Genomic DNA, 144,179 nt, shown 5'->3' with positions numbered 1-144,179 from the left:
GCCCCGCGCTCGGTATTCACTCTGATAAGATCAGGTTCTAAGAAGCATCCAGGCGCTGAGCCCTAGCAATCTGTCTGCAAGCCGCAGGCGAATTGCAGCCTGAAATTACCTGTTCTATGGCTGAATGAGCTGCGGTCAGTCAAAAACAGGGGTGGTGACGTCAGTTTACCAACATGGTGGCTGCTGGCCTCCTCTGTGGTCTGACCGGTGTGGAGAACCGAGATGGACCGCTTCCTTCCCCCGTCTTGAACCCAGAATTCAGCCCTGAGTACGGTGCTTGCGCGGCTGGCAGAAACTGCAGCGCTGTAACCCTGCGTCTCTATCCCAGCGCACGCTGCAGATTCTAGCCGCGGGGCGATTTGCTGAATAAGCAGTGTTACCCTCCGTGCGACAAACCTCTCGCGTTTGAGTCCCCGTAGCTGATCCTCGTGAGATGGAAATCCTTCCTCCAGGTTCCGGAGCACCCCACTATTGCTGGAAATTCCTAACAAGATATCCTTTAGCCGTCCTGACTTGTCATACTCCCACACAGTGAAGCAGCACACGGGGGCAATGCACTCCCCTCGCCGCCATCTTCCTTCCCCCCTAAAGGTTACTTTTTAATCTACTAACTTAACATTTTGTTCTCTCCCTTTCCCATAAAAAGAGTCAACTCTGAATATCCTTCTTTTTTTTAGTTTTATTGATTTTATTTTTTTAAATACACAACAGTGGAATGCATTACAATTCTTATTACACATAAAGAGTACAATTTTTCATATCTTTGTATACAGAGTATGTACTTTTTTTGCATTACAATTCTTTTTTTTTTGAGAGAGAGAGAGAGGAGAGAGAGAATTTTTTAATATTTATTTTTTAGTTTTCGGTGGACATAACATCTTTATTTGTATGTGGTGCTGAGGATCGAACCCAGCGACGCCCCATGCCAGGCGAGAGCACTACTGCTTGAGCCACATCCCCAGCCCCCACAATTCTTATTACACATATATACCACAATTTTTCATATCTGTTTTTATATGAAGTATGTTGACACCCAATTTGAGTCTTCATACAAGTACTTTGGTTAATGATGTCCATCACATTCCACTGTCCTTGCTAATCTCCTGTCCCCTCTCTTTCCCTCCCACCCCTCTTCCCTATCTAGAATACATCTAATCCTCCTATGCTCCTTCTCCTTATCTGACTATGAGTCAGCCTCCTTATATCAGAGAAAACATTCTCACTCCAGTCAAAATGACAACTATTATGAAGACAAAAACAATAAGTGTTGGCAAGGATGTGGGGAAAAAGGTACATTCAGACACTGCTGGTGGAACTGCAAATTGGTACAGCCAATATGGAAAGCAATATGGAGATTCCTTGGAAATCTGGGAATGGAACCACCATTTGACCCAGCAATCCCTCTCCTTGAACTATACCCAAAGGACTTACAAACAGCATAGCACAGGAACACGGCTACATCAATGTTTGTAGCAGCACAATTCACAATAACTAAACTGTGTAGCCAACCTACATGCCCTTCAGTGGATGAATGGATAAAAAAAGTGTGGCATATACACAATGGAATATTACTCAGCATTAAAAGAGAATAAAATCATAAAATTTGCAGGTAAATGGATGGTGTTGGAGAAGATAATGCTAAGTGAATATCCTTCTTTAAGTAATTTGGTTCAAATGATATTGCTTCTAGCAGATTTTCTTTATCTGTGATATGGAATTTAGTTGTTCACTAGTTTCATTGTAGATTTATATTTTTTTCCTCTATATTTCATTCTTTTTGATCATTTCTACAGGTTTTGAAAAAAGGAATAAGACAAAATTACTATCATTCTATCATCTTTCCAGAAATGTCTCTAACTTGAATATTTAAATTTTTGACTAATATTTGTTAAATATTAAGTATTTAACAAAATATCAATTAAATATTGGATGTTTTCATAGGTGGGATACTATTATATATAGTATACAATTTAATGTCAAAAATAAGATACTAAAGTATAAATATCTAAACTCTCTTCTGACATTCATTGTTAAGAGCAGTTATCCAAGCTTTGTTCAAAATATGATCCTTTGACATAGGCTTAAGAAACCATATTACTCACTTTTTTATTATCCTCTGTCTTAATAAGAATCTTGGTCTTCTCCACATTACCCTAGGATCCTACACAGAGAAAACAAAGTGGGTAACCATTTAAACTTCACATAGTATAGGTAAGTATCAGCTAGCTAGTGTGGTGAGTAGGTGAGCTAATGAGTTCAAACAATGAGTAGGAACCACAAATAAGTGGTTTCAACATCACCCAGTAAAGAATAGCTTAAAGAGTAGCAGTGTTATCTATTCAGAGCATGAATTCCATGGCTGGATACTATTTATCAACTGAACCTGGGCCACAATATTTGCCAACTCCAAGATAGCTTGCCCTGGGTCAACAAAATACTTCGTAACTCTCATCACAATGTACTACATACTTTTCTATACATCTTATAAAAGTTCTTTCCCTGCTGGATGTGATGGTGCACACCTCCAATCCCAGCAGCTGGGGAGGCTGAGGCAGGATGATCACAAGTCCAAAGCCAACCTCAGCAACTTAGAGAGGCCCTATGCTGCCGCAGTCTGGCTGGGCACAAAATCACGAGCCACTCAAGCAGGAACAAAGTTTATTTTTTGAAACTGCCGCCAATGTCCGGTACCGCCCAGGAAGATTTTTTCCACACACGCCGCCTCCTCTCGGACCGCCGAGAGAGCTCCTCCCCCGGAACTCCCTCCTACTGTACTTCCCCAACCAATGGGAACTCTCCAGGAGTCCCGTAGCCGGCCTAGGTGAACAGCAGGAGTCCAATATCCATATGAATGCAAATCTTAACATAATCATATCATCTCAATGGCTAGCTGGTGTCACCTTTCAACCAAAAATGCCATGCATCATATACTTGGCTCTTAGCATCTAACCCGTTCTGTTTAAGTAGCAAGCAATCTGGCTAGGGACCGTGCCTGTTAGGTTTGTCCAATTCAACATATGGTTCTTACCCGTCATCGGAAAACTGACTTTTAGGCGTCAGCCTCCTGTCTTAGGTTGATACCACTGCAATTGGATCATACCCGTCACTGACTACCGGTCCAGCATATAGCCATACTTGTGGATAGGCCTATGTACCCAGTGGGGGGGTGAGGTTCTTTGCCTCACCTCTGTTGGCCCCCAAAATTGGCCTTGGTGCTGGTGGGGGGGTGAGGTTCTTTACCTCACCTCTGTTGGCCCCCAAAATTAGACCATCACTAGTAGAAGGGAGGAGGATACAGAAATGTCATGACACCAAGTCAATTAACGGCTCCTAGGAAAAATTACATCACTGGTGACACATCAGCAAAGATACGCTAGCACTACCATAATTCGCTGCATCAACAAATAGATCACAAAGCATACAAGTGATACATAGTCCAGGCAAGTTCTGTAAGCAGTTCAAAGTAGAGGAATCTATCAATATGTCCATATCCTCCCAAAATAAAGCATACAAGTGATACATAGTCCAGGCAAGTTCTGTAAGCAGTTCAAAGCAGAGGAATCTATCAATATGTCCATATCCTTCCAAAATAAATCGACTCATTGATTGAGCATTACTTGTTGAGTTATAAATCATTGATGTATCAGCTTACACGGTTTGTTGTGATAACTCTCGAAGAAGTTGTAGTTTGGTTTTATCTTTGTCTTCACCGGCACTGGGATGAAAATAGGAATTTTGACAATGATGCTAAAAAAAAATATGTAACATTTCAACAGGTACTAAGAAAACAATATTTAGAACAATTTACATTATCCTGAACAGAATTATTAAATATAATGAAAAGGAAAGGTGAAAGTAAACAAACAGATTTGTTAACCTTCTATTTGTTCATATATTAGAACAATCCTCAACAGCTGTTTACCCAAATTAAATTAAACTATTAAAATCACGTGAATAATAATAAACAAAAATTTTTTTGGATCCATGTGCATGAGCGCCCCTCATATGTGAAATATGGACATACGCACATACAGACATACAACACAAAACAGAAGTGTGCACACGTAACATATAACACATAAGACAATAGTAAAGGCCTTGTAGCTTTACCTAGGTGAAATCTCCATTGCAATGTTCAAAAACTCCACAGTCAAAAAAACTGATCAGAAAAAACATTAACCTAGGTCTGTATGAGCTCAAAAATAAAATAGAACTTTATGATGTGGGAAAAAGCAATAATAAAATAGATATTGAAAAAAACATCCTGGTTAATCACTGTCACAGATGTAAGAATAGCCAAGCTGGAGATCTGGATATCAGCTGTTATGGATTTGAGTGGAATCATCTTCCTTTTGTTCTGTAGGAGCTGTTTTAGTTAGTCTCTCTGGAATCCAAATCGGCTGCTGTTCTTCCTGTGGAAAAACACAAACAGAGCCCCGACTCCAGACTATCACTGGGTCAGGACCTTTCCATTGTCCTGTTAGAATATCTTTCCAAAGTACCTTAGGCTTATGTACATTTTTTGGATACAAATGTCTTTCCGCAGCACTAAGCCCTGATGAATCCAAATTTAAAAAGTTTAGAGTAAAAAGGGTTATTTTAAGTTTATCTTTGGGGGATATATACCCCTTTCCAATTCCCTCCTTTTGTTTTAACAAGTACATTTTAATAGTTTGATGAGCTCTTTCAACTATGCCTTGTCCTTGTGGATTGTATGGAATTCCTGTTATGTGAGTAATGCCAAATGATGAGCAAAATTGTTTAAAAGAGGTGGACGTATAACCAGGACCATTATCGGTTTTTAACTGTTTTGGAACGCCCACAGTGGCAAAATTTTGTAAGCAATGAGCTATAACATCTTTAGTTTTTTCTCCAGCATGAAGGGAGCCCATCAGAAATCCGGAAGAAGTATCAACTGTAACATGTAAATATTTTAATTTTCCAAATTCTGGCAAGTGTGTGACGTCCATCTGCCAAATATGGTTAGGTATCAGTCCTCTAGGATTGACTCCAAGATTAACTTGTGGTAAAAATGTCACACAATTTTGACATTGTTTTATTATATGTCGGGCTTGTTCCTTAGTTATTTTAAAATGCTTTTGTAAAGTATTAGCATTGACATGGAACCTTTTATGAAAATTTATAGCTTCTTCTATTGTGGAGAAAATATGTATGTCATGTGTAGATTTATCTGCTAACTCATTGCCCAAACTAAGGGCTCCAGGCAATCCTGTATGTGCCCTGATATGTCCTATAAAGAATGGATCTTTTCTGTCCCAGATTAGACTTAGTATAGTGGAAAACAAAGAGAAAACAGTAGAAGAAGGGGAAATCCTACCAGCATCTTCAAGGGATACTATAGCATTAACTACATACTGACTATCAGAAAATAAATTAAATACAGAATCTTTAAACATCATAAAAGCTTGTAATACTGCATTAAGCTCTACCTTTTGAGCTGATTGTTTGGGTACTAAAAATGTAAAAGTTTGATCAGGGGTAACTACTGCTGCTGTACCATTATTTGACCCATCAGTGAATATATTTGGAGCATTCATGATAGGGGTTTTTTTTGTCATCTTTGGAAAAACTACAGGATGTTTAGACCAAAAAGACAACAAAGGATTAGACGGTAAGTGATTATCAAATGAAACATTAGATTTACACATGATTATTGCCCAAGTATTTAACTCATTAGCTAACTCATCAATTTGATCTATAGTATATGGAGTAATAATTTTATTGGGAGAAATCCCAAACACTCTCTTGGCTGCTTTTGTTCCTTTGAGTATTAATTGTCCTACAGCCTCAGGATACCTAGTAAGAATAGTGTTAGGAGAATAAGATAAATGTATCCACAATAATGGACCTTCTTGCCAGAATACTCCTGTAGGAATATTTTTTGTTGGCAGTACAATAAATAATAAAGGCAAACTTATATCAATTCTATCCAAATGCATATTTTCCATATATGTTTCAATGATTTTTAATTCCTTTCTTGCTTCAGGCGTCAACATGCGGGGTGAATTTGGATCTGATGGACCTTTTAGAATATCAAATAAAGGTCCCAACTCTCCTGTTGGTATGCCTAGATAAGGCCTTATCCAATTTATGTCTCCTAATAACTTTTGAAAGTCGTTAAGTGATTTGAGTTGATCTACTCGTATTTGAATTTTGGGTGGACGGACCATGGTTGAGGATAATAAAACCCCTAAATAATTAATTGGTAGATTTAATTGTACTTTATCTATTGCTATCTCTAGATTATAATTTTTTAATAAATTTGTAAGTGTGGCATAACATTCTAGCAATGTGTTTTTATCTTTATGTGCCAATAACACATCATCCATATAGTGAAATATTTGTAGTTCAGGATTTTGATTTCTAAGTGGCTGGATTGCTTTGTTAACATAAATTTGACACATAGTTGGACTATTAGCCATCCCTTGAGGGAGTACTTTCCATTCATATCTCTGATCATGACCTTCATGATTTAGTGCAGGGATAGTAAATGCAAAATGTGGACTATCCTCGGGATGAATTGGAATTGAAAAAAAACAATCTTTAATATCTATAGCTAAAACATACCAGGTTTTTGGTAAAGCAGACAATTGGGGAATCCCTGATTGAGCAGGTCCCATAATAACCATCTCATTATTAATGGCTCTTAAATCTTGTAATAATCTCCATTTACCAGATTTCTTTTTAATGACAAAAATGGGAGTATTATGGGGAGATACGGAAGGTTGTATATGTCCCTCTGCTAATTGTTGTTTGACCAGGTCATGGGCTATTTGTATCTTTTCTTTAGTCAGGGGCCACTGAGGAACCCACACTGGTCTTTCTGATTTCCAAGTAATTTTGATTGTCTCAGTGGCCCTTTCTGAAAACCCAATCCATGTCTATTTGTTTTTTGATCTATTTGAATTGGTGCTGTCATACCTTGTTCTTGTTCTCTTAATCTTTCTTCTTTCCTAAAGCCTTGTCTAGCCCTAGTAGTGGGCGCATTAGGATTGATGTTATTTGTTAATGTCAAACCTAATTGATCTAGGACATCTCGTCCCCATAAATTTATAGGAAGATGATCCAATACATAGGGCTGTATAGTTCCTTCACATCCTTCAGGATCCTTCCAATCTAATACCATTGCACTTCTATGGGGATTAGTTGCCACTCCTAGGCCTCGAAGCGTTTGAGTGGCTTGTTGTAATGGCCAATGTTTCGGCCATTCTTGATGAGATATGATGCTAAGGTCTGCACCTGTATCAAGTAGCCCATTAAAGTCATGTCCTTGAATATTTAGTTTTAGCATTGGGCGAGAATCTAGATTTAAAGACAGCATAGCCCAATCTACACCTGTGGAGCCTAATCCCCTGGAACCTCTTTCTACAGTACGACTGGAAAATTTATCATGTAGGCTGGGTATTATTAATAACTGTGCTATTCTATCTCCTGGTGAAATTACTGATATACCTCTTGGAGAACTAGCTATAATTTTTATTTCACCTTCATAATCGGGATCAATTACCCCAGGACTTATCATAAGTCCTTTTAGTGTTGAAGAACTGCGTCCCAATAATAAGCCTACTGTTCCTTGGGGAAGAGGTCCTTTTACTCCTGTGGGAATGATTTGAACTCCCATCTCTGGAGTTAGTACTGCTCTGGCAGAGGCGCAGATGTCCAACCCTGCGCTCCCTCTAGTTTGTCTGATGAGGGATTTAATGGATAATGCGTCCTGGGCACTACTTTGATGGTGTTGCTGGGTTCCTCCACTGCCCCGTATATTTGTGGTTTGGGGCCCCGGAGCATTGGGCCCTCCAGTCCGTTTTTTGGCAATGGAGCCTGATGTCTTTCTCCACGATATCGTGGGTAAACACTTGGTCCTTGTCTGTTTTTTGATAACGGAATACCTTCTATGGTGGTTTGAGAACGGCATTCATTAGCCCAATGTTTCCCTCTACGGCATCGTGGGCAAATACCCGGTATTCTATTCCTTTGATACCTAGCCTTGTTAAACCCTCCTCCTATGGGGCAACTCCTTTTAAAATGTCCTGTTTGATCACAATTATAGCATGTTTTTGGCCTGGCATCTAAAGCCTGTTGTACTGCTGCTAAGACTTGCCCTTGTTCATTAATGTCTCTACATAATTTAATATATGTGTTTAAATCTTCATGTTTCCATGGTCTGATGACCTCTCTGCAGCAATGATTTGCTTGGTCATAAGCCAGTTGTTTTATAAATGGCATTGCCTGTTCTGTATCTCCAAATACTCTAGATGCTGTCTGAATAAGCCTATCTACAAATTCAACGTAAGGTTCATTAGATCCTTGTATTACCTTAGATAATTGTCCTTGTAAATCTCCATGCCCCTGTAAAGTTTTCCATGCCCTAACTGCGTCTGCAGCAATTTGTGCGTATACGCCAGGATCATATTCAATTTGTTGCCGTTGACCCTCATAAGGTCCTTTTCCTAATAACATCTCTAGATTTCTTTGAGGGTAACCGGCTGTTGCATTTCGCCTAGCTGTCTCCATGCAAAATTCCTCATTGGCAACCTTCCATAACAAATATTGTCCTCCATTTAGCACAGATCGACACATGTTAGCCCAATCTGCTGGCGTCATGTCTAAGTTGGTAATGGATTCGACCATGCTCACAGTGAAGGGTGCTTGCGGCCCGTAGGTTGTTACAGCCTCCTTTAATTGCTTCACTGTTTTGAAATCTAAAGCACGGTGAATTCGTTGCCCTCCTGCCTGCTCAAGTACAGGGCATGCTAATCTTTGGGGTCCTGCCTCAGGATTCCGTCCATCAACTACGGGAGTTGAGGGCCGCTCAGCTGTAGATGGAGCTGTTGGTTGAATTACGCCCTCTGGTGATAGAACGGGGTTAGTAGCAGCCTCCTGTTGTAACTCCCCGCCTGATGGTTGTTTTTCCTCTAAGCTTTCTTTCTTCAAATCTTCCTCTGTCTGACTAGCTTGAGAGACCTTCTCTTTCGCTTGATCTAACATGTTTTCTACCATAGTCTGAACCTCTAACAATTTACTTAACAGTCTTTCGGTTTGTTTTTTACTAGTTTCTAATCTACTATAAAGGTAACGCAACCCAATAAGATAGCATAAAACAAAACCGAAACAGAATGAAACAAAAACCGAACAAAGAATAGTTGTATCAATTTTCTCTTTCTCAGGGCCGAACAACTTCAAACCTTGAGCCAACCAATTTTCCCAGTTTGCCTGAGAAAATTCTAGGGATAGGCAGCTTGAAACAAAAACAAGATAAATCAAAACGAGAACACATTGTTTTTTGAAATGGTCACCCATTTTGTTGCCTTCCCTCAGGGGCGAGCAATTTTACTCACCTCCAAACTTCAGGCGTTCCCCGTACGGGCCACCAGTTGCCGCAGTCTGGCTGGGCACAAAATCACGAGCCACTCAAGCAGGAACAAAGTTTATTTTTTGAAACTGCCGCCAATGTCCGGTACCGCCCAGGAAGATTTTTTCCACACACGCCGCCTCCTCTCGGACCGCCGAGAGAGCTCCTCCCCCGGAACTCCCTCCTACTGTACTTCCCCAACCAATGGGAACTCTCCAGGAGTCCCGTAGCCGGCCTAGGTGAACAGCAGGAGTCCAATATCCATATGAATGCAAATCTTAACATAATCATATCATCTCAATGGCTAGCTGGCGTCACCTTTCGACCAAAAATGCCATGCATCATATACTTGGCTCTTAGCACTATGCAACTCAGTGAGACCCTATCTCTGAATAAAATATTTAAAAAGGGCTGAAATGAGGCTCAATGGTTAAGTACTTCTGAGCTCAATCCCTGTACCAAAATAAATAAATAAATAAAGTCCCTTTACCTTCACTTCTCCCTTTCAATTTAATCCATTTTTTAGTCCATTTCAAATGCTTTTAATTCCCAGCACCACAAATATATATGCTGAAAACTCCCTACTAGTTAGCTTATCATTGTTGTGATTAAAATACCTGATAAGAACAACTTAGAGAAGGAAAGATTTATTTTGGCGTATGGTTTCAGAGAATCCAGTCCATGGTCAGCTGACATCATGGCAGAAGGGCCTGGCAGAGGAAAGCTATCAGTTCATGTCAGCTGGGAAATAGAGATGAAGGGGCTGGGGAGAAGATAAATCCTTTTATAGCATGCCCCCCAGTGGCCTACTTCCTCCAAGTAGGTCCTACCTCCCAGTGGTCCATTCAGCTACCAGTCAATTAGTCCTTCAAATTGATTAATTCCCTGAGGAGGTCAGAGCCCCCATGAATCACTACCTGAAAACCCCACCTCTGAACCTTGCTTCATTGGGAACCATCCTTTCAACACATGATCTTTTGGAGGAAATTTCAGAATCAACTCATAACACTTCCTGAATCTGGGGAGAGTTATAGACATCCAGATAAGTAGGTCCTCCCATATCCACAGGGCACAAGTTCAAATACCCCCAGTGGACACCCGAAACTATGGAATACCTATTTATCTCTATGTGTTCCCCATATATACTGAACCCTATACATACTATGTTTTTCCCTATATGAGAATACCTATGATAAAGCTTAATTTATAAATTGAGCATGATAAGTGATTAACAAAAAGTAATAGCAAAATTATAATAATATACTATAATAGAAGTTATATAAATGTGACCTCTCCTTCATAACATTTTTTTTTCTGTACTTGCCCTTCTTGTGATGATGTGAGTTGACATAATGCCTACATAATGAAGATGAAGTGAATGGTGTTCTCATAATAGTGCACAAAAATTTAAAATTTATGAATTACTTATTTCTGCAATTTTCTATATAATGATTGTCTACAAGCCTATGGACCACAAGTGACAGCAGGTAACTAAAACCATGAAAAGTGAAGCCATAGCTAAAGGATGACCACTGTCATTTAAAAATTTAAAAGTCTAATTAAGTTCAACCCAAAGATACCTTCATCAAGGCATATTGTAATCAAACTGTCAGAAATAAAAAATAAACAGAGAATTGTGAAAGTAGCAAGAGAAAGGGGGCTCTTTAAAAACAAGGGAGCCATGCTGGGTACCATGGCACATGCCTATAATTCTAGCAGCTCGGGAGGTTGAGGCAGGAGGAACACAAGTTTAAACCCAGAGTCAGCAATGTAGTGAGGCCCTAAGCAACTCAGCAAAACCCTGTCTCTAATAAAATATAAAAAGGGCTGGTGATGTGGCTCAGTGGTTAAGTGCCCCTGGGTTCAATCTTCAGTACCAAAAAACAAACAAACAAGGGAGTCACCATAAGGCTATTAGCAGATTTCTCAGCAGGAACTGTGCAGACAAGAAGAGAGTGAGAGCACCAAAAGAAAAACAAACATCTAACCAAGAATACTTTACATAGAAAAGTCATTCTTCAGAAATGAAGGCAAGATAAAGACTCTCCCATACAAACAAAAGCTAAGGGAGTTTTATCACTAGACTACAGGGAATACTAATAAGAAAATATTTGAAAGAATAAGACTTACTAGTTGAAGTAAGTAGAGTTAATCAGAAAAACTCTGTAACACTGTGGTGTGTAAGTTATTTGTATTTCTGGTGTAAAAGACAAAAATATTAAAAATAAATATAGGTATTATAATTTAATGGATGTACTATGTAAATTATGGTATCAAAAACAAAACTTGGGATGGGAGGATGAAAATAGAGAGGTATTATATATGATTAAAGTTAAGTCATTATCAACTTAAAATAGACTATTATAACTATGTTTTATTGAAACCTCCTGGAAACTACAAAACAAAACCATAAAAGAGTCACAAAAAATTAAAGAGAAAAGAATTAAGGTATGCTACTAGATGAAATCATCAAATCACAAAGGAATGTAGCAAGAGAGGGAAAAAAGCAAAGTAGCTACAAAATAGAAGAAAAAAATGAACAAAACAGAAATAAGAAATCTTTACCTATCAATAATTACCTTGAATGTCAATTGATTCAATTATCTAATCAAAAACAGAGTGGTTGAACTAATTAAAACATAAGACTTAACTATATGCTTCCTACAAGAGACTCACTTCACCTTTAAGGACTCACATTAGAATGAAAGCAAAAGAATGGAAAAGATAGTTCCCCAAATGAAAACCAAAAATGAACAGGTAGCTATGCCTATATTAGACAAAATATACTTGAAATCAGAAACTCTAAAAAGACAAATAAAAGGTCATTATTTAGTGATGAAGGAGTTAATTCACCAAGAAGAAGTAACAATTGCAAATGTGTACTCCTAACCTCGAGAACCTTCAATATATAAAGCAAATATTAACAAATCTGAAAAGAAAAATAGACAGCAGTTCAATAGTAATAGGGACTTTAATACCTCAATTTCAACAATGGATACATCATCCAGATGGAAAATCTAAAAGAAAACATTAGATTTAAGTTCAGAAAAGTGTATGTAATAGACATCTATAGAACTTTCCATCCAACAGCTGCTGAAAACTCATTCTCAAGCACACCTGGAATATTCTCCCAGTTTAGACCATATGTTAGACAACAAAGCATGTCTCAACAAATTTAAGAAGATTGAAATCATATCAAGTATCTTTTAAGGAACCAGAAACCAGTAACAGGAAGAAACCTGGAAAATTGACAAATATGTGGCAATTAACACACTCCTGAACAAATGAGGTCAAAGAATAAATCATATTAGAAATTAAAGAATACCTTAAACAGAAAGGGAGATTCAGTATATCAAAACTGTAGCAAAAGTTCTAACAGGGAAATTCATAGACATAAATGCCTACATGAAAGGGGAAAAAAACAATTTGGAAGATCATTCAGTAAAACACACACACACACACACACACACACACACACACAGAATTATAGGCAGTTATTTACAAACCAAAAAGTCCTAAGAGGGCTCTAGAATGCATTAAAGGATCTCTCTGGGGCATCACAGTAGAGTAAAAACACAAACAATCCACAGGTAGACAAGATCACTAATGAGATGAATATGTGGTATGCCGTAAGATGGCTAGCAAGTAAGAAGAAAGGCCAACCAAGCAGGAACCACTGTGATCTCTATGAGCCTGCTCTACAGAGGACACTGGCTTTTTTTCCCACAAAGATAAACAACAGTCAGAGAGGGAGACTCTGAGCAGGTGCATGCCCTGGACATAGAATTTTGGCTTCCATAAGAACTAGGCATCACCCCACCCCAGAGTCACCATAGCTACTTGTCGGTGCCTTCTGTTCTCAGTTCTTCAGGTGGCTCACAACCACCAGTACCTCAAGTACTACTACCAATATGACAAAGGGGGTGTCTGTGCGCCGGGCACCAGGACTGTTACTGACCAAGATACCAAAGCCATACTCCCTCTGTTTTCCCTGTGCACCATAGCCACTCCCAGTTCCACCCCTCAGGCACTGGTGTCACTGCCACTGCAAGCAGGCTTGCAGACAGGACCCACTGCCAAGAAGGATCTCCTCAGCCAAGGCTGGGAAAAAAAAGAGACCGCCACCCTGGATATGCACAGTATTAGCCACTGGGAATTCCTGCATTCTGTTTCAACTGCATTCTAAGCTGATTGCTATGGTTCAAATATGTCCCCCAATGTTCATGTGTTGGAAACTTAATCCCTATCATAGCAGTATTGGAGGTGGGGCCTAATAAAAAGTGATTACATCATGGGGATTTGCTCTCATAAAAAGAACTAATGTTCTTATCACAGAAATGGGTTAGCTATTGTGAGAGTGGGCAAGTATATGTGTACCTCATGGCCTAGGTGGGTAGCAGGGCATGCCATCTGTGATTGTGTTGAGTTCACACTATGAAGTTCACACAATGATGGAGTCACTTAACAAATGTTACTAAGCAATGCATAACTATACTTTGAATTCTTTGCCAGGCAGTTTGTACATCTTCATTTTGGGGAGGTCAGCTACTAGGAAATTATTGTTTCTCTTGGTAATGGTGTCTCTTTGGTCTTTCATGACTCACTGTCTCACGGTGATGTCTGCACATTTGGTGAAGCAAATGTCTTCTGGACTTTATGAACTACATTTGGTATTGAAGATTCTGGAGGCAAGAGGTACCAGGCACTTTCTTGCCAGGGCACATGGTTGGACATTAGCTTGATTATTAGCTTGAGTATTAGGCTAATTAACTTGAATGTGGCAACCATGTTCACAATGTAAGCGTATATCAAAGCATCCTGTTGTCGTGTGTGTGTGTGTATGTGTGTGTATAATTAAAGACATATGCATGTCATTTTTATTTGTCAATTAGACCTCAACAAAGAAGAAAATTCTATCTTAGCATCTGTATTCTCAGATCACTCCTGAACCAAGTGTCAATCTCACTCTGAGAATATTAGCATGTAGAAGTATTCTTGCTATAAATATAATCATGTGCAGCATAATAATGTTTCTATCAATCACAGACTGCATATACAACAGTGGTCCCATTAACTATAATAAATTCAAAAAATTCCTATCACATAGTGGTGTCATAATCATTTAGTGTCATAGTCATATGATGTCATAGTACTTTACTTAGATGTTTGTGGTGCTGCTGGTATAAACAAACAAGTGGCTCCACCAGTAATACAAAAATACAAGACACGATTATGTACAATACATGGTAATGATAATAAATGACTGTTTTGGTTTCTGGTTTTATACTATAGTTTTTATTGTTATTTTAGAGTATATTCCTTCTACCTATAAAAAATTTACTATAAAACCACATGCCGTGTTAAGCCTCATACATCTTGTCTTTTACCATACATATCTCTTAATTTCATCACTTTCTCTTGCGTGTGCTTTAACCCCAGGTGGTTTTGTTCAACAGGCTATGTTACACATATATACCATAAAGGTGCATAGTAGGCATCTCGATCTAGGTTTGTATAAGTACACTGTATAAGGATCACATAATGATAGAATTGCCTGGCAATGAGTTTCTCAGAATCATCCCCATCACTAAATGACTGTTACTATACCTGAAAAAGGGAAGCCAAGGAAGCAAAATCAGAGAGTAAAGATGAACCAAAACACAATCTTATTGAAGATCTCAGCCATCTTTATAGGAAGTCTTAAAGCTGGGGAGAAAAAAAAAAACAACTTCATACTTAAGTTAGGGCAAGAAGGTTGAGACCTTATGCACCAAATATCAATGAATCATTGGATAAGGGCACCCCTGGGAAAGGGAGGTGACCTGGGAAGGCATTTCTGTTCAGCTCTGGCAATACCAGCAGAGCTCTGATACCTGATGACCTCCGCTGGCAGCATACTCAGTAATGGGGGAATAAATTCTCCCATCCTGAGGGAATATCTGGGTGATACATCACAGTGTTTAACATAGAAACTAAAACTAGAGTGAGCAGTGGATCTTTTACAATAGTGTTTTAAAACATAAATAAAGTACATATATAATATTAAAATGTCAATTATTGTGTAAGTGCCTAAATATTTCAACTATAACACTCTCAATTTAACATAGAGGGTTGTGATTAAGATTAAGTCATAAGAGAGATCTTAAGTGTTTATGTTTATCATTGAAAATATAAAGGTTATAAAGGGAACTTTATTAATTCAATACTAAGATATGGCTGAGGACTAAGAAACAGAATAGGGAAGTGAAAAAGAAAAGACATAGCATGTTTTTTACGGACTCAAGCACTTTAAGACTCTTCTGGAAGAAATTTGAAAGAAATTATCCTCCAGAAAGATGGGTCCCAAGTAAATGCCAAGACTTCTTTTGGTGCTTTGGTTTAGTGGTCTGACCCTGAGAGATGCTACAGAAATTGACTTCTTTGAGAAGAAAAACCACTACTGCTAAGAGTTAGTCCTGCCACTTTTCTAGAGGGGTCCTCCCCATATGATTTTAGGCTTTCTCTCTCTTCAGGCCTACGGAATCCAAACACCAATAGTTACAACACATCTCTTATGTGTCATCAATACTCCTTAGATATACATTGAAGGCTTATCATTGTCCAGGCATAGTGGCCTACACCTGTAATTCCAGCTACCCAAGAGCCTGAAGCAGGAAAATCTCAAGTTCAAGGCTGGCCTGGGCAACTTAGTCATATCATATCTCAAAATAAAAAGAACAGGGGTTGTTGCTCAGTGGTAAAGAACCCCTTGTTTCAATCTCCAGTACCACAGAAAAAGGGAAATGTCATTGTCTCCCAAATTAACATATGGTACCTAATTGTAAGAATTATCTAAATGCCTAAAGATGACTGGAACGCCGGGTCAGGAGGTTTATTCGAGAGGGAAGGGCTTTCTGTGCAAGCTCCCCGTTAACTAAAATCTTTCTCAGCATTAGCAGGGTGGCTTACTGTACTAGGGAAGAACTGGACCAGGTTTTTGTTGTTGTTTCAGTTTTTTGATTGTATTTTGGTACTGGGTACTGAACCCAGGGATACTTAAGCACTGAGCCACGTCCATGGACCTTTTCATTTTATTTTGTTTGTTTGTTTTGAGACAGGACCTCACCAAATTGATGAGCCTAGCTTTGAACTTGCAGTCCTCCAGCCTCAATCTCCCAAGATGCTGGGATTTTAGGTATGCACCACTGCTCTCTGCTTAGACCAAGCCTTAAGTCGTGATCATAACTGAAAATTATGTCTCTGAGCCCAAGAAATCTAAGTCCACAACAAGCAGCCTTCAGTCAACCAAAGGCACATACCTAAAGTGTGTTAGGGTCAAAAGAAGAGAGCCTAGGGTCCAAAGGTTCTTTCCCGAGAGGGCATCTTTCATTTTTTAAAAGGGCCTTTCTCCAAAGTTCTTAAACTTTGGGGAATTAGGTTACTCATCTGTAAAACACTGAGAAGAAACCACACAATTTCTAAACTGTCTTGCATTCCTAAAGTGATCTTGAGAACATGCCCTGAGAGATCTACTGATCTTTTTCAATTGATATTGAGGTTTACAATTGTTTGAAAAATACATACAACAGCACCATCTAGTGAACAAAAAGTAGTAATACTAGCAACAAGCAATAAAGACAAAAGCTAATTAAATTGAATTTTTCAGGTAGTATTTCTCAACTTTTTATAGACTGTGTGCCTTTTGGATCTTCTGATCATCATAAAATACCAAAAAAACACATACACAAAATTTCTTCTTCCCTCACCCTATCCATAGTACTGGGCCCCTGGTGCTCTACCACCAAGCCACATCCCCAGCCCCTTTATTTTTTATTTTGAGACAGGATCTTACTAATATGCTGAGGCTGGCCTTAAATTTCCTATTCTCCTGCCCTCAGTCTCCCAAATTTCTGGGATTCCAGGTGTGAACCACCATGCTCAGCATCACATACACAAGATTTCTCCATATAATTTATGGAATACATGACCTTCCACAACTTCCCTGGTCACATGCATGGACCAATTTAAGAACCTCCAGTGGTTATATAATTTCAACCTTCAGAAAAATGAAAATTATTTTAAAATAACCCCAAATCAATAAATGTTATAGCATATCTAGTGGTTTTATTGGTGTTGTTTTGTGGTAATCTAAACATAACTCAAACTCCTTTCCTGTTTGGGGGATACTGGGAGGCAGGGTCCCACCTTTCACAGCAGAAGCTATGCTTCCTACTGTTTGGCAGTAAGGGAACAAGCCTGAGCAGTCATTTTTGTTCCCATCAAACTTGCATTCTTGAATGAATATGGCAAAGATAGACATACAAAGCTGAGAAATAGTTGAACAAAGGAATAAGAATCTAGCACTAAACATATCCAGTGGAAGCAAAGCTAGGGAGAAGGTGCTGCCCTGACTTTTCCCTGGCTTGAATTCTACCCACTTACTCTCTGCCCATCTTGGTATCTGGTCCTTCATTTCTATGGATTCTGTGAACTACTTGACATCCTTCCAAAAAACACCCTTTACTGCTTAAGTCAGAACCTGTTACTTACAGTTACATAGCACCAAACTTTTTGATTGGTACATGCACCAAAATCCTTTTTTTAATATTTATTTTATAGTTGGACACAATATCTTTATTTCACTCATTTATTTTTTAGTGGTGCTGAGGATCGAACCCAGGGTCCTACGCGTGTGAGACAAGCACTCTACAACTGAGCCACAACCCTAGCCCCCATGCACCAAATTCTTAACAGTGACCATAAAGGTGATTCTCATCAGCTGCAACTTATTTTATCACTTACTTAATAGCACATTCAAGCTAAAGACCACAACTAGTTACAATTCCTAGAAACCACATCTCTAAAGAGGCTGAGTGCAGGACAGCACACACAGCAGCATGTCTGGGCTTTATCAGTGCCCCTCTCACCTAGAGAACCCCACACTGGTCTGTTCATAGTCTCCAGGAAGCCACTTTCTGTGTTGTTATTTCCCCTACATTTCACACGAAAAAATTTTTAATATAATCTCAAATCCTTTTGGAACATGACAGAATATCTCGCGTATTTACATACTAATATAATGGTTTCTGATGATTAGCCAAGATGAATTAGAGTTCAATAAACACGTTCTAAGATAAATATTGCATATTCCGGCTCATATGTGGAAGCTTAAAGAACCTGATCTCACAGAAGAGAGTAGAATAATGTTTATTAGAGGCTAGGAAGAGGGGAGGAGGGATAGGAGGTTGGATAATAGATATCAAAATAAAATTAGATAAAAGGAATAAGGTCTAAAGCACAGTAAGGTGACTAGTTTACAATTTATTATATAATTTATAAAGAACTAGAATAGAGGGGTCTGTAGACTTCAGACACAAAGAAATGATAAATGTTAGGAAATTATTCGATCATTACACATTGTATACATTTATCAAATTATCACACTCTATCCCATAAATATGCACAACTATTTTATCAAATAATTTTTTAAAAAAACAAATAAAAATAAAACTTACCTGGTTATAGTTAAGAGCATTTCCATACCTCACTCTGCTTAAGGAACTATAGTTCCAGATACAGCTAAGTATATTTTTAAATAATGTGGTATAGTTGTTCATAACTTCTCATCTAATGATGCCATTCCTGGATATTTGTCCTAAGAATATTATATAAAATTTAAAAATATTTCTAATCATCATAGAGAAAAAAAGATTATGAATTTTACTATAATAAATTAAATTATTGTAATAATTGAAAAAGTGTACAGTTTGGATGCAGCAGAAAGAGGGAGACATGAAGACAAACAACTACAAACAATGTGGCAATTAGTATAATGAAGATATGCAAACGCAGTGAGGAAAAATGAAGTTAAAAACTTAGGTAGAAGAGGAATGTGTCAGATGCATGCTAAACTTCTTAAGAAAGTGTCAGATTATTGTTTAAAGTAGTTGTATCATATTCCCAGCAGCAATGTGTGAGAAATCCACTTCCTCCATGTCCTGCCAACACTTGTTATGTTCGGTCTTTTTCATTTTAGCCACTCTAATGGAAGCACAGCAGTATCTCAGCGCAGTTCAGTTTGCATTTCCCTAATAATTAATGGTGTTGAGTATCCTGTCATGTTCTTATTTGCATTTCTGTATATCTTTTTTAGTGAATTATCTGTTCATGTTACCTAATGTTTTAATTGGGTTGTTCACTTTCATATTGTTGAGTTTGGAGAATTTTCAAGTATCTGACAAGTCCTTTATTACATATGTCTTCCAAGTATTTTCTCCCAGTCTGTAGTTTATGTTTGTATTGCCTTGGTGTCTTTTTTTAAGAACAGAGTTTTAAATTTTGATGCAATCAAACAAATCCCTGTTTAAATCAAGTGCTATAGACTAAATGCTTATGTTCCTCCACAAAATGTGTGCTAATAGCTAATTGACAGTGTGATGGTATTTGGAGATTGGAGCCTTTTGAAGGAGATTAGATCATAAGGGCAGAGCCCTCATGCATGGGATTAATTACAAAAGAGCATTAAGGGGTAAGAGCTCCCTCACACCTTCCATCTTGTAAGGACATAGGAAAAATATAGGCATCTATGAACTAGGAAGCAGGACCCCCACCAAATACCAAAACCATTGGTGCCTAATCTTGAATTTCCCAGACTCCAGAACAGTGAGAAATAAATTTCTGTTCTGTTATAGCAGCTTGAACAAGCTAAGACACCAAAGGAAGAAAGATTTTCTTCTAAAAGTTCTATAGTTTTAGCTTGTACATTTAGAACTATGAACCTTTAGGAGTTAATTTTTGTACATGAAGCATGGATCTAAGTTCATTATTTTGCATATGAACAGTCAATTATTTCAACACCATTTATTGAAAGGGCTATACTTTCTTCCCTAATTACCTTTGTACCCTTGTAAAAATCAGTTTTCTATAGATAATTAGGTTTATTTCTGTGATCTTCATTATGTTGCACTGATATATTTGTACATCTTTATGCCAAGTTGATTTATGCCTTGAAGTCAGGGAGCAAGAGTCCTCCAAAGCTGTTCCTTTTACAGAGTTGTTTTGGTTGTTCTAGGTTCTTTGCATTTCCATATAAATTTCAGAGTCTGCTAGTTAATGTCTTCAAAAAAGCTTGCTTTTTATTGGGATTGTGGTAAGTCTATAGATTTTGCAGAGAATGACATCAACAATCTGGAGTCTTTGAATCATGAACAAAGTAAATCTTAATTTTTTCATTCACCTTTGATTTATCTCATCAATATTTTATATTTTTCATTGTTTGGGTCTTTCACATTTTTTGTCAGTTATTCCTAGGTATTTGATACTTTTTATGCTATTATAAATGGAATTTCTTTTGTGTGTACCTGACCTATGACTTAAATAACATTTTTTCCTTACTGTTTATTGTTATTACTTAAGAACACACTTTGAGGCTTGGTATGTTGATTTTTACATTCTGCAATCTTGTTAAATTTGTTAATTAGTTCTATTGACTTTTCTGATGACTTTGATATTCCTTTGGAGAACCATTTCTCTTCTACACTTGGTTCACATGTTTGAGGAGATCATTTAACACAGACCTTACCAATTAGCCTAAGATATGCAAGGCTCTGGGTTCGATCCTCAGCACCACATATAAATAAATAAATAAAGGTATTGTGTCCAATTACAACTAAAAAATAAATATTAAAAAAAAGAAAGAAAGGTACCAATCATATCTATGTTGTCTTCTTCAGCAAATCTAGTGAAAAGTGATTTCTAATCCTTAATCAGCACAAGGTTGGGTTTAGTCATGTGTAGGAGCTGTTATGGGTTCTTGTGGCTAGGATTGGTTGGAGTCAGAATCTTGATTTCTCAATCCTCTCCTCTTTCTTTTCTTCTCTGAGACCCTCTTCCTGGCTACCTGTGGGTGGTCTATCTTTTTGTCTCATTAGCATAATACAACTTCTTCCACTTCTTTCTTTCTTTTTTTTTTTTTTTACCTACTTGTATTTATACTTAAGGTGAATTTCTCAGTCTCCCTCATGTTTCCTGCACTAAGGTAGCTGCAGCCATTCGCCTTCACTGGCTTGCTGGCCCTGGTGGTGCTGGTGGCCTTTGGCAAGTATTTCTTGTCAGAAACTCCTGGCTGGCTGACATCAATTTTGGAGACCTAGATGGCCCAGAAAGTGGTGGCTGAGAAGGACAAGGTGGATGTACGTGGGCATGGTGGACACCCTAACTGTGGCAACAAGACTGACAAGTAAGTGCTTCTGTTTCTAATGGGCATGACCAGAAGCGTTCCAACTGGTACTTAACTGGATGCCAAAAAACGATCCTGGTTCCTTTGTGAACCCTATTGTTCAAAGCTTTTGCATGCTTAAGGATCTCAAATGACTAAGAAATTTATTTTTTTTTTAAATTTTCATTTAAACCATTCACACCTAAAGACTGAATTTTATCCATTTTGAAAATGAACTTCTCTCATTCTGCTCTCACTACACAGAAGTAACAAATGTGATAGTTTTGTATTTAGTAATGTAATGGTAGCAAGGATGTTTTCATAATTTTCAAAGATTATACATTCTTCATGAATTCGTTTCTGCTGCTTGAAAATATTCATTTCCAAACTTGAAATATAGGTGTGAGCAGTGTGTACCAATTTAAAGCTTTCACTTCATTTGCTTTTTTTTTTTTTTAATTTTTTATTGTGGGTTGTTCAAAACATTACAAATTTCTTGACATATCATATTCCACACTTTGATTCAAGTGGGTTATGAACTCCCACCTTCACCCCATACACAGATTGCAGAATCACATCAGTTACACATCCATTGATTTACAAATTTCATTTGCTTTTTAATTAGGGATTTAGATGTTTCCCCAATTACAAACTGGTTTTAAATACTGAACATAATATTGGTTTTAATACCTGCTTTGCATTTTCACACATGATCAGCTGGTACATATAAACTTTGATTTGTTGAATACTAACTACCTTATGTATTTCAACTTAGTTTTAATATTTTCATTTTCGGGAAAATCTTTTTTCACTTCTCACAATAGCTGTTATATATGCATTTTAAATCTTTAGATACAGAAATATCAGTACTTGAACAAATTCACGGCATATTGGTTTACTAACCCTTGCCTCACTAGGTTCAAATTATACCTGATTCACAATTTCAACTATATTTACTTTTAATACGTGTGACGTTTCCATTTTAAAAGTCAAACTAGACACCTTATTAGTGGAAGTTGTTTGAGCTATTTAATGTTGATAAACACACCCTGTCAAGTGTTAGGAGTGTGAGGTTTCCATTCCACTACAACAGAGTGGGTGGAATAAATTGATTGGTTAATGGGTAATATTTAGACTTCTGTAAAATAAGTGGCACTTGCTATGATTTGTGTTTTATAGGTCCCCAAATCAAAATGTCATATCCATAATCAACAATTCTTTAACCCTTCTTGTTCTGAAGAAACCTAAGAGCACAGGTTAGTATGGAGAGATGGGAGAGTCATTTTAATTTTTGAAAATTGGAAAGCAGACAGCATTATATGGTTGGAATAGCAGCACCATCCATAAACTATCAGCCAGAAATCTTACTGTTTATGAATTTCCTATATTGCTATTATTTGGTCTTAAGTTGATTGATGAGTATTTGTTCTATAGAAGATGATAAGGATATTTTTTATTTAACTATTTTGTGTGTATATGGACATGATACCTTTATTTTATTTATTTATTTTTATGTGGTGCTGAGGATCAAACCCGACGCCTCACACATGCGAGGCAAGGCTCTACCGCAGAGCCACGACTGCAGCCCTGATAAGTATCTTTTCCCTCTTCTTTCATTAGAAAATTAGGTAATTAATGAATTCCTTCAACAGGAACATCTCTATTTGTTAAAAAAATATATGGATAAGATGAGCCATAAACAAAGTTTTATGAATATTTTTATTCTACCACATTTATTAATTAAATAGGGAAGGAATTTTATTTAGTTTTAAAACATCTGTCACTTGATCACCAATTTTCTACTCTGATAATACCTAATTTTAAAAATATCGGAGATCTTAAATTTTAAACATGCCTGCTCATTGTTTTTCACATATACTTGTAAAAGAAAAAACATTGTACAGTACAAGAGCTATTCTTTTGGATTCAATTTATTAATCTAGCTACCTAGTAGTCTTGACATCTTAGTAAGAGGTGATTGCTTTTTAAGGATGGATAGACTTCTGCTGATGTTTTGGATCTTTGATGCTGAGCATGTTCTACATTGGTGCTATCTAATATAATTTTATACATATTTATATACTTATATAATTTTATATTTAAACTACCCACAGGCGAGTTTAATTTACCCATGTGGATTAATGACTCCTTCTGAAATTGCAACATACACACTCTTAAATCAGTGTATTTAGACTTTCAAAGATCTGACTCATTTCTGAACATATTTATAAACCTCTTGATCTCCAGCAGCATATTATAGAAATCACCTGCTATTCAAAACTATTTAAGTTCTACTTGCTATCAGACATTGTCACTAGAGAACACACAGCAATACCTGGTAAAACAAGTTTTCAATAGCCTAAACTTGAAAAAGTTGGTCCATTACTTGCATCTGATGGATGTAAATTTGCCTCTTTGTTCACTTTGTGTCAACAGCTAAACCTGTGAACATTTCCCTTATTGGTGGATAATTACTGAAAAAAAAAGATTTATTTCATCCTCACTTCTTAAAATGATTTTTTAAAATAAAGTGCATTAACTTAATCATAACTTATAGTAGTTGCATCATTTTTTTTACCCAATCTAACAAGTTCTCCCTGTTAATTGAGGATTTTAGACCATTACATTTAATAATTAATTTATTAATTTTGTTAGGTTTTGAGTCTGTCATCAGTTTTGTATTTGTTTTTGTTTCTATTTACTATTTCCATTTTTTGCTTTGTACCCTTTCCACTCTTTTCTGCCTCCTTCTGGATTTTCACAAATCTACCTGGTGGGCACAGATGCTGTTTTTGATCCTTTATTATCCTGTATACTGCCTCAGGAGATCTCTGGGGTTCTCTCTATGCAGCCCTCTATCTCTGGTGTTCTATTCAATGAACTCGAGCTGCTAAGGTTTCCTCACTTTCACCTTTGTCTAGCCAATTCAGAAACTATGCAGTTCTGTTTCTCCTCCCTTTCCCTGTACCATGGTCTGGAAACTCTCTCAAGGCAGGACATTTGGGCAATTGTAAAGACTCACCTTATTCGTTTTCTGTCTCTGAGATTACCACCATTCATTGCCTGATACACAGTGTCTTAAGAGCTGTTGTTTCATGTATGTTGTTTTTTAAATGTTATTCTGGCAAGAGAGTAAATCTGTATCATGTTATTCCATCTTTTGTTGCAAATGTGCAAAGACACTTCAATAAGGAAAGGGTAGTATTTTCAATAGTCATATTGGAAAAATTGGACATGCATATGCATACAGATGAACCTCCAATATAGATCCCACACCTTACAAAAAGATTAATTCAAAATGGATCATGAATATAATTATAAAGCATAAAATCATAAACTGTTAGAAGAAAGTTCAGAGTTCTTACCCATACTATCAAAATCAATATTCATATAATTTTTAAAAATGGATAAACTATAATTCCTCAAAATTAAAAACTATTAAGAAACTATCAAGGGAATGAAAAGACAAGCCACAGATAAAGAAAAATATTTGCAAATCACATATCTTACAAAGGGCTAATACTCAGGATATATAACAAATAATCAAAACTCAACAGTATGAAAACAATTTTCAAAGTCCAAAGCAACATTTATAACCATTAGAGAGATACTATTTAAACCCATGATCAGATAGTATTGTAAATCTAATAAAATGGAGAAAATTTTAGAAAATACTTACAGCAAGAAGTGCTATCAAGGATGTGGAGCAACTAGAACTTTCAAGACACTGCTAATAAGAATGCAAAATGGTACAGCCACTCAGGAAACTAGTGATATGATTCAGTAATAGAAGGAAATCAATAAAGCCAGTTATGGTGGTATGCACCTGCAGGCCCAGCACTGGATGGGGTGGGGGCATTAAGTGAGAGGATCACTTGAGTCCAGGAATTTGAGACCAGCTGAGCTATACAATAAGACCTCTTCTTTAAAAAACAAAAGCAAAAACTATTTTTTCTACATTTTTTATTGGTGCATTTAGTTATACATTTTGATAGGATTTGTTCTTACATATTTGTACATGTACAAAACATAATAGTATAATTTGGCCAATTTCACTTGCCCAGCATTTCTCTTCTCCCTCCCTGCCTCCCATCCCTTTATCTCTTTTCAGGAGATCTGCCCCCAAACTTTCTTTTCCTTTTTTTCTCTAGCATATTTCTCTCTAGATTCCCCATATGAGAGAAAACATATGACCCTTGACTTTCTGAGTTTGACTTATTTCGCTTAGCATGATGGTCTCTAATTCCATCCATTTTCCTGCAAACGCCGTAATTTCATTTTTCTTTATGGCTAAATAAAATTCTATTGTGTATATATACCACATTTTCTTTATCCACTGTTTTGTTGGTGGACACCTAGGTTGGTTCCATAGTTTTGCCATTGTGAATTGTGCTGCTATAAACATGGATTGGCATGTATTATTATAGTAAGATGACTTTAATTCTTCAGGTGAAATACCAAGAATTGGTATAGTTAGGTCATATGGTGGTTCCATGTCTAGTCTTTTGAGAAGCCACCATATTGATTTCCATAGTGGTTGTACTAATTTACAGTCCATCAACAGTGTAAAGTGTTCCTTTTTCTCCAAATTCTCTCCAGCATTTATTATTGTTTGTAATCTTGATGATTGCATTCTGACTTGTGTAAGATGAAATTTCAATTTTGATTTGCATTTCCCTAATTGCTAATGATGCTGAACATTTGTTCATGTATTTGTTGACCATTTGTATTTCTTCTTTTGAGAAGTGTCTGTTTGATTCATTTACTCTTTATTAATTGGGTTGTTTGATTTTTTTCAGTGTAAAGTTTTTTGAGCTCTTTGTATATTCTAGATATTAATCCTCCAAGTAGGTAGATTGCAAAGATTTTCTCTCATTTTGTATGTTTCTCTTAACATTTTTAATTATTTCCTTTGTTGTGCAAAAGTTTTTTGATGCCATCCCATTTTGGCATCATTTCCTGATTCTATTGAGTCCTATTGGGTCCTATTGAGAAAGTTGTTGCCTGTGCCTACAAGCTGGAGTATTAAACCTATGTTTTCTTCTAAGAGTTGCAGTTTCTGGTCTAATTCTGAGGTCTTTGATTCATTTGGAGGAGTTGTTTCTTTCTTTCTTCCTCCCTCCCTCCCTTCTTTTCTTTCTATCTCTCTCTCTCTCTCTCTCTCTCTCTCTCTCTCTCTCTCTTTCTTTCTTTGCTGAGGACTGAACCCAGGGCCTTACATGCTCTAGGCGAGAGCTCTACCCCTGAGCTACAACCCCAGCTCCGAGGAGTTGGTTTTTGAGAGAGGGTCTAGTTTCATTCTTCTACATAGGGATAATCATTGTCCCAACACAATTTGTTAAAAAGGCAGACTTTTCTACAGTGTATGTTTTTGGCATCTTTATCAAGGATCAGATGACATTAGATGGGAGGGTGTGTCTCCGTGTCTTCCACTCTATGTTTGGTCTATGTGTCTGTTTTTATGCCAGCAGCACGCAGTTGGCATAAAATACAGCTCTGTAGTATAACTTGAAATCAGGTATTGTGATGCTTCCAGCATTTTTTTTTTTTTTTTGCCTTAAAATTGCTCTAGCTATTCTTGATCTTTTCTACTTCCAAATGAGTTTTAGGGCTTTATTTTTTTCCTGGTTCTGTGAAAAATGTCTGGTATTTTGAAATTTTACAGTAATTATGAAAATTTTAAACTAAGCACTAAATTGTGACAAATACTTATCCAAACAGATATTTTGAGGAGAGCATTCCAAAGAGAAAAGTGAAAGCAACTCTGAGGCTGAAAACCTGCCTGGTGTTTTCTAGGTGTAGCAAGGTGGTCAAAGGTAGCTAGAGAGGTATTGAACAGACAATAGTATATGGCCTTTAGTGATAAAATAGGTGAATATATCACACAGGCCATTATAAGAACTTTGGTTTTAGTGAAATGGGAGGTCACTGTGGAGTTTTGAGCAAGAAAAGCAATATGAACCAATGTAATGTTTTAAAAGGCTCACTCTGACTTCTGTTTTGAAAACAGGTTATCATGGCATGGGATAGGAAAGATGTAGAAGAAAGAAGATGTCTTAGGAAGCTGTATCAATAACTTAGGTCAGAATGATAGTGGCTTAGTTCAGAGTGGTTATGATAGATGTGATGAGAAACAACTGAATTTGCTAAGAGCCATAGCCAATGCTCCGGGACCCACAACCACAAATATACGGGGCAATGGAGGAACCCAGCAACACCATCAGGGTAGTGCCCAGGACACATTATCCATTAAATCCCTCATCAGACAAACCAGAGGGAGCACAGGATTGGACATCTGCGCCTCCGCCAGAGCAGTACTAACTCCAGAGATGGGAGTTCAAATCATTCCCACAGGAGTAAAAGGACCTCTTCCCCAAGGAACAGTAGGCTTATTATTGGGATGCAGTTCTTCTACACTAAAAGGACTTATGATAAGTCCTGGGGTAATTGATCCCGATTATGAAGGTGAAATAAAAATTATAGCTAGTTCTCCAAGAGGTATATCAGTAATTTCACCAGGAGATAGAATAGCACAGTTATTAATAATACCCAGCCTGCATGATAAATTTTCCAGTCGTACTGTAGAAAGAGATTCCAGGGGATTAGGCTCCACAGGTGTGGATTGGGCTATGCTGTCTTTAATTTAGATTCTTGCCCAATGCTAAAACTAAATATTCAAGGACATGAATTTAATGGGCTACTGGACAGAGGTGCTGACCTTAGCATCATATCTCGTCAAGAATGGCCAAAACATTGGCCATTACAACAAGCCACTCAAACGCTTCGAGGCCTAGGAGTGGCAACTAATCCCCATAGAAGTTCAATGGTATTAGATTGGAAGGATCCTGAAGGATGTGAAGGAACTATACAGCCATATGTATTGGATCATCTTCCTATAAATTTATGGGGACGAGATGTCCTAGATCAATTAGGTTTGACATTAACAAATAACATCAATCCTAACGCACCCACTACTAGGGCTAGACAAGGCTTTAGGAAAGAAAAAAGATTGAGAGAACAAGAACAAGGTATAACAGCACCAATTCAAATAGATCAAGGAATAAATAGACATGGATTGGGTTTTCAGAAAGGGCCACTGAGACAATCAAAATTACTTGGAAATCAGAAAGACCAGTATGGGTTCCTCAGTGGCCCCTGACTAAAGAAAAGATACAAGTAGCCCATGACCTGGTCAAACAACAATTAGTGGAGGGACATATACAACCTTCCGTATCTCCTTACAATATTCCCATTTTTGTCATTAAAAAGAAATCTGGTAAATGGAGATTATTGCAAGATTTAAGAGCCATTAATAATGAGATGATTATTATGGGACCTGCTCAATCGGGGATTCCCCAATTGTCTGCTTTGCCAAAAACCTGGTATGTTTTAGCTATAGATATTAAAGATTGTTTTTTTCAATTCCAATTCATCCTGAGGATAGTCCACGTTTTGCATTTACTATCCCTGCACTGAATCATGAAGGTCCTGATCAGAGATATGAATGGAAAGTACTCCCTCAAGGGATGGCTAACAGCCCAACTATGTTTCAAATTTATGTTAACAAAGCAATCCAGCCACTTAGAAATCAAAATCCTGAACTACAAATATTTCACTATATGGATGATGTATTATTGGCACATAAAGATAAAAACACATTGCTAGAATGTTATGCCACATTTACAAATTTATTAAAAAATTATAATCTAGAGATAGCAATAGATAAAGTACAATTAAATCTTCCAATTAATTATTTAGGAGTTCTATTATCCTCAACCATGGTCCGTCCACCAAAAATTCAAATACGAGTAGATCAATTCAAATCACTTAACGACTTTCAAAAGTTATTGGGAGACATAAATTGGATAAGGCCTTATCTAGGCATACCAACAGGAGAGTTGGGACCTTTATTTGATATCCTAAAAGGTCCATCAGATCCAAATTCACCCCGCATGTTAACGCCTGAAGCAAAAAAGGCATTAAAAATCATTGAAACATATATGGAAAATATGCATTTGGATAGAATTGATATAAGTTTGCCTTTATTATTTATTGTACTACCAACAAAAAATATTCCTACAGGGGTATTTTGGCAAGAAGGTCCATTATTGTGGATACATTTATCTTATTCTCCAAACACTATTCTTACTAGGTATCCTGAGGCTGTAGGGCAATTAATACTCAAAGGAATAAGAGCAGCAAAGGGAGTGTTTGGGATTTCTCCCAATAAAATTATTACTCCATATACTATGGATCAAATTGATGAGTTAGCTAATGAGTTAAATACTTGGGCAATAATCATGTGTAAATCTAATGTTTCATTTGATAATCACTTACCATCTAATCCTTTGTTGTCTTTTTGGTCTTCGCATTCTGTAGTTTTTCCAAAAATGACAAAAAAAAAAAAAAAAAAAAAACCCTATCATGAATGCTCCAAATATATTCACTGATGGGTCAAATAATGGTACAGCAGCAGTAGTTACCCCTGATCAAACTTTTACATTTTTAGTACCCAAACAATCAGCTCAAAAAGTAGAGCTTAATGCAGTATTACAAGCTTTTGTGATGTTTAAAGATTCTGTATTTAATTTATTTTCTGATAGTCAGTATGTAGTAAATGCTATAGTATCCCTTGAAGATGCTGATAGGATTTCCCCTTCCTCTACTGTTTTCTCTTTGTTTTCCACTATACTAAGTCTAATCTGGGACAGAAAAGATCCATTCTTTATAGGACATATCAGGGCACATACAGGATTGCCTGGAGCCCTTAGTTTGGGCAATGAATTAGCAGATAAATCTACACATGACATACATATTTTCTCCACAATAGAAGAAGCTATAAATTTTCATAAAAGGTTCCATGTCAATGCTAATACTTTACAAAAGCGCTTTAAAATAACTAAGGAATAAGCCAGACATATAATAAAACAATGTCAAAATTGTGTGACCTTTTTACCACAAGTTAATCTTGGAGTCAATCCTAGAGGATTGATACCTAACCATATTTGGCAGATGGACGTCACACACTTGCCAGAATTTGGAAAATTAAAATATTTGCATGTTACAGTTGATACTTCTTCCGGATTTTTGATGGGCTCCCTTCATGCCGGAGAAAAAACTAAAGATATTATAGCTCATTGCTTACAAAATTTTGCCATTGTGGGCGTTCCAAAACAGTTAAAAACAGATAATGGTCCTGGTTATACTTCCACCTCTTTTAAACAATTTTGCTCATCATTTGGCATTACTCACATAACAGGAATTCCATACAATCCACAGGGACAAGGCATAGTTGAAAGAGCTCATCAAACTATTAAAATGTACTTATTAAAGCAAAAAGAGGGAATTGGAAAGGGGTATATATCCCCCAAAGATAAACTTAAAATAACCCTTTTTACTCTAAACTTTTTAAATTTGGATTCATCAGGACTTAGTGCTGCAGAAAGACATATGTATCCAAAAAATGTACATAAGCCTAAGGTACTTTGGAAGGATATTGTAACAGGACAATGGAAAGGTCCTGACCCAGTGATTGTCTGGAGTTGGGGTTCTGTTTGTGTGTTTCCACAGGGAGAACAGCAGCTGATTTGGATTCCAGAGAGACTAACCAAAGTGATTTCTACAGACCAAAAAGAAGATGATTTGACTTAAATCCATAACAGCTGATATCCAGAGCTCCAGCTTGGCTATTCTTACATCTGCGACAGTGATTAACCAGGATGCTTTTTTCAATATCTATTTTATTATTGCCTTTTCCCACATCATAAAGTTCTATTTTATTTTTGAGCTCATACAGACCTAGGTTAATGTTTTTCTGATCAGTTTTATTTTTTGACTGTGGAGTTTTTAAACATTGCAATGGAGATTTCACCTATGTAAAGCTACAAGGCCTTTACTATTGTCTTATGTGTTGTATGTTATGTGTGCACACTTCTGTTTTGTGTTGTATGTCTGTATGTGCATATGTCCATATATCATATATAAGGAGCGCTCATGATAAAATGGATCCGAATTTTTTTTATATTATTCACGTGATTTTAATGGCTTAATTTAAATTGAGTAAACAGCTGTTGAGGATTGTTTTAAAATGTGTACAAATAAGGAGGTTAACAGATCTGTTTGTTTACTCTCACCTTTCCTTTTCATTATATTTAATAATTCTGTTCAAAATTATGTAAATTGTTCAGAAAATTGTTTTCTTAGTACCTGTTGGAATGTTACATAATTTTTTTTTTTAGCATCATTGTCAGAATTCCTATCTTCATCCCAGTGCCAGTGAAGACAAAGATGAAACCAAACTACAGCTTCTTCGATAGTTATCACAACAAACTGTATAAACTGATGCATCAATGAATAATAACTCAACAAGTAATGCTCAATCAAGGAGTCGATTTACTTTGGGAGGAAATGGACATATTGATAGATTCCTCTGCTTTGAACTGCTTGCAGAACTTGCCTGGACTATGTATCACTTGTATGCATTGTGAACTATCTGTTGATGCAGCGAATTGTGGTAGTGCTGGCGTATCTTTGCTGATGGTGTCACTGGTGATACAATTTTTCCAAAGGAGCCATCAATTGGCTTGGTGTCATGGCATTTCTGTATCCTCCTCCCTTCTACTAGTGATGGTCTAAAATTTGGGGGCCAACAGAGGTGAGGCAAAGAACCTCACCCCCCAATGGCACCAAGGCCAAATTTGGGGGCCAACAGAGGTGAGGCAAAGAACCTCACCCCCCCACTGGTGCACAGGCCTATCCACAAGTATGGCTGTATGCTGGACCGGTAGTCAGTGACGGGTATGATCCAATTGCAGTGGTACCAACCTAAGACAGGAGGCTGACGCCTAGCGGTCAGCTCATCCGATGACGGGTAAGGACCATATGTTGAATTGGACAACCTAACAGGCACGGTCCCTAAGCCACATTGCTTGTTGCTTAATTAAACAGAAGGGGGGAGATGCTAAGAGCCATAGCCAAATAGTAATGATGCATGGCATTTTTGGTTGAAAGGTGACACCACCAGCAAGCCATTGAGATGATATGATTATGTTAAGATCTGCATTCAAATGGATATTAGACCCCTGCTGTCCACCTCGGCCTGCTACTTTGGAGCTCTAGCGGGACTCCCAAAGAGTTCCCATTGGTTGGGAAAGTGCGGTAGGAGGGAATTCCAGAGGAGGGATTTCCTGTTGGGGTAGTGTGGCCCGGGAGAACGCCGCGTGTGTGGGTCGGCATATTTCCCAGGAGCATACAGGGCATTGGCGGGAGTTTCAAAAATAAAGTTTGTTCCTGTTTGAGTGGCTCGTGATTTTGTGCCCAGCCAGACTGCGGCATGAATTCTAGGTATTTTTTAAGGTAGACTCAAAAGAATTTTCTGATTGCTGGACTGAATTGAATAATGAATTAAATAAAGAAGGCAGGGATGATTTCAAGATCTCTGGCCTGAACTAATAAAAGAATTGAACAAGCATCAAATGGAAAGAGTTATAGATGGAACATGTTGTGGAGAAAGAACAGTAGTGCCATTTTGAATACACTTGAGTTTGAGATTTTATGAATCAAGTAGGAGAGTCTACCTTGGGCTAGAATATCAGGAGTGCATCCAGGAGCCTAAAGCATACAGACTAAACAGCATAGTCCTTGGGTACAAGAGGAACCATGAATAGAGAGTTCTAGGGCATAGTGTTGACATGTGCTCTGGTATGCCCAAACTGGAAGGTGTGATCTCTTGTACAGTAGCTGTTTAAATGTGATCTTTCTTCTCAGGTACTGATTCAGGGGTGAAACTTATTCATTCTTCAAGACTTTTATCTAAGGATATAAGATTTTAAATAGTGAATGAGTCTCTGATCACAAATTCTTAAATAAATCTGTCTTGAAGTACTCATCTAAAATTATTTTTTTCTCATTATCTTTGCTGTAATTCGTGGAAGTGAGGCTGGATTGTTTAATAATGTTCCCATAATGCAGTATCCTGACATATCAGAAAGTGAGTGGCTGCAGGAACTCCAAGCTGCTCACAGAATCAGAAGGAACAAATATGAATTATGGGTAAGTTTTAAACAAACTATCAGGTAATCTGAAAAAGACAGCAACTGATAAATCTGTGAAAATATGAAGAGAGTCTTTAATTTAAGAAGGAAATAAGTAGGAAAAAGCAATAAAATCTAACATTGGCTTCAGCTGCAAATAAGTCTTTATGTACATATTATGAAATGAAAACATTTCCTATCACAAGATGTTTCTTTCTGGTCCTTCCGATCCCCCTACAAAGAAATAATCATCAATAGTACTACTTTGGATTACAATTTTTATATATAAACACCTATGTATAATAGCATTATTTCAAAAAGGTTATTTTCATCCCAATCCAGAACTCAAATAACTACCAACTGGGTGGTTTTGGTGGTATAGTGGTGAGCATACTTGCCTTTAATATAATTTCCAATTAAGTTGTTAGCTATTAAAGACATACATTTCTCTTTTCAAAAGAACAAAATACAATGGTTCAGTACTAGATCCAAGGAAATACAATTCTCATAATGAACATTTAGTTAGTAAAAAAGGAAATATAAGGAACTGAAAACCTCAATATCCCTTGTTACATTCATCTGCTTTTTCTGAGTAGTTTTGTGTTGCCTTGTATTTTCTTGAAATACAAGATGAGAACATATATGTAATTTTTATATAGCATAAAAATTATGACAAAGACAATATCAGTGGGACTTGACTACTTTTCCTTCTTTTGTGCATACTTAACTGATGTTAGAAATAACAAATTAGACAATAAGAATTAAGCTAAATCTGAGAAAAGGCCCAGTGGCCCAGGGCGGGACAGAGCTTCCAATCACTCCTGCAAGGTAGGCGGGCCTGCGACCCACCGGCAGAAGAGGAGCAGCCGCCTGCTGAGAGGCTGAGCCGCCCCCTCCCCCTGTGCCGGCATAGTAGAGGGAACTGGGACCAAAGACAGAGCAGGCCCAGCGGCCTGCTGAGGGGCAGAGCCGCCCCCCACCCCCCTCGCCTGCCAGGTAGGGGAAGGGTGACCACTGACAGAAAAGGCCCAGTGGCCCAGGGCGGGACAGAGCTTCCAATCACTCCTGCAAGGTAGGCGGGCCTGCGACCCACTGGCAGAAGAGGAGCAGTCGCCTGCTGAGAGGCTGAGCCGCCCCCTCCCCCTGCGCCGGCATAGTAGAGAGAACTGGGACCAAACACAGAGCAGGCCCAGCGGCCTGCTGAGGGGCAGAGCCGCCCCCCACCCCCCTCGCCTGCCAGGTAGGGGAAGGGTGACCACCGACAGAAAAGGCCCAGTGGCCCAGGGCGGGACAGAGCTTCCAATCACTCCTGCAAGGTAGGCGGGCCTGCGACCCACCGGCAGAAGAGGAGCAGTCGCCTGCTGAGAGGCTGAGCCGCCCCCTCCCCCTGCGCCGGCATAGTAGAGGGAACTGGGACCAAACACAGAGCAGGCCCAGCGGCCTGCTGAGGGGCAGAGCCGCCCCCCACCCCCCTCGCCTGCCAGGTAGGGGAAGGGTGACCACCAACAGAAAAGGCCCAGTGGCCCAGGGCGGGACAGAGCTTCCAATCACTCCTGCAAGGTAGGCGGGCCTGCGACCCACCGGCAGAAGAGGAGCAGCCGCCTGCTGAGAGGCTGAGCCGCCCCCTCCCCCTGTGCCGGCATAGTAGAGGGAACTGGGACCAAAGACAGAGCAGGCCCAGCGGCCTGCTGAGGGGCAGAGCCGCCCCCCACCCCCCTCGCCTGCCAGGTAGGGGAAGGGTGACCACCGACAGAAAAGGCCCAGTGGCCCAGGGCGGGACAGAGCTTCCAATCACTCCTGCAAGGTAGGCGGGCCTGCGACCCACCGGCAGAAGAGGAGCAGTCGCCTGCTGAGAGGCTGAGCCGCCCCCTCCCCCTGCGCCGGCATAGTAGAGAGAACTGGGACCAAACACAGAGCAGGCCCAGCGGCCTGCTGAGGGGCAGAGCCGCCCCCCACCCCCCTCGCCTGCCAGGTAGGGGAAGGGTGACCACCGACAGAAAAGGCCCAGTGGCCCGCAGCGGGACAGAGCTTCCAATCACTCCTGCAAGGTAGGCGGGCCTGCGACCCACCGGCAGAAGAGGAGCAGCCGCCTGCTGAGAGGCTGAGCCGCCCCCTCCCCCTGCGCCAGCATAGTAGAGGGAACTGGGACCAAAGACAGAGCAGGCCCAGCGGCCTGCTGAGGGGCAGAGCCGCCCCCCACCCCCCTCGCCTGCCAGGTAGGGGAAGGGTGACCACCGACAGAAAAGGCCCAGTGGCCCAGGGCGGGACAGAGCTTCCAATCACTCCTGCAAGGTAGGCGGGCCTGCGACCCACCGGCAGAAGAGGAGCAGCCGCCTGCTGAGAGGCTGAGCCGCCCCCTCCCCCTGCGCCAGCATAGTAGAGGGAACTGGGACCAAACACAGAGCAGGCCCAGCGGCCTGCTGAGGGGCAGAGCCGCCCCCCACCCCACTCGCCTGCCAGGTAGGGGAAGGGTGACCACCGACAGAAAAGGCCCAGTGGCCCAGGGCGGGACAGAGCTTCCAATCACTCCTGCAAGGTAGGCGGGCCTGCGACCCACTGGCAGAAGAGGAGCAGCCGCCTGCTGAGAGGCTGAGCCGCCCCCTCCCCCTGCGCTGGCATAGTAGACGGAACTGGGACCAATCACAGAGCAGGCCCAGTGGCCTGCTGAGGGGCAGAGCCGCCCCCCACCCCCCTCGCCTGCCAGGTAGGGGAAGGGTGACCACCGACAGAAAAGGCCCAGTGGCCCGCGGCGGGACAGAGCTTCCAATCACTCCTGCAAGGTAGGCGGGCCTGCGACCCACTGGCAGAAGAGGAGCAGCCGCCTGCTGAGAGGCTGAGCCGCCCCCTCCCCCTGCGCCGGCATAGTAGAGGGAACTGGGACCAAACACAGAGCGGGCCCAGCGGCCTGCTGAGGGGCAGAGCCGCCCCCCACCCCCCTCGCCTGCCAGGTAGGGGAAGGGTGACCACCGACAGAAAAGGCCCAGTGGCCCGCGGCGGGACAGAGGTTCCAATCACTCCTGCAAGGTAGGCGGGCCTGCGACCCACCGGCAGAAGAGGAGCAGCGGCCTGCTGAGAGGCAGAGCCGCCCCCTCCCCCCCGCGCCTGCAAGGTAGTCGGAACTGAGACCACCATCAGAACAGGTCAGACCTGCAACTGAGAGACAGAACAGGCCCAGTGGCCTGAGGAAGGGTAGAGCCGCCCCCCCCCCCACACCTGCAAAGTAGGCGGACCTGCGACCCACTGGCAGTACAGCCCCAGAGGCCTGCAGAGGGGCAGTGCCGCTGCCTGCGCCTGCAAAGTAGGCAGAACTGCGACCACCGACAGAACAAGCCTAGCGGCCCGCAGAGGGACAGAGCCGCCGCCCGCGCCTGCAAGGACGGCGGACCTGCTACCGACTGGCAGAGCAGGCCCAGCGGCCAGCCGGCGTGGTAGGCACATTGCCCCAATTGGCGGAGGGGCAGAGCCGCCGCCCGTGCCTGCGAGGGAGACTTTGCAACTATACAAGACCAATATAAATATATAGGGGGAAAATTCAATAGCACAACAGTTTCACCAAGAAGAAAGGAACGCGAACAGTATGAAGAGACAAGGAAAGAAAGGACCACAAGCATTGCAGGTCAACTCAACTTTAGAAGAGGTAATAGCTGCAGCTGATGGAATGTCAGATAAAGAATTCAGGATATACATGCTTCAGATGATCTGGAGTCTCAAGGAAGACATCAGACAGCAAAATCAGACAATGAAAGATCACTTCAACAATGAATTACATAAACAAATCCAAGAAGCAAAAGATCAACTATACAGGGAAATAGAGGTTATAAAAAACAAACAAACAGAAATCCTAGAAATGCAGGAAGCAATAAGCCAACTTAAAAACTCAATTGAGAATACTACCAGCAGAGTAGAACACTTAGAAGACAGAACATCAGATAATGAAGATAAAGTATTTCAACTTGAAAAGAACATAGACAGCTCAGCAAGACTGTTAAGAAACCATGAGCAGAACATCCAAGAAATATGGGATAACATCAAGAGACCAAATTTAAGAGTCATTGGGATACAGGAAGGAACAGAGTTTCAAACCAAAGGAATGAGCAATCTATTCAATGAAATAATTCGAGAAAACTTCCCAGACTTGAAGAATGAGACAGAACCCCAAATCCTAGAAGCCTACAGGACGCCGAATGTGCAAAATCATAAGAGACCCACACCTAGACACATTATAATGAAGATGCCCAACATACAGAACAAGGAGAGAATTTTAAAAGCTACAAGAGAAAGGAAGCAGATCACATTTAGGGGTAAGCCAATCAGGATAACAGCTGATCTTTCAACACAGACTCTGAAAGCTAGAAGATCCTGGAATAACATATTTCAAACACTGAAAGAAAATGGGTTCCAACCAAGAATTGTGTTTCCAGCGAAATTAAGCTTCAGGATGGAAGATGAAATTAAAACCTTCCACGATAAACAAAAGTTAAAAGAATTTGCAGCTAGAAAACCATCTCTTCAAAACATCCTTGGCAAAACATTACAGGAAGAGGAAATGGAAAATAACAATGAAAACCAACAGTGGGAGGTAGGACACTAAAGGGGGGAAAATAATCAAAGTGGAAAACAAACCATGTTTAGTAACATAAATAAACAAATATGGCTGGAAGAACAACCCATATCTCAATAATAACCCTAAATGTTAATGGCTTAAACTCACCAATCAAGAGACACAGGCTAGTAGAATGGATCACAAAACAAGACCCAACAATATGCTGCCTACAGGAGACGCATTTGATAGGAAAAGACATACATAGGCTGAAGGTGAAAGGTTGGGAAAAATCATATCACTCATATGGACTTCGGAAACAAGCAGGAGTATCCATACTCATATCAAATAAAATAGATTTTAAGCCAAAGTTAATCAAAAGGGATAAAGAGGGACACTACATACTGCTCAAGGGAACCATACACCAACAAGACATAACAATCATAAATATATATGCCCCAAACAATGGTGCAGCTATGTTCATCAAACAAACTCTTCTCAAGTTCAAGAGTCTAATAGACCACCATACAATAATCATGGGAGACTTCAACACACCTCTCTCACCACTGGACAGATCTTCCAAACAAAAGTTGAATAAGGAAACCATAGAACTCAATAACACAATTAATAACCTAGACTTAATTGACATATATAGAATATACCACCCAACATCAAACAGTTACACTTTTTTCTCAGCAGCACATGGATCCTTCTCAAAAATAGATCATATATTATGTCACAGGGAAACTCTTAGACAATACAAAGGAGTAGAGATAATACCATGCATCCTATCTGATCATAATGGAATGGAACTGAAAATCAACGATAAAAGAAGGAAGGAAAAAGAATATATCACTTGGAGAATGAACAATAGGTTACTGAATGATCAATGGGTTATAGAAGACATCAAGGAGGAAATTAAAAAATTCTTAGAGATTAATGAAAACACAGACACAACATATCGGAATCTATGGGACACATTGAAAGCAGTTCTAAGAGGAAAATTCATTGCTTGGAGTTCATTCCTTAAAAAAAGAAAAAACCAACAAATAAATGATCTCATACTTCATCTCAAAATCCTAGAAAAAGAAGAGCAAAACAACAGCAAAAGAAGTAGAAGGCAAGAAATAATTAAAATCAGAGCTGAAATCAATGAAATCGAAACAAAAGAAACAATTGAAAAAATTGACAAAACTAAAAGTTGGTTCTTTGAAAAAATAAACAAAATCGACAGACCCTTAGCCATGCTAGCGAAGAGAAGAAGAGAGAGAACTCAAATCACTAACATACGGGATGAAAGAGGCAATATCACAACAGACACTTCAGAAATACAGAAGATAATCAAAAATTATTTTGAATCCTTATACTCCAATAAATTAGAAGATAGTGAAGGCATAGATAAATTTCTTAAGTCATATGATCTGCCCAGATTGAGTCAGGAGGATATAGACAACCTAAACAGACCAATATCAATTGAGGAAATAGAAGAAACCATCAAAGGACTACCAACTAAGAAAAGCCCAGGACCAGATGGGTATACAGCAGAGTTTTACAAAACCTTTAAAGAGGAACTAATACCAATACTTTTCAAGCTACTTCGGGAAATAGAAAAAGAGGGAGAACTTCCAAATTTATTCTACGAGGCCAACATCACCCTGATACCTAAACCAGACAAAGACACTTCAAAGAAAGAAAACTACAGACCAATATCTCTAATGAACCTAGATGCAAAAATCCTCAATAAAATTCTGGCCACTCGGATACAAAGGCACATCAAAAAAATTGTGCACCATGATCAAGTAGGATTCATCCCTGGGATGCAAGGCTGGTTCAATATAAGGAAATCAATAAATGTTATTCACCACATCAATAGACTTAAAAATAAGAACCATATGATCATCTCGATAGATGCGGAAAAAGCATTCGACAAAGTACAGCATCCCTTTATGTTCAAAACTCTAGAAAAACTAGGGATAACAGGAACATACCTCAATATTGTAAAAGCAATCTATGCTAAGCCTCAGGCTAGCATCATTCTGAATGGAGAAAAACTGAAGGCATTCCCTCTAAAATCTGGAACAAGACAGGGATGCCCTCTCTCACCACTTCTGTTCAACATAGTTCTCGAAACACTGGCCAGAGCAATTAGACAGACGAAAGAAATTAAAGGCATAAAAATAGGAAAAGAAGAACTTAAATTATCACTATTTGCAGATGACATGATTCTATACCTAGCAGACCCAAAAGGGTCTACAAAGAAACTATTAGAGCTAATAAATGAATTCAGCAAAGTGGCAGGATATAAAATCAACACGCATAAATCAAAGGCATTCCTGTATATCAGCGACAAATCCTCTGAAATGGAAATGAGGACAACCACTCCATTCACAATATCTTCAAAAAAAATAAAATACTTGGGAATCAACCTAACAAAAGAGGTGAAAGACTTATACAATGAAAACTACAGAACCCTAAAGAGAGAAATAGAAGAAGATCTTAGAAGATGGAAAAATATACCCTGTTCATGGATAGGCAGAACTAACATCATCAAAATGGCGATATTACCAAAAGTTCTCTATAGGTTTAATGCAATGCCAATCAAAATCCCAACGGCATTTCTTGTAGAAATAGAGAAAGCAATCATGAAATTCATATGGAAAAATAAAAGACCCAGAATAGCAAAAACAATGCTAAGCAGGAAGTGTGAATCAGGCGGTATAGCGATACCAGACTTCAAACTATACTACAGAGCAATAGTAACAAAAACAGCATGGTACTGGTACCAAAACAGGCGGGTGGACCAATGGTACAGAATAGAGGACACAGAAACCAATCCACAAAACTACAACTATCTTATATTTGATAAAGGGGCTAAAAGCATGCAATGGAGGAAGGATAGCATCTTCAACAAATGGTGCTGGGAAAACTGGAAATCCATATGCAACAAAATGAAACTGAATCCCTTTCTCTCGCCATGCACAAAAGTTAATTCAAAATGGATCAAGGAGCTTGATATCAAATCAGAGACGCGCCGTCTGATAGAAGAAAAAGTTGGCTACGATCTACAGTCGGTGGGGTCGGGCTCCAAATTCCTCAATAGGACACCCATAGCACAAAAGTTAATAACTAGAATCAACAAATGGGACTTACTCAAACTAAAAAGTTTTTTCTCAGCAAAAGATACAATAAGAGAGGTAAATAGAGAGCCTACATCCTGGGAACAAATCTTTACTCCTCACACTTCAGATAGAGCCCTAATATCCAGAGTATACAAAGAGCTCAAAAAATTAGACAATAAGAGAACAAACAACCCAATCAACAAATGGGCCAAGGACCTGAACAGACACTTCTCAGAGGAGGACATACAGTCAATCAACAAGTACATGAAAAAATGCTCACCATCTCTAGCAGTCAGAGAAATGCAAATCAAAACCACCCTAAGATACCATCTCACTCCAGTTAGATTGGCAGCCATTATGAAGTCAAACAACAACAAGTGCTGGCGAGGATGTGGGGAAAAGGGTACACTTGTACATTGCTGGTGGGACTGCAAATTGGTGCAGCCAATTTGGAAAGCAGTATGGAGATTTCTTGGAAAGCTGGGAATGGAGCCACCATTTGACCCAGCTATTCCCCTTCTCGGTCTATTCCCTAAAGACCTAAAAAGAGCATGCTACAGGGACACTGCTACATCGATGTTCATAGCAGCACAATTCACAATAGCTAGACTGTGGAACCAACCTAGATGCCCTTCAATGGATGAATGGATAAAAAAAATGTGGCATTTATACACAATGGAGTATTACTCTGCATTAAAAAATGACAAAATCATAGAATTTACAGGGAAATGGATGGCATTAGAGCAGATTATGCTAAGTGAAGCTAGCCAATCCCTAAAAAACAAATGTCAAATGTCTTCTTTGATATAAGGAGAGTAGCTAAGAACAGAGTAGGGTCGAAGAGCATGAGAAGAAGATTAACATTAAACAGGGATGAGAGGTGGGAGGGAAAGGGAGAGAGAAGGGAAAATGCATGGAATTGGAAGGAGACCCTCAGAGGTATACAAAAGTACATACAAGAGGAAGTGAGGGGAAGGGGAAAAATAATACAAGGGGGACAAACGAATGTCAGTAAAGGGGGCAGAGAGAGAAGAGGGGAGGGGAGGGGAGGGGAGGGGAGGGGAGGGGGGATAGTAGAGGATAGGAAAGACAGCAGAATACAACAGACACTAGTATGGCAATATGTAAATCAATGGATGTGTAACTGATGTGATTCTGCAATCTGTATATGGGGTAAAAATGGGAGCTCATAACCCACTTGAATCAAATTGTGAAATATGATATATCAAGAACTATGTAATGTTTTGAACAGCCAACAATAAAAAATAAAAAAAAACAAAAAAAAAAGAATTAAGCTAAATCTTAGATTCATAAACTATGTTCAGCAGATGAAAGGGATAATTTAAATAACATTTACCATTATTCAGACAGCAAGCTGTATTGAGGGGCAATGAAGAGTGGGGAGGGCATTTAGGAGTCCCCCCCCCCTTTTTTTTTAGTACAGGGAATTATCCCAGGGACACTTAACCACTAAGCCAATAAAACTCCTTTTTAAAATTTTGAAACAGGGTCTCACTAAGTTGCTTAGGGCCTCATTAAATTGTTGAGGTTGGCTTTGAACTTGAGATCCTCTTGCCTCAGATTCCTAAGTTGCTATAATATCCCATACTTTTTTGAAGCCTTTCATTTCCTCAATATTTAATCATAGAGTAACTGTTTTGCCACTGTTTGTTCAGAATGATAAAAAATCAGGAAATGCTTCCTTGAGAAATTGCTTAGAATAATTTATGCATTTTAAAGGTATTCATTCTCAGTATTAAATTGCCCAATCAAAACAGGTCTAGTGTAAAATAAGCCTCATGCTTTTAAAAAAATATTTTTAATTGTAGATGGATGTAACACATTTATTTACTTATTTTTATGTGGTGCTGAGGACTGAACCCAGTGCTTCACACGTACCAGGCAAGTACTCTACTACTGAGCTACAGCCCCAGCCCCACAAAAACTCAACATTTTTTCTATTCATCTATTCCTTTATATAATCTCTAAGATACTTTTATTTCCTAAAATAGACATTTTCTTATAAATGCATAGTAGATTCTTGTATCTCAAAGCTAATTAAAATATGAAAAATCAGTTTCATACATTCACCAAAAGATTCTGTGCAGGTAACTTAGAAAAGCTTTTATAATATGCTAAGTTGGGAGCCCATTTCTAATACTGACTGACCATTGTAGACAGGAATGGTATTATTTTTCACTATGAAAATAAGACTCCAAAGACCTGTTCCCACTGTAAATTTCCCTCTTCTTCATTGTCTCTGTGAGCACACAATATAGGCAACAAGTACATATTTGTTATTCTAGGTTTACTTTCTCATTGATTAGTCATTTTTTTTTCAACTGGCTAAATGAGAACTATCTGACTTGTGTCAAATACACTGATAAACCATTTTTAATTTTCAAGTTGATAACAGAAGACTTGAAAGTATTTATCAAACATTAATTTTCTGAATTTCAATATACATGTAAAGCATTGTTTCAATTAGATAAAGAAATGGAATGTATGTGTATAGAAATACACAGCAGAAAAATTAAAGTATCTGCAAGAGCTTCTCTCCATTAGTGTACTACGCTCAAATATCTTGATTATACTTCACATATTTCATAAAAAAGTGAGATGAGGGTTTAGCATTTAAATAATCTCCTACTAACTTTGTTTCAAATTTAGATTATCCATTGCTTCCAAAGAAATTGTATTTTGAGTAAAAATCATACAGATGTAGAATTCAGGAAGATTTAAGCTGAGCACACACAGAACCTTCTCCCAAAATAAAAATTCCCCCAAAAGTTATTCTTCCTTTCTTAGAAATTGAAGGAACAGGTGTGACTTTTAAACAATCATTAAATACACAGGTAACCCAAATTAAATCAGGCTTCTTAATAGGCAGCCTTCACACAGTTTTATCATTAGAAGACACTCCAGCCTAACATTCAAAATAACTGAATCTACAGACATATCTTCTCAGATGAAACATCTTCACAAATCCAGTTTTGTAGCATGACAAATAGGATCAACTCGATCAAACAGTTTGATTCCTGTTCTTTGGGATTAGACATTCTGGTTTTCTTCTACTTGAAGAACAATTCTTCTTTGAAAGGTGTGGATAGTATCCTTAAACAGCCCCCTTACCCTGCCAAATTATTGTTTAAATATCATTTCTGTTGATGACTACCAAATATACAAATTTGGGGCCCTTCACTTTCATATTCATATTTCAAAGGAACTTGAAGTCTTTTTATTATTGTATACATAGTATACTTTCCTATATAATACAACTTGATTCAAGATAGTCTTAACAGAGATATTTTATTATAATAGAAGCTCCATGAGGGGAGGAATTTGTTCACTTCTATATTCTAGCCTGCAACAGATCCTAGGATATAACTAACACACTGAACACCTAATTATTGAAGAAATATAACTACATGTTAGGGATCTACTACATTTAAGTGCCAACAGACGCTGTTAAAATAACACTAAATACTTAATAATTGTGCACTGTACATAGTTTTCCAAACACTCTCATTCGATTCTTTCAATGAAATTCTGTGAAACAGATAGGGAAGACACTATTTTCACAAATGAAAATCAGAGGTCAGAAAGACCTGCTTTCATATTTCGTGCTGAAGTTTGTCCTCAAATGCAGGTATTATGACTCATGTCCAGGGCTCTTGATGTAACATGGTACCTCTTACAACAATCTCAATGCATGCATTAAATACCTCCACTTTTATTATTCCACTCATCTCCATGGTTTCATTGCACAAGACAAATAATGGTGAATATTTCAGGTTGATGTCATGTGAACTCTAAAATATATCCAAGAACACCTTTGATTTTATCAATCTGTTTCAGTATAATCCATGGTCCATTTGAATTAACAGCACCAGATACATCTGTTAAACATGCAGATTCTTGAGACCTATTACAAAACTACTTATCTACAATCAGACCCTGTGTGGGAGCCAAGGAAGTCTTTTTAACAGGACTATCTGTACACTAAATCAAGATCCCCTAAATTTAATTATCATTTCTTGGCTTTTCTTAAAAACATTATGTTGCACATGGTAAAACTCTTACAAAAAAATCTTGTAAGGTAGCTATGATGAACTATACATTCCCTAAAATACCTTTTTTTTCCAAGTCTTCACTACAGTTTTAACTTTTTACAAAATCTCTCTATATTCTTAAAGAATATATAGAATATCGTGAGTTTTTTAATAACTGCCCTCCTCTTAAATGTTTTAACACCTGGTTTCATCAATTTAATGGTGCCACACTATACCAAATAAAATTGTTACCCACAAGAACATTAGCTCCTCCTCGACAGCAAGAACTGTACCAGATATATCTTAGTATGCCACTGTACATGAAATTAAATACGTATTTATTATCAGTAAAGGGAAATGAACTACTCTGAGTAAATTAGTGAAAACAAATACTGATGGATATAGGGGTACTGTGTTTGGGATCTCTGATAAACTTCATGATTGTGGCATGCTTCGTGACTAGGAAGTTTCTATGAAGACACAGAATGCCTGGTTGCTAGGAAGTTTCTGTGCAAAGACACAGAATGGTTGGCTGCTGGGAAACTCCTGTGCAAAGACATAGGATGTCTGGCTGCTGTAGCAATGTTCTTCACAAGGAAACTCTTGTGTCGGAGTCTTATCAGTTTTGACCCTCATCTCAGTCACATAGCTCCTGGGAATATAGGGACTTGTAGTCATTCTGACCATGGAAATGTATAGGGAAGCATTCCTCTAGTGAGCAAACTCCTAGTGGGCAACTTGCACTCCATTTCCCATGCGTGGAATACTCAGCAGTTTCTCGTTGAAGCTAGTAAGGTAACTGGTGCAGTATCTAGTTTCTATGGTAATGTCCTTAGACAAAAGGGCTCTGTGTCTTAATCAGCCTGGACTTTGATCTCAATTATCTAGCACCTGGGATTAAAGGAATACTAAATAATAATGTAGTCATGGTACTAACTATCTAATATAACTTTTGATATAAATAAACACAGCTGCTTGGAGGGGCAGCCACGTCTTTTCCTGCCTCTGCGTCTCCTTTTATTTTCCTTACAGGTAGACTGATGGAAGCCAAGTGTCTTAGGTACTACTACTACATGAGAAGTATTTGGCAGGTGCTGTTTTCTTAATGGAAAAATACTAACATTTCAGTGCAAGGTACTTAAATGTTATTTCTGAATATTTTATTAATATTTAAAAGATTTTATAGTAAAAAATTTTGAAATCTTTGCCATGGGGCAGATACAGATATAAAACTACCACCTTCTGTATCAATGTAGTATTTATTCTTCAAGGTATCTGAAATTCACTAATATCTCAGGGAATATTATTGATCATTGTTACCTGAGTCCTATTAGATGATATCAGAAATGACAAGATCTGACTAATTCAATGAAATTTCATTTAATAAGTATATTTAAATTTATGTCTTTCCCAAACAGCATTTTAATTACATTCAAATTGTATTCACTTTAAATACCAACAAGTCCATTACTTACATATAGAGCTAGACATTAGGAAACAGAATATTAAAACAAATTTTATTCTTTAGAAGTCCTTCCAAATTTAGAACACTATGAACTACTAAGTAAATACCTTAAAAAGTATACATTATCAGGAAAACACAGTAAGAAAAGAAATGTAATACACATACACAGTGGAACATAATTCACATAGGCTCAATTTACATGTATTCTCCAAGTACAAAAAAAAAAAAAAACCTAAGAACTACTAATACGGGCAAAAATCACAGCTGACAGTCTAAACTAATGCACCAATATACAATGTTTTCCCAGAGAAAGTAGAAGGGTTCTCAAGATTTTATGTTGACCCATGATTTTTCACTTCTTTGTTCTCAAATACAGAAGCAGATAACTTAGTTTTGTTTTTGTTTTTTGCCTTTAAGTAAGATTTATATCTTTTTATAACAATGACTCATATGAGAAGTACTATCAAATCTGTTGTTATGGAGTTGAGTGACCAAGACATTTCATTCATTTTTTCCTGTACCTCTAAATTTTCCCTTCAAAAAGCCTCTAAGGAAACTTCATCAACACTTCACAAAGACATCAAACTAAATACTGAGATAGCAAGAAATATGAGATTTGGCATTAGTGCATGTTTGCAAAAAATGGTAAAAATTCCCCACTTATTAAACCATAAATGCAAAAAAAGGGAGAAATTGAAAGATAAATGGAAGAAGGCATTTGGAATTGTAGTCCTTGTGAGCTTTAGTTTCAAAGACATATAGTAACCAAACTACCAATAACTGCTGAGCACTTTTTAAAATGTGTATAAATTTGTTTGAATTTTTAACTTGTATAAATCAAGTTTCTGTAACCAAAACAAAGTGGTCATAATTACTGTGTTCACAAAAGAGGTATGTGAAGGTTTTTATATGAGAGGAACAAAGGAAGAGGTATGGTGAACATCAGGATAAAACAGGCACATCCAGAAATGAAACTTAACACTTAATCTGATCTGATCAAAACCAGGAAGGAACTCTGCCTTTCTTCAGATATAACTGCATTCATAATCACAGAAAAAGAATATCCCTCCCTTTTTTCTTAATGCATCTGAGGTTAAAAATGGCAGAATAAATAGCCCTTAATTAACACCCACTATTTTTAGAATTTTGTTGTTTTTATATGATAAATATTAAGAGTTGTCTCCTCTAAAATGGTGCTCACATGTACTGATATATTCAGGCCTGTCCTGCATTAAAAAGTCATAAGCAAGTGTTGTAATGAAATCATTTAAAGAAATGTTTAGCTTCAAATTAAGTTTTTTAAAAATAATTACTGTTGTGCCAAATAGTTGAAACTACTACTATTTTATTCATTATAAACATATAATTAACATTACATAATCATTCCCAATGGTCACTACAAAAAACTTAAAAGATCCTTTTCTCTTATAAATTAAGATGGTAATTCTGAAGCAACACTCTAAACCAGAAAAACCCATTCATGGCTCACGCACAACCTTATCTCAGTTTTTGAAAGTCAGTGCATTCAGTGGTTATAATACATATGATGTTCTCATATGTATTATAAGAATTCTGGAAGAATAAAAAAAAAAAAAAAGATAAATAATCTGAAGGTCATCCTAGTGGTAACAAACATTGCCGTACTTGAAGTCAAGCATGGTATAAACCCAAGTGTCAATCAGTTGTGGTTTTTTCTCCCAATGGAAGGCGTTCCCATAACTGGAGCAACTGTTCACCAACTTGAGGTTCCAGTTCCTAAGTAAATGAAAAGTCAAAATAAATATAAAAAAGAACTGGAATGAAAATATTTTTTAGTCACCAAAATCCATACTAATAAGAATGTTAAAAAGAAATCACTTTAAATTTCATTTTTCTACCAGGACATGCTAAAATCCTATGGTCCACATTATTTTAATTCTTTGCTTTAAGATATATGAAGTAACCACAATCTGAAAATACCTCAGCTTTTGTGACAAAATGGACAAATTTTCATAGAGTTTTCCTAGGATTCTGTCTATCTAGAAATAATGGATTTTGTTTTGTTTTTAGAACAGATTTAGCAAAAGCACTCAACTTGAACTTCCAAAGGCTTATTGTGAAATCTAGCCTAATCAGATGTTCTCAGGTCTTTTTCAAGAAACTTTCTTATCTTAGGAACTATTTAAATTAAATTTATTTCAATATCATTATTATAAAATATTATGGAAGTGAAAAGAATGTCACTTTATAGTCCTCCGACAGCATGAGTAATTAAAAAAAAAAAAACTAACACCTTTCCCATGGTGATGAGAAATGGGACACAAAGACTCAAATAAATAATTAGCTGTGAGATCTTAGTAGGCAAAACTAATCTCCGAGTCTCTTTTCTTTTACATAAAATTTGACTAATAACTCCCTTTATTTCTAAGAACTAATAAGCTATATAAAGCAGCAAGCATTGGTGTTTGGTGCTATATGTTAATTCCCACCACTGGGATTGGCTTAAAACGCTCATAAACAGCATCACCAAGGCAAACAAAATGTAATAAAAACAAAGGTTAGTAGAATATTAAAAGATTGTTTATTCATGTTACATAGTTAAAACTGAAAAGAAGTTAAATACTATTGTCATTTAAGACTTAAATCAAATGACCTCAGGATTACACTCAGCTTTTTTTTTTTTTTCAAGTTTTTCCTTCTGGCAAGTTCTTTGTGGTTGTTATTATTGTTGTTCTTTTTAGATATACATGACAGTAGAGTGTATTTTGACATATTATGCATACATGGAGTATAACTTATTATAATTAGGATCCCATTCTTGCAGTTATACATGATGTGGAGTTTCACTGGTCATGTATTCACATATGAACATAGGGAAAGTTAGGTCCTATTTGCACTCAGTTTTAATCATTTCTTAGTGAGTAAGACAACAGAAACCTCCATGAAATGACTTTTTTGAAAGACTTCCTGTAAGCAATTACAGTAAGAAGCAAAATTTATGAAATGTTAAAAAAGCAATGAACTACATAAGACACATTTTCAATCAACTTTTACACCAGCTCTATTGTATATCAAAATGTTTTCCATGTACACATGGAATATATAATTTGTATTTGTACATTTTCTCCTCTAAGCACTAATAGCAAAAGAAAAGAAAATATTTAAATGCCAGTGTATACCTGCCCATCTCTGCTTATCTGTACTTTTTTGTTGTCATTCCAAGGATTTAGTAGATGGTGTGCAAATTGAAAGGGAAGGCTTTCTTTTCGTATCCACTCCACCTTAAATACTCCTCCTAGTCCAGCTGAGCCCCAGTCCTGGCTCTTCTCCTTTCCTATCTCAGAAGACATCCTGGAAAATCCCTGTAGGTAAAATTAGGGGGAAAGGGTAGAGGCAGGATGATATTAAAATATATAAATTTATCTGCTAAGGCTGAGTTTTTAAATTTTAAGGTAAAGATGTAATATGAAAGTAATGTACACTCAAAAAAACAACAAAAGGCCTACTTTTATAAGGATTTATTGCTAAATTTTAGAGGAAAGACCAATTCTAGCATAATTCCAAATATTAACAGTTTACAAATAATATATCAATAGTTCTAAGCCCACATTATTATATAACAAGTATAATCAAACCTCTTAACTTTTATTTCTAAAAATTATAATGAATATCAAATAGCAAATTCATTATTTTGTAAATTCAGATGTATAGTAAAGTCAAGAAGAGTTACAAAACATGGTTTCTTCATTATTAATACTTTCTTGGCCTATTTAATTTAAGCATAACCAAAAGGTCATGCTTCTCATTATTTTTAATCCACAGAGAACTAGTAATCTAAAATTTTCTTCAGAAGAAAAAACTGTTCATCTAGAAAAGCTGTTCATCTAGAAAAGACAAGGCAAAAACAAAGAGATTCCAGTTCTAGCACCCCTTGAAGAGATGTAAAACATTCCTAATCCTTAATTAAGAAAAAGGCTTTTCTTGCCTTATGATGCAATAAAAAGCCAGATTTTGTTTTCTTTTTATCTGTATGGTGTAACCTACAGCCAGAACAAGCTCATTTTACTGTTTCAGGATGGCTCACCTGAAAATGTCCAGATCCTTGAACAGAAAATACCAAGTAAACCATGCTGCTCTCCCAAAAGGCTCGATTTAGCTTCCGCTCATTACTAGGGGTTGTAGACCAGATACCTTTTTGTTGAGAAATTTCAAGGTTTCTCAGATTGCTACTCTTCATTATGAAGTATCGAATAGGCATGTTTGGTCTTGGTGAAGGAGATTTTGAGCCCTATAAGAGAATGCATAAGTTCTTGAAAGGTAAATTGACCTTTCAAAACCAATGGCTCCATTAAATAACATCTTCAAAAACAAATAAACTTAATATTTTACCAAATATTCAACAAAGGCAAATAGCTCTATCATGCCTGAAAATCTACACAAGGCCCAATCAAATTGAAGTTAAAGAGTCAAAAACAAGTACTCATTTTCAAAGCATACAAAATGCCTTGTCAGGAAAGTATCCTGGATTATCAACTTTGATTTATATTCCATTTGAATTTCCAGAAAATGCTTTAGTGAACTTTCAAATTCTGAAAGCAAAACTAAGATTACTCCAGCTTACTTTTGGAGGCAGTTTCCAGGTAACAAAGAGAAGCTCAAAAGAGTCTAGTAGTCTCACTGAATTGCAAATGCAGAGATAAGAGGTTTATAGACCAAGATAGCTATAATTTACATGGCAAGGTATTAGATGGAAGGGAGTTGCACAGAAAGCAAGCTCCAGAGGAACTGCATAAAATTTTAGCTAAGTACTAACCAGAATATAACTGAAGGGGAAAAAAAGATATGCTAGAGCTAGGAAAGCAATCAACCAAATAATTCCCACAGCTCACACATGGCTGGTAATATATCATGTTATCTTCAGCCAGAACAGACACGTCATGACAGGGCACAGATGCACAAAAGGGTCACAACTTAGTACCAGAACTAGATTAATACTAAAATGAAGACTGCTGTGAACCTACTCTAATACTGTTTACAATCAAACCACAAAAGAATTAAATTGATTGAAATTAAACTATATAACAAAATAAAAACTAACACTAAGGGAATACAACAAAAATCTACCAGCGAAACAAATCGATAAGAAATAGAAAGAAAATGGAGAGTATGACCTACAACCAGGGGGAAAAAAAAAAAAAAAACAGATATGGCAGATTTAGGAGACATGAATTTAAAAGAAGCTATTATAAATGTGTTCACAATGTTCTAGAAGGCAGAAGAAGTCATGAACATTACTAAGAGAAATAGAAGCTATTTTTTGAAGACTCAAAGGAAACTTCTAGAGATAAAAATATATTTGAATACACATTGTAAAGAATGAAAGGTAGGTAAGACACCAAAATTAAAAATATCAGTAAACATAGGGACACAACAATAAAAATATCCAAAATAAAGCAAAAAGAGAAAAATGACTGAAAAAAAACTAAGAGATTATTTCTGACCTGCAGAAAGAAATCAATTGTGTATCCAGAGTTCCCCAAAAGAGGTTTACCCTTTTGGGTAAAGAGATGAAAAATATGTAAAGGTATAGTAGTCATAAATTTCTAAAATTGATGAATATTATAAATATATAAACTAAAAAACATAAATAGAACCAGACCAAGTCATATAAAAAAATCAAATTGCTGAAAATAAGTTAAAAAGAGGAAATCTTAAAAGCAGTAAGAGGGGCTGGGGATGTGGCTCAAGTGGTAGCGCGCTCGCCTGGCATGCATTCAGCCCGGGTTCGATCCTCAGCACCACATACAAACAAAGATGTTGGGTCTGCCAAAAACTAAAAAATAAATATTGAAAAACTCTCTCTCTCTCTCTTTCTCTCTCTCTCTCTCTCCTTAAAATTTTTTTTTTTAAAAAAGAAGTAAGAGGGAAAAAGACTATACTAACAATAGTAAGAATGACAATCAATTTCCCATCAGGAACTATGTAAAGCAGAAGAAAATGGAGTGACTTCTTTACAGTAATGAAAGGAAATTGCTGTCAACTTAGAATTTTCTACACAGTACAACTATCTTCCAAAAATAAAAAAGACTGATATCAAAACTATACAAAGATAACACAAAAAGATATTATAGAACACTATCCCTTCATGAACAAAACTCACGTAACAAATTTTTGATTTAACAAAATCAAATCCAGTAATATAAAAAAGATAATATCATGATCAAGTGATGTTTAAACATAATCAATGAAATCTACCATATTACCAGACAAAAAGGAGAATTATGCTATCATTTCAGATAACAGATGTAGAAAAAAAGCTCTGAACATAATTCAACACTTATTCACAATAAAAACTCACAGCAAACTAGATCCAAAAGTCTTACAATTACATCATGCTAAATGATAAAAGACTTAATGTTTTCCCCCTAAAATCAAAGCAGAGAAGTCTGTTCAACATTTAATTCAACATTTTATTAGAGGCTCTAGCCAGAAAAAATGAGGCCAAAACGAAAAAACAGAAATCAGATTAGAAGGGAAAAACATATAACTGTGTTTATTAACAGATAGATGGCATTAGCCAAGCACAGTAGCACATGCCTATAGTTCAAGTTATTCAGGAGGCTGAGGCAGGAGGATTGACATGAGCCCAGGTAACACAGGAAGACCATGTCTCCAAACAAAACAGATGGCATGACTATCCATGTAGAAAATTCTGAGACACTTACATAAAAAGCTAACAGAATAAGTGAAGTAAGTAAGGTCTTCAGGATAAAAATACACAAGAAACCTCAGAAATTAAAATTTTTTTAAAAAAATCAATCATGCAAAAACATGAAATACTAATAATAAATTTAACAAAAAAGTTATAATATCTGCACTGAGATCTATAAAACGCTGAGGAAAAAATTTTAAACATATAGACAAACATACCATGCTTCTGAATTAAAGACTTAAAACATGTTAACTATTGATTTGTTTCAAAGTATCTATAAATTCAATGCAATATCACTTGAAATACTAAAAAAAAAAATCTGAAAAACATGGAAGGCTTTCTTGAATTTACATAAAAATATGAAGGACCTAAAATAACCAAAACTATTTTTAAAAAATGAGCAAACAGACAAAATATTAACCAATATCAAGATTCACCATAATGTTATATAATCTAATCAATGTATTATTAGCAAACGGAGAAAAAAATGTGAGAAAAAACATATATGTGCACGCGCGCATACACACTCACACACACACACACATATAATCTCAGTGAAACTGAACAGAGTTCAATAAACAGACCCCAAATTTATTTTTTACATAGGCGCCAAAGTAATTCAATAGAAAAAAAGGTAATGTTTTCAACAAATGGTACTGGAACAATTGTATAGGCAAAAGTCAAAACATGATCATAAAGAAAAGTTAACTTGAAATAGATTATATATCTAAATGTAAGAGTACCAACCATAAAACTACAAAATTTCTAGAAGACAGGAAAAATCTTTGTTATCTTGGGTTGCACAAAAAATAGTAATCATGAGGCTAGGGTTGTAGCTCAGCAGTAGAGTGCTTGCCTAGCAAGCCCTGGGTTCGATCCTAAGCACCACATAAAAATAAATAAATAAAATAACGGTATAAAAAATTATTCATAAAAAAATAGTAATCATAAGCAAAAAGTGATGAAATAGATTCAATCAAAATCAAAAAACAGGAGCTGGGGCTATAGCTCAGTGGTAGAGTGCTTGCCTAGCATGTGTGAGGCACTGGGTTCAATCCGCAGCACCACATAAAAATAAAAACACATAAAGTAAAGGCATGTTGTCCATTAAAAAAAAAAAATCAAAAACATTTGCTCTTTGAAAGACACCGTTAAGAAAATGAAAAATCAAGTCAAAGATTGACAGAAATAAAGTTACAAAGGAGATACAACTAAGACTCATACACTGAATATATACAGGAAATTCACTCAATAAAAGACAACCAATAAATAATAACAAAAAAATGAACAAAAATTTAAATAGACACTTCCCCATGGACTATATACATAGGATAGCAAATAAGCATGAGAAAAGATGCAGAATATCATTAGTCACTGGAGAAATACAAACTAAAACTATAATGGCCTATCACAATACATACCCTATAATAATCAAAATTACAAGGACTAATAAAGCCAAGTTTTGTCAAGGAATATAGAGGAAATGGAAGACTGCTGAATAGAATGCAAAAATGCCATTTTAGAAAATATGAGACGGTTTCTTGTAAAGTTAAGAATACCTTTACTATTCAAATCAACAATCCTATTTCTAGGTATCCAGTCCAAAATAGAAAACACATTTACATGCAGACTTGTATTCAAATATTACATCAGCTTTATTCATAATAGCAAACAAAAAAACAAAACAAAAAATTAGAAACAACCCAAATATCCATCAACTGGACAACTACCCAGAAATAAAAGTAATTAATAATACACTTAGTAATGTGGATGAATTTCAAAAGCATTGTATTAAATGAAATAAATCAGACACAAAACTAGGAAATTCTAGAAAAGGCAAAGCTCAAGGGACAAAGAACAGTCAGTGGAAAGTTTCCAAGGCCTAGGTTGATGGGAATGTTTTCTGTACATGACTGTGATGCAGATACACAATTATGCATTTGTTGAAATTCACTAAATTGCAGTTTACATCGGAAAATTTTATTATATGTAAATTATACTTAAAGTATATTAAAAGAAGACAAAAAATTCAAACCCTAAGAATGCAAATTCAGAAAAACATTTCTATTCTTTCCATTGAATGAAAGTGTTTTAGCAAACATTTTCAACAAACCACAAACCCCTAATCAAATACTTACTTAATCAGGTACTCAGGAAAGTTAAAAGTTAACATATTCTGAACATATAAATAAATTCTATTACAATATTTTTAAGTGATAGTTTTCAGTTCCTTAAAAACATCTCATATATCCCTATCCCTAATCTATCTTCTCCATTTTATTTTTTTAATTTGTATATTTTAATATAATTATTGAACTGTAAAAATCAAATAATGAAATGAAACTTTTCAATTCTGTAATTATAAACCAAAATTATTTTAAATTAAGACAATCTTTTGTTCTTTGTTTTAACCCAAAAGCTTCTAAAGAAACAATGAGCTGCCTACCTATATGACATTAATGAATCGTTAGTCTTAAAATAAATTATTTGGCAAGCAGGAAACTAAAAAACATACTCAAAGTGTCGCCAGTATGCCAGCCTCAATTTTTCAGAGTTGATAATTTAAAAAATAGAAATGTTTATAATTTTGAAAAATATGTAACATCAGTAGTGCTACAAATGAGTTCCTTACTACATCTACTTTTAGATACTTTACCTTCCCTGAAGATGGAGGAGAAGGACTAGCACAAGGACTGGGGTAACTACTGCTGTCTGTAGATTTCACAGAAGATTGATCTGATCGGTCATCAGTGCTTCGTTTAGGATGTAAAATTCCTCTATCTTTGTACTTTTGAGGTGGGTGTAATGCTGGAGATGGAGATTTCATCAATACTCTTGAGCAAGGAGGAAGCAAATATCAATTATATTTAAGTTTGTAATACAAAGCTGATGCTATTTCAATCAAAAGTCCCAATGACATTATGATGTATGGAATAGTATTTTTTAAAAGGAATCTAATTTTCTATTATGTTTACAAGCTCAGAAATAACGGAACTTGGCTGTGAAGTATAGCTCAGTAGTACGGTGCTTAACTAGCATGCATAAGGCCCTGGCTGGATCTCCAGCACAGGAAAAAAAGAAAAAGAAAAAGAATTAGCTGGGCTATATGAGTATACTTTAAAAAATGAATACTGCTTTGACTTACTCCAAGCCTCGATTGGCCACATTTTGGCATTATGCCAAGGTTGAGCTCGTTCCTCCAACCCCTGCTGAGATCCCTACAGCTATTCAGAGCCTGAAAAAAATAGTCAATAGTGCTCAAACTGGTAGCTTCAAACAGCTTACAGTTAAGGGGAAAACTCATTTCTAGAAGTACTAAAAGGAAAAGGCTCAATTTTCTTATATAAAGGAAGCTGTGCTAAATGGTTTGGTGGCTACTGAAGTATGGATGTGGTTTTATATCGGAGAGATCATAGGCAAGCGTGGCATCGTTGGCTATAACGTTTGAAGACCTATCTTTAACATCTGATTATATTTGATTTATCATTTGAGTTTTCTTGGACCATATATGATCAGATTGCTATCTGAATAAAGATGTATCAGAATAAGAAAAAAAATGAAGTAAAATATACATTTTAAATGATCTATTAAGATCAGAAAGGTTATTAAGTAAAATAGATTTTAAAAGCCTACTAAAATTACAGTGTGGTAAAGTGAAAAGAATGCTGGACTAGAGTTAGGAGATACAGATTTCTAGAACAGTACTAAGTTTACAACAAACACCATGTGATCCTGAGCAACTCTCTTATCTGTGCTTTAATTTATCAGCTAAATTAAAGGATTATTCGAAGTAAACTCTAAGATTCTTCTAATCAAAGATTCTATGAATAAGTGCCACAACCATGTCACTCAGAAATTTTACAATTTTTTTTTTTTAAAGTATGAGTCTTTGTGGTACAACCATACATTAAGTATTTCCTGGTCACAATATAAAGTTCACAACATCACCTATAAAATATTCTTGACAAAACAGTGTATCTAATCAAGCCTTGACAGATAGCTTCCAGTTTACACAAAATACACAGAGTATAAGAATAAATGTTGCCAAGAGGAAACAAAGAGACAAACCAAGAATGTGGGGTATCTCATAGTGTCAGCGACCTTGACCTGTTTCTTCAAAAAGGTTGAGAAGAAATGCTCTAGATCACAACAGACTCAAGAAACTTGAAAACCTATTAGTATAATCAATTCCTGGATGTGGATTTAAATAAATCCATAGTTTGAGATAACTGGGGAAATGTTAATTTTGAGGGGATTGGTGGCTACACTTCGACTGTACAGAAAAAAAAAGTCTCTATTTTTAAGAGATGCATATGTAAACACAGAAGGGTAAAATGGCAAGATGTGTGGGATTTACTCTGAAATATGTAAAGCAAAAAAGAAAAGAAGCAAGAACAAAAAAGCAAATTTTTTCAAACGGGAAAATCTTGGAAATTGTTCAAGCTAGACTATGGAGGTCACTGTGGAATTTCTTTTCTGTGTTTAATGATGGTTATAATAAATATAAAACCAGAAATACAAGTCTTCAATAATTCATAAGCTTCACTTGTCTTAAAATTATAATTACTCTGTCTTCAAAACAAATTAAAGGAGCTTATCCCCATGTTTGCTTCTCTTAAAATATCTTAGAACAGGATTCTTTAACAAATGAAAGAAAATGGCTAAAAGCCTAAAAACATTAGCAATAAAATATATAATGAATGCACATATAAATTATTAACAAAAAAATATAAAGTGTAAAAACAACTCTTCAGGTATATTTTTCTCTAGTTAACTGAGGTCCAATTAATCACCTTGTTACAACCATCATTCTTGCCCTGGAAATTAATGGACCTGAAAATCCAGTGACAGAACCTAAATGAAGGTAAAATCTTATTGAAATTAAAATGGTGGGGGCTGGGGATGCAGCACAGTGGTAGAGCGCTTACCTAGCATACTCAAGGCCATAGGTTCAATCCCCAGCTCTGCCAAAAAGAAAAAATTAAAATGATGTTGTCAATGGAACTAAATGCCTAGTTTTGTGATTTTCAAATTGGTCTTGTGCTCTGAGAAGGATTCTAGCTTTTCTCTCATGTATTCTTTCCCCAAAAATTTCATTCAAGAAGAAACAAAAAGTTCCCACCAACCTTTCACCTAAATTTTCATTTAAGAAGATTCTCATATAGATACAGTGGCAAAATTATTAACTTATTAATAGGAAAAAGGTTTGTCCTCTATCACCAAAATATTATTTATAAAATGATATTTTAAAAAATAACATTGGTATAATTTTAGGATGAAACATTGGCAAATGCTATTATTTAACAGTTTCCACATCAAGAAAATTTCATTAAAAGAAATTGTTACCTAATCTGTTACTCCCTTATAGTGAAAATTATAACTATAAATACCTTTTCCTAAGAAGCAATCCACTAATTTTATAGCTTTTCCATTGAAAATAAATATTCCTACAGTAAAACAGTGATTACTAGAGGCAAGAAAGGTAAGGTGGGGGTGGAATGAGTGCAGCTTAGAGGGAGGTTTGGCTTACTGGCACCAGAACAGATATTAATTATAAGTTCTAGTGTTCTACAGTACAGTAGGGTTGACTGAAGTTTATAATAAGCTATTATATATTTTATAAAGACTTAGAAGAAAGGAGTTTGAAGGGTCCAAACACAGAAATGATAGGAGATACAAATACTAATTACCCTGATTTGATCATTATATACATTGTTTCAATGTACTGAAACATTGCATTCAAAGCCCAAAATATGTACAATTGTTATGTTTTAATTAAAAAGAAAAAAATGCTTGGAAAACCAAAAGATGAAATAAATCTACCTAAGAGTCCTCACTCTATTCTTCACCATGCTACATGAACTCAAGGCCTTATCTATTAATACCACCAAAAGTCAAAAAAAAAGTGAAATCCTAACTGGTAAAAGAATGAAGAGTGGCAGGCAGCAACTTGCAAAGAAATGAAAAAGGTTGAGGCTAATAGCAATATCACATTTAAACAACGAATTTATAAAATAACCAGTTTCTAAATTATACTTTCTAATTTCACTTATTTTCTCTATTTCCCTATTTTTATTAAAATGAGCATGTATTGTTTTTATAAATGAAAAAAAAGGAAGCTTTATATATAAAGCTTCTAAGCTTAATTTCTCATGTCTAAAAATGTATGTGTGCCAGTATACAAATGCATTTACACACATATACTTAAAAGTGCTGCTATGGGACTAACAAGTTTTTATAAGGATAACAATACCACATAACAATTTCTATGGGAATGATTTCCCACATCCTAAACAACCAGTCTTCAAGAAAACTTCAGAACGATATTTTCAAAAGTGGGAGTGTCTTAAGTAGAAAATGCACTTTTTGAGTCTTTTTCTCAGTAGGGTCTAGACCAGAGAGAAAGGTTCAAGCTTATACATTGTAAGGTTTCTTAGAAAGTGGCTGAATTATTCCTAAACAACTTGGAAATCAAGTTTTTTTTTTTATTTCTCTTTCACTGAAGTCTTAACAGACAAGTTTTATGCAAATATGCAAAATCTAATCAAAAGAAGATATTAAAAACTCCACCTGAGCCTTGAAAAGTGTGTAAGCATCACATACCATTATTTATGGTTTCAGTTTTTTAACTATGAAATCATATTTTTACTACAGAGACTTTCTTCAAAAATATCAAACTTTGCCTCATCAGTAAGATTTATTTGTCAAATAATCAAATCGAACAGGGCAGAATTTTTTTAAACTGATATAAAAGTAACTAAAATTTGATACCAGCAAACAGCTCCATAACCAGAAATATTTCTGAATCATAACCAATGATCATTATAAACACTATTGTATTACTAAAATGCATTTTTACATTAAGAACTTCTTTTGTGTGTGTGGTGCTAGAGATCAAACACAGAGTCCATGCACACTAGGCAAGCACACTACCACTGAGTTACATGACCAACCCAAGAACTCTCTTAGTAACAACCATTTAATAAAATCATGACACCTTATTAACAATCATTTAAGAAATTTGGCACACATAATTGCAAAGTACTAGAAGCAACAAAAGAATTTGGCACATGTAACATGAGAACAATTTTTTTTACATGACAGTAAATTTGTAGCTTATTTATTATAATGCCTTTCCCTATAAAATGCAAACTCTGTGAAGAAACAGATCTTATCTGTTTTGTTCTCTGCTATATACCTTACACCAAGGACAACAGGCATTCAATGTGTCACTGAATGAGTAAATTAAGTACTTTTATGTATGCTAGTCAGCAATACTGTTACTAAGTAAGGCTTATGGGAAAGTTGTTCTTTAAATGGCCAGAGCCATTTATTTCTCACTGCAGAGAACAAGAAAATGTCACTTGATGTATATCAACTAAAATACATAATTTTTAAATGTTGCTATCATTCCTAAGAAATCTTAAATTTGTGAATTCCAGAAATGAAACATTGGAGTTTTTCCTGAAAAGAATAGCCTTATTAGATAACTCATAAGTATCAGTAGCTTAAAATCCTTCATACAGCTTAACACTTGTTAAAATTATATTTTACAAGTATAAAACTCTGTTTCAGTCATATTATAATCTTTTTATGTAACCTAGATTTTAAGAAAATAATTATTAAATACTATAAATAATTCATTTTCTTGGAGAAAATCTCCTATTTAGATAGAATGTCATAAACTTACCTTTCTGCAGTAGTAGACTCATCGGAAAATTCATTATCTGCTGAACTTTTCCTACTATTATTTGATCTCCAAGATGATGCCAAAGGAAGTTCTTCTGAAGACATAGGTCTTGGCCTTTGGCCAATCCCAGATGGTTGTTGTAAACCCGCTGACTGTTCTTCAGTACTTAGAACGGCTATAATCGCTCTTATGGTAGCTTCATCAACTTGAGACCAAGGTTTAGACGGAGCTCTCATTCGACGTAAAAATAAGCTATGCCACTTCTGTCTCAGTTGCAGCAATAAACTGGCTGCCTATAACAAAAGTTTCCTCCATTCAAATAGATATAAGTAAAATTCATGTAACATATGCAAGATACTTATTAGCTAAGGTCTACAACTGTTTCCAAAGAACATATTTTATACTTCACACAATTTACTAATGTCATTAATTTTGTTGCATGAATCAAGTGAAATCTCTCGTTCATCATATTCTAAGCTTTTAAAGACACACAATCAAATCAAATAGTCTAATAAAAAAGACAGTAAACATTGGTTATGGTATAATGTAATCATTACTGAAGATGTAGTAGCAAAGCAAATAAAGAAAAATACACTTAATTCTATTGATGTCATACTTTAGTGTCTGCAGAACATCCAAATGATGGTGCCCACAAGGCAGCTGGATCATTGAAACACTTAAGCTAGAAATACAAACTTGGGTACATCAGTGCATACACGGTTACTAAAGCTACGCATAAAGACAAGGTTTGCAGGGATTGCGCAGAGAGTAAGAAGAAAAGAACAAGGCACAGAGAACTAGAGAATTTAAAGTTTAAGGTACAAACACATATGTGTATATGTACAAACACATATAGTAAGTGAACATCTTTAATTAAGTATACCTGGCATATAATAAAAGGCATATACATAAAGCATTTTTAAAAAGTCAATGAAACAACTCCAAAAGGAATAACAACAGAAGAAGAATTAAAGGTTAATGTGACACTAACTAATGATTAAAAAGTTGAGGCAGAAGTGAGGAAAGAAAAAACTGGAGAAGGTCAGATTTACAAAAAGGAGTTATTAACAGTGTTGATTATTAACGGTTATCAAAGACATACTGGTTTTGACAACATGGAGAAGACAGCTGACTTTGGCAAGTACCATTTCAGTGAAAAAAGGGTTGGTAGGAATGGGAATGCAACTACAGTGGGTTGGAATAATGAATGAATGCATGGAAATAAAGTAAACCTAGCTCGTGTTAATCACTGTTCACTTGGTTGAGCCCCAAAATAGATATAGAATGAGCTTTAAAAGTACAAGTGGAATTAAGGGAAGCCTTTGTCAAAAAACTTTATAATTTGAAAAGATATATTTATTCTTCCCTATTCAGAAGTATATGAAAAAAAGAAAACAACATATTCTCATTCAGAAACAGAGTTGTCCAAAATAAAGGAATTCTCATGTAACCAAATGCTCAATATTTTCTTACACATATACAAATATTCAAATATTTCTAATATGGTTTGAAAGCTTTTGTATCCCCTCTAAAAATTAATGTTGCATTATTCACAATGCAACAGCATTTGAAGGTGTGGAACTGAAGAGATGACTAGAAAGACATGCTCTTACAAAAGGGGTTGATGAGACAGTTTATCCCTCTTGCACTTCCACCTTTTGCCATGTGAGAAAACAACATTTTTGTTGTCATTTTGGTAGAAGAGAACAGCCCTTACCAGCACCTAGATCTTGGATTTCACAGCCTCTAGAAGTATGAAAAATAAATTTCTGTTCTTTATAAACTATCCAGTAGTAGTACTTTGTTACAACAGCACAAGTGGACTTAGCCAATAACCATAAATACTGAGATACACCTAGGTTTTTCAAGTCCTTTGCTGGGGCGGGTGGGTTTTCTGGTACAGAAAACCATGCACGAGCACCCTCTTAAAACTTAAAAAAAAAAAAAAAAAGCTGTATTCCCTGATACTAAGGGCTCAACATTAAAGTTTAAATTTTTATCATACTGTAGAGCAGAGTAGTTCACACTCACTGAATGAAAGAAATTTTTATTCTTATTAAAAAGCAACTTACCTCTGGCTCTAGTTTAAAATTGAGCCACTCATCAAGTTTTAAAGCCGCCAAATTAGCAGTAGTTCTATCTTCCATTTCACTGTCACTACTGTCATTGGGAATGCCATCCGCTGCTCCAACACATATTGAAAGAATAAATAAATTTTACCATCTTATATCACAGCAAAACAGTAAACAGAATAAATACTCTTTACGTGAACAAATCCTCCTGACATACTAACAATTTGTATGAGAACTTCTCCAAACCAAACAGATCATAAATTGAGTCACAATATTTGAAAAAAGAAAAGGACATTTTAAAGATTAAAATTTCTTTTTTTTTTTTCACATTTCAATAGAATATAGATTCATTTTATTTATTTATTTATTTTTAATTTTTTATTGTTGGCTGTTCAAAACATTACATAGTTCTTGATATATCATATTTCACAATTTGATTCAAGTGGGTTATGAGCTCCCATTTTTACCCCATATACAGATTGCAGAATCACATCAGTTACACATCCATTGATTTACATATTGCCATACTAGTGTCTGTTGTATTCTGCTTCCTTTCCTATCCTCTACTATCCCCCCTCCCCTCCCCTCCCCTCCCCTCTTCTCTCTCTGCCCCCTCTACTGACATTCGTTTGTCCCCCTTGTATTATTTTTCCCCTTCCCCTCACTTCCTCTTGTATGTACTTTTGTATAACTCTGAGGGTCTCCTTCCATTTCCATGCATTTTCCCTTCTAAAGATTAAAATTTCTAATCACAATGTAACAAGACAAAATTTTAAGACATAAACTTAAAAATCGAATCACAATTTTTAAATAACAACTGGATGAAGAAGGAACTATGAACATAAAACAGGTATGAAAAAATTACATATAAAAAACTATAGAAGATAATCAAAGCAACTCATATAAATTTACAGGGTTCGATTTTAGAAAAAGAAAAAAGAAAGCTACACTGTAGAAAAACAGCATAAAACCCAAAGAAAAATGGAAAAGAAAAAGACCGATGCATTAGAAAGACAAAATAGTAGTAATAATTAAAATAACAGTTAAAATTTTACTCCAGTTATTTGAAAATATTAATGCACAACCCTCTGTAGATTTAATAAAGAAAGCACAAATCCTTCTAAAAACATCAGCAATCAGAAAAAATCATAAAAATACTAGATTATTCAATAATAACCTAAAAAATATACTATGCATAATTACAGATTTTAAATCTTCAAAGAAATTTATTATATTCTTTTTTAAAAACCACTAAAACCAAAGAACAAGAAATAGAAAAACCCAAATCTACTTGAGGAAAAATATTAAATATCCTTGAACACCAAGTATCAAACACTTAAGGAAGCAAGTAATGACTAGTTCATTTAATGAGACAAATCTGAACCTAACCCTAAAACCTGATAATACCTAAAACCTAAACATACCTGAATGTATAGAAGCACACACCACACAAACCCTATATATTTAATAATTTTAAATAAAATGCTAGAAAAATATTCATCAATGTAATAAAGTCTACTTAGTCCAAGGAAGGTTTATTTTCAGAAAAAATAACAAATTCAATGAGAAAAACCTACATACCATATCAGCAGGCTAAACTAATTCTAACTCAAAAACTATTTTTAAAATTCAGCACATTTTGCTAGGCACAGTGGTGCATGCTTGATATCCCAGCAACTCTGAGAGGTTGGGGCAGAAAGATTGCAAGTTCGAGGCCAAGCTCAGCAACTTAATGAGGCCCTAAGTACCTCAGTGAGATGCTTTTTCAAAACAAAATAGAAAAAAGGGCTGGGAATGTGCCTCAGTAGTAAAGCACCCCTGGGTTCAATCCCCAATACCATCCACCCTCAAAAAGGAAAAAAAAAAGGAGCACATTTTTATCAGAAAAAAAAAAAAAAAAAACCAGAATAATTCTACCCTAATTTAATAAAATACTATTAAGGCAAAACTCAACATTATAATCAACAGTACAAATTTATAATTTGAACCTTTAAAATTCAATAAGACAAAGTCAGTCATTAATATGGTTTTTCAAAGTCTGGAAAAGAAAGAAAAGAAAAAAAATATTGGTAACAAATGAATTACCAACCAAAGGTGATATAATTTAACAAACAGAAAATCCACTGGATTATAAGAACTTTGTGAATAACAAGGCAAACAAAACATATTAATGTCAATAACAGTATTTCTATTAAGAAAGATCAGCAGGAAAATGACACAGAAACCTATTAGCCATAACAAAAAACACCAAAAAAATCTTCAGAAATCTTCCCATCTCCTGAAAAAAGTTACCTAGGGAAAAAAAAAATGATATTGCTAAACTTAAAACAAGGTACAGCTAAATAAAACACTCTCAACTTCCTGGAAATAAATACTAAATAAAAATCACAAAAGAATTGTTGCTTGCAGAAAGGAGCACAAGAAGATGACTAGCAAATATTCATTCAAAAAACAGCATAATTATAAAAGAATAAGCTTAATAATGAAAGCAAAGAGTTACAGGTAGATCCTCCACTAATAGATACATAACTTACTATTAAGCAAAAATACTAAATGAAACATATAATGCACATATTATTTATTTATATACAGAAATGTAAAAGAACAGGAACCTTAAAGATGCTAAATTTAATACACAATCATGCAAATAAAAGAATACATAAGGATACGAAAAGAAAAAAAAAAAGGATCCATAAGGATTATTCAATAAATGGCACAGATAAGGGGAAAACACTGGGGCAGGGGGCTACATTTTAAACTACAATCAACCTGGTTAAAAAAACAGATCTTAAAATTATAGAAAACAAAACAAAACTTATTACTTCAATAGAGGAATAAAACTTTCTTAGCTTTGAAAGCAAACAGAAAAGACTGTTTAATCTGAATATAATAATTAAAATACAATATATATAGTAATAGAAATTATATATACTATATATAGTAATCAAAACAAAAAATATACATAAGGCTAAAATGTATACTAGACTGCATTAAATATAATAGAAAAAGGGCTAATGCCTTTAAAATCATAAAACTATGATTCAATTTTTTAAGAAAATATCAATAATCGATAAGTAAATGAACAAAAGGTAAAATACTCAACTAAAGGGAAATAAACTAACACATGGAGAATTCTTTCTTTTGGCAGAAATAGAATTAAAAGTAAAAACAAATCTTTAAATATTTCATTTTTAAAACAAGTACCCAAAGATGGCATAATTGCAAGAAAATTCACTTTTAATGGCCCTAATATGACTGATATTGTGGAAGAACCACAAATATTTATATGCTTTTACTAAGCAATTTCCACTTCAAAAAATTTTAACCCAAGGAAAATATTAAATGAATGAAAGTAGGATATACAGGTGAAGGTGTTAAAGTACCAGTGCCTCCACTTTGTATACACTCTAATGAGTTACCTCCCACGCTATTCCTACTCTTTCCAAACTCAAACCATCCAATGAAAATGTTATTGTCAAAGTCAACAATAACTACCACACTGCCAAAACAAAAAAGAAAAAAGAAAAAGAAAAAACTTGAAATTTTCAGTCCATACCTTTTTCAATTTCTCAAAGTAACAGTCAACCACTCTTTTCTTCAAACATATTTACATCCATCACTGGGCCATTCTTTCTTCCTCTACTCTAATTTACACATTCTCTTCAGAAAATCCATTCTCACATCTTTAAATATCATTTACAACCTGATCACCTTCAAATTTGTATTATCTAGGCCTTTTTCCTGAGGTCCAGGTAATTATATTCAATTGCTTTCTGAAGAAATTTCACTAAGGATGTTTTTTAGTCATCTCAAACTCAACATGTCTAAACAGAACTCTTGGGCTTTTTCCCTACACAACCTGCTCCTCCCAGTTTTTTGAATCTCAAGTAAGTGGCATCTTTATTCAGCAAGCTACTACAGCCAAAGACCTAAGAGTTATACTTTGGTCTTCCCTTTCTCTTATCAGCTACAATCAATCCAGCAGTTACTAGCATCTCCAAAATAATTCTGAATCTACTTTTCATATTAGTGGTCACCACCCTAGTTCCCAGCTATCATATGTCATAAGAACACTGCAAGGGGCTGGGGTGTGACTCAGTGGTAGAGTGCTTGCCTTGCACACATGAGGCACTGGGTTTGATCCTCAGCACCACTATAAATAAATAAACAAAATAAAGGTGTTGTGTCTCTCTCTATATATATTTTTTAAAAAAACACTGCAAGAGCCTCCTTTCTGCCTCCACTCTTCCATTATTAGCCCTTAAGCAACCCTTCCACTCACCCAAGATGATCTTTTAAGAAAAACTTATTATGTTACCCACTTTCTTACTTAAAATCCTTTAATGATTTCTCTTCCACTGACTACAAATCCATGCCTTCCTTTCAACATTATCTCACTGCCCTCTACCACTGATCACTGTGCCCCAATCACATAGTCTTTTTTTCAGTTCCTAGATCATTTTCTAGTGTAGAATCTTGAGTTTTCCATCTTCCTCTACCTGTAGGACATTTCTATTTCTTCATATGGCTGGATGCTTCTCAAATGTTAGGTCTCAGTTTAAATCTCATTTCCTCAAAGTAACTTACACAGGCTCCTTCTAAAGGAGGTCACCCCTAAAGCAGTCCTCTTTTTATTTTCCAGATTGCACCATGAAGATTATCATTTATTGTCTGTCTACCATGTCTACTGTTAAGTCTGGAGGACAGAACTATCTTGTTTTCTATTAAAGCTTCACGATTAGCACAGTAACTGACAAATATGTACTGAATCACTATATATAAAAGTTCAAAACCCTCAAAAGGCCCAATTGAAAATGAACCTTTTATATTCACTATGCCACTTCAATGAAATAAAATATTTTATAGTTATTAATATGAAATACTAAAAATGTGTTAAATATTCTAATTCAATAAAATAACAGAATACCAAAATAATAGTATGATGAAATAAAATATATTAACAATTAGAAAAAATATAATATTAAAAAGCATTTATATAGAGATAATGGGATTATTAGTAATTAGGCTTATTCTTTTTAAAATTACTTTGTTAAATTATCATTTAAATTCAAATGAAAAACAAGCTTCTTCCCATCAGCAACATTAATAAAAAACACACAAACTGATGTCAAGTTACTTCAGAAACCAATTTCAAGCATAGTAGTACATTAGTATTTCCTAATTGTCTCACTATAGCAAAAGTGAGCTACTTCTACTACACAAATTTTTGCAATTTCACAATTTTTATTTTAGTAAAAAAAAACTTTCATTTCAAATATACATTTTTATTTCCTTCATAATACACTTACCTCTAAAGGATGAAGGTTCCTGAAGAGCATTACTTGCCAACCTAGCTGGTCCACAGAATACCAACACAGTGACAGGTGTCACTGCTGAACAACATCTAATATTAGCTATTCTATGAGCTCTAGTCATTTCATCATAAATAAGCCAATCTGTGGGCAGTGCCTGGATTGCTGCAGCTTGACCATTAGCTGGAGGAATCTATTTGGAAAGTAAATCAAAACACTGTTAATTGTATTACCTCTTAATTTACAGGGAATGCTTATAAATGTAAAAAATCCCTTGATGAAATAGATGTATGTTAGTACTCAAGCAAAAATTAAAGCTACTTATTGATCATGTAGTTTATATAAAAGTCCTCATTACTGTTGCAATTCTAAAATTCAATCAAAATTTTGTTGCAATGTTTATACATATATAACTACTTTCTTAAAGCAGGCGGGTATTTGGAGTATTTTTCACTAATTTTCAGTTACCTAAATTAGTTTAACTCAAGGCCTAAGAGCATTAAAAATATTTTACCTTTTTATACTGAGGCTGACTGAGAACTGAAGTAGGATGAAATCGCACTTTTTTCTCCTTTGGCCCTGTCAATACTACATTCTCTCTGTCCACATGGACTAAATTAGGATACATGCCTGCCACCAAAGCAGCTTTAACAACAGCCCAGTTCTCAGAGTTTGTGTTAACATCTCGAATGTCACCACCACCTCGTGCTCTCACAAAACCTAGAAAGAGGAAAAACACCACACCAAATTTTTCTATGGTGCAAAAGATACTTGAAAATTTGTGGGTTTTTTTACATAAAATTATACAGCTCATATAAATTTAATGGTATGCAAATAACACAATTAACAGAATCTGTTCTAGAAAGTCTAAAAATACAGAACCAATATAGAAAACTTCAGATCTTCTCAAGTTAGATTAAGCATAGTATTTACTGGGGCCTAAGGGATTTCTTAAACTGCACTATCTTGCAATAAAGTTCTCTATCAGCTGCTATTAGAAAAAACTAAGTTCACAGATGAAAACCCAAACTATTCTTCTGACTAGTATTAATGTTTTGATTATGATAAACATTAATGTGGAGGTGAAGTTAGGTAATTATATAGTATTCTAGCTTGAATTTCAAAATTCTTCATATTTTCTCATCTCTCTCTCTCATATGTAATATTTCCAACTCTAAATCCTTTGGCTCTTATATTATTTGGGCACTTCGGCTAATTTGTGAATTTATCTTTCGACTATCACTTGCCTTCAATGTACTATGCTACTCAACAAAAAGAAAGAAAAAGGGAATTCAAAGAAACAATTCTAAAAGAAGATAGAAAAATTAGAATCTTTTTGAAAAAGATTCAAGTACCTTCAAGTGATTCCAATTGTTTTGGTATTTCAAAAAAATAAAAAACAGCACTCATATTTTTATAATTTCTATTTCACATAGCTAAAATAATTATTTGTTAATAAAAACAAAAGAAAATATAACAACTACAAGATCTAAGTTGATATTTGTCAACAAATATAAATTGCTCATTACTGACAGTATCAAAAGAATATTATTCTGTCTATATGTTTTTCAACTATAGTTTCTACAATATTTTTCATCAAAAAGCAAAAGTTGAGGTCAGGTAGAAATAAATCAACTCATAAATATAAGATGTACAACATAATAATATCATAAAAATAATAGGAGCTGGCATTACTTAACACCAGAAATAAAATCATGTATGGAGGTATGAGTGTGGTACTCTAAGCAGCTTAAATAGATTCTTTAGGGAAAACTTACCTGATGCTCTAAGCTGACCAAGCAACTGTGTTCTCATGCCTATAATTATTTCCATGGTAGCTTGTGAAAGAAAATTCTTCTCACAAAAGGCTCGCTCCCACCCATCACTTCGTGCTTTCTGCCAAGCCTATAAAAATGGAATGATTATATAACAAGACACATTTAACAATCATTTCTATTTTTTCCTTTCTTTTTTTTTTGTAAATTTTTTATTGGTTCTTTTTAGTTATACATGACAAGCAAAATAAGGGGCTGGGGTAGATTAAAAAAAAGAATAGATAAGAGGAGTAAACAATATGGAATGAAAGGAAGGGAGGAGGGATTGGATAGGTAAAGTCCCTAGAATGAATCTGACCTAACTTTCCTATGTACATATATGAATATACCACAATGAATCTCACCATCATAAACATCCACAAGACATTAATTAAACATATATATATATATATATATATATATATATATATATATATATATATGTAAATAGCAGAAAGATCAATAGAGTGGAGGGAATTCAGCAGGGTGGGAGGAAAGGAAGGGAAGAAGAAATACTGGGCCATGAATTAGAACAAATTATATTCAATGCCTTTATAGTTATGCCATAGTAATCATTTCTTGATGAGGCAACAAAGTAATTTAAAACCACTACACTAATCACAAGGTCAATTCTTAGTTATTCTATAAAATCAAAGGCTTTGTTATCAAATAAAATTTACCCTTAATTTATACTCAAATGGTATTACAGCCATTAATTTATAAAATCCCAGTGAGAACTAAGTATCAAGTAACCTAAATGAGCAGCTTTATAAGAACATTTATCTTTTCAGATGCATTTGCTAACTTTATTTCACAAACATGTGAGAAGTTTTCAAGTAAACCACCATAATAATACTTTTAATGTCTAAGAATCTTGCCATTCTGATCCTCAAAAAATAACCTGCATATCAATCTCCTAATCTGTCTAAGACTGGTAAATGGGATTTCTAAAACTCATCTATTTATAGTATTTAAAAAAGCTACCCTTTGAAAATGAGTTCTCTTGCCCCAGAATATAATTTATTTATATATATATATATATATATATATATATATATATATATATATATATATATATATAAAAAAAATGGACTATTACTCAGCATTAATAGATAATAAAATTACGGTATTTGCAGGTAAATGGGGAAGTTGGAGAATATCATGCTATGCAAAGTAAGCCAATCCCAAGAAACCAAAGAAATGTTCTTTCTGATAAGTGGATGCTGATCCATATTGGGAAGTGTGGGGCACATGGGAAAAATGGAGGAGGAACTGTGATTGGGTAAAAGGAAGGGAGACAAGGGGAGGCAACATGGTGGCAGAAAAGACTTGGAATGAGATGGACATCATTTCCCTAGGTACATGTATGACTGCACAAAAGGTGTGACGCTAAATTATGTACAACCAGAAAAATGAAAAGTTGTGCTGCAATCATGTGAAATTAATCAAAATGCATTCTGCTGTCATATATACCTAATTAGAATTAATTAGCTAATTAAAAAAGAAAAACTTGGCTATAAACTACACTAGCTATGTAATTTAGGACAGGATAATAACCTTCTTTTAGACTTTGCTTTCTTATATGTAAAATAAGGGTAATATTTCTGACCTTGCCAAAACTATAGAATAGTTTGGAGATAATGTGTACAAAAAAATGACAGCAAATTATCAGCACATATTAGGTGCTTATTAATAGTAATTCAGACACTAAATTATATTAGCCTACATATGATTATTGCCATGATTATCTTTCATAAAAAATGTATATTTATAGCCTACATTCAAGAGAACTTAAGGATAAAGAAGATGTCTTCTTTTCAAGTAATAACACACTCTTCCCCACATATCTAAATTTCCATGTTATTTTCTCAATTTCTCATATTATCTTAAAAGATTTTACATGATATTGGAATTTTTTTTAGGGAATTAAATTCTCAGCAGAGTATTTGAGCACACAAGTAAAAGATGGACTCTTAAAATATCAAATAAATAGATATTAAACCCTGAAAATTTTCTCATAAGCACTGTTCTATATACTTTAATAGACAATGTTTCTTTTTTTTTTTTTAATTTTTTATTGTGGGTTGTTCAAAACATTACAAATTTCTTGACATATCATATTCCACACTTTGATTCAAGTGGGTTATGAACTCCCACCTTCACCCCATACCCAGATTGCAGAATCACATCAGTTACACATCCATTGATTTACAAATTGCCATACTAGTGTCTGTTGTGCTCCGCTGCCTTTCCCGTCCTCCACCCTCCCCCCTCCCCACCTCTCCCCTCCCCTCCCCTCCTCTCTCTCTACCTCCTCCACTGTATAACCCTGAGGGTCTCCTTCCATTACCATGCAATTTCCCTTCTCTCTCCCTTTCCCTCCCACCTCTCATCCCTGTTAAATGTTAATCTTCTTCTCCTGCTCTTCATCCCTACTCTGTTCTTAGTTACTCTCCTTATATCAAAGAAGACATTTGGCATTTGTTTTTTAGGGATTGGCTAGCTTCACTTAGCATAATCTGCTCTAATGCCATCCATTTCCCTGTAAATTCTATGATTTTGTCATTTTTTAATGCAGAGTAATACTCCATTGTGTATAAATGCCACATTTTTTTTTATCCATTCGTCTATTGAAGAGCATCTAGGTTGGTTCCACAGTCTTGCTATTGTGAACTGTGCTGCTATGAACATCGATGTAGCAGTGTCCCTGTAGCATGCTCTTTTTAGGTCTTTAGGGAATAGACCGAGAAGGGGAATAGCTGGGTCAAATGGTGGCTCCATTCCCAGCTTTCCAAGAAATCTCCATACTGCTTTCCAAATTGGCTGCACCAATTTGCAGTCCCACCAGCAATGTACAAGTGTACCCTTTTCCCCACATCCTCGCCAGCACTTGTTGTTGTTTGACTTCTTAATGGCTGCCAATCTTACTGGAGTGAGATGGTATCTTAGGGTGGTTTTGATTTGCATTTCTCTGACAGCTAGAGATGTTGAGCATTTTTTCATGTACTTGTTGATTGACTGTATGTCCTCCTCTGAGAAGTGTCTGTTCAGGTCCTTGGCCCATTTGTTGATTGGGTTGTTTGTTCTCTTATTGTCTAATTTTTTGAGTTCTTTGTATACTCTGGATATTAGGGCTCTATCTGAAGTGTGAGGAGTAAGATTTGTTCCCAGGGTGTAGGCTCCCTATTTACCTCTCTTATTGTTTCTTTTGCTGAGAAAAAACTTTTTAGTTTAAGTAAGTCCCATTTGTTGATTCTAGTTATTAACTTTTGTGCTATGGGTGTCCTATTGAGGAATTTGGAGTCCGACCCCACCGACTGTAGATCGTAGCCAACTTTTTCTTCTATCAGACGGCGCGTCTCTGATTTGATATCAAGCTCCTTGATCCATTTTGAATTCACTTTTGTGCATGGCGAGAGAAAGGGATTCAGTTTCATTTTGTTGCATATGGATTTCCAGTTTTCCCAGCACCATTTGTTGAAGATGCTATCCTTCCTCCATTGCATGTTTTTAGCCCCTTTATCAAATATAAGAAAGTTGTAGTTTTGTGGATTGGTTTCTGTGTCCTCTATTCTGTACCATTGGTCCACCCGCCTGTTTTGGTACCAGTACCATGCTGTTTTTGTTACTATTGCTCTGTAGTATAGTTTGAAGTCTGGTATCGCTATACCGCCTGATTCACACTTCCTGCTTAGCGTTGTTTTTGCTATTCTGGGTCTTTTATTTTTCCATATGAATTTCATGATTGCTTTCTCTATTTCTACAAGAAATGCCGTTGGGATTTTGATTGGCATTGCATTAAACCTATAGAGAACTTTTGGTAATATCGCCATTTTGATGATGTTAGTTCTGCCTATCCATGAACAGGGTATATTTTTCCATCTTCTAAGGTCTTCTTCTATTTCTCTCTTTAGGGTTCTGTAGTTTTCATTGTATAAGTCTTTCACCTCTTTTGTTAGGTTAATTCCCAAGTATTTTATTTTTTTTGAAGATATTGTGAATGGAGTGGTTGTCCTCATTTCCATTTCAGAGGATTTGTCGCTGATATACAGGAATGCCTTTGATTTATGCGTGTTGATTTTATATCCTGCCACTTTGCTGAATTCATTTATTAGCTCTAATAGTTTCTTTGTAGAGCCTTTTGGGTCTGCTAAGTATAGAATCATATCATCTGCAAATAGTGATAATTTAAGTTCTTCTTTTCCTATTTTTATGCCTTTAATTTCTTTCATCTGTCTAATTGCTCTGGCCAATGTTTCGAGAACTATGTTGAACAGAAGTGGAGAGAGAGGGCATCCCTGTCTTGTTCCAGATTTTAGAGGGAATGCCTTCAGTTTTTCTCCATTCAGAATGACGCTAGCCTAAGGCTTAGCATAGATTGCTTTTACAATATTGAGGTATGTTCCTGTTATCCCTAGTTTTTCTAGAGTTTTGAACATAAAGGGATGCTGTACTTTGTCGAATGCTTTTTCCGCATCTATCGAGATGATCATATGGTTCTTATTTTTAAGTCTATTGATGTGGTGAATAACATTTATTGATTTCCTTATATTGAACCAGCCTTGCATCCCAGGGATGAATCCTACTTGATCATGGTGTACAATTTTTTTGATATGTTTTTGTATCCGATTCGCCAGAATTTTATTGAGGATTTTTGCATCTAGGTTCATTAGAGATATTGGTCTGTAGTTTTCTTTCTTTGAAGTGTCTTTGTCTGGTTTAGGTATCAGGGTGATGTTGGCCTCATAGAATGAATTTGGAAGTTCTCCCTCCTTTTCTATTTCCTGAAGTAGCTTGAAAAGTATTGGTATTAGTTCTTCTTTAAAGGTTTTGTAAAATTCTGCTGTATACCCATCCGGACCTGGGCTTTTCTTAGTTGGTAGTCTTTTTATGGTTTCTTCTATTTCCTCAATTGATATTGGTCTGTTTAGGTTTTCTATATCCTCCTGACTCAATCTGGGCAGATCATATGACTTAAGAAATTTATCTATGCCTTCACTATCTTCTAATTTGTTGGAGTATAAGGATTCAAAATAGTTTTTGATTATCTTCTGTATTTCTGAAGTGTCTGTTGTGATATTGCCTTTTTCATCCCGTATGCTAGTAATTTGAGTTCTCTCTCTTCTTCTCTTCGCTAGCATGGCTAAGGGTCTGTCGATTTTGTTTATTTTTTCAAAGAACCAACTTTTAGTTTTGTCAATTTTTTCAATTGTTTCTTTTGTTTCAATTTCATTAATTTCAGCTCTGATTTTAATTATTTCTTGCCTTCTACTTCTTTTGCTGTTGTTTTGCTCTTCTTTTTCAAGGATTTTGAGATGAAGTATGAGATCATTTATTTGTTGGTTTTTTCTTTTTTTAGGGAATGAACTCCAAGCAATGAATTTTCCTCTTAGAACTGCTTTCAATGTGTCCCATAGATTCCGATATGTTGTGTCTGTGTTTTCATTAATCTCTAAGAATTTTTTAATTTCCTCCTTGATGTCTTCTATAACCCATTGATCATTCAGTAACCTATTGTTCATTCTCCAAGTGATGTATGCTTTTTCCTTCCTTCTTTTATCGTTGATTTTCAGTTTCATTCCATTATGATCAGATAAGATGCATGGTATTATCTCTACTCCTTTATATTGTCTAAGAGTTGCCCTGTGACATAATATATGATCTATTTTAGAGAAGGATCCATGTGCTGCTGAGAAAAAAGTGTAACTGCTTGATGTTGGGTGGTATACTCTATATATGTCAATTAGGTCTAGGTTATTAATAGTGTTATTGAGTTCTATAGTTTCCTTATTCAACTTTTGTTTGGAAGATCTGTCCAGTGGCGAGAGAGGTGTGTTGAAGTCTCCCATGATTATGGTATGGTGGTCTATTAGACTCTTGAACTTGAGAAGAGTTTGTTTGACGAACATAGCTGCACCATTGTTTGGGGCATAAATATTTATGATTGTTATGTCTTGTTGGTGTATGGTTCCCTTAAGCAGTATGTAGTGTCCCTCTTTATCTCTTTTGATTAACTTTGGCTTGAAATCTATTTTATTTGATATGAGTATAGACACTCCTGCTTGTTTCCAAAGTCCATATGAGTGATATGATTTTTCCCAACCTTTCACCTTCAGCCTATGTATGTCTTTTCCTATCAAATGTGTCTCCTGTAGGCAGCATATTGTTGGGTCTTGTTTTGTGATCCATTCTACTAGCCTGTGTCTCTTAATTGGTGAGTTTAAGCCATTAACATTTAGGGTTATTATTGAGATATGGGTTGTTCTTCCAGCCATATTTGTTTATTTCTGTTACTAAACATGGTTTGTTTTCCTCTTTGATTATTTCCCCCACCCCTTTACTGTCCTACCTCCCACTGTTGGTTTTCATTGTTATTTTCCATTTCCTCTTCCTGTAATGCTTTGGCGAGGATGTTTTGAAGAGATGGTTTTCTAGCTGCGAATTCTTTAAACTTTTGTTTATCGTGGAAGGTTTTAATTTCATCTTCCATCCTGAAGCTTAATTTCGCTGGATACACAATTCTTGGTTGGAACCCATTTTCTTTCAGTGTTTGAAATATGTTATTCCAGGATCTTCTAGCTTTCAGAGTCTGTGTTGAAAGATCAGCTGTTATCCTGATTGGCTTACCCCTAAATGTAATCTGCTTCCTTTCTCTTGTAGCTTTTAAAATTCTCTCCTTATTCTGTATGTTGGGCCTCTTCATTATAATGTGTCTAGGTGTGGATCTCTTATGATTTTGCACATTCGGCGTCCTGTAGGCTTCTAGGATTTGGGATTCTGTCTCATTCTTCAAGTCTGGGAAGTTTTCTTGTATTATTTCATTGAATAGACTTCTCATTCCTTTGGTTTGGAGCTCTGTACCTTCCTGTATAAAAATATGGAACGCTTCACGAATTTGCGTGTCATCCTTGCGCAGGGGCCATGCTAATCTTCTCTGTATCGTTCCAATTTTAGTATATGTGCTGCCGAAGCGAGCACAGACAATGTTTCTTAACTAAAAATTTGGAGTATTTCTTGATCAAGACATGACTGAAAGAAACTCAATATCAAAAAAAATACACATACTTATACATACATATAATATCCCTAACAAGGAAAACATGATGAGAAAAAAAAAAAAGAGCAACCAGGCTAGGGTGGTATAGCACTTGTCTAGCATGTATGAAGCACTGGGTTCAATACTCAGCACCACATTAAAATAAATAAATGAATAAAAATAAAGGTCTTGTGTCTATCTACAAGTAAAAACAATCTTTTAAAAAATCATGATAATTTTAACATATTAACAGCAAGAAGATATTTTTCTGGGCTTTTCAGCTTGGTATATAAATAAAGTACCTATAAATCAAAAGAATAAGTAATTATGAAAAATTAAAAAGAAAAAAATATTGACTTATTTTTAAAGAAATCATGGGAAATATAGTTCCCAAACACAGACTAGAAGAGTCTCAGGTTAGAATGACTAGTAGAAAGAACGATCTCTTTCTATGAAAGGCAGGCTCACACTTCATTCTAGATGTCAGAACCTTAATAAACACGCCAAAATTACCAAAAATCTGTGATTTAGTAAATGAAGCAAAATTAATGGGATTACTGTTATTAATTGCTATACTTGCTCCAGAAATGCATTTACAGCATTTTCAGAAATGAACAACAGTACAGGTACCTGGAATGCTCTGAGAAGTGCCATATGGTCACTGAAAGTTCCTGCAGTGAATCGTTTCCTGCAAAGCATAGCTGCACGCTTTTGAGAGGCCTGGGTAGGCAGTACAAAAGGATCTCGATAGGCCAGTGTGCAGGCAATTGTAAGGATAGGGTCCAGACACTTTAAAACAACAGCACACAGGACCATTTTACCAAGATGTGGTTCCACTGGCAAGTCGGCCAAATGATATCCAAGTTCAGTCAGATCTTCCCATGCATCCATTGCATCTATTGTCTAAACAAAGGAGAAAGAGAAGAATTTGGCATGTCCCAAAACTGTTTAACTCAAAAACCCAAACAATATAAATTTTCTTAAGCTACCAAAACTAATAAAAATATATTTTGCTTCAAATATATATTTAAAAATACCTATAATTTTGTCAACTATTAATTATAAGAGTATGGTTCAAAGTACATGATAATCTACAATAAGATAACTATTTAGTTGAGACATGTTCTCCTTTAGCTTTAAATTTCAAGTAAGAAAAATCAGGTAAAATAAAAGTATTAAGACACCAACCTTAAGCATTTGTACAGCATTTCTTACAATTAAAGCTGGTGGAGGTTCAGGAGCTTTCATAAGGAAATCAGCAATGGTACAATTAACTGGGGCTAACAGCTTGGTATGTAAACAAAGTTCCTATAAATCAAAAGAATAAGAAATTATGAAAAAATTAAAAAGAAAAAAAACACTGACTTATTTTTAAAGAAATCATGGGAACTATAGTTCCCAAACACAGACTAGAAGGGTCTCAGGTTAGAATGACTAGTAGAGAGAACCATCTCTTTCTATGAAAGGCAGGCTCACACTTCGTTCTAGATGTCAGAACCTTAACAAACACAATCAACTCACACCAAAATTACTATTGCTTGCTCTGGTAATGTCTCCTCACATAGTTTTCAAACATAACACTCAAGAGTCATTACCCAAAAAATAAATTTTTTCTCCCCTCTTTATGCTTACTACATTCCAGAATCTTTTTTGCAATCAACAAATATTTAGGTGCTTTCTAGATACAAGGTACTACTATGCAGCAGGTTGGAGAAAAAGAAGACAAGTGTCTACTCTCATGGAATATACACGGATTCTGAATAACTAATTATTTAATTAATTATTTGATCACAATTGTAACAAATGCTCCAAAGGATAAAGGGAGCCAAAGAGATAAAATGACATTTAATCAAGTTCAAGAAAGAGCAAGAGAGGGAGGCCATGGAGAAGTCAAAGACAGTTTCCCAGAGGAAATGACACTTAAACTAAGACGTAAAAACTGAGTAGGAGTTTATCATAAAAGAAATAAGGGGTAAGAATTTATGGAGAGGGGACAGCAAATGTTAAGGTCCTAAAATAAAAACAAACAGAATGTATTTGAGAAACTAAAACTCACTAGTATGAGGAGAGACAGGCAGAATAGCAAGAAATAAAATTTTGGTCGTAGACAGGAACAGGTTATTTAGGCTCTTGCTAAGAATTTTTTATCTATCCTTGCACAACAGAAAATCACACATAGGCACTGGGAAATGGGAAATCATCTTAGACATATGAATGCCAAAAATATGGTTCTACATCTAATAAAGGTTTGGAAACCATTATCTAGCCTAATTCACTAGAAACTCAAGGTAATGTACTTCTGATAGTTTTCCCTAGAAGCTACCCGGTGTATGGTTGTTCTGCGAAGTTAGAAAACTGTAAGAGAAGCAAATAATAAAGTCCAGGAAATCAGTTTCAAAATTACCAATGTAATCTCAGCATCCTACACAATTTTGGTATTATTTTTTGGATCTTAATTTGTTGTCTAATTCTACTGGGAAGTCTAAAAGTGAACAACACTATGTATTCAAGATAAGTAAAACCCTACGTACACACACACACACAAATATGCTTATAAACTCACCCATAAACACCCTGAAACAATTCTTTAAAATTTCAAAGAATTGTGAATTGTTTTCTTACATAAAAAAATCTTGTTATAGATATATCCATCCTTCAGAAATTTTAAATTTTTACTTCATAAACTGAATTTTTGAAAGTCAAATTAGTAGAAGTTGGCCCCTCTCCTTCTTCACCCCCTCAAAAAAGGCCTTTTAAGATTAAACAAATTTCTACCTGTAATGGCATTCTCAAAAGTTCTGGAGTCTGAAATTCCAACATATTTTGGAATCGGAGTCTACTAAACAGACGGAAACAAATTCCAGGTCTACATCGGCCGGCTCTTAAAAACAAAATACAAAATTAAGAATAAAGCAAGCAGTAAAGATTATAACAAATAAACTGCAAAAGCAATGTTGAGCTAGGAAACAGAAAAATAAACCAGGTTTAAGACATCCTTACTCATCCTCTATAAATCCTTTTAGAAGGCATTTCACTTACCTTTGACTCAACTATTTCATTTACTGAGGGAGATTCATAAATGACACCTACCTGATATACTTGCTAGGGTAATGATAAAAATCAAAAGAAATAATAAGCTTTTGAAAGCAAGTAAAAGTCAAAGCATAAATAAATGGTAATTTAAATTTAATCAGTTTTACTGAAGTGTTATCAAGCATTGTGTTCGGGGCCCCTTATTAGAGTTGTATGAATTATATATTACACAATTCCAAGGAATTACCATTTATTTATCATAGACTATAATTTTCTGGGAAAAAGCAGAAAAATATCAAAAGGAAAAGTAGTCTCTTCTCAGTCACTAAGTTAGTTATCTTTTTATCACTATGAACAAAATACTTAACAAGAGTAACTTTGAGGAAGAAAAAGTTTATTTGGGCCCATGATTTCAGAAATCTCAATCCATGGTCAGACAAATCACTGTGCCTGAGGAGAGGAAGGCCATGATGGAGGAAAGTTTCTCAGATCATGGCCACCAGGAAACAAAGAAAGAGCAAAAAATTAAGCAATTTTAATATCATGTGACCTTTATCTATAAGACCATAGTTTATTCATCACTGTATTGCTAACATTTACACAATGAAGGATTCAATAAATATCTCTTGAAACATAACCATGAAAATGTCTATGATTTCTTTTACTTCCAGTTATGTACAATTAACAGTATATAAACCCTAGCTAAATACAAAAAGCGACACTTGTCACACCTGAGGGGAGGTTTCAAGATGGTAGAATAGAAAATGTCACTTTCCTGGCTGTTCTATGGCAAGAAACCAAGAAAGCAGACAGGCAGTTTCTCAGCAAGGTAGGTGAACAAAAAAGGGGAAAGGGAGCTTTACTGGAATTTAATACTGGACATACAAAGCAGATCAGGAAATCAGGAGGTTGGATATAACAAAACTAGGAAGAAATCCCCAGCGCCACAGCACAAGCATCAGCCATAGTGGTCCCTCTGTGAACACAGAGGAGAGATAAGGGAATTAGAGAAACCTGCATTTTTAGGAGGCCTGAGGCGTGTATGGGTATAGAGATTTTAGAGATCAAAGACACTGCCCAACAAAACTGAAAGGTGTGCTGCACAATATCCTTGTGTGGGAAAGAAACCCCATCTTTTCTGGCTACAGGAAGAGGACAGTGGAAGGAATCATTTTACAGCTGCAGCGTGTGGGCCTGCAGGTGAGAGAGCCGATTGCTGGAAAACCCGAGTGTGGCCCAAAATACAGGCCTGGCAAACCCATATTACACAACATAAGTGACCAGGAGAAAATCAAACGTGGAGAGAGGTTTATACAGGGGGCAACTGGTTGTGAAAACGCAACTGGATTTACCCTCTCTCCCTCCAATCTGGCTTCTTGCAGGATTGGCTGGGAGAGAAGTACCTGTCTGGGAATTTGAAAGGGCAGGGGTAGGAAAGATTGAGTTTGGAGACTGAACCTGAGACCAGGAAATGTGAGGTCCACAGGTGAGGTAGTGAACTAATAACTGGCTCATCCATCACATGAGTGAAACCCAGGGGAGCCCCCTGGGGTGTAGTCTTTCACCCTGGACTGGCAACTGATGGGCCCTGGAGGTGTGCTGATTTAAAATCTCCAGACCAACTGGAATTCAATGAAGAACCTGGAGCCTACCTAACCCTAAACCTGCCTCCTGGAGTTCCACCTACCAAATTACCTCGCTCATTCCAGCAATCCACACAGAGGGTGGAGCAGCATTACACTCCAGACAAAACCACCTAACACTGCTGAGAAGGGAAGCCGAGAATCTTTTCAATTCCAAAATAAATAATCCTTTAACTTTTCATCAATATATTTTTCTTTTCATGTTTAATTATGACCTTAAAGGTTCGTGGACATTATACATATTCATATTTGGTTTTTTTCTCATTTCTACCATTTTTTTAAAGAAGGTACTTTTATTTTTATTTTTTTTAAGAGAGAGAGAGAGAGAGAGAGAGAGAATTTTTATTTATTTTTTAGTTTTCGGCGGATACAACATCTTTGTTTGTATGTGGTGCTGAGGATCGAACCCGGGCCGCACGCATGCCAGGCGAGGGCGCTACCGCTTGAGCCACATCCCCAGCCCCTCATTTCTACCATTTTTGAAGCCAGTTGTTTATCATGGGTCTCATTTTTGAAAACTAGGATATTTAATTAGTATATTTCAGTTTTGTTTTGTATTCTTTTAATTTTTAAAATTTTTACTTTATGTATATTTTTTCTCTCACCTATCTGAGTCCTTTGATTCTCTATTTTCTTCCACTAACAGCCAATCTCTGTTGTTCTTTCACTCTTCCATTAATTTTTTACTTCTATCTGCTCCTTCTTCATAATCCTATATCACAACCCATATCACTTCTGTTCTCTCCCTGTTCACCATTTGAAATTATAAACACTTCTGCAAACATACTGTTTTTATTGTGGGCAATAACTGGTCATTCCCGTTTGTTGTGACAATTAACATTGTAAGCAGCATAGCAGGAAATACTTGGTTAAATGCTATATACTGTTTGCACTGGTAGTTGTTAATATTTGTCTCCCCCTAAATGGTGAGGTACTAAAACTTTCACGAACACTCTAAGTCCACAGGGTAGAAGCTCTACTCCCTCAGATTCATACTGTTAGATGGGCAGAAACACAAACAATATGAAAAGGCAAGGGAACAAATCACCCCAAACAAACCAAGATACTCCAATAACAGAATCCATCGATACCACAGTGGAAGAAATGTCAAAGAAGGAGTTTAGAATGTACATAAACTGATCTATGAAGTAAGGATGATATAACAAATGAAATCACAGAGAAAATACAGGAAATAAAAGATCATTTAAAAAAATAAAGGGACAGAGATTTTGAAGAAAAACCAAGCAGAAAATCCTCAAAATGAAGGAATCAGAAAACCAAATTAAAACTTCAATGGAAAGTATCACGAACAAACTAGATCACTTGGAAAAAAGTTTTAGGCAATGAAGACAAAATATATAATCTTGAAAACAAACTGACAGTGGAGAAAAGAGATTAAGAGACCATGAACAGAATGTCCAAAAAATATGGGATAACCTAAAAAGACCAAATTTAAGATTTGTCAGGACAGATGAAGGCACAAGAGATACAAACTAAAGGAATGTATTATCTTTTCAATGAAGTAATATTAGAAAATTTCCCAAACCTAAAGAATGAAATGGAAAATCAAATTCAGGAGGCTTACAAATATACAAACTTGCAACAGACTCAAACCAAGACACACTGTTATGAAAATGCCTAACATACAGAATAGGGATATAATTTTAAAGGCTGCCAGAGAAAAATGAAAAATCATGCTTAAAGGGAAACCAATCCAGACCTCAGCTGACCTCTCAACCCAAATGCTCAAAGCTAGAAGGTCTTGAAATAATATATTCCAAGCTCTAAAACAAAGTAGATGCCAGCCAAAAATATACTACACTCAGCAAAATTAAGCTTCATAAATGACAATGAAATAAAAACCTTCTGCCAGGAGCATTGGCATAGGCCTGTAATCCCAGCAGATTGGGAGGTTGAGGAAGAAGGACTGAGAGTTCAAAGCCAGCCTGAGTTAAAGCAAGTTGTTAAGTAACCCAGTGAGACCCTGTGACTAAATAAAACACAAAATGCGGCTGGGGATCTATCTGGCTCAGGGATCGAGTGCTCCTCAGTTCAATCCCCAGCACATAAATAAATAACAATGAATTAAAAAAACTAAAACTTTCCATGACAAACAAAAGTTAAAAAAAATTAACAGAAAGTCTGCACTACCAAATATACTCAATAAGCTATTTTGGAAGAAGAAATAAAAAATAAAACTGAAAACCAGCAAAGGGAGGAACTACACTAAAAGAATAGCCAACCAAAGGAAAAACTAATCAAATTAAAAAACAGAAGTTAATCAAAATGACATGGAATAAAAATCATTTCTCAATAATAAAATTGACTGCAAATAGCCTAAACTCATCGATCAAAAGACACAGACTGTTGGACTGGATTAAAAAACAAGACTCAATAATATGCAGTCTCCAAGAGACAGACATCATCAGCAAAGATACCTACAGACTAAAAGTAAAAGGATGGGAAAAAACATATAATTCACATGGATTTCATAAACAAGCAGGGGTTCTACCTCTTACCAGATTAAGTGGACATCAAGCCAAAGTTAATCAGAAGGGACAAAGAAGAACATTTCATAGTACTTAGGGGAACTATACATCAACAAGACATAACAATTGTAAATATTTATGCACCAAACAAAGGAGCATATGTAAATCAAACAAACCCTTCTCCATTTCAAGAAGTAAATAGACCCTAGCAGCCTAGGAAACTGGGGCAGAAGGATCACAAGTTCAAAACCAGCCTCAGCAAAAGCAAGGTGCTAAGCAGCTCAAGTGGGACCATGTCTCTAAATAAAATACAAAATAGGTATGGGGATGTGGCTCAGTGATCAAGTGCCCCCGAGTTCAATCCCAGTACCCGGCCCCCCCCAAAAAAGAAGTAGCAAATAGACAGACAACACAGTAATACAGTGTGACTTCAACACACCTCTCTCAACACAGAACAGATCATCCAAACAAAAGCTAAATAAAGAAGCTATAAAACTAAAACACATAATTAATAATTTAGACTTAACAGACATATAAACAATATTTATGCATCAATGACTGAATACACTTTCTTTTCAGCAGCACATGGATCCTTCTCTAAAATAGACCATATATTAGATCACAAAGAAACTCTTAGCAAATACAAAAAAACAGAGATAATACCTTGCATTCTATCAGATCAAAATGGAATGAAATTAGAAATCATTGATAAAATTTTAAAAACAGAAGTTATTCTAATACCTGGAGACTAAGTAATATGCTATTGAATGACCAATGGATAGCAGAAGAAACCAGGGATGAAATTAAAAAATACTTAAGAGGGAAACAAGAATAGCAATACAACATATCAAAATCTCTTGAGACACTATGAAGGCGATTTTAAGAGGAATGTTCATTGCACTGAACTCATTTATTAAAAGAATAGAAAGTTGGGTTGGGGTTGTGGCTTAGTAGGTAGAGTGCTCACCTATGATGTGTGAGGCACTGGGTTCAATCCTAACATCACATAAAAATAAATAAATAAAATAAGGTCATTGTGTCCATCAACAACTAAGAAAAAAAAAAGAATAGAAAGTTGATGAATAAATGACCTAACATTACATCTCAAAGCCCTAGAAAAAAAGAACAAATCAATACCAAAAGCAGCAGAAGACAGGAAATAGCTGAAATCAACAAAATTGAAACAAAAGAAACAATTCAAAAATTTGACAAAACAAAAAATTGGTTCTTTGAAAAAATAAATAAAACTGATTAAACCCTTAGCCAAGCTAACAGAGAAAAAACAAATTACAAAAATTCATGACAAAAAAAGGATGTATCACAACAGCAATTAGTGAAATATAATCATCAGAAACTATTTTAAAAATTTATACTTAATAAAATAGAAAAATTTGAAGACATTGACAAGTTTCTAGGGACATACAACCTACCCAAATTGAATCAGGAGGACACAGAAAATGTAAACAGATCAATTTCAAGCAATGAAATTGAAGATGTCATCAAAAGACTACCAACAAAGAAAACCAAGGACCAGATGGATTCTCAGCCAAGTTTTACCACACCTTTAAAGAAGAACTAACACTAATCCTCTTCAAACTATTCCATGAAATAGGAGAGAATCCTTCCAAAACTCATTCTATGAAGCTAGTATCACCCTGATACCAAATCAGACACACAAATGAAAGAAAACTTCAGACAAATATCCCTGATAAACATAGATGCAAAAATTCTCAATAAAATTCTGACAATTCATATACAAAAACATATTAAAAAGATAGTGTACCACGATCAAGTGGGGCTCATACAAGGGATGCAAGGTTGGTTCAACATACAGAAATCAATGAATGTAATTCATCACATCCATTCATGTTCAAAATACTAGAAAAACTAGGGATAGTAGAAACATACCTCAACATTGTAAAAGCTATATATGTTAAAATTAAAGGCAATATCATTCTAAATGGAGAAAAACTGAAAGCATTCCCTTTAAAAAACTGGAACAAGACAGGGATGCCCTCTTTCACCACTTCTATTCAACATTGTTCTTGAAACTCTAGCCAGAGCAATTAGAAGAAAGAAATTAAAGGAACATGAATAGGAAAAGAAGAACTCATACTACCCCTATCTGTCAATGATATGATTCTATATTTAGAAGATCCAAATATTCCACCAGAAAACGTCTAGAATTCATAAATAAATTCAGCAAAATAGAAAGATACAAAATTAACACCCATAAATCAAACTCGTTCCTATGCAACAGTGATAAACCAACTGAAAGAGAAATTAAGAAAATCACCCCATTTACAATAGCCTAAAAAACAATAAATATTTGAAAATCAATCTAACAAAAGAGGTGAAAGACCTTTACAATGAAAATTATAGGATACTAAATAAAGAAATTGAAGAATATCTTAGAAGATGGAAAGATTCCCAATGTTCTTAGATAGATAGAATTAATATTGTCAAAATGGCCATAATACCAAAAGCAGTATACATATTTAATACAATTCCTATTAAAATTCCAACGATGTTCTTCATAGAAATAGAAAAGCAGTTATGAAATTCATTTGGAAAAATAATAGGCCCAGAATAGTCAAAGCAATTCTCAGAGAGAAAAGTAAAGCAGTAGGCATCACAATACTAGACCTTAAATTATATTATATAGTTACACTAACAAAAACAGCATGTTATAGCCACAAAAACAGACATGAATACCAATGGTACAGAATAGAGGACACAGAAACAAACCCACATAAATACAGTTATCTCATATTAGACAAAGGCACCATTTTTCTCACTGGAGAAAAAATAGCCTCTTCAACAAATGGTGCTAGGAAAACTGGAAATCCATGTGTAGCAAAATGAAATTAAAAACTTATCTCTCACCCTGAACAAAATTCAACTCTAAGATGACAAGGACCAGAGACTCTGCACCTACTAGAATCAAATATAGGCCCAAGTCTCCATCAAGTCGGCTAAAGAAACGAATTCCTCAACAAGACTCTGAAAGTACAAGAAGTAAAATCAAGGATCAATAAATGAAATGGTATCAAACCAAAAAGCTTCTTCACAGTCAAAGAAACAATCAATAATGTGAAGAGCCTACAGAATGCCACATACACCTCAGATAGAGCATTAATCTGCAGGACATGAGATCCACTCACACTGACCTCTGTGGGACCCAGGCTCACAGCAGGCCTGGTCCACCCCTTCCTCAGCGGGGCAGACACTCTTCAGAGCCCAGACTCTGGTGCAGGACTGCCCCTTCTGACCAGTGGAGTACCACGGGAGCCGAGATCCAGCCCAGACTGCCCACACCAGCCCATGTGGGATTCAGGCTCTCCATAGGCCGGTTCACCCCCCAACACTCCCTCCCCCAGCAGGGGAGACACTGCCAAAGCCTAGTCTTTGGCACAAGACAACCAGCAGACCACGGCAGGAGGTCAAGTCCAGTGGCCAGATCCATCCACACTGGCCTCTGGGGGACCCAGGTGCACAGCAGGCCAGATCCATCCCTCCTCAGGCAGGGCAGAACACTGCCAAAGCCAGCCTTTGGCACAAGACCACCCCTTCCAACTGGCAGACTACCATGGGAGGTCAAGCCCAGTAGCCCAGATCCACCCACTCCAAGTTACACAGGACCCAGATCCAGGATGCAGTAACATTCATTAAGGGACACCAGTAGGGTCTGGAAGACCAACATCAAGGTGAGGTACAGACAGTCTGCACAGGTACTACAATAATATAGGGAAGAAACTAATATATCAGATCCACACTGCAAGAAAGGAAGACACATAAGACAACATGAAAAAACAAGGGAGGAAATTGCCCCAAACAAACCAGGACACTATAATAACAGAACCCACGGACAGCGAAGTTGATGAAATGTCAGAAAAGGAGTTCAGAAGGTTCATAATTAAAATGATCTGTGAATTAAAGACTAACCTAAATGAGCAAATACAGGCAAAAATTGATCACTCCAACAATGAGATAAGAGAGCAAACACAGGTAGCAAAAGATTACTTCAAGAGAGAGAGAGAGACTCTGAAAAACAGTCAGTCAGAAATCTTGAAATGAAGGATACAATAAATCAAATAAAAAACTCAATAGAAAGTATAACAAACAGGCTAGATCACTTGGAAGAAAGAATGTCAGATAATGAAGACAAAGTATACAATCTGGAAAATAAAGTTGATCATACAGTGAAGAAAATTAGAAACCATGAACAGAACATGCAAGAATTATGGGACAACATCAGAAGACCAAATCTAAGAGTTACTGGGATAGAGGAAGACACAGAATTTCAAACCAAAGGAATGCACAATCTCTTCAATGAAATAATATCAGAAAATTTCCCAAGCATGAAGAATGAATTGGAAAACCATACAAGAGGCTTACAGGACACCAAATGTACAAAATTACAACAGATCTACACCAAGGCACATTATAATAAAAATATCTAGCATACAGAATAAGGATAGAAACTTAAAAGCTGCAAAAGAGAGGCATCGGATCATATATAGGGGGAGATCAATTCATATTTCAGCAGATTTTTCAACCCAGACCCTCAAAGCCAGGAGATTGTGGAACAACATATACCAAGCCCTGAAAGAAAATAGATGCCAACCAAGAATATTATATCTAGCAAAAGTAAGCTTTAGATTTGAGGATAAAATAAAAACCTTCCATGATAAGCAAAAAGTTAAAAGAATTTACAACTAGAAAGCCAGCACTACAGAACATCCTCAGCAAAGTATTCCAAGAAGAGGAAAGGAGAAACGATGATGAAAATCAGCAGAGGGAGGGATTACAAAATCTAATCAGAGGAGAAATCAAGTCACACTAAATACCAAAAATAAACAAAAATGGCTGGGAATACAAATCATGTCTCGATAATAACCCTGAATGTTGATAGGCTAAACCCACAAATCAAAAGACATAGACTAGCAGATTGGATAAAAAAAAAAAAGACCCAATAATATGCTACCTCCAAGAGACTCATCTCATAGAAAGAAGACATTCACAGACTGAAGGTAAAGGACTGGGAAAAATCACCACTCAGATGGACTGTGGAAGCAAGCAGGGGTTTCCATCCTCATATAAAATACACTTCAAATTAAAGTCAATCAAAAACGATAAAGAAGGACATTAAATACTGCTCAAGGGAACCATATACCAACAAGATTTAACAATTATAAATATATATGCCCCAAACAATGGAGCAGCTATGTTCATCAAACAAACCCTTCTCAAGTTAAGAGTCAAATAGACCACAACACAATAATTTTGGGTGACTTTAACACACTTCTTTCATTATTAGATAGACCCTCAAAACAAAAGCGAACAAAGAAATTATAGAACTCAATAATACAATCAATAACTTAGACTTAACTGACATATATAGAATATTCCATCCTTCAATGAGAAAATATACTTTCTTCTCAGCAGTACATGGATCCTTCTCTAAAACAGACCATATACTATGCCACAAAGTAACTCTTAGCAAATGTAAAAAAGTAGAGATACTACCCTGCATTCTATCAGATCATAATGGAATGAAATTAGAAATCAATGATAAAATAAGAAATGAAATCCACCTGGAGACTAAATAATATGCTACTGAATGAACAATGGGTTACAGAAGACATCAAGGAGGAGATTAAAAAAGTTTTAGAGGTGAATGAGAACACAGATATACATATCAAAATCTCTGGGACACTATGAAAGCAGTTCTAAGAGGAAATTTCATTGCATGGAGTTCATTCCTTAAAAGAAGAAAATGTCAACAAATGAATGACTTAATACTACATCTCAAAGCCCTAGAAAAATAAGAAAAAATCAACACCAAAAGCAGCAGAAGACAGGAAATAATTAAAATCAGAGCTGAAATCAATGAAATTGAAACAAAAGAAACAACTGAAAAAATTGACAGAACAAAAAGTTGGTTCTTTGAAAAAAATAAATAAAATTGACAGATCTTTAGCCATGCTAATGATGAGAAGGAGAGAAAACTCAAATCCTAACATACATGATGAAAAAGGAAATATCACAACAGACACTACAGAATATAATTAGAAATTATTTTGAAAACTTGTACTCCAATAAAATAGAAAATAATGAAGGCATCAACAAATTTCTAGACTTATATAATTTGTCCAAATTGCATCAGGATGATATACACAATTTAAACAGGTCAATTTCAAGTGACAAAATACCAGACTCATAAAAAGTCTACCAACCAAGAAAAGCCCAGGACCGGACGGATACACAGCCAAGTTCTATAAGACCTTTAGAGAAGAACTAATACCAATACTCTCCAATTTATTTCAGAAAATAGAAAAAGAGGCAGCACTTCCAAATTCATTCTATGAGGCCAATATCACTCTGATTCCAAAAATAGGCAAAGACACATCAAAAAAAGAAAACTTCAGACCAATATATCTAATAAACATAGATGCAAAAATTCTCAATAAAATTCTGGCAAATCAAATACAAAAACATATCAATAAGATCGTGTACCATGATCAAGTGGGATTCATCTCAGGGATGTAAGGTTGGTTCAACATACGGAAATCAATAAATGTAATTCATCACATCAATACACTTAAAGATAAGAATCATATGATCATTTCAATAGATGCAGAAAAAGCATTTGAAAAAATACAGCACCCTTTATGTTCAAAACACTAGAAAAACTAGGGATAACAGGAACATATTTCAACATCATAAAGGCTATCTATGCTACTAAGCCCCAGGCCAACCTCATTCTAAACGGAGGAAAATTGAAGGCATTCCCTCTAAAAACACAGTTCTTGAAACACAGGCGAGAACAATTAGACAAAAGAAATTAAACGGATACACATAGGAAACGAAGAACTCGATTTGGCACTATTTGCTGATGATATGATTCTAAACCTAGAAGACCCTAAAAGCTCCACCAGAAAACATCTAGAACTAGTAAATAAATTCAACAAAGTAGCAGGATATAAAATGAACACCCATAAATCAAAGGCATTTCTGTATATCAGTTACAAATCCTCAGAAAGGGAAATGAGGAAAACTAGCCCATTTTCAATAGTCTCAAAAAAAATAAAATACTTGGGAATCAACTTAATAAAAGAGGTGAAAGATCTACATAATGAAAATTACAGAAACCTAAAGAAAGAAATCAGGGCTGGAGATGTGGCTCAAGCGGTAGTGCGCTTGCCTGGCACGCGTGCGGCCCGGGTTCGATCCTCAGCACCACATACAAACAAAGATGATGTGTCCGCCAAAAACTAAAAAATAAATATTAAAATTCTCTCTCTCTCTCTCTCTCTCTAAGAAAGAAAGAAAGAAAGAAAGAGAGAGAGAGAGAAAATCAAAGAAGATCTTAGAAGATGGAAAGATCTACCTTGCTTTTGGATAGGCAGAATTAATATTATCAAAATGACCATACCTCCAAAAACACTATACAGATTTAATGCAATTCCAATCAAAATTCCAATGACATACCTCATAAAAATAGAAAAAGCAATCATGAAATTCATCTAGAAAAATAAGAGACCCAGAATAGCTAAAGCAATCCTTAGCAGGAAAAGTGAAGCAGGTGGCATCACTATACCAGACCTTAAAACTATACTACAGAGCAATAGTAACAAAAACAGCATAATATTGGCACTAAAACAGACTGGTAGATCAATGGTACAGAATAGAGGACACAGAGATTAACTCACAAAACTACAATTATCTTACATTAGACAAAGGTGCTAAGAACATGCATTGGAGAAAAGAGCCTCTTCAACAAATGGTCTGGAAAAACTAGAAATCTATATGCAACAAAATGTAATTAAATCCCTATCTCTCACCATGCACAAAACTCAACTCAAAATGGATCAAAAACCTAGGAATAAAGCCAGAGACCCTGCATATAATAGAAAAAAAAAAAAAGTAGGCCCTAAACTTCATCATGTGGGATTAGGCCCCAACTTCCTTAATAAGACTCCTATGGAGCAATAATTAAAATCAAGAATCAATAAATGGGATGGACTCAAACTAACAAGTTTCTTCTCAGCAAAAGAAACAATCTGTGAAGTGAAGAGAGAACCTACATCTTGGGAGCAAATCTCTACCCCTCACACATCAGATAGAGCACTAATCTCTAGAGTACATAAAGAACTCAAAAAACTAAACACCAAATTAAAAAAAAAAAAAAAAAAAACCAAATAACCCAATCAATAAATGGACCAAGGACCTGAAGAGACACTTCTCAGAAGATGATGTACAATCAGTCAACAAACACATGAAAAAATGTTCATCATCACCAGCAATTAGAGAAATGCAAATCAAAACCACTCTAAGATTTCATCTCACTCCAGTCAGAATGGCAGCTATTAAGCATACAAACAACAATAAGTGTTGGCAAGGATGTGGGGAAAAAGGTACACTCATACACTCTTGGTGGGACTGTAAATTGGTGCAGCCAATATGGAAAGCAGTATGGAGATTTCTTGGAAAATTGGGAATGGGACCACCATTTGACCCAGCTATGCCTCTCCTCAGTCTATACTCAAAGGACTTAAAATTAACATACTATAGGGACACAGCCACATCAATGTTTATAGCAGCACAATTCACAATAGCTAAACTGTGGAACTAACCTAGATGCCCTTCAATAGATTAATGGATTAAAAAAAATGTGGCATATGTACACAAAGGAATATTACTCAGCATTAAGAGAATAAAATCATGGCATTTGCAGGTAAATGGATGGAGTTAGAGAAGATAATGCTAAGTAAAGTAAGCCAATCCCAAAAAAAACAAATGCCAAATGTTTTCTTTGATATAAGGAGGCTGATTCGTAGTGGGACAGGGAACAGGAGCATGGGAGGAATAGACGAACTCTAGATAGGGCAGAGGAGTTGGAGGGGCAGGGAGGGGGCATGGGATTTGGAATGTGACGATCATTATTATACAAAGTACACGTATGAAGACACAAGTTATATACTGTGATATAACCAGAGATATGAAAAATTGTGCTCTATATATGTAATACATATGTAATAAGCAACTCAATTCACAATAGCTAAGCTATGGAACTAACCTAGGTGCCCTTCAACAGATGAATGGATAAAGAAAATGCGGTACATATACGTAATGGAATCTTACTCAGCCATAAACAAGAAAAAATATGGCATTTGCTGGTAAATGGATGGAACTAGAGACCATCATTCTAAGTGAAATAAGTCTATCCCAAAAAACCAAAGGTTGAATGTTCTCTCTGATATACAGATGCTAACTCACAATAAGTGGAGGGGGGCTGGAATAGAAGTTCACTGGAATAGACAAAGAGGAAGGAAGGGAAGGAAGGAGGGAGTGGAATAAGAAAGACAGTAGAATGAATTGGACATAACTTTCCTATGCTCATACATGAATACATAACCTGTGTAACTCCACATCATTTAGAACCACAAAAATGGGAAGTAATACTCCACGTATGTATGTCAAAATACACTGTACTGACATGTACAATTAAAAATGGGCCAGAGGTATGACTCAGTGGTAGAACACTTGCCTAGCATGCAGGACACCCAGGGTTTGATCCCTAGCATCACAAATAGACAAATAAATCCTCACTCTTAAGAGCCAAAAATCACTAATTGCTATTAATATATTTCTCCCAGATTCTTGCATGCATGTGTTGATATATATACATTGATGCGCACATGCGCACACATGCACACACACACACACATATACATATGCACATACACGTGCACATGTATATATGAAAACTCATTTCACATAGAAACATAGATCTCTGGCCTTCCTTTTAACAGGTACCCAGCATGACATTGTGTAGCTATAACATAATTTATCTTTTTATTATTACATATAATAGTGTAAAGAATGTTCTTAAACGTATATATTTGCACCCATGTGCAAGTATAATCAGGACAAATTATGAGAAGTGGAATAATCCATGGTCAAAGGATAGATCCAGTAAACAATTTCAATTTACCTTCTGAAGAAGTCAAACAATCAATAAAATTATGAAATTTTCTCCCATCAATAAATCATGAAGGCCTAGTAGCCCATGTTTTTGCCACTATATTTTGTACTATAAAACATTTTTACCAGTGTCAATCTGATAAGCAAAAGAACCATTTCATTAATTCGCATTATTTTGGTATATATGATGCAATATACAGGGCATACATAATCTTTAAATATAACCTAAATTCAGCTTTTAAAAAAGTTTTAAATGGTTAGTTTTGCAATGATAATATACAAATTAAGACTAACAGGAAAACTAACATTTTATAGAAGGTGGAAAATATGATAAATATAGAATACTTATGAAAATGTTTTCATTTTATAGGCAATTGAATGAATGTACATTAAACACACATTACCTGCCTTTTCGTTGTATGGCACTAGCTTTGGAAATCCACACCATTTTTAACATTGTAACAAAATTCAGTGCATCAAAGGATTTCTGTAATATTTAAATTATCTTTATGTTAAAACATGAAAGGCATTTAAGAGGAAATAACAGGAAATATTATCACCATATCTTAACATGCCAAGTTTAATTTAATGTTCTCTTCTTGATTACATAACTAGAACAGTACATTGACCGTTAAAAACCCAGATGTTCTGGTTACAAACATTCTAAGGAAAAAGAATAAATACCAAACTAAACTCAAAAGAGCTATAAAACATCCCCATTCTGTGTTTTGCTGTTCTGTGCAATAGGTGAATAATGGCAACCAATTCTCATAGGAAACAAAAATAGAAAAAAAACTGGTCTATTCTCTTGATCATTTTTCTATCACATTTACATTATAAAGAATATAAAGAATTATAAAGAATAAGAGTGGTCTGGTAAAATCATTTTCTGAAATACTTTACAGGGAGCAGATCTTGTGGAACAAACATAATTAAATCCCAAAGTGAAGAATTTTTAATCCCCCCACTTATCTCTTGCTGAGCTACTAATAAAGTTAGCCTATCCTGAATGCTACAAATGAAAAAATAAAAACAGAACCATTACTAATGCCATACTACCTCAAAAAACCAAAAGTGAAAACATGCTGTAAAGAAACACTTTAATAAAAGAATATATTCATAATAGAACACATACTTCAATCAGTGACTTATGTTTTCCCTTATATAAAAAAACTAAAAGAAGTCAGGCATGGTAATGCATGTGCCTGTAATAACAGCAACTTGGCAGGATCACAAGTTCAAGGTCAGCCTCAGAAACTTGCAAGAATCTCAGTAACTTAGTGAAACCCTGTCTCAAAATAAAAGGACTGGAGATGTAGCCAGTGTTAAAGCGCCCACTGTGTTCAATTCCCAGCACACAAATAAATAAAAAAACTAAAATAAATAAAAATGTGTCTCATAATAGTTTAATTATGGAATTTTTAGAAAACATGTTGCTTAGTTTTTAATAAAATGTTTCAATTGTCAATTGAATGTAAAATAATGTATGACACTGCCACCACATTTATACCATTATATACTTCACAAACAATATCTAACAGAATTAATTTCTAAATTTTTCAAGGTCCACCTCATCAACTTTTTAGAGCAATAAAATCTGAACTTTTTTGGCTCACCAGAGTTTTAATGATAATATTCACTACTGTTCTATTACTCCTTTACAATATACAACTATAATGACTATAACAATATTCTATAAGAAAATTTTATTCTCTGTATGATAGTTCTAAAAGCTACATGAAAACCATTAAATGTTTTCACATTAAAAAATGATCACTTACATCCACTAGACAAACATGTTTCCTTACCACAATATGAATAATATCTCCTCCCTTGGAAAATCAATTATCTCTACCACTATGATTTGTTCAGTGAATGGATCCACTATGTGTTAGGAGCACTGAAAATTGCTAGGCATTCCAGTACCAAAAGGAATAAATATTACCCTTCATTTATATCAGGGGTTGGAAAAGGGCAAAGAGCCAAGGAGTAAATGCTTTAGGTTCTGAGATGCAATTACTCAAATGCCATCACAGTTATGAAAGCAGCTATATCCAATAGGTAAAAGAGTAGATGAAACTTTTTACAAAAGCAAGTAATAAGTCTGATTTAACTGCTGGTAATTGTTAAGTACAAGTTTATGTGTTTTTGTGGGGGTTTTTTTGTTTGTTTTTTGTTTTTTTGTTTTTTGTTTTTTTTGATACTTCCATCAGGTCCTCTTGAACCAAGTTATCATCTGAATATCTACTAATATGTAAGGCATTGGAGGTACAGCAGTGAATAAGAGACACATGGTCCATGACCACATATAGGAAGAAAACAGAAAATATGTAATACAATTCCCACACTGCAGAAAATTTTCACCATAACTAGCCAAACTTTTAACTTTCTTTTTGTATTTAGTGAGTAGAAGCTAAACTCTGTCTAATTTGTTGAAATAACAAAACATCCTACATACTGATTTTAAAGTAAAATACTCATTTTAGTGAAATCAGCATTTACTATTTTAAATTCATCTAGAAATAAATGTTTCCACTAAAGTGAATTCTGCTTATATAAGCATTTCTTGGAATGGAACTTCATTTAAGTAAAAATGCAACTTGTCCAAACATACCTCTTTCACCTTTCCAGAATCAATAACAAAGACAACATCATTGACTGTGATGCTAGTTTCAGCAATATTGGTGGAAAGGATCTGAAATAGGATATTATTTTATAATTAATATGAAAACAGAAAAATGACTGAAAAAAATGGAAAGATAAGATTTTATGAAGCTTACTATTTTTCGAACACCTGCAGGTGGGTTTTTTAATACTTTCTTTTGATCAGATGTTTGCATATTTGAATGAAGCATAAAAACTTGATATCTGTTGACAATCGAAAGAGAAAATATACTATAGTCCCTGTCTGTTATTTTAAGCAACAAATAGAAAGTTTAAAATTTTACCTATGTGTATTGTCAGCGAACCGCTTGTCATCAAACAGGATACGATCTCTCAGACCAACAATTTCATCATATCCAGGTAGAAAAATTAATACCGCACCTGAAAGAAGAATATTTTTCAATATTGATCTTGTGAAATCAGAGACAATCAACAACTAAGAAACTACATCATACATTTTCAACTACTAGTAAATGACCATAATATGATAATTTTCATTTTTACTATTAATGCAATTATATAAAATTTTGTACAACTAGCATTAATTTTTAAATTCAGTTCTTTTAGACGATACTTATTTACCAGCATCACAACTATGGCAGATATTATATAGAAGATGCATGATTAAATCCAAGTCTACTTTTTCATCATCAAAACTATGGTGATAAGCTTTCAGGAGCTCTCTGTCTTCTGCACTGAGGTCACTTCCATTTGTTTGAACCAGAGAACTTTCATCCAGATTTCCAAATTCCAGAGAAGCACTAAAACAACAACAACAAAAAGCTGATTCCCATTATGTCCTTCAAATTTCCAATATATCCTAAGGAAGATAGCTGACAGTTACTGTACCAACTTTACAGTAAGTAAAAAATTAAACATATAATTCATGTTTTGGTTGCAAGCACATTTGTTCAAAGCAAAATTTGACAAGAAGTGCCTTTAGAAAATCACACTCTGAAGACATTTCTCCAGAGGATAAAAAAATGACCTATAAACACATGAAAAAATGTTGTCATTTGTCATCAGGGAAATACAAACCAAAACCATAGAGATACCACTTCACATCCAGTAGGATAGCTATCATCAAAAAAACCAAAAAGTAAATATTAGAAAAGGTATAAAAAAATCAGAACCCAGGGCTGGAATTGTGGCTCAGCAATAGGGCACTCGCCTAGCACGGGTGAGGCCCTGGGTTTGATCTAAGCACCACATAAAAATAAATAAATAAATTAAAGATATTGTATACAATTACAACTGAAAAATAAATATTTTTAAAAAACTTAGAACCCTCCTACATTTCTGGCATATATGTATTATGGTGCACCAACTTTAGAAACAATGTGGCAGTTCTTCAAAACATTAAACAGAGTTACCATATGCCCCAGTAATTGTACTCCATTTCACAAAAGAAATGGAAAAATAAATCCATATATATCTGTCAATTAAAAAACTGTAGACAAATATTCAGACCAGAATTATTCACAGTGGTCTAAAAGTGGAAAGAACCCAAATGTTCAACAGTTGACAATTGAATATACTCTGGTATATCCACAGAATGGAATATTATTCAGTAATAAAAAGAATGCTACAACATGGATAAACCTTGAAAAGATTATGCAAAGTGAAGACAATTACTAAAAACCAATATCAGGTGATTCCATTCATATGAAACGTCTACAATGGACAAATCTATAGTAACATTAAGTAGATCAGTGATTGTCCTAAGCTGGAAGTGTTGGGGGGAAAATAGGCACTGACTGTTAACAGGCACAAGTTTCTATCTGTGGTTATGAAAATGTTCTAAAATTGATTGTAGTGATGACTACATAAGTCTGTGAACATACATAAGTCTGTGAACATAAAAAAAAAATCACTGAATTGTACCCTTAAATAGATGAATTATAATCATATGTGAATTATCTCATTAAAAATTAAAAACTTGTCCTGGGGTTGTAGCTCAATGGTAGAGCGCTTGCCTAGCATGTGTGAGGCACTGGGTTTGATTCTCAGCACTGTATATAAATAAATAAATAAATAATAAAGTCCATAACATCTAAAATAAATACTAAAAAAAAAATTAAAAACTTTTGGTCATCATTTATATTTTATTAATACATTGCTCCTAATAAATAATATTCTAATGAACTGTCCACATTAAAAAGAAATTCTGTAAGTAATTTTATACAAAAAGCAGGTTAATTATGATATTTTTCAAGAGCTCAGAATCAGTATAAACTACTGAAATCACTTGTCTTCTCATCCTATTATGTAAAAATATAAACTACTGTCATCAGTAATAACTATCAATAGAATTTCTAGGAAGTTCAATTCAACCCAATCTCAAAGAGCTTAGCAAAAAAATTATAAGACTGTTTTCAATAAGAATAATATTAAAGGGGCTGGGGTTGTGGCTCAATGGTAGAATGCTTGCCTAGCATGCAAGAGGCACTGGATTTGAGCCTCAGCACCACATAAATATAAAATATTGTGTCCACCTAAAAAATAAATATTTTTTAAAAAGAATAAGATTATACAACTTTATAACTGCAGTATCTTGAATTTTATTCAAGTTCTATTTTAAAATATTCTATTTTATTGTTTCTTACTTTTTAACGGGTTAATGAAGAAAACATGTTATTTGTTTAAAGGTATAAACTTTAGCTATCACTAACAATAATTCTGTAAGTTTAATTTTTTTTTTTTCAGTACTGGGGATTGAACCCAGGGGTGCTGTGCCACTGAGCTACATCCCTGGCTCTTTTTCTTTCTTTATTTCAAGACAGGGCTGACCTCAAATTTGTAATTCTTCTGCCTCAGCCTCCTGAGTAACTGGGATTATAGGCAAGTACCACCATACCTGGCATACATTTTAATTGATAATGTCATGGTCTATAGGATTTAAAAAAAAAAAAGCCCAGCTGGTCAAGACATAGTATTATCCAGATAATTGCTTTGTTTTGTAATCTGTAATTTGGTAATCTATTGTGTCTAGAACACTTAACAACATAAGAATATCTAGAACATTCAAAGTAGTACTACTAAAAGGATTGCATATTCTAGGAACTACATATTTAAATGGCAATAAAACCTACTACATCAGAATTAACATTTGGACCTATCAAGAATTTTGAGACTTTGTAACCTATATTATCATTTTATGAAATACAAACAACAAATATTTTCATACTTCAAACATTTACTTATAATGCCTGAGACTTACATCTACAGAATTAATCACAAAAACCCAAGTCAATGAATCATTTATATATTCTTAAATGGCAGATTTTTTACTCTATTTTAACTTCAGACTATATTTTTTTTCCGTTTTAAGACTCAGAGGTTGAAAACAAATAGAAACTATCAATGTATTATAATGTATTATACAATGTATTGTTTCCTTTAAATATCTAAAAATATAAATAATTTATCTAGCTATCTAATTTAAACTTATCTCAAATCCCTAATAAAAGATTAGGGGCTGAAGACAGAGCTCAGTGGTAGACTACTTGAGGTCCAATCCTCAACACTGACCAAAAAAAAAATAATAATAATAATAATTAAACTGGTTCCATAGGATTTTTAAAGTATCTGAATTGCCCTTCTGATTTTTCATTTTTAAAAATAATATATATTCACAATATTAATACACAAATAATTTCATAAAAGTTACAACAAAAACCATAATCACACAAGCCTTAGTCATACTACCTAGGAATATTTTCAATTGTTTTAGTCATTTTTTCTATTTACTGCCCCATTTCTAAGTAATATGTACTTTCATTTAATAATTAACAATTTAATCATTATATGTGAACCTCTAATTAATTAAAGATGAGGTTACCACCTCACTTCCATAAACTTTCCATATACTCCAATACTTAAAATTTTCCTCAGCTCTTCATTCAGCCTTGAGTTTACTATAACTATGTAAACATTACCTACTGCTGAGTCAAACAATGCTCTTTACTTTTGACCTTTTTACTTTTCCCAGGGAAATTACGTTTTAATTTTATTTGCTTAGCTTTATGTGAACTTGACCACTAATTCTTCTCAAATTTTCCAAAAGATTTGTAAAGCTTCTTAATATACTCAAATATATTAGTTGATTATTTTTTCCTCTCAGATAACACCCTCCTGGAGCCTGCCATCTTGTGTTCCTATGGGACTAGGCCTGCTGGACAATTGTTGTCCTCACACTCTTCTGTACCAATGACAAACCTTTCCTTTCACCTAACCTCTGTGTTGGATCTACTATATTTTCCTGTCATTTTTTGTTTGTTTTATTTGTTTTACCTCTTTTTTATGGAGCACACCTTCTAACAGTTTCCCAATAAAGGGTGCAGAGAATAAATTTTCGTATCTTGTTCTACAATTCTCCATCTTTTATATCTTCTTCCTACTTTTTAGTAATTTTCTCAACTTCATCTTAGAACACTTCTGAAATTTTTCTAGCACATATTTAAATGAACTCTTTCTTGTTTTTTCATTTATTCAATAAATATTCACTAATCAAACAGTATATCAGGCACTTTTCCTGAACAAATGAAATAAGACATTTACTAATTTCTAGTGGAAAGAAGCTAAAGATAATAAACCAACAAAAAGAGTAAATAAGCAAATTATGTAATATATTGAAGAATAATAGGTTCTACGGACAAGAGAAAAAAGAAAAAGCAGAAAAGGTTAAAAAATGAAGTGCGGGGAGGTAAGCTGCAATGTTAGGGTAAATTTGGGTAGGCCTCATAAAAATGAACCGTAAACAAAGATTTGTGTCCTATTCCTTTTCTATAGCACACTACTTTTGTTTCATGAAAGTAACAATAAAAGAACTGTATTCTTCTGTGTAAGTATCAGGCACTAACCAATTGTGTCACTGAAGCATTTGAAATACTATATTCTTCTAATAATAGAAAAATTATAGTTTTGTTTTTATAAGTTTTTTTCTGAACACTGATGCTTAGTTTCATCTAAGTTCCAGAGGTTATTGTGCTAATGTAAATCTGTCTTATTTCTCTGGTTTATGAGTGCTTTCCTCTCAAAAGTCTAGTGATCAGTCCTTGGAAGTCTGTTCATTTTAAAAGAGTAAAGCACCAAAAAAACTCCAAGTACACATGTAGAGATTACAGAGTCATTTGATTTAAAGATGGTCATTTCATTGAAGAAACACTAAACCTCTTATAAATCTAAACATTTTCTCTAGTCTTTGGTCTATTTTTCTAAGAAAGAATTGTCAAGTTTTCTGCCAAAGAACATATATACTTCAAACAGGAAAAAGTGACAGTGGATGGCATGGGAAAGGAGTAGATGGTACTTCAACTATCAATCTATGAACTTTCACTTAAACCTCTTTGTTGTTTGATACCTTGCCCTCACTTTCTTATTGCACCTGGTAACCCCAAGTCTAAAGCTTCTATGGCTAATTTTCAATAATCTTAAGTTCAAAGCCTCTCTGGCTTAATTTTATTTAATACACCTCCCATTTCCGGCCAAGATGTATCAACTGGCAGCAGAAAAGAATGTGATCTGGAGCTCTAAAATGTTCATTACAAAATATGTCACCCAGTTCTGGTGTATGTATGTATGTATTTATTTATTTATTAGCTCTTCTTTCATTGCTTCATTCAAAGATATTAAAGGAGTTTGTCTCTCACTGACTGGCTGAGATTTCTTAATTCTGCTAATTCAGTTATCACTAATCAATTAGCTTCCTGGCATCCATAAATTTTTAACATCCTCCATCAGTTGTTGCATCTTCTCAGTCTCTTCAACTTTATCATTCTACACCTTTCATATTCCTTTATTGTTATTTTAATATGGAAAATGCAGAGATAAATACATGTGTTCTGTCTACTATGTTCAAATGGCAATCTCCTTTCTAATTTTTTTAAATAAAATAAAAAATAAGATATTATAATACAACATTTTGTGTGTGTGTGAGATTTTTTTCCCATTTTTTTTACTGTTGTATTATAGTTGTACATAACTAAGCCTGATCTTAAGCAAGTTCCTTAACTTTTCTAGGCTTTGGTTTTCTCATCCATAAAATAAGGACAATAAGGAGCTAGGGCTGCGGCAAAGCGGTAGCTCACTTGCCTGGCATGTGTGAGGCACTGGGTTCAGTTCTCAGTACCACATATAAATAAATAAAATAAAGGTCTATCAACAACTAAAAAAAATATTTAAAAAAGGGGGGTTGGGGTTCTGGCTCAGCAGTAGAATACTCACTCGCCTAGCACATGAGGCCCTGGGTTCGATCTTCAGCATAAAAATAAATAAAATAAAGGTATTGCATCCAACTATAACTAAAAAATAAATATTAAAAAAATAATAAGAACAAGTACCTATCTCTAAGGGTTGTTTTGCAGATTATGTACAAGAACTATGCTCAGTGGCAAGCACCCCATGTGGTGTGAGCCCTCAATGCAGGATGAACCCTGAGTGCGGGGGAAGCAATTACTGAATGTGGGTGAACACCTATTGTGGGCTTGACATACCCCACAGGGTGAGCATCCAGTGCAGGAAGATCTGGTGAACCCTCAACACCATTCAGTTCATATTAACCATTATACAGGGAATCAGTTTGCCAGGAGGTAGCTTTCCCCACCACTGACAGCTCTTAATAGTATAACCTCTTATCAGCAACTTTAATAAGTCAGAAAGAAAATTTTCTTATACCCACAGAAAAAAATTATCTGGGTAAGAGAGACTATAAATAGCCTACATTTATATATTCTATGATTTACATAGCTAGGTAGTTTTTAAAAAGAAGGCAAGGTTAATTTTTAAAATAGTATAAGGTTTTACCTGTAAGATTCTAGAAGATCCACAATTTCAGTCTGCCCAAAGTGTTTAGCCCAATCTAAAGCCATCCTGTCAAAATTCAAAGATATTAGACTAAGACAGAAAAATAATTTGTTCTCAAAATTATAAAACTATTCACTCAAAATTATAAAACTATTCACTCAAAATTATATATTTATCCACTAGAAATATATTAACAATTATAACTCAATCTTGGAGTTTTTTTTTCCCTTTTGGTGGTACTGAGGATTAAACCCAGGGGTGCTTCAAAACTGAGATACATCATACATACTCAGCCCTTTTTATTTTTTATTTTGAGACCAGGTCTCACTGAGTTGCCAAGGCTAGCCTCAAAGTTGTGATCCTCCCATCTCAGCCTCCCAAGTAACTAGGATTACACCCACTTTACAATTGTTTTCAATTTAAAGACAAACATAAGAATTTAAAAAAAGATATGTGCAGCTACACAAAGACAGAAAGAATGGATGTAATCTAAAATTACCAGCCATTTGATGCTTTACTATGGACATTGGCTCCCATGCTAATTAACTGCTCTACTTGACTTGTAAAACCTCGTCCTGCAGCAACCATCAGAGCTGTTGCACTGGTTTCACTATGTCTGTAATCAACTAAAAGAAGAAAAGGAAAAATGAAATTGTTAAATTTACAAAATATTTAAAACTATTTTGTTTTTTAAATTTAAGTGGCAGAATTGACATGTTCCTTCACTTTACTTAATACATTATATAAGCCTCAAATCACATCATCCAAGGAAATCTGCTAGTGATAAGCCCAAATATAAACAGGATGGAATAGAGTGTCAGTTTTAAGGTAGAAGGAATGATGGCTATTAAACTGTTTAAAGCTCACCTATATAATTGAAACAGAAAAGGAAAGTTACTAGCTTGTCAAACCCTCAATCATCTTAAATCTATATATTGCAAGATATACTTAAAGAATTAAAAAGTTAATCCTCAGGCTGAGGATGTGGCTCAAGCGGTAGCACGCTTGCCTGGCATACACAGGGCGCTGGTTTTGATTCTCAGCACCACATAAAAATAAAATAAAGATGTTGCGCCCACTGAAAACTAAAAAATAAATATTAAAAAATTCTCTCTCTCTCTCTCTCTCTTTAAAGAAAAAAAGTTAATCCTCATTAGTGACTGATAATAAATGACTAAAAGCTTCAAGCAAAGTCCATGATAATTTTTTTGTTGGTTTTGCTTTTAATCCCCCTTATTCAAGACTACTATTTCCCAAAACGCTTAATAAGAATGTTTTAACCCATTTGCTATTGCTATAACTACAGAGACTAAGAGCTTCAACCTGAGACTCAGTAATTTTTAGAGGAAAGAGGTTTATTTAGCTCACGGTTCTGGAGGTACAAGAACATGGTACCGGCATTTGTACAGTTTCTAGTGAGAGGCAAGAAGTGCTCAACACATGGAGAGAAGTAGTAAGGGGCCAAGGGTATTCAATCCAAACTTGTCAGAGCAAGAACTCACAGTCTTGAGAAAAGCACTAATTTCTCTTAAAGACCTAATCACTTCCTAAAGGTCCCAACACCTCTCAACACTACCAAACTGGGGATCAACCTGAGTTTTGGTGGGGACAAACCATAGTAAGGAACAACACTGGCAGAAGTTTACTTCTCACAGAAGCCCTCCATAGGAAGATAATTTAAGTTCCATTACAAGTTCCTTCCAAGAATATATTCCTAAAGCAATTCAAATATAATTGCTTAGGATTAGTTTGCCTAAATTACAAATTGATATTTTCAGAAAGAATTCATCCCTAAAAACAAACCTATTATAATTTAAGAAAATTAACAAAAGAAAAAAATTGATCTTCCATACATACCCAATTATTTTCATTATTTAATTAATACCCTAAAATAAGTATCCATTATCACTATAAACCACAGGTTTTTAAATGGATAGAGAATATACAAGAGAATTACCTCAGGCTTCTGTTTTTTATATTTTTAAAGAAGGTCTAAGTCCACTGCAAAATTGAGAAGGTAAAGAGACATCCCACAGACCCTCTGATCCACAATGTATAGTCTCTCACATTACCTACCAAAGTGGTAAATTTGTTAACAACTGATGAACCTGTACTGATACCTCATCACACAAATTCTACTGGTGTTATACATTCTTTGGCTTTGGACTTGTATTTTTATTTTTTATTTTGCTTTTTATTTTTGGAAGCATAGATAGACACTTGATTTTCACTATTAGAGAAGAAAGTTACTAGATCATGAGGAGAATAAGACAGCCTACATAGCAAAGAACCGGGACCTTCTGGTAATAGCATCAAACTGAGGTTTCTTGCCAACAGCCATATGAGTGAACCTTCCTAGAAGCAGATCATCCAGCTCCAATAAATCTTTAGATGACTACAGCATTCCCCTCTACACCAACAGCTTAAATGTACCTAATGAGAGACTAGGAATCAGACTACTCAGGTAAATTACTTCCAGATCCTTAACTCTCAGGAAGTATGCAATAAATGTTTCAGACTGCTAAGCTTTGGAATCATTTGTATTGCAGCAAAAGGTGACTAATATGGCCAGCACAACATAGAATGTCTAGTCTTACTAATTATTAGCTACATTTACAGGAACACATGGGGAAAATGATGGTACTAAAAATAAATCCATAAAGCTCACAATTTCTGGGATCACAAGAAGAAATCCAACTCTGCTGCCAACTAAGGGTAGAGATATTAGAGATTAACAAAAAGTTGGAAAATGAAAAACTGTTCATAAAGCTACTGTTACATTTTTTGTTTTCTTCATATGGCTAAAGATATTAGAATATTAGACTCAGGAAAATGTATAAACTATACATTAATAGACAAGGAGTGTGAGACCACAGGATGACCATTACCAAAGTAATCTAGTATTTGCTAAAGAAATATCTAGAAAGAGAGGCAAGAATAACAAATATTTAAAATGTAATATATCTCAGACTTTAAATCTTGTAACTTTCAAGTAATATTGCTTAATTTTTCACAGTAATATATTTTCAAAATGGAAAAAAACAGAATGCCAGAAAATTGAAGATTAACAAATATATACATTTTCAAAAAATTATGAGCTTTAAAAAGTAATCAATATGAGCCAAAATAGATTTACAAATAACAAGAAAATGACAAAGGATCCTCATTTATTTAAGAGGTTTGCCAGACTAATAAGTATACAGGATTATAACTGTTTAAACAATCACACCTAAGTATTACCTAAAGCCTCTTGTTGCATATCACAATGTTTGGTCTTTGACCAATCCCATCAACTCAATAAACTGAGAAAGCCTATTAATAAAATAAACAAATGGAATTTTTTAAAGTTGTTACACAGAAACAATGGGCCAAATCAAAAGATAAGATAAAATTTAAAAGGAATAAATGGTATGTCTTAAATTCAAAATAAGTTAGAATAATAAATACAGGATTTTCAGAGACATAAAAATCAATAAGACAATGTGGTTGACAAAGAGGTAGACTGAATTAATATAAATAAAGAGTAGAGATTACTTAGGCTAATAGACCTATTCTATCCTAAGACAGTAACTAAGAGATTAAACTCAGAACTAGACGCTGGGCTTTTTAGAAGGATAAACTAAAACATGTCCAAAGAAGGAAAAAAACAAAACAAAAGAAAAACTTCTAGGAAAAAGAATAACTGTTCATACCCCAAGTCTGTCAGATATAAATACATACTAAATTTCTTCATTATCACACTATAAGCAGAAAAGGGTAAAAGCAGATGGGTTTCGCTTCAACATATTACAAAATTATAATTAAAACAATCCAAATTTGAAAGAATATCCTCAAGAAAGTTAGTGAACTTACTGTCATTAAACATATTCAAACAATTTATCATTTGGTAAAGATATCTAAAAGTAATAGCATTATTGAACACACATTTTGAAGGACTTACTATGAACTTCTAGAAACCCAGAGATGAGTAAAACAGATAAGGGTTCAGCCCTCATGCAGTGTACATGAAACAGGGAAAAATTAAAAATATATGATGTCAAGTATTGAAAGGACAAAAGGCAGTCAAAGATGCAATCACAGAAAGGACTTTGATTTTCCTTCACAATGTAATAGCAAGCATGGGAGAGTTGAGAGTAGGACAATGGCAGTTTTGAAAGAATAAATATGGTTGTTTTATGGAGAACAAAATGCAGCAACATAAGAATAGAAGGAATCAGTGGGCTACCACAATAGTTCAGGAGAGAAATGTGGGCTTGGACTAGGATGGTGGCAGGCGAAGTGAAATGTGATCAGATACAGATTTATTTTAGAGAAGCCAACAGGACTTGCTTTGGATTATATATGGTTTATGAGAGCAAAGTCAAGGATGATTCTACATATGCTTTGTTGCCTTAGCAACTAGGTGAATGGCAATGCTGACTTAACTAAAAAGGAAAACATGAAGGAAAGAGCAGGTTGGGAGGAAAGTAAATAATGAAGGAATCAAAAGGTGTTTGAGACATATCCAATTCTATCTACCTAACAGACAAGTAACTAGAGATGGCAAGTGATCAGGTATATTAAAGTCAGCGAGGAAGTTAGGATGCCAACTATAAAAATTAGAGGTCATAGGGCTGGGGATGTGGCTCAAGCAGTAGCGCGTTCGCCTGGCATGGGTGAGGCCCGGGTTCGATCCTCAGCACCACATACAAAACAAAGATGTTGTGTCTGCCAATAACTAAAAAAAAAAATAAATATTAAAAAAAAATTAGAGGTCATTTAAAATATATATGTACTACATGACTAAATGAGATCCATGTAACAAGTAAATGTAAATAGAAGTAAGGTCTAAGGATCAAGGTCTGGGACATGCCAAGTTTAGAGGTCAAGAAAAGGAAAAAGATCCTCTCAAGGAAACCAAGAAGTTATAGTTAGGAAAATGAAAGAAAGTAAGCTAAATATGAAATATCAGATGTTGATCAAAGATGGTGTTTCAAAAAGGAAATGATCAATAATAATCATAATTACAATAATGCTGAGAGGTTTAGGTAAGGAGATTAACTACTTAACATTTATATCCTTTCCAACAATTCACTCTGCCTTTTGCCTAGAAGCTTATAGAGATCTGAAAAACCATCTAACAAAATGAGGATAACTCATTAGTGGAAATTACATCACATGACATAAAGTATGTCTATATAGCAAAAGAAAATACTAAAATTTTTCATTTACTAAATGAGCAATCTAGAGCAGAAGTTACTACCCATTGTTTTCTTCTGTTTTTTGTTTTGTTTTTTTCTTTTAAATCAGAAACCTCTTTGAGAACCTAAGAAATAACTTTCTAGGGGTTAGGGGATCAGAATGTACATGTGTACAAAACGTATACATAAAAGCATTTTTGTAAACAAGTGTCATGTACATACAGACCTCATAAAACTATTCTGAAGATACTAGGTTAAATACTTGATTTAACATAACACTTACTGATTCCACTACGATATGATAATAAGATCCTGATTTTCACATGAGACATAAAATAAGTACTCCAAAAGATCAAATTACCGGGTGTGAACAAAAAATGTAGTATATACATTTTGAACTAAACTACAGTTATACTATAAATAACTGCAAGAGTAATTTACAAATTCAAATAAACTTACCACTAACGTTTTCAGTTAAAATAAGGTGAAAGACCTGAGCAAATGCATCAACATCTTTATGTAACCATATGTCAGAAAGACAAGCATCCATTTCCTTGATTAACCATGGTTCAAGGCAATTCACATCTTTTTCTGTCTTTATATTAAAAAAAAAAAAAGATTATAATCACCCAACAACATTTGCTTGCAAAGAATGGAAAACGGCCACAATAGCTACAAGAACTACTAATCATATGACCATATGACGTTATATATTATATGTATTATCGCAAAAGTTCCTCATTCCATCTTACAAACTTTATGACACACAATATTCTTATCTTGTTCTTACATTAACCTTTTATCTGAGAATGAGTTTGTCAACAAAGGACTATAATCCAGGCACAACATTAATTATACTTCTGATAGGATTTTGCTAAATGTATCTATACATCAGTGATTCCCTCTTCAGCTACAGGTTAGAGAAAGCACCAGTGCTTTCTAACACTGATGCCAGGTACCTTTTCAGAGCAAGAACATCAAAATCTTTGTTGTAAAGGACCAGGTTCCACAGGACTTTTTAGCTCATTGGTTATGTAACTGTCAGCAAGGTCACTAATTTACATGGTCAAAATGCTGTTCAGACTCAAATGGATCTCTCCTATACTAAATAACAATTTTAAAACATTCCTTGGTCTTAGTTTTTTTATTGGTACATTATAATTGCACATGACAGTGGGATTCATTATACCATATTCATACATGCACATAATTTGATCAATTTCATTCTCTAGTACATTCCCTTTCCCTCCTTTCTTCCCTCCCCTAATCCACTCTGTTAAAACTGAGTGAAGTATTTTTTTAAAAATACTTTAAAAAGTATTTTTAAAAGCTAATGTATAGTTTGTTTGGATGTATTAGAATTTAAACATTGATTAAAAAAAACTACAAGTATCTCTGCATTATGTTATTTATCTTCTCATGCTCAAAACAGATTCTTTTCTAAAAAGAAACTTCAGGGTTAGGGGTACAACTCAGTGGTAGAGTGTCAGCACCCTAGCATGTGCAAGGCCTTAGGATCAATACCAGCTTTGTGACAAAAAAAAAAAAGAAAGAAAAGTTGTTCTTGAAAATACGTTGTCATCTAAGATAAACTAAGAGAACTACCCTTCAATTATGTAGTAAAAAATAACTAGTTCAAAAAATATTCCTTAACCTATATATTTTCACTCAAAAGTGTGAAACCAGTAAGGTCTTACCAGCTGACTAAAGACAGCATCACCACCATCATCCAATAAATCATACTCTTCAGTCACATTTGGAACAGTTCTCTGCCTCTGAGATTCAGGCTTGAAAGTATTCTCTTGAGCCGAGTACCATTCTGTAAGGGTGGTTTGTTGTTTCTCTTCTAAATTGATTACCAAAGAAAAAATAATTAAATAAGTCCTTTCCTTTTTAAAATGTATTCCTTTGTTTTAAAAATATTAAGTGAATCTTATATCACATAAAAAGCTGGCCTTATTTTGCAGTTACTTTTAAAACTATATCAAGAATATTTAGTGAAATGTATTATGCAAAACCATAAAGACACGTATAACTGCTTAAAAAACATCTTCATCTATTGGTAAGAAGCTTAATTCTAAGTCAGTCCAGAATTAAGAGTATTTTTATCCATTTGATACATATTGTTTAAATCAGTGACTAATATTCATATAGCACTTTAAAGAAAACCATTTATTAAATTCCTACCAGTTGTTTGACATATGATTATGTATAATTCAAAAGTTTGAAAAGTTTCAAGATCTAAGAGTTTCACAATTTACATATACGTGATTCTGCACTGCCTGGCAAAATAGGAGCTGATTACTTAAACTTTTGAAGTGAAGAATCCAAATGAGTTGATATTTGTCTATTGTTATACAGAATAAACAAAGGAATCAGAGTTTGAAAGCAATATCATATTGATCAAGGCAGCTAAACAAAAAGGAATCTAAACCCCAATTCAAAAGCTGTAATATAGTATAAATTATTACAAGATGTTTTAATAGGCAAATAATGTTATATTTGAAATACAAATGTAACCCCAGAAGACTATCAAGATTTGTAAATCTTCACATTTTTATAAAAGATAAGCCCATCTTTGCTCAGATGCTACTCTTTTTATTCCCTCTTATCTACTTCCCACTCCCACTTAGGAGAGAGGTGGTATGCAGCCAGCATACACTCTTTTGCTTCCTTAGAACAATGGTTGAATCTTTGGATATAAACATACTCAAATTTCCTCAATTCGGGCATCCCCTTTCAATTCCTTTTTATAGATTGCCACTTTGAAAATACAAACCACAATGCAAAGGTATATTTGGGATAATATTCTAACATAATTTTCCACAAATATATGCAAGAGAATAACACTTTGAAGCATCCTTATACTTCCATAGGATAAAGATGGAGTACTCCAAGGATAAAGATGGAGTACTCCAAAAAAGTCATTTTAAATAGTAATTTCTTTGATAAAAAGTTTACCTCGATGTTTTTCTTTTTTGTACTTTAACATTTCTTTGTTTGTATATCCAGTAGTTCTTAAAATGTCTTCCAGAAACATTTCTTTTACTTCAAATGGTCTTCCCTGTACTAAATAATAGAAATTTTTAAAAAATAGTCAATTTGCAACTCAGAGATACTTGACTTTTTATAAAAACATCAGAATCCCAAGTTAATGTAATATTCAAAAGCAATGCCAAAGCTCAAGTGATCCACACAATATTGTCTTTTAAATATAACTTCATTTTTTAGACAACTGGATATAAGACAATTTGCTTATTTTTTCCAGTGTTTACTATCTACCTATCATGTGTCCAGCATCACATTAGAAACCACAAATACAAATGGCAAACAGAAATAGAGCTACTTTTGTACCCTTCAGGCACACCAGCAGGGGAGACAGACACTGATCCAATAGTCCAGAAAATAAAAACAATAATATAGTTGTCCTATGAGAGAGAAGTACAAGACAACATGACAGTACATAACAGAAGGATCTGACTACACCAAGAAAATCATCCTCACTGAGAAAACAAGGAACAAGAGAAACATATAGACAAAGTAATTATACTCTTAGAAAGGAAAGAGTGCGCAATGAAGAAAAATAGCTGTGTAAATTCTGTGTAGTAGAAAGAAGAATGTTTTCAAGAAACTAAAAGGTTAACCTACTTGGAAAATGGTGGGAAACAAGGAGCAGAGAGAGAATTGTAGTTCAAGATGAGGTAAGAGAACTATATATCAAGGGTTTAAGTCTGTCCTGAATTAAGACTATTCAAAAAATTTAAGCCCAGGAAGTATTAAAAATCATAATTCCACTTCAAAAAGATGATTCTGGCCACAGTGTAAAGAACAGATTTAAAAAATAGTTGAATGGGGGCTGGGGATGTGGCTCAAGTGGTAGCAGGCTCACCTAGAATGCATGAGGCACTGGGTTTGATTCTCAGCACCACATAAAAATAAAATAAAAGATATTGTGTCCACCTAAAACTAAAAAATAAATATTAAAAAAATATATTTAGAAAAATAGTAGAATGGAACCAGACCAGATAGGAACAATTTTAATTCATCACAATAACTTAAATGAGACTGGAGATGCTGAAAAAGTAGTAAGATTTTTGAGAGAGGAGGTAAACTATGCAGAATTTAGCACTACACTGAATATGACAGAATGATAAAGAAGTGTCAACTATGATTCTTAAATGTCTGGCTTGCAAAACCAGAAGGATGTTACTCTGATATAATGAGGAATGCAGAAAAAAGAAGCAGGTTGGGTATTGAGAATAGAGGTATGGTTTCACCCACGTCAAATGTACAGTGCTGAAATAAGTTTTCCATTAAGAGGTTTAGATTTTATGCTCCTAACCACCCAATATTATGATAATGTATGGGTTTGTGATTTACGTGACTAGGGTAACAGTAGTATGATTAACCCAGACAGGCAACACAAGAAGAAAAGCAAATTTTGTAGAATAAGTACTTAATTTGGGGCATATTAGAAGTGAGCTGCCTGTCAAGATATCTAAATTTAAAACTCTAGAGAACAATCTAAATTGAAAATAAAGATTCAGGAGTCATCAGTATATACCAGAAAACAGAAGCAAAGGGCACAATGAGAACTTCCAGGGAAATTAAGTATACATTTCCAATAGCTAGTGAAGTGTAACACAGAGCAGGGAAGAAGGAGGAAAGAAATCTAATGATAATAAGAAAGGAAGGGAGAATGAATAGAAAGAAAGAAATGGATCAAGGGAATAATCCTAGCAAATGCCATGACTTAAGCACTCTGCAAAGGAAGAAAAACCCATATAGAAAGCACTATAATGTAGAGTAAAAGCCAGGAGACAGTAGTGCTAAATATATGGGATGTGAGCATTTCAGAAAGAAAAAAAAAGAGGGCCAACTCTGAGAAATAACACAGAAAATTTAAGTTAAGATTGTTGACTAAAGGCTGGGGTTGCAGCTCAGTGGCTGGGTGCTTGCCTCATATGTATGAGGAACTGGGTTCAATCCTCGACACCACATAATAAAAAACAAATAAAAGTCTAAAACAATTTTTTTACTAAAATCTGAATATTAGACTTGGTAATTTCATCAGTGTCCCAAAAAAAAGTAAAAACTCATAAGCGAGTAGCCCTGTACACTTCAAAAATATAAATAATTTCAGCTTTTTTGAAAATGTAAAGTGGCAAAAGCTATTAAAATTGAAAGTCATATAGACTTTTCCTACTCAGCAATTTCACTTTCAAGACATATCTCTAGAGTTAAGAGTATATAAAGAATATACTATAAACATGCTCTTCTTAACATTTTTTTATATATGGTGAGGGTTGGGGAAGGGATCTAGAACTAATCTGAATGTCCAAAAATAAAGGAATGGTTAAATAAGCCATGGTACATCCATATTATGAAACTCTAAAGCAGCTGCTTAAAATAATGAACGAGACTCAGAGCTACTGAACTGGAGAACTGTTCATGATTTACTGTCATATAAATAAAGCAAATTACAAGTAATATATCAGGTATGTACTCAATCTTGTAAACCTTATATACATGCATATGTTTGTAAGAGGCTGGTCAACCTTAGCTGATATATACAATGCTTTTAAAACCCATAGTATCAAGAAATAAGAAATGGAACAAAAAGAAGACAGGGAAGATTTTCTCTACATATGAAGAAAACACATACAACTATACAACTTCTGTAACTTTTGAAAAGGAATTTATAATTTTTTTTTTAAGAATTGGGGGGAGTGGGATTGTGGCTCAGCGGTAGAGCACTCGCCTAGCACGGGTGGGGCCCGGGTTCAATCCTCAGCACCACATAAAAATAAAGGTATTGCATTGTGTCCATCTACACCTAAAAAATAAATATTAAAAAAATTGGGAAAAAAATCAGTTCTTATTAAAAAACAAGAGAAAAGTTAAATGTCACAATATTAAGAAATGAACGAGGAGTACACATGGGAGCACAGACTAGTTTACAAAGGAATCTAACAATAAAGGGAAGAAGCTATAGGTCAGAATTTAAAGGGAAACACAGGATCAAAATAAGGCATACTTCTTTTGTTTGTTTTTTTACGTTGTAGGTAGACACAATATCTTCATTTAATTTTTATGTGGTGCTGAGGATCGAACCTAATGCCTCACATGGGCTAGGTGAGTACTCTACCACTGAGCCACAACTTCAGCCCCGCATATTTCTTTTTAAAAAGAGTACCGAACTGGATTTACTACACAACACCAAACAGCTATAGAAGGAAAAAGAGAAGTATGAAACAGAGAACTATGATATCTATATCACAGGAAACAGAAATGGATACCCTCTACTTCCAAGCATTTTCCAATTTCTGTTAGAAAAATATATACAATCATACCCCAAACTGTTCTTTCATAAAAATTATAGATGAAAGTTTATAATTTAACTTACTATATATAACTGGACAACTTCCAAAATATCTTATAAAAAGATTTACATCCAAGGCAGCACTAGAAAGAATTAGTTTCAAAGTTGGATGCTTTTGCAACAAATCTCTTAACTTTGTAAGTAAAAAATCACTAAATCGATCCCTTTCATGCACTTCATCCTGCAATAAACAGAAATAAAACAATGGAACAATTAAAAGATTATGGAGGACTAAATCTTTAAAATATTGGCACTACAGGACTTACATTAATTCAAATTAAACATGGACAAGGCCAATCATTATTAATGGAACTTCTGGGTTATGGACAATTCAGAAATAATTGGACATTAACAACTTACTGTGGATGACAAAAGTTCTGCCTTTTATCGCACAGAATATGACTATAAAAACTATAATGAATTCAAATTAGTTATGTTTCTGTTAACATCAGTCACAGGTGCATTCTTTGGTTTTCATAAGTTTCCAAGAGCTCTTATTAAAAGCTTATAGATTAAAAACTTAATCTAATATTTTTATAACACAAACTGGTTAAGGTTAGAATTCTTTTAATAAGAAGGTATCTCATCTTATTCCATCGGTGGCTAATTAATTTAATAGCTTAACCATGAAATTAAATGACTATAAAATATACACTTACAACTGGGAAATAAATGATATTAAAGAGGGATCAGATAACTAAGTATACAGATAAAACTTTCACAATTTCTGAAGAATTCTAATTACTTGCATTATTTTCACATATGAAAATTTTTACATTTTTAAAATGTCCTATTTTACCTCATAAGATCTGATAGTACAAAATACTTACTACCAAGTATTTACTTCTAATAATTATAGACACAAAGTAACTTGATTGAAATAGTCTTTTCAAAACAAAAAATTAGCTTTCATTTTTACCCCGTTCTATAAATGTAATTATGTACTTAAGTATTAAGCAACCTGAGTTATATATCCCAAATTCAGCAATATTCTTACCACAATAACATGTGTCACAGTTGACAATGTACTATCACCTGCCATCAGTGTACGAAGCAATACTCCATTAGTGCAAAATGTCAGAAGTGTCTTTGGAGAAACCCTTTTTATGAAATAAAAATAAAGTACATAATTACAAATCTTGTACGTAATTAAAACAGTTATGTTAAATGATGACCTTATATGTACTTTACTCAGTATTGCTAAAATAATAGTATACTGATAAGTACAGCTTATTAGCAAAGTTATAAGAAATACATATTTTATGTCTAAGAAGCTCACAAATGTATTATTACTAACAGTTTTCTATTAACTAAGCACCTTGTTAAACAAGTTTTTTAAAAAAAAACTTAAAAACTTTTTGCTTGGAGAAAAAAACTGCATCACAAATGAAATCAACCTTTTTAATCTCTACTGAAAACAAAGAAATGGTACTTCTTTGTAAAGAAAGTATTATTAGCTCTACTGGAGGTTGAGCATCCTTAATTCAAAAATCCAAAATTCAAAGTGCTCAAAAGTTTTGGATTTCAGAGCATATGGGCTAAGGATATTCAACTAGTACAGTTTATACAAATACTCCAAAATTCAGAAACCTCCAAAATCTGATATACTTCTGTTCCCAACTATTTAGAATAAGGAATACTCAACCAATACTAATGACATTAAAACAGAGTCATTAACATTCAATGAGAGCTTACTATAAACTTTACATCAAAGCTGTGCTTTACAGACCTTTATTAGCCTTTTTTATAGAGAAAATTGAGGTTCAGAGAGGTGAAAAAACTTGGCAATAGATTATGAATCTATGAAATGAGATTTGTATCTGTAATCCATAAACTCTTTTTTTTAAACTATTCAAAACCTCACTAAGTTTAGGCATGCCTTTGATATCCTAGTATAAACTTACTAACTTTTCAACAAACACGTTCTCTATTTTTAGTGAAATATATACATTTAGTCTTTTCTAAACATTAAAGAAGATACAAGAACTGTCTTTACCTGCTTTCTAATCGGATCTGATAACCAATTGTTTGACCAATCCTTTCCCTTCTCTCTGCAGCAACTCTTTCTGCCACAGCAATAGCTGCTAATCGTCTTGGTTGAGTACAAAATATACGGCAGGGGATACCATTTTTAAAGCAATCATCTAAAAGGAACTGAGGAATCTGAAATGAAAATTTTAAAATACTATGATATGTATTTTGCATACCCTGAAAATCCAAATAAACCAACTGAAACACCAATAGAACTAAAAGTTCAATAACATGTTCAAATAAAATAATCATAAAATCAACAGTTTTCATGTAACTGGTAATAATTAAAAATATAATTTGGGCTGAGATTGTGGCTCAGTGGTAGAGTGCTAGCTTAGCACATGTGAGGCACTGGATTTGATCCCAAGCACAACATAATAAAAGAAAAAAAAGCTAAATAATAAAAAATAAACAAAATAAAAGTATTGGATCCATTGAAAACTTTTTTAAAAAGAAAATATAATTTAAAAGATCTTATTCTTGTTTTTGTTTCTGTTTTAATTCAGGGGCACTCGACCACTGAATAATACCCCCAGCCCTCTTTCTTTTTTTTTTGAGATTGAACTGTACTCTTTTATTGGTTGTTCAAAACATTACAAAGCTCTTGACACAGAGACAGGGTCTCACTGAGTTGCTTAGCGCCTTGCTTTTTGCCGAGGCTAACTTTGAACTCGTGATCCTCCTGCCTCAGCCTCCTGGGCTGCTGGGATTACTGGCGTGGGCCACCATGCCTGGCAAGATCTTGTTCTTGTTAGATATTAAAATTAAAATATTTTAAATTAAATTTATCAAAAATATTTAAGGATTATATGAAGACAATATAATGCTGTTGAAAAATAAAAGACCGGAATATGTAAAGAAATACATTATATTCGTAGATGGGAATAATCACTATTGGAAAAACTTTAGCTGTCCCCAAAATCATTCTAAGAATCAGTGAAATAATAATCTAAATTCCACTGTGCTTTTTTAAATAGTGAAAAGCATAAAGAAGACAAATAGCCTATAATCCCAGGGCTGCAAATACTTTTCTAAGAATAAAATTCAAGCAGGTCATAAAGATTTGAAATGAAAAGTAAGTTTTACCCAGCCATAGCCATAATGCTCTCTATAAACTACTTATAGTTTCTCATGAACTATTTCAAGAAAAATAATTCACAAAATTCAGGATGTTTATGTATACAAACATTTTTTATTGAAAGTGATTACTGTATTTAATGTTTAAATTTGCATTTTCTTTTCACCTATCAGATATACCTAATGCATTTTAACAGCTACACATTCCATCTTATGGATGTGCTATAATTTAACAAATATGACTACACATTAAGTAATTTTCAGTTTTTTAACCTGTTAATGGTGTTATAGCTTGCTATTAAAAACAATGCTGCAGTTAAATCTATTCTCATATACTTACGTAGATTTATGTATTATAAATTACTGGAAATAAAGATTTCAAAGTGTGTACATTCATAACCTCAATAGAAAAACTATCAAATTGTTCTCCAAAACAATTGATACTCCTACCAACAAAGCAAAAAGGCTATTTTCCAATATGCAAATACAGAATATCATCAATTTTTAAAATTTCTGCCAATGATAAATATATTTTGGTTTTTATTCTTCAAGTATGAGTAGGAAAGATCTTTTCATATAAACCTTATTAGCCTCTAGGATGAACTTTACTTATTCATCTAGAAGCATAAATGTAAAAGAACTGTCAAAAATATTTTTAAAGAAAAGATAAATATATCATTTTCAAACTACAGAAATTCAAGATAAAAGAAAAACTTCTGACAGAAAACTGGAAAAAAAATACTTGAGGCAAAAATAAGAATTACATCTGACTTCTCAATAGACACCATGCAAGCAAGAAAAGAGCAGACTAAAATTAAATGTTGAGAGAAAACAGTCAACCAACCTAGAATTCTATGTTACAAAATTTCCTTCAAAAGAAGTAATAATGAGTTTGTTAGGTGAACAAAAATTGAGAGAATTTGTTGCCAGTAAACATGCCTTGAAAGAAATGTATTTTTTTAAGTTCTTTAAAGATATAGAAAATAATATAGGGCAGACACTCAGATCTTCATAAAGAAAGGAAGAACAGCAAAGAATGAAAAGTGAAGGTAAAATAATTATAATTTTCCCTTATAATAACTATAATTTTTCATTATTGACCTAATGGAAAATAATAGCAACAAAATGTATTTGATTATGTATGTTTATATATATGTATATACATATGTTTAATCTTGTGTTTCTATATATATATGTGTATGCTTATATACAAGTGAAATGAGTGACAGTGACAATACAATTGATAGTACAAAGGAATTAGAACTAATTTGCTATTTAAGTTATTCACACTGTGAAGTGGTATTATTTGAAACTGAACTTGGATTAGTTGTAAATGTATATTTCAAATTCTATAGAAACCACTCAAAAAAGTAGAAGATAATGAAGAGAAGTGTTTTGCTATATACTGTAAACAACAAAAAATAAAAAAGCAGACTCTTGGTGCAGGAATAGATAATGAAATTAGAGATATATAACAAAAATTCCAGAAATAGACCCAAGTACACAGAAACTTAATATTTGATCAAAAACTACATTTTATAGGGGAAGAGAATAGGTTATCAGACAAAGGTTATATTTGAATACATCTAGACATTGACAAAAAAATTTCTACCTGATATGATACAATAAATTCCTAGTGAATTTTTCAAATGACAATATGAGCATAAAATATTTATAGGAAATGTTTTTTAATTTGATGGTAAGAAAATTCCTCCTTTAGCATGGTTCAAAGTCTTAAAGATTGACAGATTTTATTAAATAAAAATTTTAGATTGCCAATATGATAAACATTGATTTTTATTTCTTCAACTATAAGTGAAATATAATATCTTTTCATACATATTGTATAACATAAGCAAAGATACCATAAGTAAAACTAAAATCAAATTTAAAATTCTGAGAAATTAACATGTTTAACAGACAACAGGCATATATACTTAATATATAAAGTGTTCTAAAAATAAATTCAAAACTTTCAATACTGTCAATACTGTTTTAATGCTAATTCTTTTCAGAGTTATTACACAATAACTAGTTAATCTAACTATTAAAATTTTTAATACGGTATTCTTAATCTGGTATTTGCAATTCTAGGAATTTATCTCATTGAAACTTCCACAAATAAGCAAAGAAACATTATGATACAACATAAGAAAGTAAATACAACACATAATACCAAAATTCCTGCTCTATTTCCTAGTTATATTAACCATGGCAGCTTAATATCCATAAATTCTAGCTTTTATTCCTTATCTCTAAAAAGATAATTAAATAAATCTACATACTTTGAACTTATTGAAAGGCTGAACTAAGACAGCTCTTGTAAAAACTCAGCATACCATAAACATTTTTTTAATCATTGTTTTTTATCATTATAAAAATATTCAGGAATACTATACGTAGGTGTTTTTAAAATGAAGTATATCTCTAGGTAGTAACATGGAAAACCTCCAGTTTCTGAGATGAAAAAAGTAACATGTCATTATCCCATGTTTGTTTTTAAAAAACATCATCACATATCAATGCTTATAAAGAGACCTTTGGGGTTTTTTAAATATAAAATAAATCAGTGCTGAGAGAGATAAAAAACAAAACATACATTATCCCCCACTTCTTTCCCCAAAGAAAAACTGAAATGTATCCAAAGTTTCTCACAACAGGTAGAAAGCGTGATGGGAAAATTATAATTCTATTTTTCATTTTCTCTGTAATATTTTCCATAATGTTTGAGTTTTGTAAAACAAATATTAATAAGGGGAATTACAAATCAATCAGACATTCAAAGAGATTCTTCAAAGTGACTCTATGGAATTTCACTAAGTCATACAAGGACTTATATTGAAGAAAAAACATATTTTGTCTTCAGACAAAAATGAATTATTTAGCTCATTTTAAGGTTTAAATGACTAAGTCCTACAAATAAATAACTAAAAAAGTTTTTAGATATAGTCAACTTCTCTGTTATGGTTTGAATGTGTCTCCCAAAAGTTTGTGAGTTCAAAACTTAATATCCAAATTCTTATATTAATGGTGTTCAGGTGAGGTCTTTCTGATGAGGATCAGATGAGGTAAAGCAGGTAGGGCTGCCATGACAGCATTACCAACTTAATAAGAACAGAAATCCAAGTTAGCATATATGCTTTGTTTAGCCAAGGGATGCCCTCTACCACATTATGATTCTGAAAACCATCACCAGTGACCAGTGCCATGTTCTTGGACTTCCCAGGTTCCATTAACTAAATAAACCTTTCTTCCTTACAAACTGACTACTTATTAAGCCAACCAATATAACTATAAGAAATGTTGGGCTGGGGTTATAGCTCAGTGGTAGAGTGCTTGCCTAGCACGTGTGAATGGGTTTGATCCTCAGCACCACATATAAATAAATAAAGGTACTGCGTCCATCTACAACTAAAAATATTTTTTAAAAATCTTAATTGTCGAAACTAAATTTTGTCTATGAAAGAAATGTTACTTTTATATGAACCTCAATCAATAGCAAGATAATTTTAATACCCATCACAAAATGCTGAAACTTAAAAGAATGTAAGCAAGAGATGGTTGTGTTGCACCATATTTACTTTCCAGTTTTTATCATGTGAGTGGAACTTCATAGCAAAGATATGCTTTGATTCTAAACATCCAAGTCAAACATATTCCTATTAATTCTATTCCTCAAACTATATTAATTTTTTATTGCTTTTACTTTAGCTGCTATGTACAAAACGCCATGTATGCCAAGTGCTTTATAGAAATAGCTTCTCTAAATCTTACCCTTAAAAAAGTAGCAGTCTCATTTTATAAGTGAAGACTCTACCTCACAGAGATTATAAAACTAGCCTAAAACTTCACATCAAATAAGTGAGGAACTGAAATTTGAACTCCAGATCTGAGCCCATGTTTCTTCCATAATACTAATCTGCATTTTCACCTCTATTTTAGATTTAAGATAAACTACTCTATAGTTATAAAATAAATAATTTATAATATTTCCTTTCTACAAATTCTCAAAATGTACTCCCAGTAATATTTCTGAAATAACCACTAGTATAATAACCATAATTCTATTTTTCTGTTTATAAACACAAGTAGAATAAACTTGATATAAAACTACAACATGGGATAGAGAAACAAACCTGTGTGGTCTTTCCAGACCCAGTTTCTCCTACAATCAAAACTACTTTATTTTCCTTAATTATTTTTACAATTTCTTCTTGTTTCTCAAACACTGGCAAAGACTGCCTGAATGAGTCAAATTCAGATTCTCCTCTTTTCACTGGAACTTGAGGTATGCCATTGTTGAGTCGCCCACTTGTTTTACTCATTTCCCGGTTTTCTTTGAAAATGAATGGAAAAACAAAAAAATTATAATCAACATTGAAAAAGAAGTGTTCAATGCTTCATGTTTTTCTCCTATACTTACTATAGAATATACTACAAATTTCAGTACCAACATAGATGAATAAAAATTGATTCTTTAATAATCATTAAAAACACAATTTTGATAATCTAAATTATTTTCAGGTTTACCATAAGTTTCCATCAGTAGTATCACAGAAAATTAAATTTTTATAGTAGGAAAGAATGTGCATTATATTTATAAGAATTGTGACATACAATATGAAAACATATTACAGAAAAAGAAAATAACCTATATATTCTAAAGTTATACATGTATGATTAAATGAGAAACAGGATTACATGTGTAAATACAAGGTTGGAATGCTTCACAAATTTCCTAGTTGAGCCTTTTAGCAATATCCACATTTAACATAAGAAGGAATAAAAAAGATATGTTTTATATTCTCCATGTAGTTCCAAATAAGTTTTGTCTGCCTATATTTAAAACAAGTTATTTGATATTGAAGACCATATATTTGCTGCAGACCTGCTCCAAAAGACAGCGATAATTATGCAAATCTGTCACTATAGGTAATAAAATAAATGTCTCACTTTGGGAGTTATTTTTCCAAATAGTAAAATTACAACTTCATTTTCTAACCAAAATAATAATTTTTCTACACTGGAGCCATTTAATGAACTAAAGAGTCTACCAATCCATTAACAGATACTAAAGCCCCATTTCAAAATTTTATTCATTAATGCATCAAGGCAGTATATATATCCCTGTTTAGTTTGCTGGCTGGTTGAATGACTTTAAACAAATCATTTAACTCTTCATAGGGCAAAGGTTGCCATGAGGCCTTTTATAATGGGTTAGTATACTGCCTAGCATACAATATGTGCTCAGTAAATGTTAGCTATTGCTATAATGCTTAAAAAAAAAAAAAAAAAACTTGGTTCAACTCCATGACAAGCCTTAAAACTGCATTTTGTTCCCAAATTTTCACAACTCTTAATCATTTCTAACAAACTATTCAAACTGAGAAAACTTATTTCTTATAAGTTTTTAAAAATAAATCTAAATGGAAAAAGAATAGTCATCAAATAACAGGGTAAACAAGGAAGCTCACCAGAAAATACATACCAGCTTCAACTGCAAACACATTTCCTCTTTCTGTTTTAGGCAGAAGTTCAGTTCGCTCTTTATTGGTAACAGGAAATCTCTGAATTAGGCTCCTAATAGCATGCTTTGTATTATGAGTCAAATTACAGGTCATCATTGCATGAGCTGTTTCTGATCCATCTTTCTTCTTCACAGTTAGATATCTATTTGCTCCCTTTCTGAATATTAATAAAAATCATTTGTTTACTACATACAGTCAACTAGTTCACATATCATGTATGCCTACTTTTCTCAAGCAAAACAATTTTAAAAAATCAAAACACTTTTGGGATAAAATGCTAAACATCCTCCCAAAATGCAATAAAGAGAAATTTAGGGCTAAAATGGCCACAAGACTATTTTCAATTAAAATTTCAAAATGTGGCAAATTTAATTTGAAATCAGCAAAAAAAAGGGGGGGGGGAGGCTTACTTATCCAGAAGTGTTGAAAATTAGTCTTTAGCAGACTTTATGGTAGACTTAAACATCACCAGTTAATACATGCTGTGAAGCATATAGAGCGGGGTGGGGTTGGGGTGGGGTTCTAAACAAAAGAACCTAAAAGTGACAATGAAGAAGCTATGGCTGACTGTTCAGATTAATGTGTCCCATTTGAATGCTTCCACAGTATGTTGGTAATGTCACACTCCCATGAAAACCTGTTAAAAGTGCCAGTTTTAGTGGCTGAACCAAAAATTCATAAAACAGAATTTCTGGTAACTATTTCAGATACATTTTTTCTTAATAGAACAGATTTTTCAAAGCTTCAGGCTCTTTAATTAAAAGGTAATGATGATCTATAACTATTCAAGTTATTTCCTGGAAATTCATTTGTTTCTTTATATCTAGTACAGAACTGACCATGTCTTTTATACTTCTGTAGCTCCAAAAACACTAGGTTAAATGCTATACACACAGGAAATCCTCAAGTGTTCTGAATGATTTAATAACACAAGGCTATTATCTGGCACTAATTGTACTGAGAGCTCAGGCCCTGAAGGCTCACAAGACATGGGTTTGAATCCCAGTTCTACCACTTACTGGCTGTGGCGCCATAAGAAAATTATTTAATGGCTCAAGTCTAAGATTATAATATCTATTTCAAAGGAATATTATGTGATTAAAATGATATACTGTCAAGTACATTTCACTAAAAGTAAACATAATAGTTACAGATAAAAATATCTGTAATTTCCATAGTGTAAAAGTAATCATGTCAGGAGGTTTTACTATGTTCCACCTTCAGCATGGGCTCTAACATAAATGAAAGTTATTATATAATTATCAGAGAAAATTTTTATTTATTTTTATTTTTTTATTTTTTTTGGTAATGGTGATTGAACCCAGGGGCGTTTTACCATTGAGCTACATCCCAACTCCCTTTTTTTTTTTTTTTAATTTTGAGAAGGGATCTCACTAAATTGCTGAGGTTGGCCTTGAACTTCCCATTCTTCTACCTCAACCTCCCAAGTTGCTGAGATTACAGGTGGATGTGCCACCACATCTGGCTGATTTCCTAAATTTTAAAAAAAAGTCACCCAATATATTTTACAAAATGCTTTACCATTTATTAACATCACCAGCATATTATAGAAAAAAGCAACAGAGTCATAAATACAACAACTATTACTTACTTTGATAATTTTTATGATTCTAATTAGATTTAAATTTTGTAATCAATAGCTTCATTATAAAAACGATATTAAACTGGAAACTGACCTATACAGTTTTACCTATATAAGGCTTCTAAATGAGGCTTTTATTTTACAACAATTTTAAATTTCTGACGATTCCTTACTAAATACTAAATATATGGTTTCTATCATCATACATTAATTGAGCACCTACTTTAGGCCAGGCACTGTGGTAGAAACTAGAATTACAATGTTGAGTAAAATATACTCTCCTTCTTCAACAATCCTACAATCAAATTAATAGTCAAAATGAAACCTTCCTAATATAGGTTGCCTAACAGCTTTTATTTATAAAAACAATTCACATTAAGCAGGTGCAATGACATAGCCATTACCATTTAAAATGTATTGAATTCAGATTTAGCACAGATGGTAGGGCAGAAACACAGCATAAAGTTGACAGTTTCTATGTTTAATAAAAGAGTCCACCTGTGGCTATTAGTGCTTGTTCCTACCACATTCAGCATCACAGTGACAGTATCACAAAAGGATCAATGAAATTTTTGGTAAAATATTCACCTCATCATTGAATGAAATATTCAGTATAGTAGAGATTACGTACTGCTACATTAACTGAAACACTAAAATTTTATCAGGTATTCATTCCAAGGCTATTGATACTATGTTTTGATGAAAAACATAAAAACCTCCTTTCTAAAGAAAAATTAACTAGAAACTAGCCACAGAAAATAATGCTACATAAATAACTTCACAAGATTTTTGGGTTTTTTGTGCCAGGGATTGAGCCCAAGGACACTTAACTACTGAGCCACATCCCCTAGCCCTTTTTTTATTTTCTTACTTTGAGAAAGGGTCTCACTAAGTTGCTTAGGGCCTCACTAAGTTGCTGAGGCTGGCTTTGAACTTGCGATCCTCCTGCCTCAACCTTCCATGCCTCTGGGATTACGGAAGTACACCACCATGGCCAGTTAGAATTTTTTAAATAACAAAATGCAACCCCCACATGCAGTTTTTAAGCATAAAAGCAAATGCTCAATGGGGATGGCAAAAGGGGAGACTTTGGTCAACAGGTCCAAAGTTATAGTTAAATAAGAAGAATAAGTTCTGGTGTTCTACTTCACAGTATAATGACTATAGTTAACAATAAGGCACATTTCAAAATAGCTATGAGAGAATTTTTTAAAGTTCTCACACACACACACACACAATTTTCACCACCAAGAAATGATAAATATTTAAGGTAATATATATGCTAAATTACCCTGATTTCTACAATGTATACATGTATCAAAACATCACAATGTATTCTATAAATATATTATTAGTCAATTAAAAATAAAAATTAACTAAAACTAATGTAATAATATTATAGATAAGAATTTCTTATCTGTAATTTCAAAGTGTAAAAATAACCAATGCATGTTATAGTGAAGTTGTGGCATTTCAATGGCTTCTTCCTTTGGAAGAAAAATGATGGGAGTTGAGAACTTAGCTCAATGGTAGAGCACAAACAGCATATACAAGGCCCTGGGTTCAATCCCTAGTATCCCATCAGCACCACCAAAAAAAGAAAAATGATGCTATAACCAATCAAATTTGATACAATTTTTTTATTAATCCATTTATCAGTTTACTAAACATGTTATTAAGCATTTAACATAAACAGCCATATGCCTTAATATTCTCCACTTTCCAAATCTGAAAACAATTTAAAAGATCATCTAAAAGAGGCTGGGGGTATAGCTCAGTGGTAGATTATTTCACATATACTACCCTGGGTTTGATGCCCAGCACAAAAAAAAAGAAAGAAAGAAAGAAAAAAAATTATCTAACAAGCCAAAGAAATGACTACTTAAAAAGATGACAGCCAGGCCTGGGATTGTGGCTCAGTAATGGAGTGCTTGCTTAGCATGTGTGAGGCACTGGGTTCAATTCTCAGCACTGCATATAAATAAATGAATAACTGTCCATCAACATCTAAAAAAAAAGATTAAAAAAAGATGACAGCCATCAAGGAGTTAATGCCTCTAAAAAAAACAAGACATTCATTAGATGCCTACTAAATATAAATACTTAATTTCTTATACCCTATATTTATACTTCCCTTAAGCAGGGAGATAAAAGATCTAAATCATTTTCACCCCAATACTGTAAGTAATATAGAATTACAAATTTATTAAAGTTTAACATATTAAACTTTAATATATTAATATGGACTTTTTTGGGCTGGGGATGTGGCTCAAGCCGTAGCGCGCTCGCCTGGTATGCGTGCGGCCCGGGTTCGATCCTCAGCACCACATACAAAGAAAGATGTTGTGTCCGCCAAATACTAAAAAATAAATATTAAAATTCTCTCTCTCTCACTCTCTCTTTAAAAAAAAAATATGGACTTTTTTATGACTAATTAGAAACTTAATAGTTTAATAACCAACCAAATAACTTTGCCACTAAAATGAATACAGCTGCTTTCATGCTATATCCACAGTTTGTAGTAAATTTGTTCTTAGTATGGCCTTATTGGACTATAAGTACCTGGAAAATGAGACCTCCCACACATTATTTTTGACCTAACTTCTTGGAGCACCCAGAACATTGCTATAAACTCACAATGAACATCAAAATGTATTAACTAAGCAAGGCATACACCTGTAATCCAGCTACTCAGAAGGCTGAGGCAGGTAGATCACAACTTCAAGGCCAATCTGGGCAAACTCAGCAAGAACCTACCTCAAAACAAAATTTAAAAAGGGGTGGTGATACAGATTAGAGATAGGACCCTGTGTATTCTAGGCAAGTGCTCTGAATTCAACTCCCAGTACCCTCCCCCACAAAAAAATAATTATTTTAGTTACACATTAACTGTTCAAATTCTGGCTCTGCCACTTATTAGCTATGTGATTTTAAGAAAATCACTTACCACCTCTAAGCTTTCATGGCCTCACCTGTTATATAGGTACCAGATATTAATAAAAGAACCTATCTTATTAAACTATTGAGAGAATTAAGTGATAATCCATTTAAAGCATCTAGCACAGTGACTGTTGCATAAGAGCACTTCAGTGTTAGCTGCTGTTATTATCACTGAATATAGCAGGGTTTCTTTTTAATGGTGTCAAAAAATTCCTCAAGAGACATTACTACTTTGAACCCTTATAAGATGAAAGGGTAAAACTGAAAAGAGGTATACCCTTCTGGTCAAGGTGAGTAGATTACTTCAGTACCTATTAAGTAGTGACTGTAACAGTCATGGGATAAGAACCACATACGTGGAAAATCTACTTTCACATAACTTAGTATTTTTTCATTCCACAAGTTTTTAACCATTAATTTTGTAAACTTCATTTTGTCTAACTTGCATTAATTAAAAGAGGAAAAGATTTTGCTTTGGTTATAAACAAGTCACAGACTCAGAAAAGTATTCTCTTAGGACCAAAACACAATGATTTCAGTTGAGGAAAAAAAATTAAACAAAGACGAGATGGAATTTTTGGCATGTGAAACCTGACTTTCAAAGAAAACTTTAGTAGAAGATATACTAAATATCACAAAATGGGGGTATTACTACAAGAAGACTATCTTCACTAAAAGATGAGCAACTATTAAAACTAAAACCAAAGTACATTCAACTTGTTAGGAAGAGATGGAAAACAAAATCCATCACGTCTTCATTTTGAAAGAAAGGCTACCAGACGAGCACAGTAGCACAGGTTTGTAATCTCAGAGACTCCAGAGGCTGAAGCAGGAGGATCACCAGCTCAAGACCAGCCTTGGCAATTAGTGAGACCCTATGCAACTTGGGGTGGGGTTGTACCTCAGTGGCAGAGCACTTGCATAGCACGTGTGGGGCACTAGGTTCAATCCTCAGCACCACATAAAAATAAATACATAAAATAAAGGTACTGTGTCCACCTACAATTAAAAAAATTTATTTCAAATTTTTTAAAAATTAAAACAATAAAAGGGGTGGGATGTGGTTCAGTGGTTAAGTACCATGACATATTTATCCCTTTTTTTGATAAATAATCTGTTTTAAAATAAGAAAAACTATCAGCTTACCCTTTACTTTTAGAAACTAAACCAAGAGATTGACTCAACCGATGAATAAAGGCTCTTTCAGTACTGGTCAGTGAAGAAGGAAATTCCATTTCTACATAAAAAAAAAAAAAGTAGTACCATTTGTGGATGAACAATTTTCTTTCTCTTTCAAGTAATATATAAAAATGCAAATTACAAAAAACACATAAGCATATAGTCAAATTATATTTTGTGAAAAGTAAGAATTCAATAACCACTGAATGCTTACCAGAATTCTGATATTAATTTTTTTGAACCATGTAATGAACCTAAATATGATAAAGGACTCTGATGCTTACCAAAGACTGCTGGAATCTTGAGCTGATATAATGACTGATGAACATAATTTAGTATTTTTACATAGTCCTTACTTGCTTAATTAACAAAATGTTTATTTCCTTCAACAATGAGAATATGCAAGCATTAGTTCTCAACATGAAACTCCACTGTCTTTGCTTTCAAAACTATACCGAATTTATATTCCATTATTTTGGATGAGATTTATTGTTACATAGTGCTGATACTTTACGTCTGTTTTAGTAGAAGTTCAAAACTACTCTTCCAGGTCACCCAGTTTGGACTGAAACTAAAAAGTCTTCTATTTAAGTCAGCAAAACGGAGGGAGCATTCAATGATGCTGTACAGACACCACAGGTGAGCTGCTGGTCCTGAATTATAGGACCCAAGACAGAGTCTTCTAAGGTGTGGAATAGCTTCGTAGGCCAAGAGAAGTTTAATTTGTCAAAGTGTTTAGCATGATGTTACTAAGATTTAAACATTTTGCAAGTGCATTTACTTATCTGTTTGACTTCCTTCTTTTGTAGCTTAAATGTTAACTAGTTAAGGCTAAGCCTGCTTTTAAATAACGTAAGTGTAGAGGCTTACCAATACCCAAAAAACGCTGCCCTAGCTGCCCAAGGCTGCTCAAAGTCCTGGAAAAAGAAAAACTTCCCGCTTGGGAGCAACTTGACCTTCCCGCCTTCTGATGCCAGGCAAGTGCTGGTCAGTAACCCAGCGGACCCGCACGGCAGCTTGCGGTTCTTCACTTCCCACCGTAGGGGCACCACCGCGCTCCAACCCGGGCTGAGCCTCGTAGGGCTGCCAGGTGGGCGGCCCCGGTCTCCCCTCCTGTTCTGGGGCAGCCCCATCACTCAGGGGATCCAGTTTGCTGGCCGGGGGCGAAGGGCCGTCGGCCTGCGGGGTCCCTGTCTGGAACCGCACCTCTCTGGTCCCCGTATCGGAAGCGCTCCAGAGCGATATTGACTGCGATCTTCACCTCCTCGTCGATACGAATGTCCTTCAGGCCCTTGGCCCGGCCGCCGCCCCCAGGGCCACAAGGAGCGGGGCCTCCCCCTCCGCCTCCAGTCCCACCGGCGCCGCCGCCACCGCCCGGAGCCGGCGGCCGCGGGGAGATGCTGCTCGGCCTGGACATGGCCCTGAGGAGATGTTCTCCCCGCGCGGGAGCGGCCAGGCCTGCTGCTGACAGCCAACGACAGGGAATGTGGGCCTCAGGGGCAACTGCGGGAGCCCGACGTCTCAGCCGGCAGCCGCTCTTGGGTCAGAGTCGCCGGAAAGCTAGCATTCACCACAACAAGCCAAAAAGCGCCGGCGCCACTAAAGCCCCGGAGCGGCGGAGTGCGCGAGCGTGATGACGTCACCAGGCCCGCCGCAGCCCGTGACCTCAGCACGTCAGCCGTCCCGCTAGGCGGCAGCTGTGCAGACTGAAACTCCCACCGAGGTGATGGTGAGGTTTCCTCTCGCCGCCCGCGGAGGTGTTCTCGTTCATCCTTTTACTCAATTACTTATTAGTTGGCTTAATCCTTGGCTCCTTCCTTCAGAACAGCTTCCTACTGCCCAGCAGTATGCTACACTCTCCATGTGCATTAGGAAATAGACAAAGGTTCCCGCCCTCATGGGGTTTATATTCTAGGGGGAGTAGGCTGCCAGATGAAGCAAATAAAAATACAGACAATAGAGTGATTTGAATTTCCCGTGAACAAAGAATAATGTTTTAGTATCCATCTTTCCTATGCAATATTTGGAAACACATAGTGGAAAAAAATTATCCTTTACCCGAAATTCGTATTTAACTGAGAGTCTATATTTTATTTCACAACCTTAAATGGGGTGACAGACAAAAAACAAGTTAATGATTAAGTCATAGTTATAAATACTATAACTATTTATTGATTTCATATTTTGGGTATGATGGAATATGGAGGTAGGACCCTTTAGTCTGGGGGTAGTGAGGGAAGGTTATGAGAATTTACACTGATTTGCAATCCCACTAACATAAATTTAATCCCTGCCACTCTGATCTTCCTCTGATTATCCTCCAGACAGCAACCAGACTAATCTTTTTTAAAATATAAGGCAAATAGCATCACACCCCAATATAAAGACTTTGAATTGTTCTGCACTACAATTAGAACAAACCTTAAATTTGTACCATGACCTCAAGACACTTTATGGCTGCCCTCACCATCATGATAATGTATCGTGTTCAGATGCACTTCTCTTTCTCTCTTTCTCTCTCTCTCTCTCTCTTTTCTCACACAAAGCTCCTTACCATCTGGAGAACTTTGCACTTGGATAATTTTCTCCTGCATAAGGCTATCTTCCTTTGAAAACTTATCATCATCTAAAGCAGAATTCCATCCCTTGCCTAGGCATGCTCTCTCACATCAATCTGTTTTCATTTGCCACTTTTTGAAAATATTTTATTTGCTCTTCTCACTAGGATATAAACTTCTTATAATCAGAAACCTTGTTTATAGTGTTTGTCACTGTTTTGTCAGCACACAATAGGTGTTTTAGAATCTAGAATTAAGACTGGTTATCTCTGCCCTCAGAATACATTCCTCATAATCCTTAAACTCCAGATATCTTTTATTGACTCCTAGAAAGAGTTCTGGACAAGGAAAGTTAGGTCTTATATTCTGCCCCTTGCTAAAAACAGGTGACTAGCTTTGAGAGTGGACTATCCTAATATCCAGAGATGTATTACAGACTTTATAAGAGAGCAAACCATAGATAGATAACAATAAAGAGAGCAAGCCATAGATAGATAACAATCATCTCACTGCAGCAAAATGTCTATATAATAATCCCTACATAGATATAAATTAGCAACTCATCCTGAAAGAGTTTATTATAATGCCCACTATGTTAATCACAGTCAACTGTGTTGCAATGCTTAACAGGATGTCATATCTTACAAATAATGATAGTTTGGGAACTGAAATATACACAAAAAAACCCAAGAAATAGATGTACATTAAAACACTCATATATTTACTTGACTTAGAGATTGAGATCAAAATTATGTTCTAAATTGAAAGTTTTAGAGCTACTTACTACAGTTCCATTTTGGTATTTTTCCACTGACTTTATTACTTGCATATCAAAAATATTTCCAAATAGTAATAATGAAGTGGTGTTTAATCCTAGAAAATATAATTTAACTGGAAGAAATCTATCTGCTTCTCGATTTGAGCAAGTCATTTAATCTTTCCAGATTAGTGCTTCCCAAGCTTTTCATCTCATGGTATACATAGAAAGTGATATTTGCATGACAGACTGGGTATGACAAAGAATACTAATGCTTATAAATTTTCATGTTTTTCTTCTTTCAGAGATCAACAGTAGACCACATTCCTCCCATATTTCCCCACATTTTACTCCTATTGTAAAACTATGTGGCTGAGTTCTTCAATAGAATGTAGATACAAGTGATGTATGGTATGTTTCTTTATCTTTTCTGGTCTGCAGCTAGATGTTGAAGAAGGAATTAGTTGAGAATGAGCTCTGCAATGTTGGAGTCGAATCAGTGGTATCAGTATCAACTCTTGGAAATATGTATATATATGAATGAAAGAGAAAGAACGAGAGAATTAAAAATAGGGCTAGGAATGTAGGTCAGTGGTAGAACACTTGCCTGACATCTGTGAAGCCCTGGGTTCAAGCCCCAATACTAAAAAAATAGAACTAAAAATAGATGTGTAAGTATGTATTTGTGAGTATAAATACTGAGTGAGCCTAAAAGCAATTACAAGGTATCAGTGAGTACACCTAGTACCCAAATCTTAGTGTTACTTTCCCTTAAAGAGAACCAAGGCCCTCTAGAAAAAAGATTGAATCCAGAGCTGGAATAGGACAAAGATAACATGAACCTGAAACATCTTCAGATGTCAAAAAAAAGGAAATTGTGTAAAAGAGCATGTAGACTTGTCAAAAGAACACAGGAATCAACCTCCAGGTTCTACTAAGCATCAAAGTTGGCATAATTTAAGTAATGCATGAATAATTATAGTGTTGGTTTACAACCCATAGAATAAAATAAATATCCATGAGTCCATTGTGATATTAATAAATAATATTAGTTATTATTTATAATATACAACATAATATTATTAATATATTAATAAGAATTATTATTATTATATTCATTCTTCTGAATGAATGAATAATAGGAGAAAGGAAAGCTCTTCCTTAGAGAAATATTCTATTTAATAAATATAGAAAGGATGATAAAAACAGAATATCACCATAGGAAACAACACATTCATAATTATGTTAGGAAAGAATCATTTATAGATGTTAAATAAAAATAGTGAGCAAAATATTTGCATATTCTGTGAATATTTCTCTATAATTCATTAATTATGAAGGGAACATAGTAACTTAACAATGAAGAAACTTATGTCACCAATTGATCAAGTTAACATCACCAATAATACAGTTTATCAACACCATTACCTACATATATATTGCATAACATCATTTCTGTGGTATTCTCACCACAAATACAAAATATCAATCTGATCATGAAAAAAATTAGAAAAATTCAAAGTGAGAAACATTCCACAAAATAGCCAGTAATGTTCATAATTGTCAAGATTATGAAAACATGTACTTTTCAGAGATTGGAGGAGATTAAGAAAACATGAAAACCAAATACAACAAGAATTTCTGGAATGGAACATGGGCCAGAATAAAGACATTAGTGGGAAAACTGGCAAAACTTAAATTAGTTGTACTAGCTTTCTGAACTCAGTAATTGATAGTTAGGTAAGAGGTTTGTGTTGTTTGGATCTGGAATGTTCCCCAAAGCTCATGTGTTGGAAACGTGGTCTCTAATACAACTAGGTACAGAGCTTTTAGGAAATGATTAGGGCTCCAGCATCATCAGTGGATGAACCTTTTATTGCAGTAATCCATTGACCACAGTAGCCAGAGGGACTATTGGGTGGTGTCCGTTGGCAGGTGGGATGCGGCAGTAGGAGGCAGATCACTGAGGTTGTGGCCTTGGACTATCTGTCCCTGGTCCCTTCTTTATTTTCTGGCTGTCACTAGTTTAGTGGCTTTCCTCTGCTGAGTCCTTCCACCATGATGTTTTGCCTCACCTCAGACCCAGAGCAATCAAGTTGACTTACCATGGACTGAACCTCTGAAAGAGTGAGCTCTAATAAAAATTTACCTCCTGGAAATCGTTCTTGTCATGTATTTTGGTCACAGTAGTGACACAGTTTGTATTAGCGAAAGCTGAAACAAGGGTATAGAAAAACTCCCTATACTGTTTTTGTAATTCTCCTACAAGTCTAAAATTATTTCAAAATAAAAAGTGTGTGTTGGTCGTTATTGTCTGTATCTGGCAAATGATTACATGAGAGAAATTAGTTCAGAAAAGAATTTGCAGAAATAAAAAGGATTAGAGAGTCTAGAAATACAGATCCTTGCAAGTTTGAAAACTAACTGCTACTAAATTTTAAACAGTAGAACAAATGATATTTTAAAAGACTCAAGGAGCAAACACAGTAAAACTTCTCAATAAGCAAATGACCCAACTCTATTGAAAAGATCGGATGAAAGCTCTGGTCTTCTCACTTGTTGTTTCAGATAGCCAAAAGGTAGCTGACTTTAAATAAAGGAAAAGAGGCACAGAGTGAGGAACAAAGAAACAAATCAAGCTAGAGAATTATATTTAGGAATGAACGTCAAGTGTAGTGTTGGTGTATGAAACTGATTGGAAATAAATGTCAGAAGCCTGTAAATATGTTGAGGAACTTGTATTTATTTACAAAGAAACATGAAGTCAAACAAACAAAGCTTTTGATGGATTGTTTAAATAGTAAAGCCACCTTTGCTATTGCCTTTCAGTGCTTGCTTCATCAAGAGGCAGACCTTAAAAGTTGTACAACCATAAATAGGATATTCTTCCCCATTCCCATTCTTTATGTGGTTAAGGAGGACCATGGACAAGTAAGAACCTGCAGAGAGTGGGGCCAGGGAACATAAAGAAAAATATACAAGGATGTCCCACCTGGAGAACAGAATTAGGAATTAAAAATGAAACAACTTCTCCCGTCTTCCTAGAAGGTGGCCTTCTCAATGTGTGCCCAAGGGTACGTCATGTCAGGATCACTAGAGACCAGTGAGTAAGTGCTGTGTGTCTTGCAGTTGTCCTTTATCTAAACGGAACATTTTATGGCAAGTATACAAGTACTGCTCCAACACTTTACATAGGGTGGTGGAAGGGTAGGGAAAGAAACATAGAACATATTTACAAAGTATATAAGTTATCTCACCTTTGGTACAGCATACAAACCTGATAAAGAGAACTGTGTGTCAACAACAAATGCTAACTTTGGGCATGTCAGGGAGATTATATGTATATTCTATGTGGTTAGAAGAGAACAAAATATTTGACATTTGGTGGTCAGGGTATTGTCAAAAGACAACATTATGACAATTTTGTTTAAAGATTTTAATTGCGGGTCTGGGGATGTAGGTCAGGGGTAGAACACTCGTCCACTGTGTATGAGGCTGCAGATTTGATTCCCAGCACCCCAAAACAACAAAAAGATCTTAATTGACTTTATGATTCTAGAATTGTCAACACTTCTTTTCATAAAATAGAATGGGTTCCAATGAGCTAGGCAGAGGAGGTCTATTTTATACAGGTAAGGGCTAAAGAAAGCTAAAACACAGAACAAATGTGGGTAGGTTATTAGCATCATTAACTGTGTCAAAGATATTTATGTTTTCCAGTAAGTAAGTTTCTCCTCTTCTTCCTGGGCATTATAATATTTCCCAATTCCTTTGCATTTACTATTGGTCATTGGAATGTGGCTGAAACTGACATACCACTTCCAGGGTTGGTCTCTAAAATCTTCCTTCAATCCTCCATTGTCTTCCTCTCTGGTCTGCTATAAGTTCTAGAGAATGGTAGAGCAGTTAGATAAAAGGGTTGTGGTTTCTTGAATGGTGGTAGTAGAAATCCCCTCACCAACCTGCTTTGAATTGTGACATGGGTAAAAAACAATCCACGATTGTGGTAAACCACTGAAATGTTTGAATGTGTTTATTATAACAATATGGTAGATGGTCACTTTAATGGCTCTGATGAATTGCATTTCCCTGTATTCACATCCTTGTATACTTTTCCTCCTACCCCGATCTGTCCTTTGGTTCTGCACCTTGCTTTGGCCACTGGGAAATAAGCAAAAATTACTTAAGACTGTGTCTGTGCATTACAGTTTACCCTCTCTTGCTGGTGAGAATTCTTCTTCCATCAAGTAAAGAAGTTTCACTGCAGAAGACATACAGTCCAGCCTTTGGTACCAATGGCTAGACATGTAAAAGAGGCTAGATCAGTGAAAGAGGCCATACTGGAGAGTCAAGCCTCAAACAAGCTGCCACATCACTACAGCTACATAAGTGACCTGAACAATCTTAGGAAAAGAACCTCCTAGCCAAACATAGCCCAGCTTTTTTCCCCACAGAATACACAAGCAAATAAAGTGCTACCCTTTGAGTAATAAGGTGTAGGTTCAGTTTGTCATAGAACAACAGATAACTAATACAAAGTTAGCTTCTTCTGACTAATATATTGGGATAGAAATAAGACTGATCTTAGCCAGAAGTGACTGGGCCAAGAGAATTAACTTCAACTCTTTTGGTTCCTATCCAACTGCCCAAGGATTGGGGACATGGACGATTATATGCTTGTAAACAATGTGTGGCATACCAGCATGACACAGCACAGTGCTCTGGAATCTACTCCAGGTGGCTCTCACCTATAAAATTGGCACAGTAGAGTGATATACTATTAAAATAAGACCAATATGCTTTTATTACTGCTATTACAGATAGTTCTTTCCACCCTTTGCCCCCTAACCACACCCACTTGCCATCTCTCCACCCTTTCTCTCTTGTTCAAGTAGCTTACTTAGAATCTATTATTTCTAGGAAGGAATATTGTCTTGGCTTGCTTTCAGCTTCCTAGAACTTGGAGGAGGAAAAAGTCACTTTTTTTTTTTCAGTATTGGGGATTGAACCCAGGGCCTCATGCACGCTAGGCAGGCACTCTACCACTGAGCTATATCCCCAGCCTAGAAGTCACATACTAATACGTCAGTGACTCACTAAAAAGAATCCTGATCCCTGTTTTCATTATAGAGATCAAAATTAAAATCCTGGATTATTTGGGAAACCCTATGAGAATGTGCTTCTACTATAATTTAAACACGGATTGTTCCCACCAAAACACATATTGAAGTTTAATCTTGATTGTAAGGTATTAAGAGGATGGAAACTTAATCCAAATAGGGTGTTTAGAGGCAGGGCCTTTGGGAGATGATTTGGATTAAATAAAAATCATCAGGGTGGTACCTCTGTGATTAAATGCTAGTGGCTTTTTAAGAAGAGAGAAAAAGAAAATACATGTGCCCTCATTCCCTGCCTCTTATAATGCTCTACACTGCCTAAGGACTCTGCCTGCAAGAAAGCTATAACCAGATGCCACCCCTTGACTTTAGACCAGAATCATGAACAAAAAAAAAAACAAACCTCTTTTATTTATAACTTACCCGATACCAGCTTGTGGTATTGCTTTATTATCAACAGAAAACAAAGACAGCTGCTTTCCCAAGTGGAGCCAAGAGAGAGAGCACAGGGAAGATGAATCGTATGATGTGTCTAGCCAGGTGGGGCTTAATGTAGTGTAAGGCAGCAGAGAATTCTAGGAGCCCAAGAGGGGTCCAGAGACATACACCAGACTTGAAGAAGTCCTGTAGCTGGAAATAAGCAACAAGTAATTTAGCAGTGCCCCATGTTGTATAACAACCAAGAATCAGGAACTACTTCTCACACTTCCTGATGCCTTGACACCTTGTAACTCTTCTAGAACAACTCATAGGCAAAGCTACTAGGGGGCTCCTGAATTATATGAGATTAAGTTAATTACAGACAAATTAAGTCCTTCCCTATCTGAATCTATGGAATAAAATCCGTCCCCCTACTCAAGGTTTAAGTGATTGTCAAATTAATTCCAGCTGTATCATTTGATACATATATAATGATATACATATCAAAATGGATATTCTGCTATACTCTGCATGTTTATCTACTTATCTGTATATCTGTCTCCATAGCAGTCAACTTAAAAATATATATTAACAAGTTAGCCACAAGGTGGTACTAGAAAGCTATCTTTTGCTTGCAATCCTAGATCTTGAACATCGTTGATGTTTTAACATATAACTTCTGTGAATTGTTGTAATAACAACAATAATTATAGTAAAAATTGATGTGGCAGAATTTGGGTTTATGTGAGGCAATGCTTATTTTTTAAAAATAGAATTTCTCTATGGAAGATGCTATCAGCTATTTTGTATTCTTCCTCTTTTTTTCTTATTTATTATCATGTCATGGAATTTCCCAATCATTGTGCAAAACAGCAAGCCCTAATAATACATTCTGATCCATCAATAAATTTAAATAGATATGGTCTCTTTTAGGTCTTAGACTTTTGCCGCAGTCTGGCTGGGCACAAATGCCGCAGTCTGGCTGGGCACACAATCACGAGCCACCACACAGCTTGTAGATTCAAACAGCAACTCTTTATTCCCAAACTCACACCAGCCGTCTACAATCACGTTCTGGGGAAATCCATGTTCTCTGCCCAAATTCACGTTCTCTGCCCAAATCCACCTCCACTGGGCTTCTATCTCCAAAATATACTGTCTGAATCCCGTGAGAACTCAAGGGGAACTCAGGCAGCAGAATACGCCCTATTCCCGGGAGGAATAATCTTAAACCTTAAACCTGGAACCTAAACTGGGAACGCCTTAAACACGATTATCTTAAAACCGGGAACACCCTAATCTGCCTTGGTCCTTGAGCAAGGTCACCTACATTCAATGTCGCTGCAACATGTCAGCAACATGGGGTACGCTGGCAAGGAAATTGTCATACCTACTTGGCTAATGGCTCCCAGCAGACTTTAAAAATTCAGTGGATATTTTTATAGGATGTGCCTCAAAAACATTTGGAATACCATTAAGCTATCTCCCAAACTTTTCCTAAAAGCTCCGTCTCAAAATGTGGGCACAATAGGTCCAGCAAATAAATCCTATAACTTACTGAGTACTTTCTATCTCATGCTGGGGATGGCTGAGGAAAAGGAAAATTGTCACTTTCTCCTGGCAGTCATTCTAGCTTTCCCCTTTGTTTTTATTTTTAAGAAGATATAATTTTAAAGATATGCACAGTAAAAGTGGAAGAAGAGAAGCTCACAGGAAGAACTTTGTAATAAAAAGGGGTGGTACAATAGCTAAGCTCTGAAACCAACCTAGGTGCCCTTACAGATGAATGGATAAAGAAAATGTGGTACATATACACAATAAAATAGTATTCAGCCATAAGAAGAATGAAATTTGGGCTGGGGATGTGGCTCAAGCGATAGCGCGCTCTCCTGGCATGCGTGCGGACCGGGTTCGATCCTCAGCACCACATACAAAGATGTTGTGTCCACCGAAAATATTTTAAAAAATTCTCTCACTCTCTCTTTAAAAAAAAAAAAAGAAATTATGGCATTTGCCTGTAAATGGATGGAACTGGAGATTATCATGCTAAGTGAAATAAACCAATCCCCAAAAAACAAAGACTGAATGTTTTTTCTGATATGCAGAAACTAACACACAATAAGGGGATGGGAGAATAGGAGTTGATGGGATTAGATAAAGGGGAATGAAGGTTGAAGGGACTAAGGAAGAAAGAGTGACACCAGGTTATCAATGTTGTTCTGGTCACAAAGGAATTTTACCTTACTGGGAAGTGGAGCCACTGTGTGGTTTTGAAGATAGAAGTGGTATAAGTTTGTCAGCTGGCAAATGTTCTTGTAGGATTGTAAGGAAATAATGTTTTGAGGATTCCAGGCAACAGGAGTGTAAAAATCAAGTGCAGAAATGATGACACTTTTTAAGATTTAACTGTAGTTAGTAGTTAAAACAAAATCAGAAAAGAATCTGTAAGAGGATGTACTAGGTTGGGAGACTGAATGCCCCTCATGAAACTGTTAAAAAGAACTAAAAATAAAATCAATTCATGGAGCTCTCTCCTCGGACACTCTGAAAAAAAGAAAACAAACAGGGTAATCACTGAATAGTTAACATTTCCACTTTATTAAAGAATCCCGCTTTTAAAGGATAGCCAAATATTACCCTTGCAGGTAGTGGAAGAAGCAGTAAATATAGTTTTCTATAGCTTGACAGTGTATTTATATCCCATAAAATAATGAATTTATGTTTCCCCATGGCATATGTAGTGCTTTGTAAATATAGTAGTCACACTGATATTTTTCTTCAAAATTTTTATAAGCGGGCTGGGGATGTGGCTCAAGCAGTAGCGCACTCACCTGGCATGAGTGTGGCCCAGATTCGATCCTCAGCAACATGCACAAAGACACAACATCCGCCGAAGAAACTAAAAAATAAATATTAAAATTCTCTCTCTCAAAAAAAAAATTATAAGCAGTCAGGCATGGTATCACACACCTGTAATCCCAGAGACTCCAGAGGCTGAGGCAAAAGGATCAAAAGTTCAAGGCTAGCCTGGGCAATTTAGCAAGACTTTGTCTCAAAAAGCGAAAAAGAACTAAGGGTGTATCAGTATTAGAATAACCTGGGTTCAATCCCATGTTAAAAAAAAAAAAAAAAAAACTTTATAAGCAAAATCCTGTTGTAATCACTGAATCTGTGGGATGGGTTTATTTTTAATTTGTTTGTTTTTGCATTGTTCTTTTTTCTCTGGGGCATGTTAGAAAATGCTGACAAACTTTTTGAAAAATTATTAATCGGCTTTCCAGCTCCCATTTATAACAAGTTAGTAAACCTGCTTACACATGTTGGATAGATTTAGAGAGACATGTTCCTGAAGGAAGTGCAGCCACTTATTTGAATGAATCAAACCAAAGCAGTCAACATCATCCAAAAAGTTGTCAACTTCAACAATCTGCTCCAAAACAAAGACCAGCCTGACATTCTCTGGGGGAGGAATAACATTTAGGGATACACCAATGCCAGCTGATTTGGGGACATTTCTCTCAAGCTAATTTAATAAATTAACTCATGACTAACAAGAAAGGGAAGTGGACCACATGGTTAAAAGAGATTACATAAGTCAGTCTAGGCTGCCATAACAAATACCATAGACTGAGTGGCTTACATAACAAATTTATTTTCTACAGTTCTGAAGGCTGAAAAGTCTACTGTCAAAATCCAGCAGAAGGGCTGGGGTTGTAGCTCAGTGGTAGAGTACTTGCCTTGCATGTGGAAGGTACTGGGTTTGATCCTCAGCACCACATAAAAATAAAGGTATTAAAAAAAAATCCGGCAGAGTTTAGTTTCTGGAGGGGACTATCTTCCTGGCTCATGGATGGCAGCTTACTTGCTATGTGCTTACATGGCCATCTCTTGGTGCATGCTCAGACAGCTTGTTCTCCAGTCTCCTCTTAAGAGGGCACTAATGCCCCCCCATAACTGCATCTAATCCCAGTTATCTATCAAGAGCCCAGTCTCCAAATATCATCACATTCATTGAAAGTTAGAGAATCAACACATGAATACAAAAGGGGACACAAATATTCATTCCATAACAGAGACATAAGTGACTTCCAGAATTAGGTGTTAAAATTCATGTGTATGCCAATGACTCCCCAAATGATCCCCAATCCCATTTTCCCTTTCCTATAAAAACTCACAGCACTGGAGCCCAAAAAGTGCAACAGATTCACACTCTTCTTCAACCACTTCCTCTCCTCCAACCCATAAGACTGTATCAGAAAGCTGTAAATCAGTGCTAAAGAATTAGGGTCTTTCAGGGTCATTTTCCTTTTAATAAGGGAATATTAGCAAGAACTTTCCAAATTACAATGAAATAAATGTCTTCTAGTGTAATATCGGGAAATGCTTTAGTTCCTGCAAAGTTTGCGAACTTGAGATTCCATGTCATTATACCCAGAATCACACGTAGAAGTGGTCATTACTCTCTCTGCTTGTGAGACTAAGTAACATGTGAGTAGAGAGGACAGGTCTGGCTTACTGATAATTCTCCAATGTAATAAGCAAGTAAAACGAAATAATCATGGAATTTTTAGAAATAGAAGGGACCTTTGAAATTCAACTGTATCATTTTAGAAATGAGCAAACAAAGTATTACTTGTCTGGGTGGATTCCCATACTGTATGGTTTCTTGAAGACCCCAAACTAGCTTATCTTTCTACTCCACCATTTCATATTATTGCTTCATATTCTTAGACATCAAGATCAGCTTCTGGCAGCATATCTTCAGTCTGGACTTGTTTGCAAGGAGGTGGTCAAGTGGGCCACTTCTTCATAAGCAAGCCTTTAATTTCTTAACCCTGACAAGTAATTCTATGTGTTTCATGCTGTGTTGGGCTTCAAAGATTAGTTTGTGGTTTCCTGTTAAAGCAAAGCGCACATGTTGAAATGCCAGCTGTTACTACCCCACCTTTTCTGCTCCTAATTCATGACCGCAGGCAATCTCTGGGTAGGTACAGTCTTCTTTGCTTCCTTAATTATCAGTTCATAACTGAAATAAGACAAGTCTCTTCGCAGACTCTTCAGAAATTCTCTGACATTAGGTTTGTAGGGTCAGTGGAGAAATACTATGACTAATAAATATTTCAGACACACAAAGCCACCATCTCCCTTCTTGGATTTTGTTTTTGCTTGCTATTGCTGTTGTTTTTCTGGTTTGTTAGTTTTGTTTTTGTTTGTTTGTTTTGATGTTTATTTTTATTATTAAATTATTTATTTATTCTAATTTGTTATACATGATGGCAGAATGCAAATAATTTCATATTACACATATACAGCACGATTTTTCAAGTCACTGATTGTACACAAAGTATTTTCACACCATTTGTGTCTTCATACATGTACTCAGAATAATGAT

At 35.2% G+C, this 144,179-nt stretch overlaps 1 protein-coding gene and 1 non-coding gene across 3 annotated transcripts; both read right to left on the bottom strand.

Moving 5' to 3' along the window:
* Positions 1-48,380: 48,380 nt before the first annotated feature.
* Positions 48,381-131,519, bottom strand: Ythdc2 (YTH N6-methyladenosine RNA binding protein C2). Of its 2 annotated transcripts, none has more exons than XM_071612193.1 (29): positions 131,142-131,519; positions 129,903-129,993; positions 124,174-124,370; positions 122,822-123,021; positions 117,574-117,740; positions 116,575-116,677; positions 115,602-115,758; positions 112,157-112,264; positions 110,893-111,041; positions 109,655-109,790; positions 104,515-104,641; positions 104,016-104,081; positions 97,794-97,972; positions 97,496-97,592; positions 97,328-97,415; positions 97,162-97,242; positions 94,952-95,034; positions 80,168-80,273; positions 78,581-78,700; positions 78,023-78,295; positions 70,321-70,447; positions 69,057-69,262; positions 68,540-68,735; positions 63,231-63,352; positions 61,159-61,451; positions 56,125-56,302; positions 50,841-51,044; positions 49,936-50,118; positions 48,381-48,532 (listed from the first exon to the last, which is right to left on the bottom strand). In XM_071612193.1, exons 1-29 carry the CDS (start codon positions 131,350-131,352, stop codon positions 48,452-48,454), a joined length of 4,329 nt encoding a protein of 1,442 aa, XP_071468294.1. In that variant the 5' UTR covers positions 131,353-131,519; the 3' UTR covers positions 48,381-48,451. The 2 variants fall into 2 exon arrangements, with proteins under 2 accessions (XP_071468294.1, XP_027796935.2); XM_027941134.2 differs by having other exon boundaries at positions 63,231-63,340.
* Positions 77,228-77,334, bottom strand: LOC114097281 (U6 spliceosomal RNA). The gene has a single exon (XR_003583570.1). It is a non-coding gene; the product is annotated as a U6 spliceosomal RNA (small nuclear RNA).
* Positions 131,520-144,179: the final 12,660 nt, after the last annotated feature.

This window comes from Marmota flaviventris, chromosome 5 (genome assembly GCF_047511675.1).
Source record: "Marmota flaviventris isolate mMarFla1 chromosome 5, mMarFla1.hap1, whole genome shotgun sequence".
In the NCBI taxonomy this organism is placed as follows: Eukaryota; Metazoa; Chordata; class Mammalia; order Rodentia; family Sciuridae; genus Marmota; species Marmota flaviventris.
This window is presented reverse-complemented; position numbering and strand designations above follow the sequence as displayed.

Bases quoted from the DNA above. Each gene is read 5' to 3' on its own strand.
- Ythdc2 (XM_071612193.1), bottom strand. From the start codon at position 131,352: ATGTCCAGGCCGAGCAGCATCTCCCCGCGGCCGCCGGCTCCGGGCGGT. The intron at 78,296-78,580 runs GTTGGTGTCTTA...TCCTTTGTTTAG, and splicing joins ATGCTGTACAAATGCTTAAG to ACAATAGATGCAATGGATGC. The intron at 63,353-68,539 runs GTAAGTGTATTA...TTCTTTCAATAT, and splicing joins GGAACCTTCATCCTTTAGAG to GTGTTGGAGCAGCGGATGGC.